Genomic DNA, 144,179 nt, shown 5'->3' with positions numbered 1-144,179 from the left:
TCTGTAAAAATCAATAAAATATATTTAAAAAAAAAATCCTGCTCTAATAAACCGTTTGGTGTATGTGAGAATTTAATTGATCCTTAATATTCTTAATTCCTGTCACACTGATTAAAAGTATAACAGCAGCCTGGCCAGTGTGACTCAGTGGTTGAGCGTTGACCCATGAATCATGAGATCACGTTTCAATTCTGAGTCAGGGCACAGGCCTGGGTTGTGAGCTAGATCCCCGTATGGGGTGTGCAGGAGGCAGCCAATCAATGATTCTCTCTCCTGTTTCTCTCTCTCTCTCCCCCTCTCCCTTCCTCTCTAAAATCAATAAAAATATATTTTTTAAAAATTATTTTTTAAAACCCAAATGTCATTTAGTAAATCCTAAGAACTCTTGTCAAAATCCTAACAAATCTTAAAATAAAAGCAGACATTAGAAGTAATCATTGAATCTAGCATGGTCACAAGATAAAAGATTAATATAAAATGCAATTATAGTTCTATTTAATAGCATGAACTTAATTGAAAATAATATGTAAATGCAATTCCCTTTAAATACCATCGAACAATATTTAGGGATAATTATAACAAAAGCAGGCAAGATCTCTGCACTGTAAAGCATTGCTGAGAGAAGATCTAAAGGAGACCTACATAATTGAGAGATATGCCATGCCCATGGATCAGAAGACCATATTGTTCAGAAGAATGGATAAGCAAATTATGTATACCCATATGATGGAAAATCGTATAAATAAATTAAATAGAATGTAGCTATACTAGTATGTAATAACATGGATGAGTCTCAAAATAATTATGAGTGAAATAAGCCAGACAAAAAAAAGATTACTTAAAATCCTAGGAAATACAAAACAATCCATCCTATCTAATGAAAGAGTCATATGCAAATTAACCATCACTCTGCTACACTCACAAGCCATGCCCACCAGCCAATCAGGAGCGAGTATGCAAATTAACCCAACTAAGATGGCTGCAGCCACTGAGCTGCAGCAAGCAGAAGGCTTGGGTTTCCCTGGCAATGGAGAAAGCCAAGCTTCCCTGCTACCCTGGCCGGCCCAGGCCTACACTCAAGGCTACAAAGTTTCAATTATAGAAGATAAATAAATCCCAACAAAAATGGCACCAGCCACGGAACTGGAGAGAGCAGGAGGCTTGATTTGCACGCAGCGATGGAGGAAGCCAAGCTTCTGCAGCCCTGGCCTGCTTTGGCCTCTGCTACAAAGTTTCAATTATAGAAGATAAATGAATCCCAACAGAAATGGCTGCCACCACGGAGGGAGCAGAAGGCTTAGCTCCACTCAAGGTTACGAAGTTTCAATTGTAGAAGATAAATATACCCCAGATACCAGGGCCTCCACTTGGGTCGCAGGGGGCCATGGCCAGCCTGCAAACCACCATAGGCCCCTCGCCCAGGCCACCCCACACCCCAAGGGAACCCCCACCCTGATCTGAGACACCCTTCAGGGCAAACCAGCTGGCCCCCACCTGTGCACCAGGCCTCTATCCTATCTAATAAAAGAGTAATATGCAAATTGACCATCACTCCAACACACAAGATGGCTGCCCCCATGTGGTCAAAGATGGCTGCCCCCATGTGGACACAACATGGCCATGACAAGATGGCCAGCAGGGGAGGGCAGTTGGGAAGGACTAGGTCTGCAAGGCAGGGCAGTTGTGGGCAATCAGACCATCAGGGGAGGGCAGTTGGGGCAATCAAGCCTGCAGGGGAGGGCAGTTAGGGGTGACCAGGCCAGCAGAGGAGGGAAGTTGGGGGCGACCAGGCCTGCAGGGAAGGGCAGTTGGGGGGGACCCAGGCCTGCAGGGGAGAGCAGTTGTGGGGACCAGGCCTACAGGGGAGGGCAGTTAGGGGCAAACAGGCTGGCAGGGGAGCAGTTAGGCATCAATCAGACTGGCAGGGGAGTGGTTAGGGGGTGATCAAGCTGGCAGGCAGAAGTCGTTAGGGGAAATCAGGAAGGCAAGCAGGCAAGCAGTTGGGAGCCAGCAGTCCTGGATTCTGAGAGGGATGTCTGACTGCCCATTTAGGCCCAATCCTACCTGGATCAGGCCTAAACGGGCAGTCGGACATCCCTTGAGGAGTCCCAGATTGGAGAGGGTGCAGGCTGGGCTGAGGGACACACACCCCCGTGCACAAATTTCATGCACCGGGCCTCTAGTCTATCTGTATGAAAGGCTAAGCAACTGTCCAATGTCCAACAGGCTGGTAGCTATGACACACACTGACCACCAGAGGGCAGACACTCAATGCAGAAGCTGCTGAGCTGTGGCGACTTGGCAGCAGCGGCTCTCGGTGATGCACCCCGGAACCAGAGAGGAGGGAGCCTGATTGGGGGTGAGGGGTGGTCACCCAAGAACTGCCCTCTCACAATCCAGGACCCCTAGGGGGATGTCAGAGAGCCAGTTTCGGCCCAATCCCCGCAGGCCAGGCAGAGGGACCCCACCTGCTGGAGGGACCCTGCTCACTCTGCAGACACCCTTCGAGCCACGGCACCACCCCAGGTGCGGCCAGCCGAGGAGGGACCCCTGGAGGTTGGCTCCAGGGCATGTCCAGCCCTTCTTGCCCAGTCCTGCCCCGTGGCCACCTTCTAGTTAATTTTCTTTCAATGTGCATGAATCCGTGCACTGGGGCACTAGTAGTAATATAAAACACATCAGAGGTTGCCTGAGGATGTGGAAAATGAGAAAGATTGAAGAGAAGAATTACATTTTCTTGATTGTATGATAGCTTCATGATTGTACATAGGTCAAACTTATCAAACTGTATATTTTTAAATGTTTTACTTATTAAACATCAAATATACCTCAATAAAACTGGCTTTTTTGTGGCGGGGGGGGGGGGGAGGGTAACATCTTAGTATGGGATTAATCTCGATAAATTTGAGAAACAGAATGAAGACTAGTGTGGCTAGAAGAGGGTGAGTGAGAGGTAACTCAAAGTCAGAGGTAGGCTGGGGCCAGACCACATGTGTCTTTATAGGCTCAGGCTAAGTATCTGAAACAACATATCTAAGTGGAGGATTATAAACAGGGCAGTAACAAGATCTCATTTATGTGAAATGCTGACTGAGCAGGGTAAAACAGCTGAGTCAACCCTCTGGTCAGGTGGCTATGTCCAGTGGTTTCATTAGTACTTACTAATCCTGAGTACAGAGGGATCCCTTGTGCCAATTTCTGTCACGAAATGGGTTCTCTGATTTCATATAGAATTGTATGAAGAACTGAGTAAATTTCTGATATATTCTATCATGAAATATGTCATACAGCAATGTTTATTGAATAACTACTATGGGACAGGTACCAAATTTCCTGATTTCTCATAAAAATAATTTTGTCAATAATATGGTCATAATATCAGACCAATGCAAATCTCCCTGGTTATATTTTAATAGACTTTGTGGGGTTTTTTAGAGAATTTTTAGGTTCACAGAAAAATTTAGCAGAAAGTACAGAGAGTACCCATCTACCTGCTACCCCCGCACACACCCTTGCTATTTCCACGTTATACAGGTGAAGTTGCTAGATTGAAAGAAATGAAAGTTTCTAGGCTTAGGTAAGGCCAAAAATGTAAAAATCTTGCCTATCAAGTCCTCACTGATATTTGTTATCTACTTTTATAAGTTTGATATTTCCCATACTAACAAGGTTAAACTTTTTACATTTTTTTAAATAAATGCTTAAATACATTGAAATTTAGATTATGAAACAGCATTTCAAATCAGTAGGAGCAATGTGGCTTATTCAACTAACTAGCCATGTGGAAAACGTATAATAAAACTAGCTTTCATTAAAATAAGTTTTAGGTGAAACAAATATCATAATATGTAAAATAAAATAATAAAACCATTATCAGTAATTATAGAAAAATTATTTCTTTGAGGGGATAAAAAGGGCTCTTAGAAGCAATATACAAACACAAATTCCAAAAAGATGAGTGAATGTGACTACATAAAAAAGGGTTTTTTCTGCACAGAAAAAATACCATACAAAGTCAAAAGACAAAATGATCAACTGGGAAAAGTATTTCAACACATACAACAATGAGCTCATTTCCTTAATATATAAAGACCTCTTACAAATCAGTTATAAAAGACCATTAAACCAATATAAAAGTCAACAAAGGACTTAGATGCAGTTTATAGAAATGAAACTCAAATAGTTTAGAACATATGAAATGTCAACCTCAGTCCTAAAGAGATGAAAAGTAAAATGTCAATGAGATAAATTTCATTTATCAGAAAGCAATTCTCAAGATATATGTCATTAAGATAGACACTTAAGTGGGGCAAAAATCAAGATGTTGAGTAATCTACATTGTAGATTGTTACCTCTACCTCTGTAAAAATAATTATGTATGTGTATAGATATATATACACATATGTATACATGCTTACGTATTTATAGAACATTCTAGAAGAACATTGTACAAGCTGGTTACAGTGGTTACTCTATGGTGGGACCCTGACTTTCCATTGCATGTTCTTTTACAATGTTTAAAATGTTAAGTGTATGTCTGCATTACCTTTTCAATAAAACATAACTACTTGATAAAATAAACTAAATTATTTTAGTCAAAAATATTTACTGAGCATCCACTTTGTGCCAATCACAATTGTGAGTGCTGGGAAGACAGTTTGGGTGACCAATGTAAATCTCTGTCCTCTAACATGCCCCTGGGGAGGAAAAACAAAAGTTTCAAATGAATTCAGTCTGCACAGTCTTGACTGCAACAACACTGTTTTCTTTGGATGTGATTTTTTAAAATATATAAGTGAATATATTTAGTTTTACAGAAAATGGTAACTACAGAAACACATTCTTTGGAACTGACACAATTGTCTTTATCATAATTTGGATGGGCCTTGTTGAGTGAGAAGAAGCAAAAAGAAGTTCGTGGTTCATGCCTCCATATGTATCTATATAACTTAAGAATATTTTTCTCCTTGCAACAAAATATAATCTCTATGCCTTCATTTTATGGTCTACTTATTGAATGATAAGCCTCTTCCTTACCACTTATTTCATTATTTTAGGATTCAAATCTAACTGATGTCCTGAAGAGTCAGGACAAAATGCAATCCTAAAGTCTTTCACTGTTATCCATATGCATATGATTTCCAGCAGCGTCCTCAGTTCTCATGTCTATTGTGGCTTTAGGACAACTATGCCAACGAAGTGTAAAATTACAGATCTTAAGACTTTGTTTCGCTTATAAAAAATACAATAGTTTGGTTAAAGGATTGGGTAAGCTAAAGAACAGTATTTCTCAAGCACGGTTGATGAACCCTAGGCTTGCTCAATGCTCTGTCAGAAAGGGGTTACTTGGTCAGTGAATTGGGAAATGCTGCTTGTTGAATTTCTCCACAGTTAAAAACTTCCCCACGTTTGGGATGAGCAATGCATGTTAGCATTGTAACATTGCAATATCACGTCACGTTAGCATGTTATTTGAGGAAGTTTGCTTAACTTTTGAAGAACTCTTTCTTTCATCCCTCTGCTGCAAATTAGCCTGTGACTTCACGTAAGACTTAGCTTCTCTTCAGCCTTAGTGTTCTCATGTCTAAAATCTAAGAGTTGAGACCAGATGACATTTTAGGGTCCCATTCTTCTTCATTGTTCTAGATTCGTGGTCACTCTTTAGAAAAATTAAGCAGTGGAAGCATTCCATGTTACTGCTTCGAAACATAGCCAAATAAATAATAATCAGCTATTACTGAAATCCAGTGTATGTTCTATGGTTAATTAATGTGACATGAAGTGCTACTCAACCTAAAACACTGACTGGTGCCTTATGAATAGGAAGAAATAATATTTTTAATTCTTTCTCAAGGCCTCTAAGCATCAGTCTCATAAGATGACACAACGAAATAATCCTAGACACCAGACTAGACAAACACACACAAATCCAAGTTGAGGTTCTAATTTTTCTGGGAAACAGGAAAAAGGTTAAAAATTACTATTTTGAGCCGAAACCGGTTTGGCTCAGCGGATAGAGCGTTGGCCTGCAGACTGAAGGGTCCCGGGTTCGATTCCGGTCAAGGGCATGTACCTAGGTTGCGGGCACATCCCCAGTGGGGGGTGTGCAGGAGGCAGCTGGTCGATGTTTCTCTCTCATAGATGTTTCTAGCTCTCTATCCCTCTCCCTTCCTCTCTGTAAAAAATCAATAAAATATATTTTTTAAAAATAATTACTATTTTGAAAATCAACTAAGAGTAATATTTTTAAGTAACTGTTCACATTAACAGCTCTGACATGACTTCCTAAATCAGGCATGCCAGGAAGAAAATAGACTAATTTCTCATGGAGCCCCTACTCATTTGACTGTCAAATATTTGTATCAGCATGTGTTAAGAAAGTAGCCAGTCTTGTGTTAAGAAAGACTAAAGGAGCAAATGACAAAAAGGAAAACTCTCCTGACATCAGGAGAAATTATAATCTGAGCTCAAATCAGGATGTCTCAGCTTTGAATCTTTGTTTTCCTCTCATTAAACTCCAGAGGACTTCCTGGCCCCATTCTGGAATTTGCGCTGTAAAAACTTCTAACAAGCTACCAGCTAACATGAAGCTTCCACATGCAAGCATACAGCTCAACATACCTCTGTCACAAGGAGCACACTCTTGGTCGCCTGGCAAGATGAAAGTGAAAAGACTACGTATGTGTGAGTTTAGAACAATTGAAATTCAATATTCCTCACCAAATTACTCCCTCCTGAGGATAATCCTCTGTGATAGAACACAGCTATACCCAATAACAACAAAGGCAAAATCCGGCTGTTGTTGTTTTAAGAATGGGATAAGAGATCCAATTCGAACCACTCCCCCAGATCAAGATGTGATAGGAAACAACCTTGCTTTTAACAGAATACCTACAGGACTTTTAAAATTATAGCCTCTGGCTCGGCCAGCGTGGCTCAATGGTTGAGTATTGACCTATGAACCAGGAGGTCACAGCTCGATCCCCAGTCAGGGCAAATGCCTGAGATGCAGGCTCAATTCCCAATGTGGGGCATGCAGAAGGCAGCCAATCAATGATTCTCTCACATCACTGATGTTTCTATCTCTTTCTCCCTCTCCCTTCCTCTCTGAAATCAATAAAAATATAAAGAATAAAATTATAGCCTCTCTTTCAACTAACACTCTGTCCAATGAAGTTTGATTGGATGCAACTTGAAAGGCAATCCGAGAATTTTCTCTTCCAGTGCCCCTCAGAAGTATGTTCAGCCATGGAACTTGGTCTTCCAAAGTTCTGATGATCTCTTGGCTTTTATCACTGTCCCTACTTTCAAGGGTCACAAAGGGCCTGGTTTAGTCCTGAAGTCTGACACCACATTTTCTATAGTCTACTAGCTACAGGTGAACCTTCATCAAGGAATCCTTTGTTTCCATATGGAAAGGATGCAGTTCCCACTAAGAAAACCCTGCTACGAATTCATCATTTCATATGTAGGCCAAATGCAATTGAAAAATCAAGGACCATGACATGTTCATGCGTCATACCCTGTGAGACACTTGACCCATTGATAACTTTTTATGAGGCAAATTCACCATCTGGGGAAAGCCCGTGAATGACAACTCTTTATCTGACAGTCTAAATGTAGTACATCAAGAAGCTAAAATTGGTCATTTGTGTGAGTGTGTGTGTTTAAAAACTTTTTGATTAAAAAAATCTTGGAAAACTTTGGGGAGATTCTCTCCTTTGGTAAATGGGACTGGAGACTCAAGCATTTTGTAGAGGTTCTGCTTGAACTTTCATGTCTTCTATGCCAATTAGGAGTGCCCTCTTGACCTGGATCTTTTTTTTTAATATATTTTATTGATTTATTACAGAGAGGAAGGGAGAGGGATAGAGAGTTAGAAACATCGATCAGCTGCCTCCTGCACACCCGCCACTGGACCCTTCATTCCGTAGGCCGACGCTCTATCCACTGAGCCAAACCGGTCAGGGCTCGACCTGGATCTTGCACAGACTTTTAAATCACTGGAGACACCACCAGGCAGAAAGTCAGTACAAATACCATCGGAGCCGAAGAGAAGTTGTCACTGAAGGAGGGAGGCTCGAGAGAGACAGTGAGACTGAGTAGGGGCTCTGTCGTAAAACAGGTGTATTATGGGGTCAGAAAAAGTCATCAGTAAAGCTCTGTGTGACCAGAAGGTCCCCCAAACGTCTTACAACATCTCAAGGCTCAGCTGATCTTGAAGAAGGCCTGATGGGGACCCTGGAGGGAACTGTGGTTAGAAAGACTTGAAGTAAATTTGATCTAATGGGAAAGCCAGCATTCGCTCCTGTCTTGTAGAAGGAAAGGCCTGTCTCTTATTCAGAGCCCCCAAAACTAGATCAGCTTCATTTCCTGGTGGTCTTCGGAATGTTACTGAAACTAAGTCATGGGTTGGAGCCTCAAACAACCCAATTCATTCAGGTTTTGTCCTCAGTCACAGACATCCCCTCAACCCCAGCATGCTGTATATGCAAAGCCTCCACAGAAGAGAGTATTAATTAGGAGAGAAGAAGGATAAAATAAAGTACATTATTACCATCTTCATACACAGAGAACATTACCTCATTATATAGAAGGACCTTTTACAGGAGAAAAGCTGAAAGAATCTTCAGAAAGATATGATGCAGGCTTTGTTGTTGGGCAGAGGGTCTAGATTAGGTACTTCTTGGATCAAAGCGATGGGATAAGTAGGCCAGATGGTTTGGGAATCCAAATTAGCTCTCTGCTGGAAAGATTTGATTGGCTAAACCATACACGGGTGCTAGTGGCTCGTGACAACTGAAAGACCTTTCCCTCCCAAGAATGTGTTTATTTTAACCTAGATTTTACAGTGGAGGGGGTCTAGCAGTCTGATAATCTAGGCAGTGAACCAAGCATTACCTCTAACAAGCTGTACACATTTGGGGAATCACAAAATCTCTTTGACCTCAAGCTCCCTATCCAGAAAGTGGCAGGGTTAGAAGCAATGGAATCTAAAGGCCCTCCTCACTAAAATGGGTTTGGTATCTGATTCTACAGAGAAAGCTCTGGCATCAGGCATCCAAGACTGGTGAGTAGGGGCCTCCCAACACCCAATTGTAAGGCTCAGACCACATGCCTGATGGGATGAACCAGGCTGGGAGACACTGAGGAGCAGGTGATTAGACTGGAATTCAAACTTTACCTAGATGATAAATCAGTAGAGACGATTTATTAATGAAGGTCGGGAACTAGAATCCTCCAAAGGGGGCAAACCTTCTGTAAGAAACAGTAAACTAGAGTCAAGCCTCCGCTCAGCCATTCACTAGTATTATGGCCTTGAACAAGCCACTTACCCATTCTGAGTTCCCTCAGTGGGTGCCTTCCTGTCTGCCCCACAGACAGCACAAAATCTTTGCATCGATATAGGAAACCATGCACCAACACCCTTGGTAGGTTGTAAAGCGGTCATAGCTCAGAGGTTCCATGTGAATAGGATTTAGAAGGAGGTCTCCTTCTCAAAAGAATGAAACAAAAACAAACAGAAAGTCTAGAGAAAGACTTTTGAGAAAACAGCCTTCTACTTGCCCATTCCTAAGAGGCAGGCACTGAAACGCTACCATGTGAAACTTCTCTATGCAGCCTGTTTGAGAAACTATCATCAGAAGCAAGGAGCCCTCGTGGGCCCTGTTTTCTGCCTTCTCTCCAAGGCTTGCCCAGGAAGTTCCAAGGATTTGTTGAGGATTCCTCACTGGCCCGGGGCCTCCCTCCATTGGCACGAGGCTCACACCCACATGGTAAGAAACAGAAGGCCGTGGAGAGTAGACAGTGGTGCTCAATGCCTGAACTCAGTCCAGGATCAAGAGAGAAATCGCTTGCTAATTTGCTCCCCACACAAAGCACACAGGAGTAAGTATTTAATGCAAAGTGGAAGTGACTATCACCTGTGTCTAGGACTCTGCTATGCCCGGAAACACCGCAACTCGAAAGCAAAGTGACTTTGGAGGGACTCACCGAGCCTTGATGCTCTGCTCACTCACCCGGCTTTGACGAAGGCCCTGGCGTCTGTCTTCTTGTGCTGGTGTCCGCGCTCAGAATAGCTGGCGTGCCCGTCAAGGCAACTGATTTGTATGCACCTGTGGAATGCTGTGAGTGTTCACAAAATAAAACTAAACGGTGCTCTAGTGCCTCGCTCAAACCTTGCTCGACCATTCCCTCTTAAGTCCCGTTGCCTACGCAAAAGCGGCTCTAGTTGGTTAATCAAGTTGAAAATCCAGGCGCAGGCCATCTCAGCAGCTGCGTTCTAGGGGGAAATCCAGCTCCAGCTGGAAAACTTGGGCTATATTTGACCAAGATTTCCAGTTCAGAGCCTTCTCTTGGAGGGAATGGCTGTAACCGAGTCTCACCAAGGAAAGGTGTTATTAATTCACATGATTACAAGGGACCTTTAAGGATGATCTTGTCTGTTCTCTCGCAATGAAATACCTGGAAAATATTTGGTATTCAATAGGCATTTGTTGAACGTTGAAATATTCAAAACTGGACATTCGTCATATGATTAACATTCACTCTCCCTCCCAGCTGAGGGCAATCCTGTGCTTGTTTTGTTAGGATGGTAAGGGAGGCAGGGATGTGTGCTCTAACAAGGAACCAGAAAATAAGGAACTTAAGCATGTTTTGCTTCAGGCTTTGAAGAGGTGGTAAAGCACAAGGTTGCTATAACGGCGCTGCACTTCAAGTGAACGCAGAAAATGTTCCTGTTGCAACCATTAATTTACTAAAGTCGAATCTTCAAACATGTTCATGAAAGTCATGACACTCCATGTGATCATCAGACCGTAAGGACTATTGCAAACCTCCCCCATCCTGCGCTGTACTCTGAGCTCTGCAAACAGAATAATCATAAACTAAAAGCCCAAAAAGTATGGTTTCCATGTTCATGGCCATTGGCTCGGTTTTTGAAAAGAATGAAAAGTTTCTTCCTTAAAATGTGACTTAGTGGAAGTGCAGTCCAATGTCTTCTGGGTGAGTCGTGACACCTTACACCAGGGGTGGGCAAACTTTTTGACTTGAGGGCCACAATGGGTTCTTAAACTGGACCGGAGGGCCAGAACAAAAGCATGGATGGAGTGTTTGTGTGAACTAATATAAATTCAAAGTAAAGGAGTGGAGGGGAGAGCAAGAGAACCGGATAGAACAGCCGGATCCGGCCCGCAGGCCGTAGTTTGCCCAAGGCTGCCTTACACCAAACTGTATTCTATAGGAGTGAACCGTGTGAAACAGAGGCTCCTGGGAACAAGTCGAGTCAGGCCCATTTCTTCCCTTCTGAGAGGTCTGCACTTTAGGCCAAAGTTCGATATCAACATGTAAACTTGCCTACAAATGGTTAAATGCTCTCTCCTCTCTGATATTCAAGAGCATTGCACAAGACTCCTAAGAAATTATTTTCTTTCATGACCGCCTGGGAAAAAAGAAATTGTACCCTGTTCAAACTTGAAAGAATCTATCTGGTCACAAATTTCTATTGTGATTTTGGAAGAGATTAAATAAAATCAATAACGAGGCTAAAGAAAATTAAAATGAAGAGCAAGAGCAAAAAGATGTTTCTAGTTTTGAGCAGAGTAAATGAATTGTCTTTGCTGCAATGATGTTCTCCTGCTAAAAAGAATGTTGTTCTGCTAGGGATAATTATGGTGATAGGAATTAGGGTAATTTAAACTCCACTAAAAGAGGGATTTAAGAGATTCTTTTGTTGCAGAGAAACCTAAGAGTGTGCTTGAAATGCTGGCTACTTATGCTGCCATTAAAATAGCTATGCAGGTACCAGGCTAACTTTATGCATCAAAGGAATCAACAATTATATAACTGAAACCACTAAAGGGACCCCAGTTTCCATTAACTGGAGAGTTTCCATTTGCTGTTTGCTTCAATTGGAGTCTTAGGTGTTACGTGTGAACCGAATGCCATCACAGTGCATCATTTTCCAATTCGGAATATTTAAACTTTTCTTTCAATATACAACTTAAGGGAGCCTATACAACCCCGCCCACAATAGACACTAATGTTCCATATCTAGCAAATGACCACATTGGTATAATAAGCTGGAATCCCTAGCTAGACTCATTCTATGAAAGGATGCCCTTTTATAGATTTCACAATAGCCTGATTTTCATTTTGTAAATGTGTTTCATTGTTTAGTGTCATTATTCATCCCCATTCTATGATGAAGTGAGTCTACTGTTGGCGGCCCAATGCCACAGGTTACAGTGAGAGCAATGAGTCATGTTGGATTTGGTCCCTAGGAGTGCTTGCCAGCAATAGAGATGAGTCTGTCACTTGCATTTTAAAATGACTTTTTTTTTGCCCCTGTGTTAGTTTCCTAGGACTGTAGTAGCAAAATACCACCGACTTGGTGTCTTAGTGGCTTAAAACCACAGAAATGTATTCTGTCACAGTTCTGGAGACTAGAGATCTGAAATCAAGGTGTTGGGGGTGGGGGGCTTCTCCCTCTGAAACCTGTGGGGGAGAATCCTCCCTTGCCTTTTCTTACGCTTCTGGTGACCATCGCCAATTCCTTGGCATTTGTTGGCCTACAGCTGCCTAACTCCAATCTCTGTCTCCATCATCATCACTTGGTGTTCTCCCAACTGTGTTTCTGCCTGCACAGGCCTGACTTCTCGCAGGGACATCAGTCATTGGATTAGAGGCCCACTCCATTGTGACCTCATCTTAACTGCATCTACAAGTACTTTGTTTTTAAACAAGGTCACATTTGGAAGTACTCGGGGTTAGGACTTCAGCATTTGGGGCGGGGGGGGAGACAAGTAAACCCACAACACCCCCTACTACTTTTAATCTAATCCTCTTCTGCCAGGAAAGCTCTTATTTGCCAATTGAGTCTCTTCCTGGAAAGAAACTGGAGTATGTGCAAAGACAGAAGGCCCCATTGGTTTGTATTGTTTTTACCTTCTTCAAAGCATTTCCACCTAATCTCAGTTGGTCCACACAACAAACCATACTGGTTAGGCATATTTAACCTCAGCTTGTAGAGATGAGAAACCTTAAGTGTGATGACGGTAAGTGCCTTGCTTGGTGACACACAGCTGTTATGTGTTCCAGACAGAGCCCTCAGGTCTGCATGCCTAGATCTGTGCTGCTCCCACGAATAACTAGAGCCTATTGTATAAAGAGCGTCATTGTGGGTCCATTGATACTATACATAGAACCTGGACATCTTCAAACTTAAGAGGGCGTTGTTATAAAAGGGCACCAGGAGGGAGCCTTGTGGTGACAGGGCTGCGACATATCTTGACTGAGCAGTGGACTCTCCAGAGACGGTTCAGAGACATGAATGCCACTGCCCCTCCCAACCCCTTTGTTCCTGCTGGTTGAGAAGCACTCACCACATTACACCACTGAGCCACCTAAGAAATTGGCCACATTGACAACCACATATGTGCAATCATGTGAGGCTACAGAAAGTTCCCTGAGAAGAAGGAAGAATTCCTTCCCACTACCTCCTCAATAAGGAAATAGAAAGGAATGTCACTTAAGATTTCCAAGCAGAAAGCGAATCTGCTCATACTCACCCTTTGTTTCCCAATCCTTGGCCTCAAATCTCTAGTTTATATAAGAAAGTCTGTTGTGTATGATGGTAACAGGCCCCAGGCTGGGAGACACACAAAGACCTAAGGTTGAATCCCATCTCTGTCTCTGCCTAGCAGGGTGGTTTCAGACAGAGTACTTGACCTCCCTTAGCTTTAGCTTCATGGAAATAACAACAGTGCTATTTCGAAGGGCTGTTTTGAGAAGTGATTGCTTTGAGAACTATTTAAGTAAAAATAAAAGTGCTGATTACAGTGCCTGGAACATAGCAAGTATTCACAGTATCACTGGTTTTTATTCAGTGCTCCACACATGAAATATTCAGAAAATGCTATGGATTATCTACTCAAAGTCTACTGTGCTGCTATTTCTACTTTAATTCATATTCCACACTGGGTTATTTGGTTTTTACCACTGGGCATAAGATTGGCTCTGTTTAATTAATTCTTTCATTTCTAATCTTAACTAATTTTCACTGAAGATCTGGTCTTTTATTATTATTACTAGAGGCCCAATGCACGAAATTCATGCAAGAATAGGCCTTCCTTCCCCCGGCTGCTGGCACTGGCTTCCCTCTGGCACCCCGGGCCCGAGCAGCCCCGGCTTCATCCAGAAGGTCGTCCAGAAGGATGTCTGGTCTAATTAGCATAATACGCTGTTATTATTATAGATGATGGTGATGATGATGATGATTATTATTATTATTCAGAAGTTTTTGAAAGAGTTCATCTACTTTAGTAATTTGGGTGAGTTTAAACTAGCTAACGTTCCACTTTTGACTACTTCTATGTTAACATCTGTGTCAGTTTAGGAGTCCTGATTTTTGCTCACATCTTTTTGCCACTTTGTCTGACAACTATCTCTCACTTGATCATATCTGAGACAAAGATAGGAGATACGTTTCAATACCTACAAACCAAAATATTTGATTTCGGTTAAGTGTCTGATAAGGGGCTCCATTATAGTGACAGGCTGCACGGTGAGGCAGTATGCCCAGAGTCCTAACAAGAATTCTTTCTCAACTCCAGAAAAATGGTTTTCTCATCTCTCCCCATCTATACCAAGATGACAAAGATAAGTCAACATGCCCTAAAGAATTAATTACTCTTATGCTGGCAAATCTAAATTTAATTTAGATCTCTTAACTATTGAATTGACTATTGAACTTGCTATAAAGTCATTCAATACAGGTTTACAGATAGTTACAAATTATCCAGAGAAAATAACCCATTTTGGTGTGATTCTAGGAACTAAATAGACAAGTCAGCCCCAGATGGGACCTTGTTTGCATCCCCTTACTTTAGAGCTGTCACATGATTTTGCACCTGTCTTACTTTCAAAGGGTATCCCCCATAAAGATTGTAACATAAGTCATAAGTGTCATCTTTTAGATTGCAATGAACCACAAACTTTAGCACTGTATAACTAAAAAGCTACATTTGTTATATTTTTGGTGGTAAATTAAAAGATGGTTAAATTTTTGTTCCTTTATTTTAATTCAACATTTTTTATATTATTAAGGTAGTCTAGATATGCTCCATTAATAAAAAATCTGGAAAAAATAGGAAAATACAAAGACCAATATAATTATCAGCTATAAACCCACTGATCATATGTTCACATTTTAACGTATTTACCTCAATCTTGCTTCTCTACAATATTTTTACATAGTTGAAAATGTGTTTCTGCTTCTTTTATTTAGCATTAATACTAATAATATTTCCATAAACATCATTTTATTGATAGTATTCCTTTATATAAATATACCACCATGGGCTTAGCTGTACTAATAACCAGGCTTATAACATTGTTTTTTTCTTGTGGTTTTTTTTTTTTAATTTATTTCTGAAAGTATTACAGATATTCCCTTTTTGTCTCTCCATTGACCCCCTAGACCCCCCCTTTTACCCCTGCCCCGGCCTTTACCACACTATTGTCTGTGTCCATGGGTTATGCATATATGCATGTAAGTTCAATTTCTTATAACATTTATTTTTAATAAATGATTCTTTTTTAAAATCATGCTCATTTCAGGAAATTTAGAAAATACCAAAAAGCACAAAGAAGACAAGATAAATTGGAGGTTAAATTTTTAAGTCTGACTGTGGTGATTTAAAAATTGAAGAAAATATATTGATAACGTTCATTTAATGAAGATCCATGAGATGGCAGGCACCATACAATCATATTTCTAATATTTCCAATCCCCACTCAACAACACAAAGAGGTCAACGTATTATAATCACCACTTTATAGGTTCAGAGGTCAGAGAACTAGTCAATGGTAAATGCAGATTTTGAATAGATGTGTATAACCCAAAGCTTGTTTACTCTTGACTATATCACACTGCCTTCCTCATCATCACCTCTACTTCACCATCACTTCTTCCACCACCATCACCATTTCTGTCATCACACTTCCAACACCACCTCCACCATTGCCTCTGCCACCATCTCCCCCACCTCCACCACCTCCACACCACCATCATCTCCACCACAACCACCTCACCACCAGCTCCATCATATCTACCTCCATTTCTATCATTACCACTTCCAACACGATCACCTCTGCCACCATCTCCACCACCTCCACCACCATCACCTTCACTATCACCTCCACCACCAGTTCCAACTCTGCACCACCACCTCCATCATCACCACTTAAACCACAACCTCCACCTCCACCTTCACCACCATATTCTCATCATCTTTTTTCATCTCTTCCCACTTTCATATTCTCCTCCTCTCCTGCTTCACTCTGACCTTCTCCAACCTGCATTTCCTTATGTTCCTAGGCCCCAGAGATGAAACAAAGGCTACCCTACCACACCCATTTCATGAACAATCCCAATCATTCATTCATTCAACAAATACCAGCTGAGAGCATACTTTGTGGCAGGCACTGTTCTGAGGGCTGAGAGTACAGCATGCCCCAACGTGCAGGATCTTTTCCAACCCCCCAAAACTTATTTTTTTAGAATTTGCTCTCACATACCACTTGCCATAGTAACCTTCTTGCAAACGGTCAGCCTGTGCCTGAGTTGCCAGCTCACACTGCCTAGCCTCCATGCTGGATGGAAAGCAGAAGTGAGCTGTTCAAGAAGGATACGCGAGTCAAAAAGAAAGTCTCAGGCAATAGTCATGAAGTAATTTCTTATCGCTCATTGCCACAGCGAGCCACCACAGGCAAGAGCTTCCTGTTTTCATACTCAGATGAGTATTTGCTTAATGCACCTTGCCTGCAATGGTTTGTACATGAACCCTCTCCAGAAAAGACACTGGTGTATAAAGGAAGAAAAAAAGGATATTCTAAAAATACATTAAAGAATGAGTATATCAACAAATGCACAAACTGAAGTCCTTTTCTTCATCACTTGCCTGATGTGAGCAGGAGGGGACCTGTGTTCTTTCTGTTTGTTTCCTATGTAAAATAAATAGGTATAGAGGAATCAGACACTCTGCATGATGGTACAATGCCTAGGACAGTATTAGGGACACACAGAAACTAATAAAATCCACTACTATCGTAAAGGATGCATGCCTTCATGGGTCATAACTCTGACTCCCACAGTTAAATTTTTGTCACATGCACACAAGCAAAATAAACAAACACTCCAGGTGCCCTGGGGAAACAAAAGCCAACATTACCTAAGTTTTATTTTCATCCAGAGATATTTGTCAAGCTTGTGACTTTTATCTAAAAGTAAAAATCCCCGCCAGCTGCCTACATACAAAGGGGGAATTCTCCCCAAAAAGGACACTTTTTCAAAGGAGGGCGGCCACAGAGTGTCACCCCAAATGAACTCCTCGGGACCCAAACAGATGCTGCATTGTTCTTTCGAAATCAAACCCAGGGTCTGCAGTCCAAGCAGCCATGGACACAACATCCTTTTAAGAAACAGAGGAAAGCGGAGTGAGCAGACAACTCTCTCCTTCAGGCCTCTCAGAGATTGGAAGCGTGCCCTTCGCCCTCGACTCCACAGCAGCAGGTTTATAAAGAGCTGCACACACATCACATCCCCAGAGTCACGTTGTAGAACTCACTGCTCTGCAGAGTGCGAGGGTTATCAACTGTCTTATCATCTTGAAATGCCAAGCAATGACTTCTCATATATCGGCCAAGAAGTGATTTTACTTACATGCAATACAAAGACAGTAAATCCCAGAGCTGGCTCTTTCTCCCTGAAGTCAGAAAACTCATAATCCTCTGAGGCAAAGGTTAGGGTTCCACTCTAAGCAGCCACACCTCTAGAGGCTCCGAGGACACAGGACTGCCATTAGAAGCAGACCAGAGAGTAAAGCTCTTTCGAAAGAAGGGGAAGTGTCATCTCCACTTCCCCAATTGTATTGTTCTTCCTTCTTATTGTTACTGAACCTGACCTTGATTCCAAGATGCAGGACGTAATCCATGCAAAGCAGGCATGTCCCATCTGTCTGACTGCCTTGGTCTCTACACACGACCCAGTGTGTGTTCATTACCAGGACACATGTATGGAGCGTTGCATGGTTTTGCTCTCCCATCTTGCAGGCAAAAGTGTTCACTCCCAGGCACGGAGGGTGAGGTCATTTGCAGAGCTGTTCTCCGTGTGTTTCATTGAAATGTCACCTTTTTATCATCAACCTCTTTTAAGCCTAGAATCTGGAAGGTGGCTGAAGCCATTTCAATAAAAAGAACAACTTTGCACCTAACGACAGACATGAGAAAGTCTCAAAACAAGCCGAGGTAGACTTTTCTCAAGAAGTCTGATAATCATTATCCCATTAGGATCAGAATTCCCAGCACTGGCTTTTTCCTCTTAATGCTCAATGAATCTGCTCTTTCCTAAGAGTGACCAGACAGAGCTTCCTTGCCTGTAGCCCCCACCAACCCCACATGGTAGAAAAGCAGATCCCTCCTTTGTAAAATGAACTCCTTGGACCAGGGCAAATGGAAGGTGTGTTTCCTGGTCTCCAACAACTGGGGGTAGAGAGAAAGGGTCCCTCTGGGTAGAGAAATAAATAGCTCAGTTGACTTTAGATCTTCCTAATTTGAAGATGTGCTAACGACAGCTGACAGAAACCAGTGGCACTTGATTGGCAGTTTAACTGGCAATAGACGTAAGGGTAGCATTTTCAAAAGCAAAGGGAAAATCCTTTGAGGCCATGTTTTGTGCCTCTGCTCTTCCAGAACTTTTTAAATTTACAGATTAAACATAGCCTACCTCCCAACATACTCCATACCTCACCATCCCCATGTCAATGACGAGTGTGCTAAAAATAAATAATGCCACTGGGGAGCAGAGAAAGAGACTACTTAACAAAGTTCCTGTTTGGTAAAAGCTTTCCTTTGGAGAATGGATAATAGTTTAAAAATGATTTCAGTCTCTGGTCCCATACTTGCTCTCATTTCCTTTAGATTCATTTCATAAGATAAGAATGAAATGAAATCTGTGGATGAGTGAAAGGGTTAAAAGAAGGTGCCAGGCGTTTTGACGAGGAATAAGATGAAAGGTCCCTCAGTGGCTTCTTGATTGGGTCAACTTCTGTCTCTGGGAAGGCCTGCCTCCTCTTGTCCCCACAGTGAGTCGTCCCAAAGTCCTAGATGGTATCAAAGGTATTCTGTGACATTGATCGCAGGGCCTTGTTTCTCATCAGGCTTTTAGATGCCATCTTCAAAGACATCCCAGAGGGCATGTAATTTACAATGATGGGGCCAGGATTGGAGCCACTTAAATTCTCCGAGCATCGAGCATCGTCACCTGATTTATAGAAGCGGAATAATCCTCAAGGTGTCTGGACTTGCAGTTCAAGATGAACTGATCACAGATACTTTTTTTTTTTTTTGCTCCCTTCCCCCCTCCCAAGACTCCATTGAAATGATAGGAAAAGTATAAAAACTATGTAAACCCACAATAACAGAAGTAAAGTTGGAAGGAGAAAATTAGAGCTCAAGAGATATCGACAGGTTTCTGGAAGATGGGTGACGGGGAGGAGTAAGAAATGAAGGACAGCAGAGAGCCACAGCATTCCGTCAGTGAGAAGGACCCTTGGTGGAGAACCTGGTCCAGCCACTTTACAGCTATTTCACCCCAAGCAACCTTATGGAGGATTCTTCTCTAAATAAATGGAAACTGTCTAGAAAGTTCCATTGGAGAGCACTGGAAAATTTGGGAGTAGAAGGAGCGGTTGAAGGTGAGGAGTCTGGAGATATTGTACTGGCAAGCAGCCGAGAGTAAGCATATCATTTCCAAGGTCAGCCAAGTAACTGACAGCACTAAACTGAAGATCCTATATAATAAAAGGCTAATATGCTAAGTGTCTGGTGCCTGGTCATCTGTTCAACCAATCAAAGCGTAATATGCTAATGATATGCTAAGGCCACTCAACCGCTTGCTATGATGTACGCTGACCACCAGGGGCAGACAGTCAACTGGTCGACCAGTCGCTATGACATGCACTGACCACCAGGGGGCAGATGCTCTGACCGGTAGGTTAGCTTGCTGCTGGGGTCCGGCTGATTTGGACTGAGTGAGACGAGCAGGACACACCCTGAAGCCCTCCTGCGGTCTCTCCCCAGCCTGGCCTGTGCCCTTTCACAACCTGGGACCCCTCAGGGGATGTCAGAGGGCTGGTTTTGGCCCAATCCCGCAGGCCAGGCTGAGGGACCCCACTGGTGCACGAATTCGTGCACTGGGACTCTAGTTTAATTATAATGGGAGGAGGATGGAGAAAAGGGAGTTCTCAGGGGAGCACAGCCTCATCTCTTATTCCTGGGGTCAATAGATAATGTCTGAAATTGACAAAGAAAGCAGAGCGTGAACATGGTGCATGGAAATGACAAGGATTCAAAACAGAAGAACTAAGTGGGAAGTTGTGAGCAGGTTGGGGTGCAGAGGGTGGCCCAGGAGAACTGCTTTCCTTTAGCTCCCCTGTCTGGATCACCCAGCCCCCAGCTGCCCATCCTTAAAGGTTTAGCCCACAAGTCACTTCCTTGGAGAAGCATTCCCCATAGCAGAGGCTAAGCTACTCCCCCCCTATGCTCACATTGTCTTCTGTACATACCTCTATACAAACATTATCAAATTCTGTTATAATTATAAGCACAGGCCTCTTGTGCCTTCTCAAGTCCCTGACCTTAGAAGGATCTCGGCTTGGTTTAAGACTCTGATATTACCTTTCTGAAATGTTTAATCTGTGGAGGAGTGCCCCATATTTGCATTTTGAACTGGGCCCTGAAACTTAGGCAGCTGCCCTGCTTGTACGTTTGGCTCCTAACTGGACTATCAGCTCTGGGAAAGCAGGGATAAGTCATTTTCTAAATTTGTACCCTGATGAACTGGTACAAGGCCCTCAGGAAATGACCCTTTGCCTAACTGATACTTACATATACTTTACTTGTGAGGGCTATAATTTTATGCTCTAAGATCCAGGAACATAATTCATCCTCCAGGATAGCTATGATTTGGGGCATACCAGAAGCCCCTCAACACCATCCATACGACATCTTTGATTCTTTCTCTGACACCTGCCATGCCACCATTACAGTTTTATTCCTATTTTTAAGGTATTTTATTGTCTTGCATTGTCATTTTTTCTAAGAGAGATAGACTTTAACTTTCACTAGTGAACCTTAGCTCAGATGAATTTGTCAGATCCCTTAAACTCAGATAGAACCAACCCTCTCAGAAGCAAGAGATTCATTTTAAGTTCATACTCTGAACATGTAACACACCACTGTGCTACGGATTTGGGACTATGTCAGCAAAACATGGATACAAATAACTCAAGTAGTTTTCTGAGCCTCAGCCAGTGCAAATCAGTGACATGAATATTTTAATGTTATACATGAAAATATATCAATACTCAAGATTTTTTCTTGAAAAATATATATTGTCTCCAACACATGGAACATTCATCATCTCTAATTTATGCCTGAAACATTTTTCACTTGGTCCACTAATCCATATAAAAACCCTACCTGGCCCTAACTGGTTTGGCTCAGTGGAGAGAGTGTCGGCCTGCGGATTGAAGAGTCCCAGGTTCGACAGGTCAAGGGCATGTACCTTGGTTGCAGGCACATCCCCAGTAGGAGGTATGCAGGAGGCAGCTGATCGATGTTTCTCTCTCATCAATGTTTCTAACTCTCTATCCCTTTCCCTTCCTCTCTGTAAAAAACCAATAAAATATATTTTTAAAAAAAACACCACCTGCTTCTCTACTATTTAGTGTATTTATGGAATGTATTTCCTGAGTGGTGATGGGCAGGACACTGTGCCAGAACCTGTGGGCTGTGTAGTTGGGATGGGAGAGAGCTCCAAGACCAAAGGGACAAGGAGAACAGGAGGCAGCACAGGGTAGATGACGTGGGACTGACGCCAAGCAGGGCTGTGAGAGGTCAGGGGTGGAAGGGAAGAAGCTGGTTGCGTCTGCTTGGACCAGCTTCACAGAGGAGACAGCATATGCTCCGGCCCTGGAAGCACACGTGAAATATTGACAGGAGAGATGAGGCAGGGGAAGACAGTCCACACCATGAGAGATGGTTCATGAGATCAGCCAGTTGGTGATCAGCTCAGGGGTTCTCCCTGAGCTCGTACCGCCCTCTAAGGGACATTTTGAAGATACTGACTCTGACTTTCTACCTCCCTATTGGACCCTTGTGATTGCATTGGGCCCACCAGAATCATCCAAAATAATCCCCCCATTTCAAAATCCTGAACTTAATCGCATCCACCAAGTCTCTCTGCCATGTAAAATAACATAGTCACATGTTTGAGGGATTAGGCCATGGACATCTTTGGGGGGCCATTACTCAGCCTACCAACAATACACTGGGGTAGACTTTCTTCTCACCTAATTATAATAGTGTGTAATACACACCTGTTTGTATATTCCATGAGTAGCTAGACCTCATCCAGAATGTGAGCTATGATATGCCCTCCACATCCTTAGTTCAGTTAAGGACACCAGCTGAGTGAGCCAAAGTAGGGGGGACATTAGATTTTCCAGAACCTTCTCTACCCTCACAGGTAAGTCACTGAATTTTATCGCTTTAACCCTGCATCGAATATTCCTCAGACCCATGGCCTTTTTACAACCCTGCCAGCTACCTCCATCTTCAGAACTCATCCTCAGCAGAGTGGCGAGACCTTTCTGACCAGTCTCCTGACCCCGGGGTGGATCTCCCGAAGCCATCCTCCGAGATTCTAAGTGACCTGCACAGGGAGCCTCTAGAGCATTTGCTGAAATATTTGTTGAAAAGAACCAATAATGATAGATATTGAATTTGGAGGAGAAAAAAATATATTTAGACAACAGATTCTAAAATCTGGGATCTGCTACCTCAGTCCTTGTTTGCCAGGCATTATGTTGATTGGATTTCACCTGCTTCCACCACATGTGTCAGTTTTATAAGAAAGCCCATCTCTCTGGTCAGTTAGTTCACATGTAATCCACACGAGTCATGTTGATATTAGGTTGCCACAATTCAGAAGGTAAATCAGGGGAGTTTGACATTGACTTCTCAGTCTGGACTAAACTGATCTCTGCCCCCAAGTGGCGAATGCTGTCATTGGAGCAGCAAGCACATGACACAGCAGCCTCTCTCTTCATTCCTTCTGTTATAGCCTCGGGTGCAGAGGGCAGGCCACAACATCGGTCTCAAACCTTCCTTGTCCCAGGCAGGAGCTAAGGTGCAGAACAGCACTTTGCAGGATTTTTAATAAAGCAGGGGGGGAAATAGTTGTGAAATTGCAATTTTTTCCCCTTCTACTTCCCATATTCAACTTTGCAAAACACAATGAGACCTTGTTTACTTGACATTAAAGGGAATATGACAACCAGGAAGGTGATTTTTCAAGGCAACTCAAGCCTGTGTCCTTAAAGATTAAAACTTATTTTTGTAATTTAACCATATATAATGGGCATGTACAGATGCAGTAGAAGTCAGAGCACAATGATGTGCATGCGTGTCTTGGTGCTGAGAGACTGGCTCATGCTGGATCCCCGTGTAAATTCACCACGTCCAGGGTCATTCTGCCCTGCTTCAGGGTTCTTTTTCCCACAGGGATGCTGACTTGTCCGAAGTAAGCCCTGGTACTACGTATATATCAGTTTTACTATTGTTTTTCTTTCCCTATACACTTATCTGACAGAGCATTCGATGTTTTGACAGAAGTTTTCCAAGTTCACAGAATGGTGACTTTTCCCACTGATTATTAAGGCCACTTGACAAAGTGCCGGCTTACATGGTCACATATATGAACAAAGAGAGGGCTGTCTACTCTATTTTCAATGGGAACATGAATTCCAGGTGTCAACGTAAGACACATCCAAACCTGCGAAGAATTTTTATAAGATTTTATTTGAGCTGAAACCGATGACAGTCGCTGGGAAGCAAGATCTCAAATGCTCCGAGACTAATCGTTGTGCAGTTGCTTTTCTGCATTTGAAATTAAAGAGGGAGTGTGAGGACCATTACATGGAGGTGGGAGAAAGCAAGGCAGGGATGGATTACAGGATAGTTAACAAGTTCATGTGCTCTGATGAGGGTGGTTACACTTAGTTCAAAGGTGTGTTCACCTAGAGCAGTGGTTCTCAACCTTTCTAATGCCGCGACCCTTTAATACTGTTCCTCATGTTGTGGTGACCCCCAACCATAAAATTATTTTCGTTGCTGCTTCATAACTGTAATTTTGCTACTGTTAATGAATCGTAATGTAAATATCTGTGTTTTCCGATGGTCTTAGGCTCTACAGCAGCGGTTCTCAACCTGTGGGTCACGACAGATATTTACATTAGAAAGGTTGAGAACCACTAACCTAGAGGCAAAGAAACAATGGAGGGCTTGCTGAAGGCAAAGATAAACCTTTTACTGAAAAGGTTAGATGCCTGGGGCGTGACTACCCACCAGGTGTGCCCAGCTAGGAATTTATGATCAGATCGTCCTGTGAGGTAGAGCCCTTTTTCATCTACACAGGGTTTTGATCGCTTTTTGCTCAAAGCCCTGGTATGTGTGCTCTTAATGAGAATTCCCAAGGTGACATCACCTCACCTCCTGCCTGCCTTCCATTACCGTGTCCCCCGAAAAGAATAAAAATGAATGGGTCTAGTCTAGTATCATCACCCTTTGGCTTGAACAGCACATACATTCACACTGTTAAATGAAGATAAATGCCTTTTTATCAGGGATCATATAAGGGAAACTTTCAGTAGCCACCCCATTGGGATTACCTGCAATTCACAGATGACTTCTGGTCCTAACTCGTTTGGCTCTGTGGATAGAGCATCGGCCCAAGGACTGTGGATAGAGCATTGGCCCAAGGACTGAAGGGTCCTGGGTTTGGTTCTGGTCAAGGGCCCTTACCTCGGTTGCAGGCTCAATCCCCGGCCCTGGTTGGGGTGCGTGGGGGAAGCAACCAATCCATGTGTCTCTCTCACATCAATGTTTCTCTCTGTCTATCCCCCTCCACTCTCTCTAAAAAAAATAAAAAGTGTTAAAAATCAATGGAAAAATATCCTCGGGTCAGGATTAACAAAAAACAAACAATTTCTAAAACTCTGGGTGTTCCCTACGGCAAGCACCTTTCCCCACAACAAGCTGACTATACTGAGGATGTAGCTGCTCTTTTCCTGCCAGCTTCCAGCCTCAGAATAAAGAATATGCAGAATGTCTTCCCTCAGTCTAGTTACATATTACATTTTGAACATGTGCCACTTCTATGCCGAATAACTAGCTACACACTCAAAAGCCTTGGTCTCTCACAGCCCAGCCTACTCGGTCACTTCCACCCCGGAATGCTTCTCCACCCCCACGATCAGATTCCTAACTCAGAGACCTGTCTATCTCTACATCCTTGGTCTCAGCCACAGGGCCTATCCCATAGCACGTGCTCAGTAGGCTCTGTTTTGAATAACTGAATAAATGAGTGAATCCTCCGTCTCACCTCCAGCAACTCCTCCACCCACTGGACCATGGACCAGACACACTCTCCTTAGCAGCTTGTACCTCTGTATCTTTGTTCTGGTCAACACTTGGTGATCTTTCAAAAGTAACTTGAAATCATTACTCTTCTTTAAAAAAAAAAAAAATCCTCTGCTGGGTCCTTAATAAAGTTTTCATTCCTCAGTTAGCTTTCTTTGTTTATCATTCCTTCATTCCACGGGGATTTATCACTCATCAAGCATGCTCTGAACAAGTTGGTGGCCCTGTTCTCAAAGACCAGCTGACAGACACCCACAGCTCATTAGGACACAATTCAGGGGGTGCGGTGACAGAGATGTGCGTGGTACATTTTGATAGCAGAGGAGTGAGGCACCTAATCCATCTTGAGAATGAAGAGAAAGAAAAGTTTTCCCTGAGAAGGCAATGGCTTGTACTGTCTCAAGGGTGAGTAAGAATCCACCCAGCAAGGAAAACAGATTGTATTATCTTATCTATTTTTCCGTTTTGCTTTAAATACAACTGCTAAAATACATGCAAACTACCTGTGAGCAATGATACCAACACAGTTGGCCCTGCAACGTAAGAACTGGAATATTGCAATATCCTTGAAGCTGCCGGGAGTTCCTGTTTGGTCCCACCTCCTCCCTTTCTCCCAAGCCTCTTCCCAAGAGGGTGTGTGTTTGCATTCGCTGAGGGTTAGGTGACTACTTAGGCCACTGTCACCTCCTCTGAGTCCTAGTGAGTGAGACTTTGTCTTTTCTGGGCAAGACTTAGCTCCACATCCCAGGGCTGATGGAAAAATTTGCCCTCAGAAACACTTTCCTTCCTTCTTTATTTTTAATCCTCACCCAAGGTATGTTTTTATTGATTTGAGAGGGAGAGGGAGAGAGAAAGAGAAACATTGACCAATTCTCCCGGATCGACCCTGCAACTAGGTATGTACCCTGACTGAGAATCAGACCCACAACGTTTGGTGTATGGGACGATGCTCCAGTGAATTGAGCCATCCAGCCAGGGGCCTGTCCATTTTTGACTCACTGATGGAAGTTCCATACATTCTAAGAAATCCAGCAATGCCTTATGAAACATCTTCGCTGTGATGAATGTGGGATCTCATTGTGGTGTAGCAGGAGGGTTCTTCATTGCACCTAGTAGTTCAAACTGCTGGGAGCAGAAGTCTGTGGTTTCCTAATTCCTGCCTCTGGTCTTGCAATAGCATCTCCCTTCCTTGCTATATTCTAAGGAAGGGTTACAACAGATCCTATTTCAAGTGCTTCTACCCATGACAGTTTCAAATAGTTGTAGTGGTTCCCTGAAATTCTGTCTTGAAGAAGATGAGACTTTTTTTCTAAACTCTTCAGGAATGCATGCTCAGTTTCTGCCATGAGAAGACATGTGATGAGTGACAGCCTACCGAGAATTTAGCCTTGACAGCCTGAGACCCAACCTCTGCATTTTTCAGGTGAATGTATATTGCCTGGTATGATCCTCTTCGAGGATTCATTGCATCTGCCTTCTGAGCCCTAGCCGCTAATAAAGTTGTAGGAATTCTAAAAACAAACGTTTTCTTTTCCTACCCCATTTCTTATCTCACCCTTTATTCATTCGCACTCTACTGTAACGCATGCGCTGCTTACAAATCAGCCTCCCCAAACTCGGGCTCCTTGAATTGCCTTGATTTCCTAAATCCTAGCAAAAATTATTTAGTAAAGAAATACTTTATTCTTTGAACTTGAGTCCCATCTCATATCCTATTCTGATCGTTCTTAATGACTAATTTTTACTCCTAGCTAATAACCATCTCTTGGTATATTAGTAGCCGTTGGGTAACAAATCCTCTAAAATTTAATAAATAAACATTTATTTCCTTACCTTGTTTCTATTAGTCAGAAATTTGGGGAGCGATCCAAGATGGCGGTGGAATAGGTGGAAGTTATACTCACCTCCTCCCAGGACCACACTGGAATTAAAACTAAAATATAGAACAATCGACCTGAATAACTACCTGAAAACTGGCTGAACAGAAGTCTTAGAACCAAGGATTTACAGAAGCAGCCACATCAAGACTGCCAGGAAGGGCAGAGACAGGAAAAGGACTGCTGGCTCCGCACCCACATGCGGCAGCTGAGAGTCTAAAGGGGTGTCTCAGCTGCAAAGGTTCCCCTTGAGTAGTGGGGGGTCTCAACCCCATGCCAGGCTCCCCAGCCCAGAGCACCAGATCAGGGAAGAGGCGCCCACATAATATCTGGTTGTGAAAATCAGCAGGGATTCTGTCCGCCTGCCCTGGAGAGACAGGAATCTGCTAGAAACCCAGGCACCATCTTAAGGGGTCAACACACAAAACCTTGTTCACAGCCACTCACCCTGGGCTTCGGTTGAGAGAGGGCAGAGCAGTCTAGAGTCCTGTGTGGAGAGACTGGGGTCGGTGACTCCGGGGAGACGACTGAAGGGACAGCCATCAGCGTTCCTGTGCTAAGTCCCTCTCCCACACCGCAGATGCCATCTTTCTTGGCTTGATCACTCTTCTCCATGTGGCATCGGCCTGGGGGAATGCAATGGCCCCACCTTCCCAACTTGCTGTCCGCCTGCCCTGCAGCGCTCAAGCCCGGAGGAGCAGTCAGCTGCCTGGGCCTGGGGTATGGAGGTATGGGCAGACTCAGGGAATGTCAGAGGCTGAGTTGTGTGGCTCTGGGGCGGAGGCCATTCCCCTCCACCCTCCCTGAGCCTGATTGGTGCCTCCACATCATGGGAGATCCGCTAGCCCCACCCTCCTGACTCCCAGCAGTTTGCAATCTCCAGGAGATCTGGGCAGAATCCAGGACAAAGTGAGTTGTGTGGTTGTATGACAGGGGCCATTTTTCACTTGCACACCAGACCAGTACAGAGTTATCCCTTTGCACGGCCAAATCTTGGTCAGTTTGGGCCTGATCCACTCTGCTGCCACCCTGCCTCCCCATGACTCCTTGGCAGCTCATCAGCCCACCACAAAGGCTGAGGGCACTCAGGGGGTGGCAGCTAGCCTTGGTGCACCCTGGGACTTTGGCTGAGTGACCTCAGGCCCAGCACTGGCACCGAGTTTAAATCTGTATCATTCTGGGAACACCACTTGCCCCTACCTGGTGACTCACTGAGAACCACCCTCTGCTCCACCCTCTTGGAAAATGTAACTTTCTGCTCTCATAATTTTATTTTTTATTTTTTTAATATATTTTATTGATTTTTTTACAGAGAGGAAGGGAGAGGGATAGAGAGTTAGAAACATCGATGAGAGAGAAACATCGATCAGCTGCCTCCTGCACACCTCCCACTGGGGATGTGCCTGCAACCAAGGTACATGCCCTTGACCGGAATCGAACCCGGGACCCTTCAGTCCGCAGGCCGACGCTCTATCCACTGAGCCAAACCGGTCAGGGCTCATAATTTTATTTTGATTAAATTAAACTGCTGTAATGGACTTGGTCCTGTATGTTGGTGGATGGCGTTAACATGGTAGTTCTCTTCAGTGTTGTGTGACTTCAAGATGGTCCTCAGTGACACTGATGTACTCCTATTTATCATACAACCGTACTTCTGGTGGCAAGGGAGGGATAGAGCAGCTAAGGGAACTCAAAAGGAGCAAAACTGTATAAAACGGCATCTTCTTTATTTTGCATACTTTCATTTCAGAACAAAATTAAAAAAAACCACAATACGTAACACATCCAAAACTATGTCAAATATGAGAAGAGAGGGCATGAGGCCGTTGTAACCTGCCTTAGGAAAAGACGGGAGAGGGGAAAAGCCACTAAACATCAGAGGAAACCAGGTGGGCTAGGGCCACGCAGGGCTGCTGGGGGAGCCATGAAGACTACACAGAGGACGCAAGGTCTGCAGGTAGAAACTCCTCGTCTACTTCTTCCACGCGAGAGGCATCCTCGTGGCCCTCACGTACTCACATACCGCCAGAGCTCTTTCCGTGCCTGAGCCGAACAGACAGCCAGCACACGGAGGCATGTGGGAGCAGATCTCAGGGTGCCTGGGGCTTTTTCTGACCTGCCCCTGGGCTCGGTGCTGGGGGAAGCCAGCCTTGGTGCAGAGCTTGGCCCTTCCCACACACTCCCAGGCCAGCAGAAGCAGCCACACACTGGGCATCACTTTGTAGCTCCAAACAGATTTCCCAGGGCTCACAAGCAGCACCTGAAATTGACCTGCACCAGAGACCCTCTGAAAAGGCCTCAGAACCAACACACCCAGTTAATACACTCACAGCATCCGGGCAGGATCCAGTCAGCATCACAAGCAGCACATCCAAAGGGAGCTCTCAGCAGGCACTAGACCAGGGGTGGGCAAACTTTTTGACTCGAGGGCCACAATGGGTTCTTAAACTGGACCGGAGGGCCGGAACAAAAGCATGGATGGAGTGTTTGTGTGAACTAATATAAATTCAAAGTAAAGGAGCGGAGGGGAGAGCAAGAGAACCCTCCGCTCTTTCGGCTCCGTGGGCCGGATAGAACAGCCAAACGGGCTGGATCCGGCCCGCAGGCCATAGTTTGCCCACAGCTGCACTAGACCCTGCTGAGGCAAATTCCACCTCATGTGCTCAGCACCTGCATAGCTGCTTGTGGTTAGGGTTGATCCTCACAGTTAACAAGCCTGAGGGTTGGCTCCATGCACTGAAGGGCCAACAGCAATCAAAACCCAATAACAATAAGAGGGCTCATAAAACTCACACAAAGGGCATTTCTTGGAGCACCCAGCTCAGGTGATCAAGGAGACTGTGCCACTGGGTCCTACAGAAAATTTACTACAAAAGGCCATCCTACTAAGATTGGGAGACATAGCAGATCTACCAACTACACAGAAACAAATACAGAGAGGCAGCCAAAATGGGGAGACAAAAAATATGCCCCAAATGAAAGAACAGAAGAAATCTCCAAAAAAAAAAAAAAAAAAAAAGAACTAAATGAAATGGAGGCAAGCAATCCGCCAGAAACAGTCTCATAGATACAGAGAATAGACTGGTGGTTGCTAGAGCAGAGAGGGTTTGGGGGACTGGGTATAAAAGATGAAGGGATTGAAAAGTACAGATTGGTCGCTACAAAATATTCATAGGGATGTAAAGTACAGAGTAGGAAATATAGTCAATAGTATTATAATAATTCTCTATGGTGCCAGTGAGGTACTGGAAGTATTGGGGGAACGCTTTGTAAAGTATATGATTATCTAACAATTATGTTTATGCCTGAAACAAATACAAAATAATATTGAAAGTAAACTGTAATTGAAAAAAAAATTTAAGAAAAAGAAAAAAAAACATTTGGAAAAACGAAGCAAGAAAAAGTAATTTACATAAAGGTGAAAGAATAGCATCTGTGGAAAAAGAGAAAATGATAGGAAAATTAAATGTGAATACATTAATTATGTAAAGAACTCAACAAATAGTGGATAAAATGATGGATATGCAAACCATGCATTATTAAATTCTTAAACTTAGAAGAAGAATACAATTCATTGAGTTCCTCCAAAATAAATAAATAAAATAAAATGGTGCCCCAGAAAAAAATGGGGGGGTGGTCTGTTGGGTGGGTCGGGGTCTTATGTCAGATGTTGGCTGGGGCTGCAGTCATTAGTAGAGGATCCACTTCCATGTTGGCTCACTCCCATGGACAGCAAGTCAATGTTGAGTGCTGCAGGAAACCTCCATGTCTTGGCACATGGACCTCTGCATGGGACTGCCTGAGTGTTCTCACACATGGCAGCTATCTTCCCCCAGATTATGTGATCCAAGAGAGACCAAGCTGGAAGCCTCGATATCTCCTATGACCTACCTCAAAAGTCACATGCTGTCATTTCCACAATATCGCTAATGGTATCACAGGCCATGTCTATTCAGTGTGGAGGAAATCACACAGGGATGAACACTTGGTGATAGAGCATTGGAGGTCTTCCTGTAGGCTGACTACTATGCCTGGTACATATTTTCCTTTGAAAGGGGTAGAAAGCCAAAGATCCCCAAAATGTGATAGTTTGTAAATTATCCCAATGTGCTGAGCAAAGAGCACATTGTAAAGAGCAAAAGTAAGCATTTTCATTTCCTGGGCAAAAGAAAATAATTTCACATTTTTGTAAGAAATCTCATGGCTTTGGGGTGTACCACTTTACATCTCTCTTGAGATTCCAAAAATGAAACTACACTTCGTGACTCAAGAGCGAGAAGCAGCAGAGTCACCAAAACAATGGGGCCGTGGCAGAAAGTTGTTACTCAGAAGTTCCTAACCATTCCTCTTGAGAGTCATTAGGGTTAGTTCTTTTCCAAAAAATAATAAGCTCCATTCAATGAAAAATTTTCTTGCCCTTCTACAGCTGACAGTAACTGTCATCATAAAACAAGGGTAGACTACATTTTTATTTTGTTTTGTTTGCTTTCTGGAATGCTTGATAGCACAGAGTGTCTGGAATTTCCTTACAATCTTCTAAGGAGGTAGAAAGCCATATGTCTAATTATAAAACAATGCTAGCCTTGTCATTGCTAGGTTAGCAAGCCAAAAATCTGGGAAAGTTCAACAAAGCAGTGGTTTAAAAATATTTATATACAGTAAAACTTTGTTTAGTTGCCAAACACCTGAAGAACGGGTGGATTTTTCCACAAGGTTCATCAAGATCACCAAGTAATATTTTCTGAGCCCTCTCCTTCTCTTGAATAATCAAATTCAAGAGACAATTATGACTGAATCTCTCACCAGACTGTGCCAGACATTTTTCTAGGCTTCTAGGAGATATCAAGAAAGCAAAGATCCAGCCCTCCAGGAGCAGGCAGATCTCTGCTCAGGGGGGAAACCTCTTAGGTCTAGTGGTGGATTTTCATGGCACCCCTTCCCCTTTATCAGTGTAACTGAAACCCACGTTCTGCTGCCTGCCACTACAAAAACCAAACTCTAGACAGATGCTGGTGAAAAGGGAAAGGGGTTTATTCAATTGCCAGTCACCTGAGGAGATGGGGGACTCTTGTGGCAAAGCCCATCTCAACATCTCAGTGCAAGCAGAAAATCTCATAAGGAGGGAGAGGCAAAGGAGAATAAAGAAATTGAGGGGAGGGGAGTTCCAGGACAGCACACTCCATTCGAATAGGACCTCCAAACTGGTCAAGTGATGGTCTGCTGTGCATTATCCTGGTCTTTGTCATCCTGGTTCTACAGTTGAAGGTCAGCAAATCTTCCAGAACTGGGATGACTGAAGGTCAGCATCTGTACCTTCTGAAGTTAGTTCCTAGGGTTCTTATACAAACATGCTGTTTATCTACAAGCTACATATTAGTCACAGTCAGCATTTACAGAAACAGTGTCAAAAGAATGGTGGGTGGGTTACAATTTTCCACTGTTACATAAACTTTTAATAAAACATAAAACTTAGTGATACAGGATTTGAACCAGGAGGCCTCTTCCTTACTCTTTCTATTCTACCTCCCCACTTTCTGGGAAAAGCACACCTTTGGAGGCAAGTACCTGGTTCTAGGAATATTTCTCTCTCCAAATCTTACATATTCAGAGTCTCATTTTGTCTAATTCTTTCCCAAATCTACTCAACATGTGTTGTGAGCCTGCTCAAGCATTACCTTCCTATTTTAGACCCTCTACCCTGTAGATGTTGCAGTTATCTCTACACTAATAAAAGAGTAAGATGCAAATTGACCATACCTCCGTGACGCCCACCAGCCAATCAGGAGTGAGTATGCAGATTAACCCAACAAAGATGGTGGGTTAATTTGCATAAGTAGGCGCCAAGTGGCCTGGGGCATTCTGCATCATCCCAGCCGCTCCAGGCCTCTGGGCAGCATGGGAAGGCGGAAAGGCGGCCCCAAGCCAGAGCAAAGGCGGTACCAGCAGCCAGGGGAAAGAAGGCCCATTCTTGCACAAATCTTCATGCATCGGGCCTCTAGTCTATAATAATAAAGGCATAGTATGCTAATTGGACCTAATGTCCTTTCAGACGACCTTCTGAAAGAAGGCGGGGCTGTGAGGGAAGCCCAGGTCCTGGGTGCCAGAGAAAAGCCAGTGCCGGCAGCCAGAGAAAGGAAGGCCCACTCTTGCATGAATTTTGTGCATCAGGCCTCTAGTATGATATAATAGCAATCAAAAGCAAATCTCCGCCCCTGGTGATTCATGCAGAAGGGGTGTATTTGTCTTGGGGACAAAAAAGGACAACCTTCCCAGGAAAGGAGAGCAGCAGTGGCAGAAGCAACAGCTTTTTCAAATGGACTCTGTGAGCTGATATACATCCTAGAGACCTTCTTCTTTCCCTGAGGAAGAAACAAGGAATCCTTCCCCATCCAAACAGAAGACTCACTGAAGTTTTCTGTCTATTCATATGCATCAACTTCCCTTCTCCTTCTCTTATTTATCCCTCAACACACTCAGAATTTTTTAAAAAGAACAAGGCACAATGCAAAAGCAGCTCCTTTTATAAAGTAGAGCACTTAGTCTATTGCATTTTGAAATAGCTAAATTTCCTAAAGACATCTTTCTTCTTTTAATTGACAGAAAACATTACATTTGTTTCAGGCATACAACATTATGATTCCACATTTGTATGAAGTGGGAAGTCATTACCACAATAAGTCTAGTTAATACCCATCACCATACATAGATACATTTTTTTTCTTGTGATGAGAACTTTTCAGATCTCCTGTCCTAGCAACTACCAAATATACCCTACAGTATTATTAACTATAGTCACCAGTTATTTATAACCGGAAGTTTGCACTTTTGACTCCTTTCACCCACTTCACCCACCCCCACTCCCACCTCTGGAGACCAGCAATCTGGTCTTGGTATCTATGAGCACCGTTGTGTGGGGTTTGTTTTGTTTTGTTTTTTTAAGATTCCATATCCTGGTGAGATCATACAGTATTCACTAAAGACATCTTTCTACGTTCTGGATTAACAATCTTAAAACCTTACATTCAAAAGCGATTTTAAATCATGTCTGGATTGCATAAATGTAAAGGTTCATACAAAAGTATTAGCCTCTGTCCCTGTTTCCTAACGAGGGGCTCACTTTCCGACAGCACCCTTCCGCCTATCAGTCCCCAGAATTAAAAATGACAGCAGTTGTCCCCGAGGGCAAAGGCAACTTTGCCTGGGCGCTCTTCACTTTTCCAATGGGACTAAGTCGTCAAAACCTAAAATTTTAAAGGAAAAAAGGAAAGTCTGAACAAACTCGCAGGGGTCCTCAAACTACGGCCCGCGGGCCACATGCGGCCCGCCGAGGACATTTATCCGGCCCGCCGGTTGCCGCTGCCTGTCCTGCTTAGCAGCCGACTCGTCCCGGGCCCGCAGTGCGCATAGGACTTTGTTCATAGTTTTTTTTTAAACTATAGTCCGGCCCTCCAACGGTCTGAGGGACAGTGACCTGGCCCCCTGTTTAAAAAGTTTGAGGACCCCTGAAATCCAGGGTGGGGCAAAAGGAGGTTTACAGTTGTGAGTGTGTGAAACAGAGTTCATTCTTGTATTATTACTTATTAATTATTGTATTATGTGCCACATGAATAACTGTAAACCTACTTTTGCCCCACCCTGTATGGCAATGATCAGAACATGGAGAGTAAGGTCCTTTATCCCCTTTGAAAAACAATGATTTAGAATGTGCTTACCATTGTAGCAATTGCTCTGTCACTGTGCCAGATGTTTTCTGTTTGTCCCTTCAGATGTGCTTGTCACTCCCCCGAAGCTCCCCACCACAACCCCTGCTTTGGGGAGTGCTCTCCATGGACACTCCATTAAGGGGCTTTCCTGCTTTTCTGGCTTCTGGCTGGGTCCTGCCAATTGTGGGGGTAGTGGCAGAAAGAGAGAAGAGTCAGGCACACATTCTCCTCTCTCTCTCTCCCTCCCTCCCTTCCTCCTCTGGGCATTGGTATGATCTTCTACCAAAGATCACAGCTCCTAGTGGGTGTCCCCACCCCTCTCCCACTACCACATCCTCCCTGGGTTACAGGAACTTCTCCGTCCACTAGTCTTCAGTCCTTCTTGCTCATCCTGCGATGCTTCTCCATCCCTTGTGGAGTCTCTGCATCTGCCGGCACTTTTGTGAATTATTCGTTCACGAGACTCTCACCTGTGATCCCTTTGGAGGATGCCATCTGCTTCCTGCAGTGACCATGACCAGCACTGTGCGTGACTGACGTTTTCAGCCGCCATATCAATGCCTCATGCATTTCACTCACTCTTTTCCAACTGAAAAGTCAACGACATAAGAAAAAGAAGGCCAACCACGTTACATAACTAAGAAAATAACATGGGCACTGCTGCAAAGAAAATGGAAGAGCCGAAACCGGTTTGGCTCAGTGGATAGAGCATCGGCCTACGGACTGAGGGGTCCCGGGTTCGATTCCGGTCAAGGGCATGTACCTTGGTTGCGGGCACATCCCCAGTGGGGGGTGTGCAGGAGGCAGCTGATCGATGTTTCTCTCTCATCGATGTTTCTAGCTCTCTATCCCGCTCCCTTCCTCTCTGTGGAATGTCAATAAAATATATTTAAAAAAAAAAAATTAAAAAAAAAAAAAAGAAAAGAAAATGGAAGAAAGGTGCTTTATTGGGAACATCATTTATTGAGGCAATAGGAAAGGAATGCACGAAAAGCAAGAATGCTTGTCAAGTCCAGGGTCCATGATAACCACAGATGGCTGTGTGTGGTAGCCATGTGAGTGAGTCACAGTGGATATAAACATGCATATGCAACGATTCTGCTTTTAACAAAACACAAGACACTGGCAAGCCTGAGGAATTAAAAACACACGTTTGCAATTACTTTATGAGGCCTGATTTGAAAAGAAGGTTTCCTAAAATCAAATGCATTGTACATTCTTTTGTTCATCTCTGAAATAATGGCTGATGAATAAATCTGGTTTGAGGAGTAATTGTTGAATTTTTACAGGAGATTTGATCCTTTCTCTCCCCCAAACGTGTTTAAATGAGCTTTTCAAAATAACCAATTGATGTCCTGGAGGTAAGGAAGAGTAAGGGGTTCTCGGAATTGAAAAGCAACTGCTATTCTCTTTGGTAGAAAAACTAACAAACTCAGGAAACCAGAATTGAATGAATCACAATTGAATTTTGATTCTTTAAGCATCAGCATCACCACCATCATCATCACCGGTCATGCTTGTCCTTCTCTTATGTTGTTGTTTGTTTGTTTGTTTTAAACATAATGAAACGAATACCTATGGACCCAGTATCCTAACCAAGAACTAGAATATTAGTGACTGGCCCATCATGAATCTCGTGCACCTCCTCTCATCTGCTCAGCATCCCCCAGATTTTTCACCCTCACCACTTGCTCTGCCTCAGCCCCACCCTACAACTGACCAAGTCACCTGGGTTACTGGTTCCCCAGTCAGGCCTGATCAGGGCCAGGGGTCCCCTCGATGGACCACCCTGCAGCCAGGCCAATCCCCTGCGCACCCAGGTTCTCACTCCCCCTGTCCTTCATGGACTCAGGTGAAAGGTCACACTATACAGCACGGGCTCTAACAACTTGAGCAGCCACCAAAGAGGGGAAGTGACACCCCATGAAAGCACGAGGACTTTAACTTCCCATGGGCACAGCAGAGATGGGCGGCCCCAGAAGATAAATTCTCTCTTCATCTATCCTCTGTACAGCTTTCCAGAGAAGGCCCCCTGAGCAGGACACAACCATCCACTGTGTCTCCTTGTGGCTCGTCTGGAAGTGGAGGCCAATAAGGCTGTGTGTCACTTTGTGTCCTGGTCTGCTCAGGCTGCCCCAACAAAGGACCACAGGCTTGGGGCTTAAACAGCAGGAATGAACATCCTCACAGTCCTGGAGACGAGAAGTCTGAGGTCAAGGTGTCGGCAGGGTTAGTTTTTTCTGAGGCTTCTCTCCTTGGCTTGGAGAGGGCCGTCTTCTCCCTGTACCATCACATATGTCCACACACATGTCTGTGTCCAAATGTCCCCTTGTAAGGATACCAGTCATACTGAACTAGGCCCATCCTGAAGACCTCATTACTTCTTTAAAGACCTCATCTCCAAATATGACCGCATGCCCAGGTAATGGGTTAGGACTTCACCATGGAATCTGAGAGGAGTGAGGGTAGGTGGGACACAGTTCATCCCATCACACTTGGTATCGCTTCACATCTTTTTTCTCTCTCCAGCCGCCCTGGGTGTTTATCTCCCAAGTTAAGCACCGATACTTTTATCCTTGACTCCAGCAAGATCGAGCTAATATGACAATCTGTTACATCCATCCATCCACCTGTAGGCCCCTTCCTTCCCGGCCTCTTGCCAATCCACCCGATGGAACCAAGATCCTGAACTTGGTGATTACCATTCTCTCTTCCTCCCATTTTTTACTTATAGGACGTGGCACTAAGATTTTCTTCAGTGTTTCCTGTTTTGGAAAGTTATAAAGAGCGTTGCACTGTAGGTTGAATTCTGGTACTTTTATCACTCAACACTATGTTAATAAAATTCAGCTCTTTGCTGTGAACAACCATAATTCATCCCTTTGCACTTGCTGCAGATTATCCCATTGTAAGAATAAACCACAATGGGCATGTTATTTTGTTGATGGACATGAGGTTGTGGTGTGCAAACGAAGGCAGATGGGCAAGCTGCACAATAGGCCACCTAGAGACCATTTGTTGGGGACACCCAGGAAAAAAGGCAGCAGAGGAAATGGAGGTCCTGGTTATCTCATCTTGGCAGTAGACAAAGGTCTACCAGAGCCCAACGTCAGACTCCAGGAGAGAGTCCCTAAGCCTTGTGGGGCTTTCACACTGCAAGATTAAGAAAGAGCCAGGCCCTCCCCTGGCATGACCAGCAGATGACCACTTTGCAGCAGAGTGACACTGGCAAGAGCAGCACGACTCGCTTCATGAGCACCCACAGTGAGGGAACGAGCAGCTCTCCCCTCCCACAGGTAGCCCCGGAAAAATAAGATCTAAGCCTTGCATTCTATCAGATTTGATTACCCTAAATAAGGGGTCATAGCCAATTTCCATGGAGCTCTGCGGGAGCCCAACTCCTTTTCTGGGATACTATCCTGTAAGGGATCAGTCCCCTCCAGTTGAGCATTTACCTCTCAAGTAGTTTTATTCTCCAGAGTACATACCCAGAAGCGAAACTGCTGGGTCCTATGATTTATGAATATTCAATGTTAATTTCACATGAGCAATGCATATGAGGTCCCACTGACCCTCCCAGCACTTCCTCCTAGTATTCTCCAGTTACTAGTACTTCATTTTTGCCAGTCAACTAAGTATGGAAGAATGTCTCCCTGTGATTCTGATTTAGATTCCCATGGTGACTAACAAGTATCTTTCCACAGGCATATGGACCATTTCATTCCCTTTGGTGAAATGCTTTTGGCTCATTTTTGTACTGATTTATTCTCTATTCTCAATCTGTAGCCTTTTTAAAATTATCTTTACAGTGTCTTTTGATGAACAGTTCTTAACTTTAATGTAGTTGAATTTGTCAATCTTTTCTTTTACAGTAGGCCCTCTTATTGTCTTGTGTGAGAAATCCTCCCCTATCCTGAAGTCATAAAAACAAATAAACTTCTAAATGAGGCATGGACCAAAGAATACATCATAATGGAAATTAAAAATTAGTTGGAATTGAAGGATAATGAAAACGCTGTATATCAAGCGTTGTGAAATACAGCAAAAATAATGTTTTAAGGGAAATTTGTAGTCTAAGTGTTAATATTAAAAAAGAAAAGTTGTATATTAATAAGCTAAGTATCCACTTAAAAAACATCCTATCTAATAAAAGAGTAATATGCAAATTGACCATCACTCCAACACACAAGATGGCTGCCCCCATGTGGACACAAGATGGCCACCACAAGATGGCCAGTAGGGGAGGGCAGTTGGGAGGGACCAGGCCTGCAAGGGAGGGCAGTTGAGGGCAATCAAGCCTGCAGGGGAGGGCAGTTAGGGGTGACCAGGCCTGCAGGAAAGGGCAGTTAGGGGTGACCAGGCCTGCAGGGGAGGGCAGTTAGGGGCAATCAGACTGGCAGGGGAGTGGTTAGGGGGTGATCAGGCTGGCAGGCAGAAGCAGTTAGGGGCAATCAGGAAGGCAGGCAGGCGAGCAGTTGAAAGCCAGCAGTCCTGGATTGTGAGAGGGATGTCCGACTGCCCGTTTAGGCCCGATCCTACCGGGATCGGGCCTAAACGGGCAGTCGGACATCCCTCAAGGGGTCCCAGATTGGAGAGGGTGCAGGCTGGGCTGAGGGACACACACCCCCATGCACGAATTTCATGCACCGGGCCTCTAATGGTAGATATAATAAAAAATATTGTGATAATTATGTATGGTGCCAGGTCAGTACCGGAATTACTGGGGGATCACTTCGTAAACCATATCAATGTCTCACCATTATGCTGTACACCAGACACTAAGATAAAATAATATTGAATGTTAACTGCATTTGAAATTTTTAAAAAGAAAACAAGCTTTTTCATTTGAAAAATACAGGCACATGGCAGAGACCCTTAGTCCCACCAACATCCCTTTCCCAACCTCACTTGCAATTAAGGTGCCATGACGGTCCTTTCCAGGCCCACTGTGTTCTGCAGTTTCACTTTTCCATGCCCCACACCCCATTCGACCAGATGGACAATGCCAGGGTAAGCCTGAAGCCCCAAGCTGGAGAAACCATACGGAAGGAGTGTCCTGAGTCCCTGGGTCACTAGCTGGAGGACAGCTGTCACAGAGCCTTGCCCAGTCAGGAACATACACACTGGACTTCGCTGCACAAGAAAAATGTAACTCTCACTGTGTTATATCACTGAGCTACGGGGGTTGTTACAGCATGAGCCTAGTATAAGTCTAAACACACACACACACACACACACACACACACACACACACACACACACACAGAGAGAGAGAATAAACCCAAATGAAAGAAAAGGAAGGAAGAAATAAAAGAGCAGAAATCAATGAAACAGAAAACAAAGAAGCAGTAAAATTCTCAACAAAGGCCAGCTGTTCCTTCCTGAACTTTAGAAAAGCCATCAGATAACTGCCCAACTCTGTTCTTCGTCTCCTTGGCAAATGTGTTCCCATCTGCCCACGCTGTTCAAAAGGAGAGCCCATTGAGAGTACGTCTGTGGAGCTGCATGGGCTGGACTCTTTGTTGTTTATCCCCCAACTGCCGGATAATTGTGCTGTATCTTCTCCTGGGGCAGGAACCAAAGGGTGGGAGAAGGACTGGCATAGAGAGCAAATCTGGGGAACCGGGGTGGCTGTGGTTTGAGCTGCATCAGGAAAAGACAACGGTAACAGAGCAGAGCAAGACGCCCAAAGTCAGAGCAAACGTGGAAAAAGGCAAGAGACACAGAAGCATCGAACAGACCGTCAAAGCACAGAGGGAAGGCCGGGGGGCAAGCGGGGGAGGTAAGGGATCAACCAAAGGACTTGTATGCATGCAAATAAGCATAACCAATGGACACAGACAGTAAGTGGGGGGGGGGGGCGGGGGGTGAGGTCCTGTGCTGAGAGGCGGGAGCGGGTTGGGAGAGGTCAAGGGGGGGAAAAGGAGACATATGTAATACTTTCAACAACCAAGAATTTAAAAAAGAAAAAGCAAAAAGGCAAGAGGAAGAAAGGCACGCAGAGCAGCAGGGGGAGCCTGGGACGGTCAGGACCAGTGCTACCCGCACGAGGAGACACGACAGCAGCAGAGTATTGTCGTATGTGCACCACGTATTCTACATTGCCGAGGGCAGGGTTCAATCCCATCTCCCATGCCGTCAGTGTAGTTCCCATTTTTAGTTAATTCTGCAAGAGTGCTTTTGATAAAAGTACCCGGATGCATTCATCAGAAAAAACAACAACAACCGTAAAGAGGTCCAGTAAGTGTCCTTATCATTAACTGCCATTTCCAAAGGAGCTTCTTTATTTAATCACCTGACATTTCTCCTTTTTACTCTCTCTTTTTCTTTGTTGAACTGCATTGTAGTCGAATGTCTCCTGCTACCTGTCATGTTTTTGGAGTGCAGGGTGTTCTCCTGCTACCTGTCATGTTTTTGGAGTGCAGGGTGCCCGGGGCAGCAATATCTCTGCTTGTGTTTATACATCAACAGAGGAGAATCCCACAGACTCAGGTGAGCAAAGGCCAACTTAGCAGTGAGCAAAGGCCAACATGCTTTTACACCGAGGCTCTCAAGTCTCTGATGGCATCGATTTGTTGTCTCAAAAACACAGCAACAATATTCCCAATGGTGTCATCACCCCCTTGGGATGAGGGTGCTTAGCACTATTTCACTATCTAGTCAACAGCCTTAGCATTTATGCACTTGGTTTTCTCAGGTACAAATGACTCTCCTTCAATCAAACATCACACAACTGGAGCGGTCCTCCATCGTGTCTAAATGGGTAGAAAGTCTTCACCCCTCTGCCCCACCGTTGCTTTTTCTATGCCTAATTGGAAACTACCTGTGTAGGTCTTAAATGAGTCCTCTGTAGACTTCTGAAAGTGCCTACATTCCCAGCAGTTACTGTAATCCGGTAACCAGAGAAGCTGTTGTTGATGGCCAAGGTTTATTCTTCCTATAAATAGGATTGAGTTCTGACACCTGGTATAATGTTTTTCTTTAGAATGAGAGCCAATGCAATGAAATTCTATATGTAGTAGTCTGGGGGGAAAAAAATTCCGTTAATATGAAGTCTTTTTTTTTTTTTCCTCTCACAGAAAGCTTTAATATTTTTTCTATTTTTTTTTCTGACTGTACAGTCATTAATTTTACCATCTAGCTACTTCAATAATATTTGCTCTACCTACCATGTGAGCTATACAGAAACGCTTTAGAAAGGCTCATAATCGAAGCTGGAGAGGCAAACATCTAACTCACAGAATGAATCCATGACATAGAAAAACAGGAGATTAATTCCGTCCAGAGGAGGGTCAAGGAGAGCCTCATGGGGATGACCTTGGGAGTCACCTAGGTCAGCTGTCACCAACCGGTGGTCCCTGAGGTCCGAAAGGTTGGCGGCCGCTGACCTAGGTGATGGGACATAGAAAGAGGAGTCCATCCTCAGGATTTAAGAATACAGAACTAAGTGCCAAGTAAGGGGTGCAAGGAAGAGCATTCGCTAAAATTACCTCGTTATGTGTCAGTTAAAACTAACACACAAACCAAATCTTGCACCCTAGCATTTGTGTTTTATATTGTCTAAAGATTATACTAGTAATTCAGTTAACATCATCGAATAGAATACACTTGAAGCATGCTTCAGCAGACTTCCTCCAATGAGGAGAAACTGAAAAGGTGGCACTTCCAAGTAAAACAGTCCTCTAAACAGATTAGATTGAATGTTCTTCCACTTAGTTAAATGCCCAAGAGCAAAAGAGGAAGCAAATCTTGAAAGGCCTTGGTTGAATTATTTTCTTCTCCAAAAATTGGATTCTATTTTTTTTTGTTTGTTTTTTTTTCTTTAAAATTCCTCATCTGTTCTGTCTATCCTTGGCATTGCCACAACCACAAATAATAGAAAATGCCAATTCAATCAGTCCACCATAATTGTCTTCTCTTTCTCCTGGAATAAAACAGACTATTTCCTAGGAAATTAACAGATGAGAACAACCACATGTGGGGGTTATCATCAGGTGTTCAGGGAAGTGAAGGTGAGACGTACAGGGAGGGAGATAATTAGTACAAAACGCAACTGGGACCCAAGACTCAGAACAGAACTGAGTTTTGTCAGAAAGAAGAAGGAAGAAAAAATGGGATCTCCTGGCATTTGTGATCAGCTGGGTTGGATTATATGGACTGCTGACTGGGTAGGCTTTTATTTTTCTGTGGCTGAATGTGCACATGTTTGTATGGTTCCACCTAACAGAGGAGGAAGACAAACACAAGAGCTCCAGCCGGGAAGGGGCTGGGAAATCCATCTTAGAAAGTGCAGCCACAGCTCCACCCTATTCCCGTGGAACAGATAAATACACCTCAACTCACGGGCAACCAGAACCCGACTCTGTTCATGAAAGTCTTTCCAGAAACAACATTCATGACTGCTGTATCTGTATTAGCTAGGCACCTGTTGGTTTGTGTGCTCACAGCATACGCCCAGTTCAGGGGTGGGCAAACTTTTTGACTCGAGGGCCACAATGGGTTCTTAAACTGGACCGGAGGGCCGGAACAAAAGCATGGATGGAGTGTTTGTGTGAACTAATATAAATTCAAAGTAAAGGAGCGGAGGGGAGAGCAAGAGAACCGGATAGAACAGCCGGATCCGGCCCGCGGGCCGTAGTTTGCCCATGGCTGGCCCAGATGGTTGAAAGTCAGGCACAACTCAATCAAACAAATGAAAGCCGAGCCTAACAACCATTTTCCAGTTCCCTTTGTCCCTCCAGAGCTTCTCTCCCTATTTCTCCCTGGACCCACCAAAGCATATGTTGGGGAGGCATCTCCAAGGACAGTCTTGCTCAGCTTCCACAAAAGCAGCACAATCCACTTGTTTTTTATTTATGTCAGAGTTCTTCTTCATGGGAACATCAAAAGAAGTACCATCCCACATGACTCCTTTTTTTCTAACCAAATGAAACAGAAGTAAGTTGTGGGTATCACTTTAAGCTGCGGATAGGAGGCGAACGTCATTTAGCAACTGAGGAGATGGGGAAAATGTTGATGTCCCTGGTTTTCCTACATCACCTTGCTGAAGAAAGTTGGGGTGATTAAAGAGAGGAAACACTAATGATCAAGCAAGCCAATGTTAAAATAATACTCTATTATTCCGAGTGTATCCAATCATAAACTTAATATGGTTTCTTGAGTTCTGACTCAGCCATAGTTTCTGAGTAACCCAGATTTGTACATAAAATCCACCCTTCCAGGCCACAGACTACATAGCAGGCTTCTGACAGCATGACAATGGCATTGTTTTGCTGGTCCGAGACAAGGGAATGAACAAATTCCCTGATGAGTGGTTCTGAATGCCGTATTCACCAGCGGTGGAGAGGCATAAACACCACATCTATAATCAGCATCTATTAAGTGCTGCGTGCTCAACTACACTACACGAAGGGCCTTACAGACATGAACTCTAATCCTATGAGTCTATGAAGTAGATGCTATTATTATCCCCATTTCATAGATAGCTGGGGAGCAGAGATAAGTAACCGGCTTCAAGTCCCAGAGCTTGTAAGTGGTAGAGTGGGACAGCTGCATTGTCAGACTTCAAAAGCTAAGCCCGCAACTGCTTCTAACTTCTCGCAGACCAATTCCAAAAATCAAAGACTTCTACGTTGGTCTTAATTCCTGAAATCCATCCACTCTTATCCTGGCATGGCCTCAGCTGTATGTATGTATGTATATGTATATATATGTGTGTGTATATTTATATATATACATATATACACAAACACACATATATATATATGAACTAGAGGCCTGATGCACAAAATTCGTGTAAGGGGCTTGACCCCTGCCGTGGCCCCCGCTGCTGCGGCTGTGTCCGGAAGGTCATCTGGTCTAATTAGCATATTACACTTTTATTATTATAGATATATATATATGAAAATAGAGCCCAACCCCCACTAAGTAAAAGGATGACTTTTTACTTCAAAGACAACATTAATTACTATTAAACTTCACTAAAGCTCTTTCATGGTTAAGATTAATCAAAATGTTCAGACCCAGATCTGTCAACATGGTGAAGGAATTTCATAAAATCCAGTCTTTGTCACCCTGAAAATACAGTTGTCATAAGTCCCTGATAATTGGTCTAGTCCAGTGGTCGGCAAACTCATGAGTCAACAGAACCAAATATCAACAGTACAACAATTGAAATTTCTTTTGAGAGCCAAATTTTTTAAACTTCTTCTAACACCACTTCTTCAAAATAGACTTGCCCAGGCTGTGGTATTTTGTGGAAGAGCCACACTCAAGGGGCCAAAGAGCCACATGTGGCTCTCGAGCCGCAGTTTGCCGACCAAGGGCTCTAGTCAGTGGAAAAAACAAAGGGAAATAATTTTCCCCTCGATGTTTTCTCTCTTTTAATCCCTGCAGAAACGTTCACTCCAGGACAGGGGAGAGAAAATGATGAGAATCTTCACATCCTGGGCTGCCGGGATCTCAGGAGGGCTGTATCCCCCCTTCTTCAAGTCCCTGTGAGGTGTACATCTTCACTGTCGCCCACAGCTTCCGTTTCACAGCGTTTCAGAGCCATCAGCAGCTCAGGAAAGGAGGGTGTGTGCAATACGTAGCTGTGAGCCCGCCTGGAACCCTGAGGCTGCAAACTGTCTTCCTTGGAGCACTGACTCGAGAGGTCGGTGCAGCCCAGAAGAGAATGAAGGATGGAAACCCACCTCTGCAGTGATGGCCTCACACATTTAACCCCTGAGGTCTGTTGCAAGTTGGCAGCGTGCATAAACAGATGAGCAGCTCAGACGATGAGCTTCTTAAACACTGCCCTGCAATTTCAGAATAGGCCTCGGGATGGTCACAGCCAGGATTCCATGTCCAATAACCCGACACCACGTGCATTTCTATGAAAGGGGGGCAGAGTAGGTGCCCCCAAGGTTCTGCAAGATGGTTTCACAGCCTCCTGGCCCAGGGACATTATTTTGATTATCGACAAAATCTTCTCTCTCCTCTTTACAAATCAGTGAGACATAGATTGCAGAAGGAGTTTTATAGTAAGAAAACATTCTCTTCTACACACACACTGTTTGGGACAGACTTCACATCCCTGGAACAAGAACTCCATGGCCCTGTGGCAAATCTGAATTTGATGTTATTTCTTTTTCCTTTACTTATGTTGAACCTCACTTTTGTCAAAACTTTGTCCAACCAGCAAACTTGCAGCAATAATTCTGACCTAGAATAAATAAAATCCCTAACACAAAACCTAGAATTTTGTAATAAGATGGATATTTTTTGAATCCCATATCCTACAGGTTATAAAATCTATTTTTAAGTCCCTTTAGGTATCACCAAACATGTGCTATGGTTCTACTAGGCTTGATTCGCCACACAGTATGGGGAGAGCCACGAGCTGTGTGACAGATGGGGCATGGTTCTGCACCGGCCCTGCGGGTGAGACCCTCACAACAAAGACCTGTCCCCCATCAGCGCAATGTTCAATTGCCCCACCACATATTGATGTGGCTGGAAACCCAGCTTGGAATGATATGAGGCTATAATCTGACTTTATCTATAAACACACAGGGAATTCTTAGCCCAGTTTTAGAATGTGTTGGATTTTTCAGGAACGTAATCAGAATGTTCTGTATGATGAGGGAAGCCTGAAGAGGAAAGAGCATGTGAGCAAGGACCAGCACCAGATTGCTTCAGAGTTCATGCCAGCTCCCTGTTTATCGGCTAGGTGCCCTCGGATAACTCCTGGCCGGTAAAAGGGGGAAGCGGGTGGCACCCACCTGAGAAAGCCGTGAGGATTCAGACCAGCCGCCAGGAAGCACTCTGTGGGTGTCCCTACTGCAGACTTCTGTTTTGTCTAGAGCTTTAGCAAGAACTGGCCACATCTTAGAAAATCGTTGCTGACATCAATCTGTTCCTGGTATTGAGCTGCCAGCACAGCAGGCCTGTACTGGTCAGCGTCTACAGACGCCACGTCCCTGGGGATTTTACATATAGACCCAAGCATGCCCCTTGTTTCATGATTTCACTGCCCCTTGTAACATAATTGCGTTGGAGCATTTACATATTAAAATGACTGTCTCATTATAAATGTTTCCTACGTTTATATTTAAGTTAGGACATTAAATGGATGTGTGTGTATAGAGGCCAGTTAAAGTGCCTGTTCATTTCATTTCAGAATATTAAATGGGGTGATGCTTTTATGGGCAAAGACAGGTCTTATCGTCTTTGGTTTTTATTTAACGATTGTGGTGATATTATAAAATATTTATTATAAGAAGAGGCATGTGTTGAATTTGGTTTGATAGTATTTTAAAATATCACTATTTTAAAGTATCATGTCAAAAAGGGTCACTCTGCATCTTCATGTTAACACCTGTCCACCATAAACGCCGTTACTATTGAGGTTAGCAGTTTCCATTCATTTCTAAGAAATTAGTATTAAACTATTGCTTATGTATCTCCACAGTAGAGGCACATACAAACTTTTTTAAAGCAGCCATCTATCTCTTAAATACAATTCAGGAGAAAACCCCAAGTGAAAATAAAAATGAATCTGCGGAGGCTGCCTGAAGGTAGAGAACCCAGAAACTTCCCTGGCCTACCCTTGGGCCTCCAGGGGACAGTCCGAAATTTAAGGTGGGCACTGCCTATAGTTCAGACTGACTGCTGCAAGTTCATTTTAGGAACAGTCAAGAGATCACAAGTGGCATTTTCTCTACAGAAAAGGAGCACATCTCCAGCAAAGACCCCCAAGCTGTTTTACTCATTACTGAGCTGAACTGCAGAGCTGAGAGTCCGCCCGGACGCCCAGGGAGCGAGCGGAAGTGTTGCCACCCCGCTTTCTGGGCACGACGCCAGCTCACACTCACAGTGAAATGGACAAGGCTTTCCCACAGCTCCCTCCTGGTCACCGGGCCCAGGAACAGACGGCCGCCCCCACGCTTGGCCCTCACAGTGTGCCGAGAAGCCGCCTGCCGGTGAATCACACCCCCAGCCTCTTCTGGCCCTGGTGTGCCAAACTCCTCCCATCCCCCAGGGAACAGGGCATTCTCTCTGCAGCTCCCTGAGGCTGGCAGGGCCACCCATTTCAATCCAATCACTCCAATAGGTGAGGGCTGTTCTTCCCTCACCCACCAAGACCATTTTAAAGGGAAGATGTTTACTAACTCCAGGGCATCTCCAAGTCACTGAGTTTTAGGAAGTTCGGCAAAATGAATTATTTAGGGATATGGTGGGGGGTGGATTTCTGACGGGGGATACCAGCTCTGCCTACAAATACCTCAGAACATTCCCCAAATGTCATGTGACTTTACACACGCTTCCTCAACAGCCCCATTTCTAAGCCAGACAATCCCAAATTCTTGGGAGAGTTCATTTTCTTTTTTAACAGGAGCATCCATGGTCGCAACAGCCACTTGTAAATCGGAAACGACCTCAAACTCACTTGTTTTGTTAGCGTTGTGTATGGCGCAAAACAGAAATACTCCAACTCCACGTGACTAAGAGTAGGAAAAATATACAACTGTATTTAAAACGCTTAAATTAACAAGATAGTACTTTTCCGTTCTAACAAAATATCATACATTCCGTTTAAACAAGAGTTAATACCCAGACACACTTTTCCAAAATACCTGATGCTACTTGAAAATTTGTGACCGTGAGACCTGCCAAGGTTTTTCTAATCGGCAAAGCGTGGCCGCCCGAAGAACGGGCCGTTCTCCTCCGAAGACAGACACTGACCAGACCGCACTGCGAGCTGACGTCTCTTCCACAAACTTCAGTCCTGCTGCTTCGTTTTCCTCGAGGATACTTTGGCTGTCAGCAAATCTTATAGCTTCTCTTCCCTCCAAGACAGGAACACGTAACGGGGACGCCGTCGGGGCCAGAAAGGGCTTTGTGCGTGGCCAGCCCGCCCTCGGTGTGCTCCTGTGTTCATCGCCCTGAACTGAGACCGTGATGAGAAGGAGATGAACCGGGTGGGACCCGGCGGCACGCACACCTCTGCTCTGCGGCAGACACTTGCGGGTCATGTGATGTCAAAGTCAAAGCCGTGACCCTACCAAAGTGTTCTCCCCACTGGCTTTCTCAGGCGAAGAAGTTGGACCACGAACCAATACATCTGTGCGACAATGGCCACCAACTGTATCCCGTCCCCCAAAACCAACAATGCCCCAGGGCCTCCCATTCGCCCCAACCCCGGCAGAGGCTGCGGGCTGGGCTGTGTAGAGTGTCTCCGTGTTCCGGCTCGAATGAGGCCAGAAAAGCCAACTCTCCCGGTCTCCTCCTCCCGCCTCCGCCAGCGGCACCGGGGCCCCTGGATCTGCTCCCACCCACTTGCTTCCACCATCCGAGAAGGGCGGCACACAAGTTTCCAAACACAAAAAACACAAAACCATTTGCAAAAGGTGTCTACATAATACTGTGCGTGAAAGTCAGAACGGTGGCCCGCTAGGAAGGAAGGCACTTGTGAGCAGGGGTGGGGGGGTCGGGGGGGCATCCCCGGGGGCCAGGCTCAGTGAGTCAACAGTTTCAGGCGCGTGAGCCAGCTGACCAGCAGGGACGGCTCCGGGGCCGAGGCCTTGGCCCCCGACGAGGCGGCTTTCTTCTTGGTCCCTTCCTCCTGGAACGGGATGGTGGCGCTGCTATGGAGATCCGCGCCCAGGTAGCACCTGCTGCCTCGGATGTAGTCTGCGCCTCGCACCAGCTGCCGCTCCGCGTGGGGCCTGGAGAACCGGTACGGGGGAGAGGCGCTTTCTTCGATGATCGGAGGGATCCGCTCGTTACTGAAATACCGGCAGAGGGCATCCTCACCTGTTGTCAGACAAAGACCGCAAGTCTATTAAAATGACCGTGCGCCGCCTAAGTGGGCCCACAGCCCGCTCAACCTTCTGAGGCCCTTGGATGGCGGGTACCACAGCCTGCCCTCCCCCAGGGATGGGCTAGGAGGCCTCGCTGACGGCCAGGCCCACCCCCTGGGGGTGTGGAAAGCAGAAATGGTCGAGGGCCATCCTAGTGTGGGCCGCTTTCCCACCTGAGAGGTGACAGGTGGGCAGAGCAGAGACAGAGAGCCCGCGTTCCGTTACCAGGGTAAGTAAGGGTTTTCATAACTTCACTTGAAACCAAGACAGAAAGCTGCCAACTCCATGCTCCTTCCCCATCGTCCTTCCACGATGCTTGCAGCACACAGCACATGCTTTTAGAACAGGGCTCCTATGCTGGAGCGCCCCTAAGGAGCATTCAGAAAGGCAGGGGTGCCTTTGGTTGTGTGGACTGAAGGGACCCCATGCTGACCTGACAGGCTCAGGGGAGGCCTGCATGGCGGTCTTGCAAACTCAGAGACCTAAAGTCACCACAAAGGATGGTCTGAAATTAAACTTTAACTAAACGCAGTTATGGTGGGTAGTTACGTCCTAGGCCAATATCTTCACTAACAAGATCAACCTTTACCTGAACTGAGCCTATCTGTCTTTTTGCATCTATAATAGCATATCCTTGAAATGTCTGGGTAACTTGTAACTTCCCTTTTTCTGGACCCCTTGGGGCACAACCTAATGTGCTGGGCGCCAGGACAGATACCACAAATTCCTTCATTATCATGTTAATTGTTCCTGCACCCACCTAAGTATAAGTCTATTATTTTACTTTTTATCCAATCCCAGAGACCCCTTCCCCTTCCTCCCCCTCTACGCCCCCGCTTTGCTTTCTGCCGCCTCTCTAGTCTATCACCAATGGATTTCATGTAACCCACCTACGTCCCTTCTTTGCTTGCAATGTATAAAAATAGAGGAAAAACCCGCCATTCTCCAATTCGTTGAGATACTGCTTCCTGGCAATTGTCGACAGTTTGGCTCAAATAAACTCACAAAAACTCTTTACAGGTTGGAATGTTTTGTTGTTTTTCTTTTACCTAAATGAAGGGCGGGCACTGTTCACCATCCATGGAGGGGTTCCAAAAAATTTTCATGCTCTGCTACTCGGGACATTTCCCAGCAAGAAAGACTGATCCCACCCTAGATGCCAGTAGACCCCCTGGGATTGGTGATGGGTGATTATGCAACTGAATAGAAACCTACAACGCAGGCCACTTTGGCATTCTTTTGACCATAAAATTCCACCTCTAAAAACATGCAAAGATCTACGTACAAGGATGCTTACTGAAGCATTATTTACGATGGGGGTGGGGAGTGAATAAAAACAGAAATAACCTAAATGTCCAACAAATACTAAATACATTAAGTGTTATAGCCATAAGATGGAATACTAATGCAGCTATTAAAAATGTTCTAGATAATATTCAGCTCACATAGTATTAGTGAACAACTCTTCCTTCCACCTTGCACGCTTTTCCGAAGTGTATAATTGTATCTATGAAAACAACTGGAAGAGACACAACACCTTCACCCTGATTGCTTCTAGGTTGGGGAAGCAGATTGCAGCTGAGTTTTACTCTCTCGCACCTTTGAGATGTTCTTCCGGTACTTGACTTGCTTTTGTCATCAAAGGGCGGAAGTTACTTTTAAAAAGTGCCCATTGTCAAAAAGCCACATAGCGCATGAGTCGCTTGATATGAAACGTCCAGAATAAGCAAATGCAGAGACAGAAAGTAGATGAGTGGTTGCCAGGGGCTGAGGGGGGAAGGAACAAGGCGTGGCTGCCCAGAGGCCTGGGGCTTCTTTTCCAGAGGATAAAGGTGCTGGGATCAGAGATGGTGACAGACACACAAGGCTAGGACTATACCAAGGAGCACTCCGATGTTCCCTGCCACAGGGGGAGCGTTGTGGTACATGTGAGTTCCATCTCAATAAAGCTGTTCTCGCCCTACCCGGTTTGGCTCAGTGGATAGAGCGTGGGCCTGCGGACTGAAGGGTCCCAGGTTCGATTCCGGTCAAGGGCATGTACCTGGGTTGCGGGCACATCCCCAGTAGGGGGCTTGCAGGAGGCAGCTGATCGATGTCTCTCTCTCATCGATGTTTCTAACTTTCTATCCCTCTCTCTTCCTCTCTGTAAAAAATCAATAAAATATATTAAAAAAATAAAATAAAATAAAAATAAATAAAAATAAAGCTGTTCTCTTTACCTTTCATTCTAACAGGATCATACAAGAAACATGGAGTGGGGACAGGGGGACAGGTAGGTTTCCACTTACCGATTTCACACTCCCCACCCTGCCTCTCACCCCATCTCTCAGGATGTGAAGGCAATAAAAGGCTAAATCTGAGCTTCAAAGGCAAGAAAGATGTTGACACTTTAAAATCTACACAAAGGACAGCCTGCCACCTGCTGACTGCTCCACAGACTTTCACTGTCAACTAGAGGTGTCCTGGACCTCACGAAAGGATTATGCCTTTGCACATTAGCATAATCCAGGGGATACGGGTACTTGGGTGATAAGCTTTACCAAGTCCCGGGGAGACGTCAGGGGGTGATTACTTTGAAAGTTGGGCTTTCAGAATGTTTTTCTCCTTCCCTTCGCCATCTAAAGCCTGTGGACCTGAACCTGCCACCTGCTTTGTTTTAGCACTGCAAAAGCGATGTTAGAATGCCCTGCCAGTGCTGATATAATCAAATATAACTGGCAAAAAATAAGAATATTTATAAACCTTTTTCTCAAGACTAGTGCAACAATCAGTAACTAATTACAGGGAGGACTAAACACAATTTATTTTCTAACTGTAAGTACTCTCTAACACAAGAAGGATTTGCGGGGAGGGGGGAAATAATCCAAAAAAAAACCAAACAGACTCCAATAATCATAGTCATAAAATTTAGGATGAGATTGCATAATGAATAATTTATTTCTACTTGTTTAGAAACCGGACCATTAATGTCTACAGCCTTTTCAAAGCGCACACTGCTAATGAGGAGATGTACAATCACTAATAGGACTGCATAATTCTGCCATTCTAGAAATACGTAGGGTCTGAGGTCTTCAGCATTCCTGATTTCATAGATAAGAAGATGGGGCTCAGAAAGGCTATTCAGGGGTCCTCAGACTTTTTAAACAGGGGCCAGTTCACTGTCCCTCAGACCGTTGGAGGGCCGGACTATAGTTTAAAAAAAAACTACGAACAAATTCCTATGCACACTGCGGGCCCGGGACAAGTCAGCTGCTAAGCAGGACAGGCAGCGGCACCTGGCGGGCCGGATACATGTCCTCGGCGGGCCGCATGTGGCCCGCGGGCCGTAGTTTGAGGACCCCTGGAAGTCCTCTATCCCGTTATCCCAGCACATTTAGGAATAGGACTGAGATCTGGGCCTGGGTCTTCTGATTCCTGATTTGATGTGATTTGCTTCAACTTACCTTTCTTCCCATGACCGCGCGGTCTGGCGAAAGGGTCCACGATCCCCATCCAGCTCCCATCCGCAGGCATGGACAAAGGCCGGGGCTTGCCTGGGGGGTGGGAGGGAGCAAGGTGACAGTGGGTGACTGGGTGGCTCAGAGAATCATCCCCTTTATTTGTAATCTAGACCGCCACCCCTGCAGGATCACACTCACGTAAGCAGAAGCAGTAACGTATTTTAAATAAGGGAAATATTTGAAAGCATCGCATTTCCGCAGCGAGCCATCGGGACAGGGGCGTGCTGAACTGGAGTCTGTGGGTGCACCGAGCAGAGCCACTCAGAAGCTAAAACCCAGGCTCTGAAGTTTAAAACTGGAACGTGATCTCACCCACCGGGCTTTGATGCCAGGCGGAGCCATGACTCAACAAGGCTGCGCTTTAGAGGAAGGAACGAAGGTCTCATACTTGGAATTTCATTGAGGTTTATGTTTTCCTCAGATTACCCTCCGGGCCTGCCGAATCCAGCCAGCGGTCCCACATAAGGACGGGGGTGGGGAGGAGGAGAGCAGCACAAAACAAACACTCAGACCCGTACCGTAGGACGGCGTTTTCTGCCTCATTTTGGTGGGCAGAATGTTGGTTTCAACCGAATACCCGGGCAGCTGATCGGAGTCGGCAATGGTGAACCTCCGTCTTCTGCTCTCCTGGTCCAAGAAGGAATTCGGGGACTCCGAGCCCTTGGGGCCAGGCGCCAGCCGGTGGCACTTGCTGAGTCCTCCGTAAAGGAAACTCCCGTTCTCGTTCCTGGAAGGCAGTGGGCAGTCAGGCCATAGCTTACAAAGCCCCTCCCCTGCAGGTGCACAAAGGAAGTGCCATCACCTTCCCCCTGGGGGAAAAGCACGGCTTTTTCGATCCCAGTTGTTTCTCAAATACATAGAGGTCCTATGAAATAAAGGCAAATACCATGATCTATGATTTAAAATAAGGGAAAATGCATGTCTTTCCTATGTGATCCAATGGCACACATGTACCTTTGAAAAGAGGGCTCTGGCTTCCGTGAACATCTGTCCTACCACTCGGTCACCTACTTAGGTGGGTGCAGGAATCTCGGGTTCAGGTGGGACCTGTGGAGCCATTTCTCTCAGGCCCAGCGGAGTGTCTTGGCCAAGATCCAGAAAAAAGACACTTGATGTGCAATGGAGCTGTTAGATTTGAAAATTATGTCAAAAACCACAAAGGGCCCTTTACAGTCCCCAATGGGGAGTGTCTATTTTCTGAACCAAGTACAGAAACTGGCAAGCGCTGGATCTTCGAATTGCAGCTCCATTCTTTCTAAATGTCAGCTTATACTAAAAGCTGAAATTAATTTTAATGGGTCCAAGTTACCAGCTGGTTACATGTTTTGCATTTAGTGAATTCCACTAGGTGACCCTTGTAAAAAGTTACGAGACAAAATACAGAATCAACTGAGTCCAAAACCGTCCGAAGATCAGTCTCGCCAGGGTGGTGTCCCCAGTGAGCCAGCTGCCCATGCGCCCCTTCCCCCATGAATCTGTCTCCTTCCACACTTTGCAACCTGGACTAGAACTTCCCCATTCACAAAGCTTCCATGATTCACCACTCCTTCTCTGTAACCATTTGCATTCTTCATGCCTCAGACAATATCCTTCATTAATGACATGTGTGTGTGTGGGGGGGGGGGGGGGCACGCATGCATATGTGCCTCACCAAGTAGATTAAAAGCCCTAGCTCCTCTACCTGCTCACTATATACATCACCCTCTGCCTTACCGCTGCCCTGGGACCCGTCACTGAGACCCAGGCAAGAACATTCAGGGTTGGGAGTTAGAGGAGCGGGGGGGGGTGTCCTTCCTACAGTTTCAACAGCACACACACTGACCATCAGTGAAACTCCTGTGTTTTGCATATGCAAAGGCAACTACCTGTTGCTTTACACACACTTAGGGTCCCATGGCCATATGACTCCAGGCTCTGACGACAAGGAAGAGTCCTATCTACCAAGCAGAAAGCCCTGATACCCTACAGTGACTGCTCTGCACGCTCTAAGACGTTCGGGGCAAACCAAGACTCAAAGAAGAGGAAAACGACAGTAATTCTTCTTCGTGCCAGGAAGAAATACAGTGGAAGCAAATAGTTCAGCTTGCAACAAAACAAACAAGTGAAAAACTCTAATATAAAGTAAAACATCCCTCTAAGTTCAACCCCAACTTTGTCTTATGAGATATTATAGCGTAATTGCCTATTTCTCAACTTATTCTTGAACAGCTGACGGAGACATTGGCAGTTCTCGGGGGGCAGGAACTACATCTGTTTTGTGCAAATGGCAGCCCAGGCCTGACACTAAGTAAATGTATCCTGGATGCATGGGCCAGGTTCTCTAGTTTTACCAACATATGCAAATGTGTAAGTTGATATAAACAAGCCTGTATTTTATACCTAAATCACCCCCTATATAATATCGAGTATGACCATCCTCATTATATAACATTTAAGATAGCCATTATAAAGCAATGACCTTTAAGAATTTATAATAGACACACACATACACACAGGTGTGTGCAAATATAGTTCATCCACACCTACATCCATATTTTTAAGTGCTATGAAGGACACACCTCTCAGCAAAATAACGCTGTGACTTTAGTTAATGTCCCAGAAATATCTATTACCTTCCTCTCCCCAGAGATGAATTTACCATGTAGTTCATGAAACTCCAGCTTCAGGGAACCCCAAACACCCTCTTCCAACATCCAGGGAGGAGCCAAAACAGTGCATTCCCAAGAACACACACTTCTGTGAGGAGCCCCTTCCCCACCAAATTGCAAAGTGACAGGGTCCCTGAAACCTGGGTCTGCCCCTACACTTCCCCCTGAAGAATCACAGCCCCCCAAGTTCTATCAAAATATAACTGACATAACATTGTATTAGTTTAAGGTGTAGAACATGATGATTTCAGGGGGGGTGGGGGGAGAGAGAGAGAGAGAGAGAGAGAGAGAAATGATCACCGCATTTGATAAGTTTAAATAACATCCTTTACCTCACATAATTACCCATGCTTTTCTTGTAATGAGAAATTTTAAGACCTACTCTCTCAGCACTTGCATATACAAGACGACATTATTGGAAATTAGTCACCATCCTGTATATTACAGCTCCAGGCCTTATTTATCTTTTTTTAAAAAGAGGATATGTATTTATGGCTTTTAGAGAAAGGGAGGGAGAAAGGGAAGGAGGGAGGAGGAGAGGGAGGGAGACAGAGAGAAACATCAATGTGAAAGAGAAACATCAATCAGTTGATTGCCTCCCATACCTGCCCTAACGAGAGATCAAACCTGCACACTAGGTATGTGCCCTTGATGGGAAACTAAACCCACCACCTTTTGGACAAGGGCTCCAACTGACTGAGCCACCCAGCCAGGGTAGGACTTATTTATCTTATAACAGGAAGTCTGCACCTGTGAACCACCTTCATCCACCCCCATCCCCACAGCCCCATCTCCTAGCCCCCACTCCTAGGGTCGCACTCTTGAGCTGCAACTTTAAGACTGAGCCCTGTCACATGGAATTCGTCAGTTTCTTCTCCTCGTGATCTTCACACCCCCTCCCCTTAGACTCTGCACGCACAGGTGGCATGCGCACCCCACGCACGGAAGGGACCTGCCTGGGAGAGTAGGGCACGGCTGGCGGCGGAGGGATGTACAGGTCCAGGATGGCCGGCTTCTCCTTCTTCAGCGAGGCGTCCATGGTGCTCTCGGGGGACTGCGACGTGGTGGGCGGTGGCGAGGTCTGAAACAGGAGCAGGTGCAAAGGGTGGAGGTTACCTCCGGGACTGCTCTTGGCGCGCGTCTCCCCTCCCCAAAGCCAGCGCCACCTTCCCCACTCCCCATCCCGGATAACTAGGCCACAAGGTCGGTGGGTGCTGACAGCTGTTGGCAACATTCAGCTTGTATTTTTCTCTGAGACCCTCACCATTAACTGCGAGTCCCGAAAGACTAGATGCTTAGTGAGCACCAAGGTCGGAAACTGGGTGCCTGGGGTAAAATCCTAGCTCTGAGCGAATAATGTAAACTCCCGTGCCTCAGTTTCCTCCTCTGAAACAGCCATACTGACAGCACCTCCTGCACAGGGAGGCAGTGAGGATTGGACGAGTGAGTGAATACAAATCGCTAACTATGTTATCATTGACTGGGAGTGTGAGCTTCAAACTTGGACAATCTGGGTGCCATCCTGTCTATGCAGGAGGGTATATTCCAGGACCCCTGGTGGATGTCTGAAACCTCGGACAGTTACTGAACCCTGTGTATACTATGCTTGTTCCTATACATGCATACCTATGAAAAGTTTAATTTATAAATTAGGCACAGTAATAGATTAATAATAATCTATATATATATAAACCTAATATGCAAAGTGTCCCCTCGGGAGTTCGACCAGGAGACCAGGAGTTCGATGGCTTGCTATGATGTGCGCTGACCACCAGGGGACTGCGCGGAATGAAGGCCCCGGCCGGCAACCAGAAGGCCCCGATCGGCCCTGATCGCTGTCCAGGCCTTAGGGACCCTACTCGTGCACGAATTTCATGCACCGGGCCTCTAGTACTGTAATAAAAGTTATGTGAATGTGGTCTTCCCTCAACCCCACCCCCGTCTCTCACAATACCTGGCAGGGGTGGGGGGCATGTCTCATCACATACTCCTGCAGGAGGGCTATGGTGCCCATATACCCACAGGCCGTTGCAGCCAGCGGGCCCAGCTGCCATGAGTCGGCTGCTAAAAGCTGTCCCCTTCTCTGGAGAATAGCCCTCGGCTGGTGGCTCCCCTCCTGAGCACAGTTACAGGAGCCTGTGGCTCTGTGGTTACACGTGTATAACAGGCCGAGGCTAGGCTGCACCTGAGACACCACCTTGCTGGCTTCCTGCTCCTTATCTGGCTGCCTTCCTCCCTCACCTGAAGCACATGTCCTCAGAAATCAGTTTCACAAGCATCTGTCACACGTTCTGCTCTAGGAAACCTTGCGTAAGACACACCCTTCCCCCATGGCATTTGTGGGTGTGCCTCAAGAATAGTGTTTGTCTCCTCTGGGACATGCCCGCCCATCTGCCAAACCCCACCTGGCATTCCAGGCTCCAAAGTGCTCCCATCTCCACGGGAAGGGTGCCTTACCCACCCGGCCCACCCCTATCTCCCCTTCTTCAGAGCCCAACTTCTGTTCTGGGTACCAAGCAGCTGGCAGTCACCCCATCATCTGCTGATGACGAAGGAAGACCTCTGAGATGTCAACTACGACTTTCTGAGAATCCCCCCCAAAATTGAAAGATGTTACACCTTGGACTGAGCAATGCACACAGAAGCATCAGGGGTGTGGCTGATATGTTCACTTATTACTTAAGGAGGGATTTCAATTCCATGCCCCTCCTTGCTCCACTCTCCACGTCCTGTTATTTAACACCCCGCCCCCCACACACACACAGGAACACAGTAAATGCTCTCCCAGTGCTCTGTGCATCACCAAGTACCCAAATGGATGGCTTGAGATTACTGCCGTTCCTTCCAGTTGAAGGTTTGCCAAAAAATCAGTTACATACAAATTGCGATCCTAATCTTAGAAAAGGGCAAAGCGTATTCAAATGCACTGCTTTTCATCCATGGTTTCGCAAACAAATGCTAAGGACTGACGTAAATAATAAAACTCACTAAAAGTCTGTTTGGTTCTTATTATCACCCAAGACTGGCAATTCTAAACAACATCTAAACCATGGATGACTGCTCGCACCCTGTGGATTATTCCCACCGTCCCTCCCACCGCCCCCCGACTCAGCCCCACGTGGTCTCTCTAAAGTTAGCCTTGAAACTGGAAACCTTATGTCAGTGTGCACTGAAAGTGAGAGAGGGACGAGAATGCACTTGGTGCAGCGACGGCAGCCCCCAGCCACAGGGGGCTCCCAAACATCTGAAATGTGGCGAGTGAGACTGAGGAACCCGACTGTTAATTGTCTCTGAATAGCCACACGTGGCGAGTGGTTACTACCCTGTTTGGTGCAAATCTAGACTGTGTATTTTCCTATAAGGCAGGGGTCCTCAAACTACGGCCCACGGGCCACATGCGGCCCACCGAGGACATGTATCCGGCCCGCCGGGTGCCACTGCCTGTCCTGCTTAGCAGCCGACTTGTCCCGGGCCCGCAGTGCGCATAGGAATTCGTTCATAGTTTTTTTTAAAAAACTATAGTCCGGCCCTCCAACGGTCTGAGAAACAGTGAACTGGCCCCGTTTAAAAAGTCTGAGGACCCCTGATAGTAGGGTTACAGGAGAATTATGCATGCTCAGACTCCTGACACCAATCTCCTCCCAATTTTCATCTTGCTTACTGGGGACAACTCAGACCCTTCACACGGTCCAGGCCCTGCCACTGGGGAAGGTTTATCCCCGCCAGCGGGGAGGGACCAGGTACCTGCACGAGAGGTGGCTTCCACCTCAGGTTTTTCAGGGGCGCGGGGGTGAAGTTGAAGGAACCCGTGGGGCGCTTCTTAAGCAGCAACACGACTCCTGTGGGATTCTCCCTCAACTTCTTCACCAGGTTTTTCAGCTGCCATCCCACCTGCAAAGAAAAGATGAAGACAGGGGACTCACTCATGAATTAGGCAAAAATAAATAAATAAATAAAATCTATGAGTATGTCTCAAGGAGAGAGACACACTGGTGAGCAAATAGATACCAATAGGCTGATACAAATAAGTTCTTCTTGGCACTACTTAAAATTATGGAATATGGGATATAAAGTGAAAATTTTAAAAATTCAAGCACAATGGCTTTGGATTTAGTTAGAAGTTCTAAAGGGGAATATTAAGTCTTAATTCACAATGAGAAACTCACCACAGTTTGCCGATTAACCTGAATGACTTCATCGCCAGCATGAATCTTCTGGGATCTGTCTGCAGGAGACTATTAGAAACAGAGAGAGAGACTCGTCTTATTTTTTAAACTTTCTATTTCTTTTTGCCTTTACTTCTTCCTCCTTCTTTCTTCTGTAGACAATGAGCAATGGAAATACAATTTTCTCAAGAAATATTACACAGTGAACGTGCGTTCCCTGCGACTACATCGCCTGCTGCACCTGGCGAACGAGTACTTGTGTTATCTTTTATCAGGGACCTGTTATAACAGACAGTCTGCCAGTTACAACAGCGGGGGTCACGTCACCTACCAGAGAGTGGGGCACACTGGCGACATGATGAGCCGACAAAAGCCAGTGGTTCATCTAAAAGACACCTTACCTTTACTCTTAGCAAAGTCAATCTTGTGAAAGCTGACCCACTGTGTAACATGTGAAGACCATCACTGTGTCATCCCACCTCCTGTTAAGTGATTGTTAAAGCTAAACCTTATTGTTACTCAACCTTGTTTTACAGGTTATCACACTGGTATTAACATGGAAAGACGGTGAAAAGAGAAAAATTTGTTAGAGACAACAAGTTCAAACTCTTTTCATTTTCAGGTTGAATTCAAAATAAACACATTTCAGGTGTCAAAACCCAACTTCCAGACTTTGTTTTGCCAAATCATACTTTATTAAAAATGTGCAAATATAGATATATTCACATGTGTGTGCATATAGATATACTGATTAATCTACTTGTAAAATATTTTGGCCACAGTATTTTTGCTCATTTAATTGAACTAGAATCGTTTATAATTAAAATATATTATATGGCCTGGCTGGTGTGACTCAGTGGTTAAGCATCAACCCATGAACCAAGAGGTCTCGGTTCGATTCCTGGTCTGGGCCGATGCCTAGGAGTGGCGGGCTTGATCCCCAGAAAGGAGCATGTCGGAGGCAAAGGAGCATGCAGGAGGCAGCTGATCAATAATTCTCTCTCATCATTAATGTCTCTACTCTTTCTCCCTCTCCCTTCCTCCCTCTCCAATCAATTTAAAATATATATATATTTTAAAAAGATATATTATATGAGCAAAAGAGAAGGAAAAGATAAGCCTTTGATTTCAAATGATAGTCAAATGTCGCCTAGGCCAGAGTATTTTATTTGGTAACTTATGTAACTGGCTGAATCTCCAACAATTGACAACTCTCCTAAAAAAAAAAAAAAAAAAAAAAAAAAAAATAGCACCTCTGAACATGGCGGGGGATGAGGGTTCTCATCTAAGCTCAAGACACACTTGCTTAATTTTCTCACTCAACTGTTGTGACAGGCTCAACAAGAAATCAGCCAAAGCAGCATGAAAAGGAGGAAACTCTCCCTTTGATTTATCTAGGTCCAGCACAAAGCACGGGTGTGCCTGCTGTTTGTAAAAAACACGTACCGTGCTGCCATAACAACCAGCAGCGCCTCACCTGAGAGACGAGCATCGGGGCGAGCAGAGAGAGTTGGCCTGACTCCAGTCTCTCTCCTGAGGCACTTAAAAATAAATGCACGTGTCACTGCTCCTTCTTGCCCTGTGTGTCAGGTGCTTAACCCACAGCGACAGACCAACTTTTCCAGTTCATCTTCCTGGGCTAGGGATGCCTTTAAGGTAAGCGTCACATTCTCAGAGATGGTCTCGAGGCCAGGGAGTCCCTGTTTACAGATGTGCAATCTTACAAAACAAGCCGATGTCCTGAACTGACTCCCCTTGCTAAGGATCTTCATGCATTCATTTCTCAAGTGACCTACCAAGTGATTAAGAGCTGTGCTTGGCAGAACACGGGTAAAGAGAGAGCCCGATACCCAAAGTCTCCCCAGGGCAACAGCCCTTGCCTCTCTTCACCAGGAAGCAGGCTACTGAAAAACGATGCTTGTTCTGGTTTGCGGCAGAAGGGTGATGACCTGAGGAAGAATGCATCCATTCTTCAGAAGCTAATCTAATGCCCACCTCATCTTGGGGGTCAGGGGGGACAGGAGTATGTCAAGACTCCTGTAAAGGTTTTGACCAACATCAAAAAAGAAGCCTGATAGAGAATCACTAGATACTGTTTAGTCTGACCTTGGAAAAATTATTGTGGCTTCTCAGATAACCTCCAAAAAAAGGACCGGAGGACTGAGATGGCCCCTGGCATTGCTTCGGCCTGGAGTCCAAGAGAGAGGGCTACGGAAACCATGGGCTTGGCAATGCAGTGGCTGATTTCTGTCCACTACCACCCACCACAGGCTTCCATGAAGACATTCTGACTCTGAAGTCATAGAGAGTTAAGTGAGAGAGCTGGAAAGCTGTCCCGTGGCTGGCATTTTCATCCAGCATGAACGGTGCAATATCCAGAGTAAGCCCATGAGCAGCGGACTCTTACCTAACCTCCCACCCTCATCTACGAGTCTTAGCAAGTGCTCAGCACATTCCAGGAACTCGGCGAATGCGGCTGAATGTCTGAAAGAATGAATGACATTCTCAAATGGATTACCAAATAGGAGAAGACAAGTGTTCATTTTTTTTTTACCTTTAACTGGATGGAAACCACCTCTCTCTCGATGACTTGGGTACCATCTCTCACTAGGATCAACTACCCTGAATCACTCACCCATTCTTAGGAGTCTGGTAGGAATTCTAGGAAATGTATCATGACATTTGACATTTCCTTTGCTTCAAAAGCAATTTATTTAGTCTCTCATTCAACTCTCATCCTTAAAACAAAAGGCAGGTGCATTTTGAAGACAAAAAAAAAAAAATCTGTGTGCCTTCTGAAAAAATATTATAGTGTGTTCTATACATATATCTAAGATTGAAATGGCTTCAAGACCAGAAAGAATTTGGAACCACACAGGTCTGGTTGTTAATTCGATCGCCAGATCGCCAGTGCAAAACTTCACCTCAAAAAACTGAAATAACATTCACCATCCTTCTAAATCCATCCAACCCTAAAACAATGCACTGAGCGGTACATGAATATATTCTTGTCATGGTGCAGCTGAAATATACAAAATGCCAATAAAGATAAGAGATGAACTGTATAATCTTGATGCATTTTTTTGCACCCTCCCCAGCCTAAAAGCAGCACTGTTATTGCCTATCAGGTGAGGTGTTATAAAAATTCTTAGTGATGCCCTGGCCAGCTAGCAGGGGTCCTCAAACTATGGCCCGTGGGCCACATGCAGCCCGCCAAGGACATTTATCCGGCCCGCCGGGTGCCGCTGCCTGTCCTGCTTAGCAGCCGACTCGTCCCGGGCCCGCAGTGCACATAGGAATTTGTTCATAGTTGTTTTTTTTTAAAACTATAGTCCGGCCCTCCAACGGTCTGAGGGACAGTGAACTGGCCCCCTGTTTAAAAAGTTTGAGGACCCCTGGGGGTGTCGTTCCAATATGCCAATGTTTCAGGTTAGATTCCTGATCAGGGCACATACAAGAGTCAACCAATGAATGTATAAATAGGTGGAATAACAAATCAATGCACCTCCCTCTCTCTCTCTCTCTCTCTCTCTCTCTCTCTCTCTCTCTCTCTCTCTCTCTCTCCTCTCTCTCTCTTTTCCCTTCCCATGTCTCTCATTCAATTTAAAAAAAAAACCTCCCAGTGGTTCTCAGTGTGTTCTCAGTGTAGCTCAACAGAGAATGCTTAAAGATACTACCATCTTCTACTTTTCCATCTGCCAGAACCACACAATTTATCTATAATTCATTGACTGCCTTAAGCAATGTCGTTTTCTTACCACAAAAATCAACTGTGTGTCACAAACTCTCATCAAAGTTCATGCCATTTTGTTATCAAAAGACCTAGCAGCTGAAGCTCAAAATTCAACACATATTTCCACCAGATTAGAAAGTCGGTACCAAACTTCTATTTTAAGAAATCATTTCCTCTTGTCTTAGTTGATTAAATGGTAGATTAATTCCACAGACATGGGCTTCCTTTACACAGATCCTGGAAGCTAGTCAAACACTCTAAGTTTCATATCAATGTCATTTAAAAGCTAGCCATATTATAGGTTGCCAAAAAAAAAAAAAAAAAAGCATTCACTTAACTCTACTTCTCACAAAATGTTTGAAGGGCTATAAAAAAATACCATTCATGTAGCAGAATTTCCAAAAGAAAGATGACAGTGTACAAAGTCTCTTGTAGTAGAAATAGCCTTGCTCTTCCTATTCAAAGGATGGGGGGGGGGGGAGGGGGTTGACCTAAATTTCATTATCAAGCCAAATATTATGAAACTAGAGGCCTGGTGCATGAAATTCAGCCTGGCCCCCACCCTCTCCAATCTGGGACCTAGAGGGATCCGGCCTAAACCGGCAGTCAGACATCCCTCTCACAATCCAGGACCACTGGCTCTTAACCGCTCAACTGCCTGCCTTCCTGATCACCCCTAACCATCTCTGCCTGCCTGCCTGATCGCCCCTAACCACCTCTTCCTGCCAGCCTGATTGCCCCTAATTGCCTCTGCCTGCCTGCCTGATCGCCCCTAACCATCTCTGCTTGCCTGCCTGATAGCCCCTAACCACCTCTGCCTGTCAGCCTGATCACCCCTAACTGCCTCTGCCTTGTCCCTGCCACCATGGCTTTGTCCGAAAGGACATCCAGTCTAATTAGCATATTACCCTTTTATTAGTATAGATACAACTCTATAAAAAGAATCTGTCATGCAAACATCCCAAAATAGTTGCTTTGATGACACATAAATTCCATTGAACCAAAAAAACACACCATCTTTTACACATATGCTTACCAATTCTGTTGAGTGGTTCTCAACAGCAAAGAGGACATTGTTTTTGTATTCATGCATGAACACTTCCAGAGTGCAAAAGGAATACTTAACACAAGGGGGTGGGGGTAAAAACTGGGCAAGGTACATGAACAAGAGCAATAAAGGGCAATTTAAATAATAAATTGACAGCAGCTGGTGATAAGCAGCGTGTACTAGCAACAGAAATAAGCAACACAGCACCCACACCCTCACTACAGATAACGAAACAGCAGGCACACATTCGAATGAAAAGCGTGGGTCTCTGTGCCTAATTGGTTTAAACATCCAATAGCTCTTACACTTAACGGATAGGCACTTACGTTCTCCGTGGTTCCAGTGATCATGTGCAGTCCATCGTAGGTCGATTTGATGTACATGCCCTAGAGTGAGTCAAAAATATATTAACATTCAGAAATACAGCCACAAGTGGGACTTGAACTTATCAAACATTAAAGGCAGTCCCTGCAGAACAATACTCATTGTTAAGCCTCCTGAAACATTGTGAAACACGACCCTGAGGGCCGTGAAGGACAGCTACGCCAACCGAAACACCCGTGAAAGCAATCAGAAGCGGCATCTCTTTGATGCGGTCGCTTGTGTCCCAGGCACCCCGAAATTTGCCATAACTCTGGGGACTTGGAAGGAATCTTCTCAGCCCCGCAGCATGAATGAGGCCTTTCAAACGAGGACTGTTCTCTCCTGACCACCTCTTTGTCCGGCGACACAATATAGTCAGTTACATTTGAGATCAGCAGTCATGGCAGGGGACTTACCCACGCCACTAACAACCCAGACCAGGATTATGAACGAAGATGGTTACTAACACTACAGAGGAAGTAAACTAGAAGCAGGTACCCTTCGATTTTAAGATACATACTCTCCTTCCTAACGGGCCTGCTAGGCACACTCAGAAATGGATTTGCCACGTCATCGAGGACACATTTCTGCAGTTTGACATGTCAGTTATAAAAATGTTCATTAAACCTTTAAAAAAACGTACTTCTATTGATTATATTGATTTCAGAGAGTAAGGGAGAGGGAGAGAGACAGAAACATCAATGATGACAGAGAATCACTGGTTGGCTGCATGCCCCCGACTGGGGATCGAGCCTGCAACCCGGGCATGTGCTCTGACCAGGAATCGAACCGTGACCTTCTGGTTCGTAGGTTGATGCTCAACCACTGAGCCACACCAGTTGGGCTCCTGAGCTTTTATAAGATGGGGAAAGAGAGCATAAAGTTGATTGGACAAAGAGTACTGGCTCACGCTGGTATCAATACCACAATAGCATAGAGCCTCCCAAGAAATAATTTTGACCCTGAACTCGCCCTACTCAGCCACCCACACCCTCTCCAATGAGAACCTTCTCAAATATGACATTCAGGGTTCTCCCCACTCCTCTCCTTCTGGTTGCTTTCATCCTCAGAGTGCGCAGCTTCTCCCCACATGGGGTACTCCTCTGCCCAGAGCACTTGCTATAACTTAACCATCTGAAATGGCAACTCTATTTCTGCCCACTCAGGCCATTTCTCTGTTTCATATACCTATAAACTCCCTCCTAAGAAGCCTTCCCTGCCCAGTCTGTTATAATCCACCACTCACTCTGAAGCCAAGCAGTCTCCGTATACATAGCTCTACTTACTGAGAATGAGGGCTTATCGGTGTTGGGTTGCCTTTTGGTTTTCTGTCTGAGACCAGAGACTGCCTTGGTATCTCCACACAGCTGCTAGGCACTCTCCCTCCTCCTCCCACTCTCCCTCCTCCACCTGCTCCTCACTTGCTCCTCCCCATTCTCCTCCTCTCGCCCTCCCCCTCCACAGCAGCTACAGTAGCCATAGCCACCAACCACGGCACCTGTATGATGTGCCCAGCATCAGGCGCTCAGCAGCCATCATCTGACTTAATGCTTTCAACAACCCTGTTATTATTATTCTCTTTTGACAGATGAGGAAACCGCCATGTAAAGAGGTCAAATCATTTGAGGGCTCATGTTAAACCCTGACTGAAAGCCTCTAAGCTCACCAATGGGCCTCACAGCTTCTTCACTTAAACTTCAGCATATTAATCGCATGGGCTGCATGCCAGGGACAGGGCAATCCAGGTGTCCAGGCGCTGAGCTAGGTAGCGAGGCATGTGCCTGTGTGTATGCTCGGGGCCTGGTGTTGTAGAGCTCAGACATGACTGGTGAAGCATTTCTGAGTGGTTTTTCTTTTAATATATTTTTATTGATTTCAGAGAGGAAGGAAGAGGTAGAGAGAGATAGAAATATCCATGATGAGAGAGAACCATGGATCAGCTGCCTCCTGCAAGTCCCCCACTGGGGATTGAGCCCACAACCCAGACATGTGCCCTTGACCGGAATTGAACCTGGGACCTTTCAGTTCACAGGCCGACGCTCTATCTACTGAGCCAAACCGGCTAGGGCTCTGAGTGTTTTTTTAAGAGTCATTCCTTCCAAGCAGCCTTCCCTCTCCTCTGTCCTAAGTGTTGACACTGGCAGAGCACATGCTGCTTTGCACCCAGAGCCCATCTTTCCTCTGTGACTGCTGTCTATGTCCTTGCATTGCTAAGTCCTAAAAATAAAGCTGTGGAGACAACTCCTTCAAGGTCTGAGTGGACAGTTTTAAACTTTATTCATTTCTATTTCATTTTTAAAATTTTACTTATTAAATTGATTGGGATGAGATTGATCCACCTGAACATGTGTGGATTTCGATGCTACAAATCTGTATATTGCACCATGTGCCCACCACCCAAAGCCAAATCTCATTTTATACTTTGAAGACACAAAACCTATTAAGCAGGTCAAGATGGCAAGTTCCTAGCGACATGATGGAAGACGGTCTAGTTCAGGGGTGGGCAAACTTTTTGACTCAAGGACCACAATGGGTTCTTAAACTGGACCGGAGGGCCGGAACAAAAGCATGGATGGAGTGTTTGTGTGAACTAATATAAATTCAAAGTAAAGGAGTGGAGGGGAGAGCAAGAGAACCAGATAGAACAGCCGGATCCGGCCCGCGGGCCGTAGTTTGCCCACGGCTGGTCTAGTTGAATTCCATTGATAGTGAAAGCAAGGGGGCATCATGGAAAGGCTTTAACCGTGACGGCGTGACTGCTGTCGGCGTGCTTACCAGGCCCTCCCCGGGTCTGATGTTCGGCAGGTGGACTTCCTCCAGGCACGCACACTGGCTCATGACGGGGTCCGTGGTGGAGCGGATTGTTTTGTCGCAGATGCCATTTAAAACCTTGACCTAGAGTTGGAGAGGCAAAGAGTCAGGAAAGGCTCAATCATTAACCAGGTTTACCTGGAGTTGAATTTTAAAGCAACGCAGCTTCACCTATAATCTTTAGCTCTGGTCGGCAATCATTTCGACAACCGCTCCGCGAACGCGTGCACTCTAACTCCGTGTTTATCACCCTGCGTGGGAATGTGCCCCGCTCAGCTCTGCCTCCAAAGGGCAGCTTTCATACTATCTCGTTTACAACCACTCCGGCACCGGCTGGCGGGAACCCCCTTTGGGTGGCTGAGAATCATCGACTCCCAGCCCTCTGTAACTTTTTAGTGATCGTTCACATTCTTTGCATTCCAAATATTGACAAGGTTCAAGTCTTTTCACCTGCACCCGTTTTATTTTCATCAGTTTTGTTTTTTAAAGCAGTTCTCGGTTTACAGAAAAACTGAACGGAAAGTGCAGAGTTCCCCCATACTTCCTTTTCCACCCAGTTTCCAGTAGCTGTATTATTCTAGTATAAATCATAACAAGATATTGCTAACATCTCGCATTAGTGTGTTACATTTGTTGCAGGTGATTAACCACTATTGAGGGATTATGATGAACTAAAGTCCATAGTTGATAGGAGTCCTCTTTTGTGCTGTACGGGTCTATGGGTTTTGACAACTGTAGAGTATCCTATACCCACCATGACAGTATCACACAGAATAGTTTCTCTGCCCAAAACATCCCGTGCTCCACCTTGTCATCTCTCTCCCCCTCCCCCGTCACGAATCCCTGATTTTTTCAGTCTCCATAGTCTTGTCATTTCCAGAATGTCAAATAGTTATAATTACACAGCATGTGGCTTCTTCCGCCTAGTAACATGCATTTAAGGTCTCTCCATCTCTCTTCGTGGTTGAGAGCCCATTTCTTTTTATTGCCGAATACTCTTCAGCAATAAATTGTCTGGATGGACCCCCGTTTGTTTATCCATTCAGCTACTGCAGGACATCTTGGTTGCTTCCAAGCTTGGGCAATTATGAACAAAGCGGCTATCACATTCTGTGCAGGTTTTTGTAGATATAAGTGTTTCATTCTTTTAGATAAATACCTAGACTTGCAACTGCTAGATCACAGGGTTAAGAGTATGTTTAATTTTGTAAGAAACTGCCAGGCTGTTTTCCAAAGCGGCTGGAGCCTTTGGCACTCCCAGCAGCAACGGGTGAGGGTTCCTGTTGCTCCACATTCTTGCCAGCATTTGGTGGTGTCGTGTTTTGAGCTTTAGTTATTCTACTCAGGGTACAGCGGTGTCTTGTTTTAAGTCACAGTTCCCTAATGTCGAATATCTCTCCCGATACTTCTTTGCCAGCCGTATATCTTTTTGATGAGGTGTCTGCTCAGATCTTTTGCCCACTTTTTAACTGCATTGTTTGTTTTCTTATTACTGAGTTTTGAGGGTTCTTTGTGTATTTTGGATCCAACTCCTATATCTGATGTATGTTTTTAAAATATTTTTTCCGGTCTGGAACTTATCTTTTCCTTCTCTTATTGCATTTCATGGAGCAGAGTCTTAAATATTAATGAGGTCTAACCTCGTCCATTTGTCTTTCACGGTTCATGCTTTTGGTGTTGTACCTTAAAGCTCATCACCAAACCTCAGGTCACCTAGAATTTCTCCTGTTCCTTTTCCAGGAGTTTTATAGTTTTGTGCTTTAAATTCAGGTCCACGATCTTTTCTGACGATGGTGATGCTCGCATTCTTTGAATGCTAAACACTGACAAGGTGGAATTCTGGAGACAATGTGAGGATCCACGGTCTCCGTGTAGAAATCACAGCGGCACATGTGGGCACTCCCCCCAATCAGATCCATCTAACCTTTCAAAATCAAACAACCAAAACAATCAGGAAATTCCAGAGGGATTTTTTTCCACGGGGGAGAATCCAACAAGTGACACTTTCTTAATTCCTCCAATTTGTTTAGCCTCCCTATTTATGGAAAATATATTTATAGCAGTTTCATTGCTAAATTCCTCAACATCAGTAGGAGCAAGGCCTTATCAAAAGAGCACAGGCTAGCTTATGTCAAAAGGAGGAAGCGATGATGAATAGTTACGAAATGCCATTAAACAGCCACAGTACATCCCCCGCATCAGAAGGCTTTTGCCAAGATTTTTTTGTTTGTTTTAATCAAAACCGTCCTCAAGTGAAATCGGCAGATCAGTTTCACCCTGATTAACAGGCTAGCCATCAATTTAAGTAAAACTGCACACTGATGAGATGTTCATGGGAAAAACCAAAAAGCAGAAGAGCGATCCCAATATATCCAAGTTCAGCACAGGAATTTGCACAGTAGTTGGTCTTGTTGTTAAGTAACTTTTATTCTTCCCTTTCCATCTACGTGAATAGACCCATACCCGAGAGCCAATGTTTCAAAGTATATCCTGAAAGTAACGGACCACAATGCATTGGCTTTAATTCCTGTAATTCTCACCGTTTTGGGAAAGAGAATTTTGCAGTAACTCGGAGAACGTATACTTACTACGGATAGAACTTTATCCTCCATTTCTGCTACGAGACAATCCTAAGGAAGGGAAGAAGAAAAACGAAAACTAAATTACAAGAACTAAATTTTTCTAAAACTGTTGGCTTAAGCTATCTAGATGTTTCTTGGAGCCCAGATGGTCCCCGACATGTCCCCCACCCTGCAGCCTGAGCAGTCCCGGATGGACAGGAGGATGGATGGAGGAAAGACCTGGATGGAGAGGGTAAAGGGGGAATGGAGTGGCCATTCGACTTCTCCTAAGGCTCTGCTCAATCCTGACCCAGAGGCCTTATCAACCCAGGAACTCACCTGACTGATGAATTAACCCAAAAACCTACAAAAATCACTGGGCTGAGATCCGCCTGCTGTCCAGACCAGGCGGAGCGTAAGCCAGAAGTCAAGGTCCACGAAACCTGACGAAGGCTCCCAAATGTGACCCCGGGGCTCAGCTAGCACAGGACCAACAAGCCAGGCATCCTTAGCTCTGGGCCTGCCTATAAGAATAGCTTTCACATAAGGGCTCAGCCACCAAAGTTTATTTTAAGCGCCACTGAGATTACATCAGATAGTTCTGTCCTTAACCGAGGCGAAGGGTTCAACAAAACATTCATTTAACCCAGTGCCAAAAATGTGGTCTTGAGGTATGCTATTAATGACGTTCAATAAAGGGCTGGAACGCCAAGCATTATTTACTCAGCTTAAGAACAAAAGACCTGGAAGCTGCATGAACCGGGTTAGCTGATTATAGGCACCGCCATTGTCCTGTCCAGAAGCAGCCAAAGCGAAACGCTCTCCGCTTCTACAACCTGCGGCAGCCCCGGGCTCCAGGCTGGGAGGCCACGTGCATGCAGAAGAGAAGGGAGACCAGCACCTTCCTTCCGTGTTTTCAGCACCGCTAAGTGTAATCCCAGGCTGGGACATTCTAGGGCAAATGCTAGCTGTCTTAGGTACGTGGAGGATATTAATCACCTCTGCTGGGACTGTCAGCTTCCCTTCAATCACAGCGTCATTTTAGGTCACGCGGGAGTGGGGATGGAAAGAGCTACCAGTGTCTGCCCTGGGTGATTTTATCATCAGGTTTTCTGTGTCCTCTTAAAGTTTTCCACCAATTTCTCTCCCTGGTACAAATGTGAGAAATGATCAGAGGAAAGAGCAGCCGAGTGAGAAAAGGGGGGTAAAAAGCAAAGGAGAAATGTATTTCTACACTGTGCGTCTAATAGGCATTCTAACCACGGGAACGGCCTTTGTAAAACATGGGTAATTAGAGCTCGAAACTGCGCTTTTCTGCCTCCAATTTGCGCGTGGCCCGAAACTAGCAACTACCACGACGGCCCATCCCCCCCCGCACCCCCCCCCCCCCCACGCACACCATCTGAAGGACAGATCATCAACGGAATGTCAGCTCTAGGGAAACAGAACCCTGTGTGCTCCCAGGACAGAAACGGGACTAGTCATTGGTATTGATGAGCTTTCAGTACAAATCCCAAAATGGTATGAGCACGTCATCACTGTGAGATCATCACCCGCAGGCAGGCAGGGAGCACCTCTCCACGCACCGGCGCCCAAGAGGCAAGGTGGATGTGTGACCTCACGGTTCCTCGTTACTTGATCCTCTGACGGATCCGAGAAGCCACCAAGAACATGGCTTTCTCACTGGGGTGACAGGGCCATGGGGCGAGAGGAACGGCTGGAGTCGGCGTGAGAAAGGGCTCACGCTTCACGGCCTTGCACGTGGGTCCCCACACCCATTCCTCCTGGGGGAAGCAGCTGCGGGCTGACAGCCTGCCGTTTGGCACGACGGCCGTGGAGTGGAAAAAGGGAGTCCTGGAACCGAGCCCCCTCCTCGGGAGCCAGACAATGGGCTGAGCTCCGTCACATCGCTCGGTCACCTGGCCCAGCGGACTCGGGCCAGCTGCCTGGCAGAGACCCAGCCTGGGCAGCCACCAGGGGCCCCTCCCTCCCCACCCTTCCTTATTCTGCCTTCTTACTACCTGAGGAGCCCGCGAGTCTGTCTCCCCTCGCCTGCCTCTGTTTCTTTCTCTGCAAGTCAGGGGTGGTAAAATCGGCCACAGAGAACCGTTGAGAAGTATAGCATGTGCCACGCATGCTGTACACAACCGACTCACAACCAGGACGCAATAATGGCCTCCTGGCTTTCTCCTTGTCTGTCTTCAGGCTAGCCTTGTTTCCACTCAGTTTTCGTGGGCCTTCCATTTCTCCTTGCTTTCCACACTGGAATTCAGCACCTGCCACTGTCCTCCCGGCTCTCGCCATTGTGATTCCAGTGTCCGCGTCATCACAGCTGTGGGAGGATAGATGGAGGCTTCTCTCCACTTCTCTCCCTGCTAAGGTAAACGCCGTTTTTCTCCCAAACCCGCCACTGTGCTTCTATAGTCCTTGGTGTAGAGTTTTTTGGATGCATGTATATATTCCAAATACATATACACATACATTTAAAAATATTTTGGTCCCTATTTAGCTTCCTATTACTTTATTTTTTTCTCAACAATACCGTGTAGAAATCTCATCAAATCACCTGGTAAGGTAAATATTGGCATTTCCATTTTACAGATGAGAAAATTGAGGCTCATCCATTTTCAGTGACTTGCCTGAGGTCCCAGGGCTAATGAAGGGGAGAGGCAGGGTTTGAACCTATCTTTCCCTGAAGCATATGCTCAATAAACACCCAAGAGAAAATAAAACAAACAAACAAAAAAATGAACCACAAACAAACAAAAAATACCTCTTGTATCCTTTAAATTTGGGTTAAATTTCTCCGAAAAGAAAATTCTCATCAGCTTATTTAAACATCAGCTTATCTCATTCATTTAAACATACATTTAAAAACCATGATGTCATGAGACCCCCAAAAAGCCAGGTGAACGTGAGGAGGAGACTCGGTGGGTGTCCTTCTCTGGAGGTAACTGGACCCAGACCTCAACCTTCCAGAGGGAGATCTTCTTATCGTCATTCATAACAATCACCTCTATGGCTCTAAGGAAAACACATCGCCCTGAGACGATGCAGTAAGCCCATTCGGTCCAGGCAAGCACTGTCACACTGGCTGGATTTCCCAAATGTCCTCTTCGCCACAAGGGTTATTCTAGCCCAGCCGTGGGCAAACTACGGCCCGCGGGCTGGATCCGGCTGTTCTATCCGGTTCTCTTGGTCTCCCCTCCACTCCTTTACTTTGAATTTATATTAGTTCACACAAACACTCCATCCATGCTTTTGTTCCGGCCCTCCGGTCCAGTTTAAGAACCCATTGTGGCCCTCGAGTCAAAAAGTTTGCCCACCCCTGCGAGTCTAGCCACATGCCTAAAACAGGATTCCACTCTACTACTTCCTGCACCTTCCCTCCTTAGAACTCCTCTAACTTCATCTAACTTAATATATATATATACTAGAGGCCCAGTGCACGAAATTCGTGCATGGGTAGGGTCCCTAGCAGCTGCCAGCTGCCGGCCGGAGCCTCACTTCGCACCCACCTTGGCCTGGCGCCGCCTGCTCACCTGCTCACCATCTCACTGTGGTCCCGCTCTCATCAGGGCCCATCGGGGGCCGGCAGCGCCTCCACTGCCGCCCCCTGCCAGCACCGCATTGCCGATGCCTGCCATGTTCCACGCTGCCCTCTAGTGGTCAGTGCACGTCTAACTCCCGGTTGGTCGAACTCCCGCCCGTGGGGACAATTTGCATATTAGCCTTTTATTATATAGGATTTTTGTTTATTTATCTTTTCCTTTTCTTTTTCCCCCCAAAGACTGTAAGTTCCATAGAGTCAGGGACTTTTTTTTTTATCTGTTTATTCATTGATATCCCTCCTGCCTGGAAGAGTGGCAGGCACATAGTAAGTGTTCAATAAATATTTATGGAAGGAACAGTCCAAATGCCTACAAAGCCAACACCAACCTGCTTAGGCAAAGCAGACTCATCTTCTGAAAACAAATGCCACCTCAGCCTTCAACTTCATCACTTTCTCCTCCTCTCCCTACCCTACAGCAAGGGCAGCCTGAATCAGTCAACAGCCTAGGACCCTTTAAATAAAACACAAAGGCACCTGTGAACCCTGAGAAAGAAGATACCTACTAAAAAGGGCTCCTGGTGGCTAACTGGGCTCAAATTAAAGAAAAACAAAGCAAAAAAAAACAGAACCTACCAGCCATTTCTACACAGGGGTCTCTCACACAAACGGCACTTCAGGGAGAAGCCTGCACTGCCTGCCTGCACCGTGTTCATGCCATCTGAGCCAGCCCTTATAAGGAGTTCCCAGAATCCTATTTCAACCAATAGGACTGAGGCTTTCCCCATCCAATCGGAGCTGCACAGCTCTGACCAACCAGAGCAGCTTTACTCTGACCAATCAGGATAGTGCAAACTGATCAAACTGACAATATGGAGTCCTCATTTGCATGAAGACAGACCAATCAGAGACCAGGGGCAGGGACTTCTGTCTATATAAGCCAGTTCCTCTCTGGCTCAGGAGAGTGGACTTTCCTTTCCACCAAAGACTGAACACTGTTTCCCTGGCTGAGCGGAAACACCAAAGATGTCTCGATGGACAGGAGGGGAGCAGGCCAGCGGGGAGCAGGCCAGAGCAGACTGCACAGAATGCAGCAGATTGGCAGGACACAGAGCTGTCTAGCCAGAGAGGACCCTGGCCCCAGGGCTGCCTCACAGCCCTGCTGCATTAGTATTGACCTGTTTTACACTAAATACTTTTCCTTCTTCACCACACCCCAAATTGGGGATTCCTATTGGCACCAACAACCATCATTTGTCACACTCGTGAGCAAAATGTTCCCATTTGCTAATTACAATGTTTAACTTTGACTCTTACACGGTCATTTTTAGACGGTCATTTTAATTGATCACAAGTAAATTCCTTTAAAAAATCAAAATAGGAGGCAGAATATAGGGGGGAGAGGGAAGCAGAAAAGAAAAAGCTGAAGGTGTCAGAGAAATAAACGTCTCCCACCACGAATGCCAGGACTGGGTGACTAATGCACCACGAGTGGTATCAGACTGGTTTTGTCAAGATTACTTTACACATCCTAAAACAGAGCAGAAACTCAGAGCCACTTCTGCGGTTCTGAGCTCCTTTCTAAGAACATGGCCTCGACAGCAAGTGATGAAGTCACATATGCCTCAAGTTCAATGGCTGCCCAGGACTGGACCTCAAACAGCTGCCCCGTGCCAAGCCGGACTTCACTCTCCATGTTCTAGAAACAAAAAGGAAGCCCCCGGCCCTTCAGAACTGCACCTGTCACACGGCACAGGTGGCACAGAGGAAAGGGCATTCTTTACTTTTTGCCAAATCAGCGGTGGGAACTAATGTGGAATCAGAATTTTAAAAACAAATGAAACGTGAAAAAAGAACAACCTCTTCCTTACATTTTATAGCCCCAATTCCATTCAAAAATATTTTATGGTGTCTGCTAGGTGCCAGGGAATAGGACAAGAAGTGACCTTATGCCCTGACCAGTTTGGCTCAGTGGAAAGAGCGCTGGCCTGCAGACTGAAGGGTCCCAGGTTCAATTCCGGTCAAGGGCATGTACCTTGGTTGCGGGCACTTCCCCAGTAGTGAGTGTGCAGGAGGCAGGTGATCGATGTTTCTCTCTCATCGATGTTTCTAACTCTCTATCCCTCTCCCTTCCTCTCTGTAAAAAGTCAATAAAATATATTTAAACAACAACAACAACAACAAAAAGTGACCTTACGAGCTGATGGTCTAATGAGAATTTTTTTAAAGTTCGGGTCACAGAAACTAGTTAAGTTACAGATTGATACAAATCCTCCTGGCCCTAGGCCTGGCCAATGAGTTGTGAGTGAAATGGACACGTGTCATTTCCCAATCAGAACATTCGTCAGGGTACAATCCTCCAAGGTCCATTGTTTCTCTGCCCGGGGACAAGGAACAAGAGATGCTGGTTATGCTGCCAGCCTATGTCCTCAAGTGAAGAGCATTGAGAGCAACTCCCCAAACTGACCCATCTGGATCCAGATCATCAAGAAATACACGCTGAGGTTGGGGATTCTTTGTTACTGCATCATAACCTAGCTCATCCATCCTGACTGGTAAACCCAACCACCAGAGGTCAAAACGAAAAAAAGACTCAGAACGAAGATTATAGGGAAATTTAGTTACTCCAGAATTTCTATTTGAAAAAAAAAATTAAGTGCTCAGACATTTTAGAGAAAGTACAGGGCCATTCGCTCAACTATTTTGAAATAAGAGAAGGTAATCTTTGAGGTAAAGGCCGCTGGTTTAGTGACATTTTCAGAAACCATCTACTCAATGCCTCTAATTGAAAGGCTTTCATCTCTCCCCAATTCTAATGGGGGAAACAGGGAGAGAGAGAAAGCATGATGCTTCACACCTGCACGTAACCCTCTGAAGAAGAGGAAGAAGGGAAAGGGGAGGAAGAACTGGTTAGGAGGCCACAGCGATGCACTGACCTTCTGGACTGTGGTGGTCAGGTCCAAGCACAGCTGAATGATTTTGTTCTTCGTGACTGAGAAGTCAGTGATCCCGGTAAATGGGGCCCTAGAAAGCAAAAAAATATTCTCTTTTAAAAGGTGGGGGGTGGGGGTGGGGGTGGGGACCCCACTGGGATCCCGCACTCTGCCGACAAGCAGAGCTCCTCAACAAGCAAGCTTAAATTATGTGTTATGTAACCATTCCTCTCAAGGAACACACAATCAGGTATCTGAATAGGAAACAGAATACTAGACAAAAAAAATAATAATAATAATACATTTAAAATGAGCCAAGAGAATGAATGTCCCTTCAGAAGTCAACTAACAGCCTTCACATGACCGAATAATCGTTAATGTTTAACGTCAGTAAAACACAACGTTAGCAGTTTCGCTCTTCTCCAGGCTGAGGTTAATTGTCCCTGCCAGTCACTTTCCAGTAACTTCCAAAGGGGACCTGGAGACCTCCCAGTGACCCAGCACGCCTGCAGAGGCCCCGTGGCAGGCCAAGGGAGGGGACGATGTCCCAAGACGAAGCACAGGCCTCTGTCCCCTCGGGCCCTCCTCTCACAGGACCGTCAAGCAACCGGCAACTCACCGGTCCAGCCAGGACAACAAGGCCTTGGCCGCGCCTATGAGCTCCACCACGGAAGTCAGGAACTCGTTGGGGGGCTTGTGGGACGTGTGTCCGTCATAAGCGGGACTTTTCCGCCGGCTGCTTATGTAATTCTGTAAGTTGTGGGAGGACGCTCGCAATTTCAGAACCAAGTTCTTCATATTGTCCGTTTCAAGGCCGTAATTCTGTGGGAAATAAAACCAAACAGGTTAAGGCAAAACAATTAACAATGTCATCATAGCGCAAAGGCACGCTGAGTAACCCGAATCACTCCTACCATGGCCGCAAAGCCCTCTATCATTTACCCACAGTGCTGATCTCACCCACAATGGCCACCCTGTCCCTCCCACAGCCTACTCTTGCCTCGGGGACTTGGTTCTTGCTAGCTCCTCTTTCAAAATGCTCTTTGGACAAATCTTGACAGGGCCAGGCCCCTCTCACTGACATCAAATTAGCCCCAACGCCCCTGCTCTTCTTTGAGGCTCCCAGGACTATCTACAGCAGTTCTCAACCTGGGTCCTACTGACATTGGAAGTCCGATGACTCTTTGGGTTGTGGGAGGAGGATTATGTCCATGGCAGGACGTTTAGCTGTCCTATCCTCACTAGATAGCAGTAGCCCCCCCGCTCCCCAGTTGTGACAACCAAAAATGTCTGCAGACATTACCAAACACCCATCAGGTCACTCCCTAGCGCCTCACCTATCACCTCTCTGAACCATCTGATTTGCTGCCGCCATCCTCACGGGATGCAGGGTCAGTGAGGGCAGGGCCGTGTGCGCAGCTCAACACTGAATCTTCAGCCCAGCAGACAATAAAGCAGGGCCTGAGTGGATGCATCTCCATCAGAGAGGACTCTCCCAGAAGCAGAGCAGCACTAACTGAATGCCAATTCACCCGAAATGCAATTTCCGTCTCGGGAGCTTCTAAGCCTCTGTTCTTTCTGAACGGTGCCCCACTTACTTGGGTGCTTTTAAAAAAAATCAATTTCATATGACAATATTGCCTAGACTCCCTGGCTGATAAAGAACAAATTCCAGGAAACACCACATCAATCTGAGACGACTCTGGCAGGAGGTGGGAGAGGAGTTTCTGGATGATCATCTGTTTAATCATTTTAACAAAAAGTGAAGACCTTTCTGGGGTACATAACACTGTGTCAACAGCAGCCCAAGGCAAGAACGTGGTATTGTTTAACCATTGGGACTAATACCATGGCCAACAGGACTGAACTTCCTCTGTGCCAGGAACTGGGCTAAGCGCTGGATAAGAATAATCTCAGGTAAACAGCCTGTGCCAGTGGAAATGATGTTTTCTCTGGGGGACAAAGGCATTAAATAAGTTCTGCAGTTACACAGCTAACCAGTGGTAGGGGTGGGGTTCGAACCCGCGCAATCCGCACCGAGGGCACGAGCATCTGGTTGCAGTGCTGTATGCCCCCCTTCCACACTCCTGCCCAGGAAGACCAAAGTGATCACACCGAAAACTGGACAAGAAAAATAGGACAGTGGCCAGTGATCCTAGATCCAGCTCTAACCAACCAGCTGGTTACTCCCCAGTTCTCTCCTGACCTGCCCCCCCCCCCCCCGCCTCTACTGTGTTAGAAGCTTCCTTTAGCCAGCCAGGCCTCAGCCTTCTGAGAGACTAGCAGGCCCTCTCTGGATCTGAGCAATGCTTTTGTCCCCTGACCCAGACTGTCCCTTAGCCTCTCCTCTCTCACAGCCCCAATCTCTACCACCCCAGGAGAGCCATGTCTTAAGATCACAATAAACAAAGCATAACATACCCAGGAGCTCTTTTTTTTTTTCTTCAGGATGAACAATGGTAACCACAATAACAGCAAGGCTGTACCTTAATGAAAACTTTAACTAGCTTTTATTTGATGTTTCATACGTTGCTTCCTAGTCCAGTGGTCGGCAAACTCATGAGTCAACAGAGCCAAATATCAATAGTACGATTGAAATGTCTTTTGAGAGCCAAATTTTTTAAACTTAAACTTCTTCTAACGCCACTTCTTCAAAATAGACTTGCCCAGGCCGTGGTATTTTGTGGAAGAGCCACACTCAAGGGGCCAAAGAGCTGCATGTGGCTCGCGAACCGCGGTTTGCCGACCACTGTCCTAGTCGAATAAAACGTATTTTTTTTAATTTAGATAGAAATCTTGAAAAAGAGTTAAGTACCAATGCAAAGAAAAAAACTCCCAGATCCATAAACTAAAAACCCTTTTTGCAAACCTTAAAAATACACTGTAGATGTCATAATAAAAAGGAGTGCTCTGCATTAACAGTAATGTTCTACCTGAACCTTCCATTCATTCATTTCCCCTCACTGTCCTTTTCTAGAGACTCACATATGACATTGTCCTTGAACAGAGAAGACAGAAATGAAAGGATGGACTTGCATCATGGCTTTTCAATTCAGAGAATCAGACTCACCAGCAAATGGATAAAGGGCCACATGACACAGCGTGTCCTAGGACTGGTGACGATCACTGAAGGGAACTGTCCCTCATTCAGTCAATTACTCAGCCTGCCAACTGACAGCAAGCGTTCTGAACTAAAAGCAGGAAAGCCCGCTTTCTGAATGCCAACATCACCATCAATGCCTGGGACCTTTCACTACTACACACCACAGTTACTTCTTGAACTCTCAGGGGGTTAATTGCATGTGAGTGTTGCAAGAAGCTTTAAACCTCCATCTCCTACAAACCTACCACATTTGATATTAAAATAACGGCTTCTTATTAACTGGTTCTTTTCATTTCCACTCAATTTGCTGGTTCTTTTTGTTTTCCCCCCAAAACAAGCCATGAGACTGGAAGGATGAATCGATGGAGCTATCATAAAAAATAATTTTTAGAAGAAGGGAGGGAGGAGGGGCTAAGTAAGGCAGGGAAATTCCTTCCCCTACCGCCCTATTGCAGGATAACAAGAAAACAAACTGATGGTATCAGCTCCACAGAACTTCTGCTGTAGAAGCATGACCAGGAAAGGAGTATTGACTTAAGTGCCCCACAATGAAAGACAGAAAAGGAACCATTTCTCAGAACAGATTTGATTAATTTCCCTAAAACCTGTCTCCTTCAGAAATTGCTGGAAGATAAGGTATCAAGAAAATATAAACTAGGCAGGAAAGGAAATGAGCCTCCGAAAGTCTACACACGTACTAAAAACTCTCCACAGAGATGTCACTTCACCCGAAGTTAGCCTTCGGGGCCATTTCCTGGTCTGGCAGAGACACAGGAGACAGGAGAAAACAAAACGGACAGATGCTCACTCTTCTGGTGCCTTAAATGGTACACATTCCAGGGAAGGAAAATATTTTTTTTAATATATTTTTTTATTGATTTTAGAGAGGAAGGGAGAGGGAGAAAGAGATAGAAACATCAATGATGAGAGAGAATCATTGATCGGCTGCCTCCTGCACGGCCCCTTCTGTGGATCGAGCCCGCAACCCAGGCATGTGCCCTTGACCGGAATCAACCGAGGACCCTTCAGTCCGCAGGCCAATGCTCTATCCACTGAGCCAAACTGGCTAGGGCAGGAAGGGAGATGTTAACACAACTTCTACCTTCTTTGCCCATTCCCACTTGTTCTGTCCATAATCTAACATTCTTGATTAAGGAGTGTCAGAGACATCCAATCAAAACCATCTTATTGAGTTGCGTTGATTAAATTACAACCTAAGAAATATACTTTATGTTTTCCTGAAGGCATTGAATAAGCTCATAAGACAGATCAAGTTAAAACCACCTGCCAGCAAAGATTACTCCTCCTGCATGATTTCTCCCCAGAGAAAAGGGTACTGTTTTTTAACGATTGGGGTCAATGATGACCAGTGAATAATCTTAAGGGTACAGAGAGCGCAGACACACCCTGGGCAGGCAGATGCATTACAGCTGTTTCATTTAATCACACATGTAGGTGGCATCACTTAACACATGCACTAATTCCAACTTTGTCCACTTTCTCAGCCTACATCAACCTCAAAAAAATACACCTGTCCCTGCCTTGGTCTTCAGGTAACTAGGGTCTGGATGATTTGGAAAGAAAATGGGGTACAATTGCACGTCATTAACTCTCCATCACACCCTCCAGACCAACGCTATTCCATAGAACTATCTCCAACAACGAAAATGTCCTCTATCTGCCCTGTCCAAACATGGCAGCCGGTGGCCACAGGAGCTACTGAGCACTTGTCGTGTAGCTAGTGCGACTGAGGAAATGCATTTCATCTCATTTCAGTTGAGAGTCACGTGGCGAACAGCTACCCTACTGGAAAGAGCAGCCTGTCCCCGCTGCCCTCTGCCCTGGGCTCAGACTCTAAGTTCAACCCTGGGAAGTGGCCCTGATTCTGTCTCATAATCCAAGTCTCTCCCCTAAGTCCCTCCAGCCCGCCAAGGTCAACGCTCACCAAGGCGGTTTCTCTCCTCACTCTCTCCCCAGGACCAGCTATTTGTGGGCCATCTGTTCACTGGTTTTGGAATCATAACCAGTAGCTGTTCCCTATTCTAGGTTCCTATCCATTCTATATGCCCTTTTCTTTCCAAAACTTCCTAATGGCTTTGTTTTTTCCCCCCACCCCTCCCCCTTTCCTTACTCTAATTCTATTCATTTCCTGTCCATCATAACATCAACATCCGCCAAACTACGTTTACATAAAAACCCCTTTTATGACACCAGGGCCAAGTGTAAGTACACATGAACTAACTGCCTAGGGGAAGAATTCTTCAAGGCAAAAAATGATCATCAATTTATAGATGGTATAAATGGATTAAGGGTGTACATGGATTCATGGTGTAAATGGATTAAATAGACAGCATAATGAATATATTCACTGCCATAAGAATATTTTAAAAGGAGATGATCTCAAGAAGAAATGATATTTTAGTCAAACTCTCTAAAACCCTCCCCAGCCCAGAAATGACACATCCGTGCGAGGCCTCCCTGAGCCTCCGTCAGACGCATCCTCGGGCGCCCGGCACACCAAGCTTGTCCAGAAGGAGTCTGAGGTCAGAACTTTGTCTACAGAGGAAATGAGAAGGAAATTGTAGGAGATAAAACACAGCTTTAGGTTCTGGCCTGTGGCCAGCTTTGTTCCTTCCAGTCTAATGGCTGAAGGGGTAGGGGACGCGGAAACGCAGAGAGAGGCAGCTGTTTTTTTTATTATCGCCCTCACTGAGCACAACGTGCCTCCGTCCCCGTCCTCCTTCCCTTGCAGAGTCCAAGGTGGTTTCCCCGGCCCGCGGGCCCCACCACAGAGCAGAGAGAGATGGTTCAAAAGAGCAGAGCCCGGCTGACGTGGCTCAGGGGTTGAGTGTCGACCTGCAAACCGAGAGGTCGCGGTTCAATTCCCCATCAGGGCACATGCCTGGGTTGTGGGCTCCATCCCCACTGTGGGGTGTGCAGGAGGCAGCTGATTAATGATCCTTTCTCATCATTGATGTTTCTGTCTCTCTCTCCCTCTCCCTTCCTCTCTGAAATAAAAAAATAAAAATAAAATGAAAAAAAAAAAAAGAGCAGAGAAGGCTGAACAGCACTGTTCCCGGAAAGCATCATCAAAGTGAACGCCAACATGTTTCACTGTATTATGAAAAAACGCAGTTTTAGGACCTTAGACATCTTCTGGGCAGTGCAAAAACTAGTCCACGCTAGTCCACGGCCCATCCAGGGGGACGGGACCGCACAGACAGGGAAAGCAGACACCCCCGTTTCCCTGGAGACCCCAGAGTGAAGGGCGAGTAGTAGCAGGGCCAGGATCAGAGGGCAGGGAGCCCGCCTCCCAGGCCAGCCCTCACCCGCTTGGCCACGGCGTCTCCCTCACAGCGGCTCATTTATCAAATAATTTCCCCGTTACTTCTCTAAACAAGAGCAGCGCATCTCCGAACAGGAGACGAGGCTCTGTCCATTTTAAGCAAAAGAAGACGCACAATGCCGCGCGTGTTATATAATCAACGGAGCGCAGGCCCGCGCTGGCCACGGCCCGGGCAGCACATTCTTTCCCGCCGTCCTCGGTGATGTCATTGTATCTTCCCCTGGCTCGGCTTCCGAGCATCGCTCCCCCAGCCTGCATGCGGCCCCATCTGTGCAAACCCTGCATCCTTACGCGGCACCAGGACAGACAGACCTGGATCCCAGCCCGTGGCAGCCAGTCTACACGCCTAACGCCCTTGCAGGTGTTCGCAGCCCACACCACCGAGCCACCACCCCCCACCCCCCCAGCCACAGGTGTGATGCAAGAGTCAGAACCTGGCAGGACGGAACTCAGTCACGGTCAAGCCAAAGCCCAGCCATCGGGGAGATGGAACTAAATCCACGTTCTTCCCACTTAGCTGCCATTTCATAGGTTGATTATTTCACCCACAGGCATCAGCTACTTAAATATCACAAACGCCTGTGCAGAATAAAAATGCTTTCTAGGGCAGTGGTCGGCAAACTGCGGCTCTGTTGACTATTGAGTTTGCCGACCACTGTTCTAGGGGAACAAAAACAGACATGGAAATCAGAAGCCCTTTGTCATTGCAATTTAGTAGACATTTTCTTTTAGGACCATCTCTATCTTTTTATTCTTTATAAAAGATTTAAAAATGAAACTAAAGGAGTTTTTTGGTAATAGGCACACTTTTCCTATAAAGGGCAAGATAGTATTTCAGGCTTTGGGGGACCCATGGTCCCTGTTACAAATATTCAACTCTGCCCTTGTGACATAAAAGCAGGCACATACGATGCTTAAATGAACGGGCATGGCTGTGTCCCAATAAAACTTTATTTACAAAAATAGACATGGACCAGATTTAACTTGCAGGCCCCAATTTTCCAACTCTTAATCTGGAAAATGATTTTTTTTCTTCCAGCTCACGTCAATGAATCATTAAGAAGATAATGGCCCAACCGGTGTGGTTCAGTGGTTGAGCTTCGACCTATGAACCAGGAAGTCACAGTTCCATTCCCTGTCAGGGCACATGCCTGGGTTGCGGGCTCAATCCTCAATAGAGGATGTGCAGAAGGCAGCCGATCAATGATTCTCTCTCATCATTGATGTTTCTATCTCCCTCTCCCTTCCTCTCTGAAATCAATAAAAAAACATATATATTTTTAAAGATGATGATAAGCTCAATGGCAAACAATGGAGATTTAAGAGAACCAAGTTCTATAGAACATCACCCAGGTACAGATCACGTTTTCCTGAACTAACCAGTGCACAGAGAAGGTCGACCGCCTCCAACACCAGCTCCTGGTGTCCAATTCGAGTGACACCCAGCTCCTCGAGATCCTGATGGGCGATCCGCAGCAGCTGCTCGCCGTTGATCTTCTCTCGCTCAAACTTGTGGACGTACTGCTGCAGGCAGTCATCTAAGCCTACCGGGAAAGCAAAGGAGGTCATCAGTGTCCTGTGTGCCTTTTCTCCAAGAAGTCACCCATTACGCTCCACTCTTCGACTGTCTATATAACATGTATGCCACCTGAGGGACACCTTTCAAGTGTGGCCTCATCTTCTCATCTCCGACAGATTTTAAAGGTGCAGCTTCAAGGTTCCAAAGGGATCCAGTTAGTTCTATGACAGTTACCTTCCCATTCCCTTTCAACTAAAAGAACAAACACTCACCCCCTGAGGACTTGCAGTGCCAGTTATCTGTACTAGACACATGTGCGACTGTTCGCTAAGCAACTCTTCCTTGGGGACTCCATCCCTCTCCCAGCCCATGTGATCCCAGTGGGCCTGCCAATCAAGATGCTTTGCCACAGTATTTCATCTACCAGCCAGTATTAGGTTCTGGGATGACCATATGACTCAAGAGGAACCAATTAAAATCTTCCTTGATATTTGATATATCCGACGATAGAGGCTCTTTCTTCCTTTCCAAATGGAAGCCATAAGGACACAACCTTGGGGATACTGGCAGTCATTTTCTAGAAATAAATCCATGAGAGAGAGAGAGAGAGATACATGCCTGTACCTTGCAACTGAAAAACTTCTGATGAATCCAGAACCCAGCAGTGGTACCAAAGAAAGGCAATGGTAAATGGGTTAGCTTAGGGGAATTTTCCAGGCTAAATACTACTGCCAACAGGGTTGCATTCTAATGTTCTTATATAATGATTAAAATAGGTAAGCCAAATAGAACTTGGGAATCTTTATTCCTGGACAGAAAACTCTCTGCTCAACTTGTGTTAATGGTTTTGCTGAAATAAAAATTTACCAGAATTGGCTGAACTATTGCAGCCTAATAACAAAAGCCATCTAGTGTCTTAAACAACTAGATTGCTATAAACTCAATCCCAACACAAAGGAAAAAAAACTCAATTTAACTAGAACAATGAATGTGAAAGGCATGCTGCTGTCCCCTCCCTGCCACACACACACATACACACACACACAGGCACGCACACACGCTCTGCTATGTGGGTCCTCTCTGCACAAGAAAGGTAGACAAAAGTCTAGCACTTACTTCGGGCAATAGTAAAGTTTGTGGGTCTTTTCTTTTCTTTATTGATAAAGGTATTACATATGTGTCCTTATCGCCCCACTGTCCCCCCACCACCCCCTACACTCATGCCCTCACCCCCCTGTTGTCTCTGTCCAAAGTTTGTGGGTCTTAAAATCTAATGTGCTAGGCTAAACCGACATCTCTGCCCCACAAACTTTCCCCAGTTGCCTCCGGATAAGACAGAGGAAGAGGAACAATTTCCTGATAACCATTTGGGGCTATTAAATATAGAAAGAAGAGGTAAGAAACAATGAATTTTATGGTAACCAGATGAGTTGTCATTCCTCCCTGAAATGACATCTGTCTAGCAGAAGGGCTCCATCACACAGCAAGCGAGGTTGGGGACATTGATATAAACTTTGCTCCACTGGGACCGCCTGTGGTCCATGACATGTGAGTGGAGCAGGTTGTGGAGGCCACGCAAGTCAGCAGGCATTTATGACGATGCTCCACCTGGGCCGCAGGGACTGGGTCTCAGCACCTGGGGCCACCCAGGGCGTGGGCAGAGGGGCAGCATCCATCAGCAGCAGGCAGCTGTGACAATGACCGAGGGGCAAGGAGAGCCTCCTGAGAACTCTATGTCCACCACACACAGATGGCTAAAGTAGGGCTCGTGGACACGGTATAACCTAAACCACAGTCACAGAGCTTACAAGACGCCAAGAGAAGGATTTTTATAGCAGAGTTTTCTTCAGCTTCATGCAAAAGAGACTGAATTCAAATCAAGGTCTATTTGACAAAAGCTCCGCTCTTTTGCATTCTACCAGCAAACACGGGGTTATAAAAACTCGTCTCCTACAATCTTCCTAAATAAGCAGTAAGAATCATGGCATTTTAGACATACTTAGAAGGTACTTCAGATCTCAATGAGTCTAAAAAGTTGAGAAAGTATGAACCAAAGACTAATTCTTTTGAATTTTACCCTAAATCACTTACTAGTAGCCAGTTCTAAGCCAGATCATGACCAATATCCCACACTCCTCTCCGTCTGGATGTTCTCTTCCCTTGCCTATTGTGATGGCTGAATTGTGCCTCCCCAATATTCTGATGCTGAAGTCCTAACCCCCAGTAGCTCAGAACATGACTATTTGGAGGTAGCATCTTTAGAGAGGAAATTACGTTAAAAAGAAGTCGTATAGATGGACCCGAATCCAGTATGACTGGCATTCTTATAAAAAGAGGAGACACACAGAGTGAAGACCATGTGAGGACACAGGGAGAAGACGGCCGTCTGCAAGCCAAGGAGAGAGGCCTCAGAAGAAACCATCCCTGCTGACTCCTTGATCTCTGACTTCCGGCCTCCAGAACAGCAAGAAAATAAATTTCTACTGTGTCACCCACCCAGTCTGTGGGGCTTTGTTATGGCAGCCCTAGCAAGCCAACATAAACCCAGTAACATTTTAATTCATATTCACCCACACGTGACCAACTCTTCCCTAAAGGAAATAAACAAGGTCCAATGACCAACTGAATTGCAACTTGTGTTCGCTGTGCCAAACAGTTTCCATGTGCAGAATAAATTAGCCCATTATAATTAAAGTGAAGAAACTATGTACAATGGGAGCTCATTAAACTTCATCCCTGAATAATAAGAAGTAGAAATAAAGATAAGGCCAGATTTCTCTTTCCACTCCCTGTGAAAAGTTTCACTGAAGAAGCAGCATTTCAGACGTAGCTTTAGAGCATGAAGGAAATAGTTTAGACACAGAAAAGAGGTTGAGATGGGAGATGGGATGAGGATTCCAAATAGGACGAAGGGTGCAAAGGATCAGAGATTGAGAACCGATAGATACAGAACATTTCCCCAAAAGGGGGCCGAGGGTTCTGAGGGACTATAAATGATCTCTCCTCAACTAATCAAACCCTCTCCGACGTGTAGGAGAATTACCAAGCAGAAACAACCTATTGCTTCCCACCCAAAAACAGAATCCAGGGTGAGCTAAGACTTTCCCCTCAAGGGACACATATATGAATACACTAGCTACTAAGAGTATTGCCCCGGTTTCATCATTCCAATATGTTATGGCCTATTGTTCGGTTATCCTATTGTTTAAAATACAATTAAACATTTATAAATAGCTGAATCAAACTATTATGCAGTCCCACAAAGAAGGGAAACTAAACCCCCAATTTCAAGTAAACTGGGTTTAGCATCTGCAATAAACCCTACACTCTTACCTACTGGCCTATTTGCCAGTTCTTCTGCTTTTTGTAAAGGGGACTTACAGAAAGTCTAGCAGGGCTGGGAGAAACACATGATTAAGTAAAAGAAAATTAAACACATTCCATTGACACAAATTAAGTTAAGCAGATAATTCCATGTGAAAAGAATCATGACGTAGAGGCTCCCTCAGAACGGGAGCCAGGGTGAGAGGGCCCAGACTCCCTCCACGGCCACTAAGCCTGCCTGCAAACAAACCTACCCTTCCAAAGAAGGCCCAAATGCAGAAAGGAAAACAATGCTTTATGATTATGAAAGACACTGTCTTATGATTTCTATCAGAAAATGGCAGGGTGGCAGCGAAGAGCCTGATCTCCAACCTCAGTCCCGCTTCTTGCTAACGGGATTCCTGGGGCAAGTCCTTGCACAGAGAGGGGAGGTGACTTGCCCAGGGCCACACAGGACCAGGGCTCACACCCACGGGGACTGTCACCAGGGTCTCTGCTCTTCACCTCCAGATACTGCCTGAACATCCTCCAATGCAGGATGTTCACAGATGTCCCCTTAACCGACCCAAGGAAAGCAGAGTTTTATGTAACAGGAAATTGCACAGGTCATTAAGCTGACTTAGTTTACTGCCCACGATGGCCCTCGGAGATTTTAATGGCCATGTAAACACCGCTGGGTCAAATGAGAAAATTAAGAAACTGGAGACACTGGCTCCTACCTGGGGAGCATGTTATCAACAAACAGTCTGCAGGATTTGGTGTGCCATGCTCCTTAGTCACTCTAAAACGCAGGGGGGACTGATGGACTCTACTTCCCCCCCCCCCCCACAAGAAATCTGGATGGAATTCTTTTGTAGCCTCTTCACTTTTGAATGTGGCCCTAGAAGCCGGTCCTTTAGGCCAGAGGTGACCAGACAGGGTAGTGATATACCAATAAAATTGGCAGCCTTTAAAGGATTAAATATCTGTGGAATTCACAAGCCTCTCCACCTATATTTCCCAAAGTTATTTTCCAAAAGCCTGAATTTAGAAAAAGGCATGTTTTCTGTATGCCATTAGCATCCCAGAAAAAGACAAAGGCAGAGAGAAGCAATACCATGAACAAGAGAGAGAAGTCGCTGTCAGTGCAGGTGCACACCTACCTGTATATCCCGAGGCTACAGAAAAAGAAAAAACAAACCCTGTCTGTGATTTGCTCCCAAAGTAGAGAGCAGTCCACTCACTCGGCTCATGTACCGACTTGCATCCTACCACAAACAAAGACGAACGCGGCACCTGCCCCACAGGCGCACGCTCCAGCAAGGATGCTGCAACACTAGGAAATCCAGGAGACTGGACGGTCCACTCTGCCACAGCCTGGGACTCTGGCTTTGCCCTAAGACAGTGAACTGAGAACTCCCTGAAAGAAAACTTGTGTGGGGAAGGGACAACGATGAATGGAGAAAGATGTATTATTAAGCTATTCTCCACCACTGTTTTCGTTGTTTCTTTTTACAGAGGGTTAGAAAGCCTGGGAGTGCTGCTCCATGAAAAAGAGTTAACCAAAGAGAGAACGGGGTGGGAATGCAGCCAGCAGGTACAGGACAGCAAGGAGGGAGGAGAAGCTTTGGAGAGTAAATGCAGATTAGATGGCTCCTCTGCTTCCGCTGAGAGCCCAAAGGGAATTGACCATCATTACCAAGACTGGTCCGTAAGTGAAACAACAGGCACTGAAAGCTTTTCCATGGAGCGTCCTACTCCACCCTCACCAACCACCACCACCACCCAAAACGCAAGGATATTTCACTCAAAACACCTCCATCCTGCCCTGACCGGTTTGGCTCAGTGGATAGAGCGTCGGCCTGCGGACGGAAGGGCCCCGGGTTCAATTCCGGTCAAGGGCATGTACCTTGGTTGCAGGCACATTCCCAGTAGGGAGTGTGCAGGAGGCAGCTGATTGATGTTTCTCTCTCATGGATGTTTCTAACTCTCTATCCCTCTCCCTTCCTCTCTGTAAAAATCAATAAAATATGTATTTAAAAAAAAACAAAAACAAAAACAAAAACACCTCCATCCTTTCAATTCCCTGTTTCTTGTTTTGGAGAGGCATAGCAACATCAACGAAACAAAAGCTTTCTGCTTGGGAGATCTAAAAAAAATGAGATTTTTCCCCAGAACAAAGGTTTATTTCCATCTGAGTCAGCTTCAATATATATATATATTTAGCATCAGCGAGACACTACTCTACAGCACTTGTGGGAGGAGGGGGGCTTATGAACTTTTTCGGGGATTCCCATGAAAAGTATGGTCAGTAGGTGGTCCTGATGCGGGCCCACTGATAGAATGACATTCTCTTCTCATGAGCTTCAAAACATCCCCCTTCAGTCATCCAAGCAAAAACCACGGCTCATATTCCTAAGAGGGAATTTTGCATGTGATAGAACATCACACATCTGGGATGATATTTTTCTATTAAAAAGTAAGTATTTAATTTGAAATTTATTTTTATAATATATTATTTATTTATAGTATATATACATTCTGCCAAAAAGTAGAAAATGACATGTGCATACAGAAGACTAGAAAATGGTTAAAATTCAAGTCTCAAAATTTGATTAAGAAACACAGGAAATGCTGAGGATATGCACTATACTAAATGTTCATCTCTCTAGAAAAGCCAGATCTCTGCCTGGCTGACTTTCTTAGGTACTTATTGTCTCAACTGAAATATCACCTCTCAGAGAAACGCTCCCTGGCCATTCAATCTAAAAAAAGTCCATCTATGTGCCAACTGATGATTGTTGTCACGAACTCAACGCTAACAGAAATCCCCAGTTTGGGTGTGGTGAAGAAGGAAACTATTCAGGACAAACAGCTCAGTAGTGATACAGCATGTCTATGAGAACAGCACAGCTATGGAACAGCTCAATAGTATTACAGCTCAATTGTCAAACAGCATGGCTGTGGGACAGCAAAGGTAGGAGGTGGCTCTCAGACAAGGCCCCAGCTCTGCAAGAAGTCCTCCATGTTTCAGCTGCAACTGGGGAAATGCAGTCTTCAGTCTTCAGTGGAAAGTGCACACACACACACACACACACACACACACACACACACACACATTTCCGCTCCTGGTCCCTGATTGGCCCGTTTTCTTGCAGATGTGGATTCCAAATCCTCACAATTTGATTAGTCAGTCCCAAAAGCCATGTCCTGATTGGTTTGAATGGAGCCACTCTGATTGGTTGTAAAGATGCTAATGGGAATATAGCCGCACAGCTCTGATTGGACAGGGAAAGTCTCAGTCCTATTGGTTGAAATACAATTCCAGAAACTCCTTCATAAGCAAGGACTGGCTCAGCCAGCAGGGACACAGTGCTGGCAGGCACTTTAGTGCAGGCTGCTCTGTGAAATGCAGCTTGAGAGGCCCATTTTAAAACAGCTGGTAGGCTCTGTTCTTACATTTGAGCCCAGTCAGCCACGAGGAACCTTTCTTGGTAGGTATCTTCTTTCTCATATGTATCAAAATCACTTCTATCATATCAACTTTTTATTTTCTTCTTAAAACATCACTACCTGAAATTACCATGCTTATGAGGCTAATGGTCTTCTATTTGTCTCCTCCCTCTAAACTGCACTTAAGTGAGTGTCTTTGCCTACATATCTCCAGCTCCGTGAACAGACTCTTACTCATAATAGACACTCAGAAAGTAATTGTTGAATTAATGAAGAAGGAATGGATCCACACACTCCAAAACAACCAGAAAATACAGTGGACATGGTGTCAGACAACTTGACTTAAAACCCAGCTTGATTTCTTCCTGTGTGTCTAGGACAGCTCCTTACATTGACACCTCACTTTCCTTAGCTTCAAACTAAGATAATATGAAGTATTGTGCTTAAGAGTGCTTTGCAACTTATGAAGTACTCTAATATAGTTATTAAAGACATCTTGAATCAATATATTTATAAGTGGCATCAAGGAAAGGGTGAATTCGAATACAAATAAGTGAGTTAATCTGGCAAGAGTAAACATTCTCATCTTCCACCCCATTTTGCAACTATGACCTTGGCCAGTTACCGCTCAAGTGTGCAACAATTTCTTTATAAATTATAGTAGAAAGTATATTGTAAAGACCCAGGTTCAAGTTCCTACTCTACCATTCAACTTCTTTAAGTATTGACCTCCTCTTTTATATATGAATAATCCACGTATCTTAGAGGACTACTGTGAAGATAAAAACAGAATGTTATGCTTTGCACAGCAGGGTAGGACCCACCCATGTCAGTCTATGTTAGAATTCTGGCTCTAAGGCCACATGGGCCCCATTGGATAATGCAATGGCAGGAGTCCCATCCCACTGGCAATGGTGACAACATAACAGCTTCTATGACCAGTCATACATTTTTATGCTACCTGATTTTTATATTAATACATAATTCACATACCATAAAATTCACCCCTTTAAAGTATACAATTCCGGGATTTTTCATATATTCAGAGAGTTGTGTGACCACTAGCTAATTGGAGACTATTTCCATCATCCCAAAAAGAAACCCATACCCATTAGCAGACACTCTCCATTCCCTCTTCCACCCAAGCTCTGTAATCACTAACCTTCCTTCTATCTCAATGGGTTTGCCTATAATGGACATTTTGTATGGAGCCCTCAGGTCTGGCTTATTTCACTTAGCACAATCTCTTCAGTTTATCCATATTTTAGCATGTTCAATATACTTCATTCCTTTTTATGGCTGTCCCATTGTACGGCTATACCATAATGTTTAATCCATTCATCAGCTGATAGACACTTAGGTTGTTTCTACTTTTGGTTATTATAAATAATGATGCTATAAGCATTCATGTACAGATTTTTATGTGAACATTATGTTTTCAATTCTCTCAAGTATATACCTACCTAGAAGTAGAATAACTGAGTCATATGGAAACTCTATGTTTAACTTTTTGAGGAATTGCCAAACTATATCCCAAAGGGACTGCACCATTTTTCATTCCTACTAGCAATTTATGAGGGTTTCAATTTCTTCATATCTTCACCAACACTTATTATTATCCATCTTTTTTATTAGAGCCATACTAGTGGGTATGAAGTAATATTTTATGGTGTCATCAGATTTTAACATCCAAATTTAAAATAAGCCCTTAGAAATAGAAACCAAATGCCAGAGAGCAGGGCGAAAATCCAGATTACACCAAGGCAGTATTCCCAATCTTCAGTCATTCAAGAACCAACTTTCTGATTTTGCCAAATTTCAGTGTCATTTCTACTTTTATGTATTTAGGTTTTTTTAAATGTTTTTATTGATTTTTTAGAGAGAGGGGGGAAGGAAGAAGGATAGAGAGAGAGAAACATCGATGAGAGAGGAACATCATCAATATGCTGCCTCTTGCATGGCCCCTACTGGGAATCAAGCACACAACCCAGGCATGTGCCCTAACCAGGAATCGAACCAGCGACCTCTTGGTTCCTGGGTCGATGCTCAACCGCTGAGCCATACTGGCTGGGCTATGTACTTAATTTTTTAAAAAATTGATTTAAACATCATTTTAGTCTTTAAATCACTGTTATAAATTGGCATCACTTGCGATAAATAGAAAGTACCACAAACATAAATACGATTAAGAAAAAATAATTAGCTGGATATAATTGTCTCCCAGGTCCTGCTTCTTCGTGTTAAAAGGGAAATTGCAAGTGACAGGTGTTGAAGAAATGCTAGTTACAGTCTTCCTTTGACCTAGTCAGACAATCTAAAATCATCTCTAGGACTATCACAGGCTCCTCAACTTGGAAGATGGCTGTAACATTTCAGGAAATACCTTTCGTGCAAAAGAAAATCAAAAAATGAGTTCCATGGTGATAGTTATACTGGGGGGTTTGAAAGAACAATGCCCCATACAACTGTCATATTTGGGTAGCCTGTTACACTTGGCTGAGGGGTGTCCCTTCTTTGTGTTCAAATTTCCAATAAGTCTGACCATGCTCTCGCTGCAAGCACCTGGCTCTTCAAGTTTCAACAAAAACAACTTTCAGAGCAAATATACATAATACAGATTAAAATAACGAGCACCTGCCATTGGGTAGGCAAGCCCAGACAACGCGACCTACAATGCGACAAAGTGGGCTTTTGACTGACAGCACTGGCCCCGAGTGTAATAAAAACACAATGCCTGATTGTGATCAAATTCTTTCAGCCACCCTCACCCAGCCTGACACACACACACAAGTTAGATAAAAAAACATTCAGGGACAGCATAATTGGGCACCTCCAGATTTGAAGACTAATTATCATCTGTCATCATCCAAGCTTAATAAAATACTAAATAGCATCATGCATTAAAGAAAAAGAGTTGAGTATAACATTTAAAGATATTCCACTGACTCCTTGGTTGGACACTCCTACTGAGCCCTCAGCTCAAACATCCCTTCCAATGGGAATACCTCCCTGGCTCTCAACATGAAATCTCGCTTATTATGAATCATGACACCTTTGCTTTCTCTTCATAGCACATCTCACTTTATAAATTAATGAGAGGCCCGATGCACGAAATTTGTGCAAAGGGATCAGCCCTCGCAGTCAAGGTGGCTTGCCTTGGCCCTCGCAGCCCCAGCTTCGTCTGGAAGGTTGCCTGGAAGGTCGTTCGGCTGCCCAGTCTAATTAGCATATTATGCTTTTATTATTATAGATATTTGCATGGCTGGTGTCTGTCTCCCCAACATTGACAAGCTCCATGGAAACCAGAACCAGGTTGGTTTTGTCTATCATCATACCCTCAATATCTAGGACCGTTCTTGGCAGAGTAGCTACTCAAGAATTATTTGTTGAATGAATGAATTCAAAGGATGTCAAAGTTGTTATTCATTGTAAGGATTGGCCATGTTTAGAATGACCACTGAGAGTACATTTCAAAAAGGCCAAAGGGCACAGGGCAGGAGCTCTTCAACTTCATGAGCTTCCTGCTGACGGACCACAGTCCAGTCCCTCCCATGCCACAGAAGCCCCCCTTTCTTCCATGTAATTTCCAAACAACTGAGTTAGATTCTTGAGTCTATTGCTGAGTTGTTATGAAGTTTCTGCTGGTCAGTGGAGAAGGAGTTGGTGACAAGGGAAGGGAAAAAGGCAAGAAAATGAAAGTTTGTTGAGTGCTTAGAGTCAGTCACATATTCCTTATTTAATCCACAAAAACCCTTGTTATCACCATGATCCAACTTAGATTTGTAAAATTTAGTGACTGGCTCAAAGTCACACAACTAATACGTGGTCAAACAGGAACAAGTATCCAGTTCTTTGTAAGTTGAAGAAGTTACACAAGTGACATAGAGAACATACGAGTTGGAATAGGCCTAAAAGAACAGACAAAAGTTAGCTGAAAGTGGGAGGGAAGGGCATTATAATACAACTACTTGTAGAAGCTAATGCTTATTGACCATTTCCCATGTGCTAGAAACAGAATCAAAGCATCTGACACACTTCATATAAACTCTATGAGGCAGGCATCCCTATATCCCCATTTTATAGTGGCTTAAGAAACACAGCCTGGCAAAGGTCACTTCACTGGTACATGTCTGAGATCTGAACCCCAAACTGTATGAGGTTGTAGGAGAGCACTTGCCCCGCCTCCATCTCTCACCATGATGCTGGGAGAGAGCAGCGTGAACTAGGTCTCAGAGGAGAAAGGAGGAAATTATGCAGTGCGTGCATTTAGTAAGTGCCTATTGTATATCAAGAAGATGCATGAAGTGTGGTGAGCAGAGGTGAATGACTTAGCCCCTGCTGTCTAGGAGTCTATATGGGTGAAAGAGAAGGAAGACAGAGCAGGTCTTAAGAATGTAGGGTCTGGAGCCAGGTCACCTGCATTCAAACACTGACTAGTTATTCAACCTTGGACAATCACTTAATCCCCCCGTGACTTGGTTTCCTCCACTACGAAATGGCAAGGATAATAGTACCAGATGGGGCTGTTATAAAGAAAACTGGGTTAACATAAATAAAAGCCTTAACGCATACCTGGCACACAAAAAGCACACGTAAGTATTACCCATTATCATATGCAGAACTAATGAAAAACAAGGTTAGATGGGACAGGAGTGGCCAAATCAAAGGACTATGGAAGGCAAGGGGATTGCAGTAGTATCTGAAAATGTGCTAGATGGACAGAGGCTGGGTAAAGTCAGAGACTCCCTCAGACAAGCCGCTGAGCAATCCGTTGAGAAGTGATGGGAGCCCAGTGCACATGGGAATGAGGACATCACAAGAGAAAAACGGACAGGATCAGATGACAGACTAGAGATGTCATACAAAAGGCAAAAAGTAATCAAAGATGAACCCAAGAGTTTGAACTAGGTTAACTGTAAGAATTCAAACTCTACCCAGACTGAACATGGCAACATAAAAGGGTGAACAGATCTGAAAAGGGAGAGAAGTGTAGGAAGAAGATGAGGTAACGCATTTCCTCCTGCACCTGCTGAGCTGATTGTGAGTCAGTAAGTGGGCACAGCCTGTGGGCACCAAGAGGCTCCAGACAGGAGCCCTGAGTAAGGGCTGGTCCAAGAAAATTATACCATTTACTGAGAGCATAGTCTAGGTATCTATAGTACATGGTCAAATGCAAGTCTCATTTACCTTTCTAAAGCGTCAACAAGATCAGTCCGATTATCTCCCTGCCTTTTATGAGGGAGTGGATGTTAGAGGGACTCGGAAAAATTGCTGAAGATGACACCCCTAGAAAGTGGTAGAACTGGTCTTGAGCTCCAAGTTCATCCAACCCCAGAACCCATTGTCTTCCCACCCGGAGGCTCAGAGAGAGAAGCCAGGAGAATGAACAAGCTCTCTTGAGAACAGAACAAATCAGAGTTGCAACACACATCTGGCCCTTTTCCACCTCCCCAGCCTGGGCATTATGCTTCTCTTGGCCAGCCCTCCCTCGCTTTCTGTAACACAGCAATTGTACTCATTAGTCAAGATCCAACACTAATCCTCCCCACTCCATGAACCGCCCCCTCCCCACATGGAAGTGGCTCACCTCCCATAGGTGCTGCTGTCCACCCCACCCACCTGGCATGTACAGACAATCTTGAATTCAGGTACGCTAACCTGGACACCACCTGCAACACCTCTGACAAACAGGGCTGATCCCACTGCTGTACTTCCCCTGGGGCCTCTTCCCATCAGCGCTGAGTTATCTTGGAAGCTGTCTCCTCCGTTCAAGGTCAACCTTTAACTCATTCTCTTCCATTACTTCCTCTTTCAAACTAGAATTTGAATCTCTAGGAAGAAGTCATTTCCCCACATTGCTCACAATGCCTTACACATAGTAGATGCCCGATAAATTATCATTGTTATTGAAGATGATAAAAAACAAACCTTTAGTATAGTAACAGCTCCAGCCACCTCAGCTCACACACCTTGGAAACCAATGGTAAGCCAAGAGCCCTCTAGACAACAGGGTAAGAGGCCTGGGGATTTATTTTTCACTCTGCACATCCAGCAGCATGGCCAATAGAAATAACAGTATGATTTTGTTCAGATATGGATGATTTAATGTTAGGAAGAATTGAAAAATAGGAGTCCTTTGTTCTTTGACATGTTAAGCCTAGATGATAAGTACATTCACAGGACTCACCCAGGACTTCTCACACAGGGCCTCACCCAAAGCCTATTTAATCCCGTTTTAGAAAGCAAGTAAGTTATTCTGTTTTCCAGGCTTCAAAGAGACAAGTTGAGTCCATTCAAGAAAGGCACACACGGTGTGCTGGTAGGAGCCATCTGCTACCTAAAAACCGGGGGCAGCTGAAAAGATGACATTCCAGAGTCGCTCACCAAGACAGTCACAAGCGTCACCACATTATTCTTGCCGTAAACAAACGCTTCAGTAATTACGCAGAATTCATGGAATGCTGAATGCACTCTGTTTCTGAACACAAGAAAGTAAATCATTTGTTTTAGAAAGATTTCTAGCCAAAAGGAGTGGGAAATAAAAAAATATCCAGGTCTTAAAGTGATAACGTTCAGTTAGTTATCAGGAAAATTTATGCATGTGGAACTCCTCCAAGCCCAGGCTGGTACATCATATCAGTTATCTCTGAAAATTTGCAGAATGTTCACTTTCTTATCTTTTCTCATTTTGCAGACAACCTGACTGCAAGACACAAATAGGTATGAGATCGGCTATCATAAAGTCTATTAAAACCTATTTTTACAGAAGGAACTCATTTTGTATCAACATATTCAATGCATTTCAAAGGGAGATCATTAAATTGAGATCAAATCTTTCTATCATTGAATTATCAATAAATGAAAAAAAATGACCACAATCCTGTGCCACTTCACAGGAATATATTTCAAGAAATTCATCATGAGGCAATGTATTCTTGTGTGAAAAGTCACTGAGTGCCTTCACACAAACCTAGATCATACAGCCTCTACACACGTAGGCTGAATGGGACAGCACATCACTGTAGAAAACAACATGAGACGGAATCAAGCACAAGAGAACATGCTTCTTCCAAGAGACACAGTAAACATGAGCTCTATGAGGTTGCTACTGGTATAACACTTTTACAGAAAACTTTTTTTATATATAAGTATAAAGAGTACACTCCAAAATAATGATGAAACACACAGTATAATAAATACATAAACCTGTAGCATAGTCATTTATTACCATTATCAAGTGTTACATTCTGTGAATAGTTGTCTGTGCTATGCTGCCAGTTAGCAGCTACAGGTCTGTTTACAGCAGCATCACCACAAACACCTGAGGAATGCGTTGCACTAGAACACTACAGTGGCAATCCAGCCGTGGGCAAACGACGGCCCGCGGGCCGGATCTGGCTGTTCTATCCGGTTCTCTTGCTCTCCCCTCCGCTCCTTTACTTTGAATTTATATTAATTCACACAAACACTCCATCCATGCTTTTGTTCCGGCCCTCCGGTCCAGTTGAAGAACCCATTGTGGCCCTCGAGTCAAAAAGTTTGCCCACCCCTGCACTAGACTATAGGAATTTTTCAGCTCCATTATAATCTTGGGGGACCGCCATAGTATATGTGGCCTGTTGTTGACCAAAACATCGTCATACCGCACGCGACTATGGAACATGATGACATCATGACCTCTGTTGGAATCCTTGGGCAGCTACTGGCTTTGCAGAATAGGAAAAACAATTCTCAGAACTTCTCCACAATTTTGAGTAGAGTTTTAAAAACATCTCCAGTAGCCAAAACCGGTTTGGCTCAGTGGATAGAGCGTCGGCTTGCAGACTCAAGGGTCCCAGGTTCGATTCCGGTCAAGGGCATGTACCTTGGTTGCGGGCACATCCCCAGTAGGGGGCGTGCAAGAGGCAGCTGATCGATGGTTCTCTCTCATCAATGTTTCTAACTCTCTATCCCTCCTCTCCCTTCCGCTCTGTAAAAAATCAATAAAATATATTTAAAAAACAAAACAAAACAAAAAAAAAACATCTCCAGTAAAATGAGATTGATACCAGCTATTGATAATGAACCAGGTGGGCAAAGCTGGGGCCCCTCCAAGGTGGCCCGGGGACCAGGACCCCTGACATGCTTCCTCCCCTGACCCTCCATGTGCAAGGAGCTCCCTCCCGAAACACTTGGCACCGGCTTCACGTGTCATTCATTCTACTCTTCCTGACACCCAAATATGCTCACGCGACCCATTTATTCCCTCTAATGCCTCCCCAACATTCAGAGGACGAAGTCCAACACTCAGCGGCTGGCACTTGGAGGCACTGAATACTGTTCAGACCAGAAGGAAGTCCGTGCTCTTGTGGGAAGGAAGCCAGTGCTCCCAGTGACTGGACCCAGGCAGCAAACATGCTAACCCTACCCTATAACAGGTCAGGGCTCAGTGCTAGGAAGAAGGGGAAAGCAGGGAAAGGAGTGGATCAAGTATCACCTTATCAGAGAAGGGCCTCGCCAGTGAGCGGGGCCAAGTCCTAAAGGCGCTAGCTACAGCCATGGGCAAACTACGGCCCGCGGGCCGGATCCGGCCCGTTCGGCTGTTCTATCCGGCCCGCGGAGCCGAAAGAGCGGAGGGTTCTCTTGCTCTCCCCTCCGCTCCTTTACTTTGAATTTATATTAGTTCACACAAACACTCCATCCATGCTTTTGTTCCGGCCCTCCGGTCCAGTTTAAGAACCCATTGTGGCCCTCGAGTCAAAAAGTTTGCCCACCCCTGCCTAGCATGACCATATGACATGCAAAGGCCTCCCAGGGTTGGCCTGAGGCTCCTGGCCGAGTCCCACACCCATCTTTCTCCCTCTTGCACCCTACAGCTGCAGCCTCTCCGAGTTAGGGTTCTTTCTGCTAACACACCTTGCCGCTTCCCACTTTCATGCCTCTGCAGGCCTCCCACACTCCTATCTGATCTGGCAGAGGCCTCGCGATCCTTCAAGATTCACCTGCAGCTTCTCCTCCGTGAGGAGGCCTCCTCTGGGCCCCGGGCACACCACCTCCACCCAGCGGGGCTCACCACCCCCTCTCTGCCCGCTGGCCCGGGTATTCTGATTCATGTCTCTGGCTCCTTAGTAAACCGGAGCTCCTTCAAGGCCCCTCCACACAGCTACACCTTGAGGGACTGGAGAAAAAATGATGAAAATGCATGTCCTCTTTTAGGGATCTCTGAGATCTGCCCATGAAGGAAGCATAAACCCATAGATGCCCTTGTATTTGAACTCTTTGCAAAACTGACTTCTGTTGTTGTTTTTCTTTCCCTGCAAGCTGCATGTCTTCAAAGTTTTTTTGCGTTTCTTCCCCTAGAAAATGGTCTTGACACCTGGCCGTGCGTCACGGCACAGGAAGCAGCTATAACTCCGCAGTTGGGAAAACATTATGCTGTGGAGGAAGAAACCCTATCTGCCAAGGCACCACAAGGGTTGCTCAACATATAACGAGAACGTCGGGCTGGACCCAACGCCAGCGCCGTATAGTCTCTTTTACGGCCTGGGATCGTTTTCACAAAACGTTCTTTTTCGGGAGGATAAATGGTTTCAGCGGGGAGGATCACACACTCTTGTTTGGCTTTTCTTTTTCTACAGCTGAACTCTGGACCTTGAAAACTCAGCCTATACCTTCCCCAACCTCATGGGACCCAAGCGGAAGAGCAGGTGAAGAGAAGAAAAATAATGTTTTAAGCCGAGACTAGGACACAAGACATATGCAGGGTAAGAAATCCTTCCTCCGGTGCCCATTCCTCTACCAGGGTGTGCGTTTCCGTCTTGTTTTCAACGTTGGGCAACTCCAAGTTTTAGAAGGGAGGGCCTCCCGGCCAGGGTAAGGATGCTGGAGTCACAGTCAGGTTTTAGCTGCGGGGATGTCAGCGAGGGCTCAGGAGGACCAGCCTGGGCCACGCCGCCCGCTGTCCCCTCCTCCAGCCCTGAAACGGAGGACCCCTTAAAAATAACAAAGGCGAACTTCAGCGGCTCCATCCCAACTCCAGCACAAAGGGAAGAGGAGGAGGGGGAAATCGTTTCCATATTTCACATAAACACACATCTGACTGCAGCCGCGAGGAATGCATGAGTCAAACCAGGGCTGACAATGATTACCGCACAGATCGAGCCCCTGAGAAAAATCCAGGCGAGAATATGCACCGTGGAACTCAGAGATGGACGCCCGGCATTTGCAGATTTCAAAATGGCATTTTTTAAAAGAACGTGTCCTTCCCCGTGGGAGTCTACATTTTTTGTTTCAAGAGGAAGCACCTGGAGGAGACTTGCAAGTGTCAAACGTGGGCCAAAGTAATTTGAGACTTTGGACTTGTAACTTACTGTAACTGTTTAGTGCAGCCGTGGGCAAACTACAGCCCGCGGGCCGGATCCGGCTGTTGTATCCGGTTCTCTTGCTCTCCCCTCCGCTCCTTTACTTTGAATTTATATTAGTTCACACGAACACTCCATCCATGCTTTTGTTCTGGCCCTCTGGTCCAGTTTAAGAACCCATTGTGGCCCTCAAGTCAAAAAGTTTGCCCACCCCTGGGACTCTAGTGCCTGTGCCACCCCCCGCCCCCAGCTCTGGTTTCATGCAGGGCAGTGATCAGGGCAGGGGGGTATGGGGGCAACTACATCACTGGACGGCTGCAACTCCAGGAGGGAAATTTTTGGAGAAGGAAACTTTCTCTTTGTTGACTGTCAGCCTCAGGAAGTTACCCCTGGTGAACAATGTTGAGCACCAAGCACCGGAACGTCTGGGGCTAGGGCCATCTCATCTCATGACAGAGGAATTCAAAAGGAAAGAGAGAAAGAAATCACAAGTACGTTTCCTGGGCCTTTCTGTATTCTGTACCACGAGCTGGGCACTCACTCCCAGTGTCTCAATCATCCTCACAATCACCAGAGGACGTCTTAGTAGCCCCATTTTGCAGATGGTGGCTCTGAACGGCTGTGTTCAAGGTCACGGCACCAGTAAGCACAGGGGTGAGGCTTTTCTGCCCCAGCTGGCTCTGCCTTCCCTCCACTACAGGTGACGCTCCCGTCCTGGAGTGTGACTTCCCCAGGAAAGTCAAGCCTCTAACTGTGTGTGTGTGTGTTGGGGGAGGGGGGGGGCGGTTCCCCAAGAGCAGGATGGAGATGGGAAACAGCTGTCTCCTCGATTTGTTCTCTGTATGATCAGATTGACCGGTGCTTCATAAATGAACAGATGCAGATGTAAACCCATGTTCACCATTGAGTGGGCATGTCCCTGTCATCCACTGCCGAAGAGGTGGCACTGCTGAACTGTAAATAGCAATTTCACATCCCACAGAAGATACACCATGTTCTTAATTTCTTTATGTCCCACAAAGCCCCGTTTCCTTGAAAGCCGGGTTACAGCGATGAACTGAGTATGTGCCATCATGTCTAGAAAGTATGATTTCTTCAGAAGGCCGTGACAGAGGCCCACATCCTCACGAAATTTGAAGGTCCTTCTAGTGCTTATTGGTTAAGAGTTAGTTCCAACATGAGACCTAAGTAACTGACCATGAACATACACCTGCCCTCTGGAATGTCCCTCTTGAAGGCAGCAGCTGGAAAGCCTATATCATAAAAGGCTAATATGCAAATAGACAGAATGATGGGACAACCGGAACAACCGAACAACCAGTCTCTATGAGGTGTGCTGACCACCAGGCAGTGTGTGCAGAGCATGGCAGGCATCGGCCGCGGCAGGATGGTGGAACAGGTGGGCAGGGGCACCAGACCAAGGCGGGGCACTGGTCGCGGTCATCAGGGCAAGCCTCTGGTGGTTACTGAAAATTATTTGCTCCCGTGTGCCACGGTCCTGCCCAGCGCTTGCACCTGCCGCCAGCGCTGGCCCCACTTGCACGCACCCGCAGCCAGCCGGGAGCCACCACTCACACCCACTGCTGGTCCCCGGTGCCAGTTCCAATCACTTGACGCCAGAAGCGTGTGCGAGCAGTGGCTGCTGGCCCTGATCGCACCTGCTGACGGCGCTGGCCCCACTCACACCTGCTGCTGGTGCAGGCCCCAATTGCTCTGCGCCTTCAGCGGGTGCGAGCAGGGCAGCGGCAGGAGAGAGGCTGCCAGCAGATAGGGGATCGGGGCTGCAGCAGGAGGGGCCAAGACCCGCCCCTGTACCTACCGCAGCCTGGTGGCCCACAGTTCCTTTCAAGGTGCACGAATTCACTGTGCACTGGGCCCTTAGTTGAAATATAAGAAACGTGTTGCCTTCAAGAATGGAGATTAGGAAAACCAGCCCATATTGCCATGTGTCCTTCATGATTACATCATTTTTAAGCTTTTATAATTGTATGCATGCCTGCGTTTTTTTAATATATTTTTATTGACCAGAGAGGAAGGGATATTGATTTCAGAGAGAGAGAGAAACATCAACGATGAGGAAGAATCATTGATCGGCTTCCTCCTGCACGCCCCACCCGGGATCGAGCCTGCAACCCGGGCATGTGCCCTGACCAGGAATCAAACTGTGACCTCCTGGTTCAGAGGTCGACGCTCAACCACAGAGCCATCCTGTGCTATTTTTAAAGGTGAATTGAAGACCAGGCTCTGATGGCTTTGAGAGCACTGCAGAAAAAGAATGGCGGCAGGTGGCTGGCAAATTGTCAAGCGTGAAGGCGCCTGCCCCCTTTGTCTAAACAACAAGCACTGAGGTCAGGATGACAGCATTCCAGCAGCGACCGCTGCTCCTGGGACAATGGCTATTGCCCTTCGGGGAGCCGCCCCCAATGCCCATGGGCTATGGGGGTCCGGCAAACTCAAATGTACAAGGCAATTTTACCAAGTTGTCCTCAAATACTTCCCATGGTGTCAGCAGCCATAGATATCATCAAAGGACAGACCTGACCCATTTCCTCTTCCAAAGGGTTTCCCTTATCAATTCTGGGTCCCACTTCCCAACATAAAAATTCCTTTGGGTCAAAAATTGATCTCTTAGGCTTTGCAAAATTACGAAGCAAGCTTTGGAGAAAGATACAAGTCCCACATTCTCCCTATGTCGCAGTCAGAGTTCTCACGATTGTCTATGGGGCCACCTCTCACTTTGATATGATCCTGGCATAAGAAAAGGCTAAATATTTGTCGAAGCAGAACTGAGTAATAAACTCTCCGAGCAAGAGATCAGTCCTCTCTCGTCAGGCTGACCCGAGATGTTCTGCCAGGTGCCCGCCAGCCTGCCATAAAGCAGCCCCCGTCTGCACTCAGCACCAATGTGGACGGGCCGGGACCCGTTCCTGTTCTTAGGGGTGCTTGGATTCATCCAACCACTCCTAAATTACTGATAAAGTTAATTAAGTTGGAATGTCTAAAAATCACTTCTAAAATGTTCAAGGTTTAACTAAATGGAGTGAGGTGGAAAGATCTTTAAGATGGCATTAAATGTAAAAAAAAAGAACTATGGATCAGGTTCAAACTATGCCTGAGTCCATTTATATAAATGGAAATAATTAAATATGAATGTGAATAAACATTTATGCAAATGCCTAGCAAGGGTTCTGTTAGGTGCTCACACCCAACTCTGAAAGATGAGGAGGGTTTACCAGGGAGGGGAAAATTAGATTTTTTTTAATTATTTAGAGTTATAATGGTTCAATACTTTTAAAAATAAATTCTGTATTACTGAACAAATAAAAGTAAAACCAGCAGGCAACAGAAAGACAATGGAGAAAGGGGTAAATATATGAAAACAAATCACATCCCAGGGCCCCACAGGTTTAATCAGCGAGGACTTTCCATTAATATTCCTGAGATGAGCAAGCGGCTCCATGAGGCTGCATTTCCGCCGGCCACGTGAGAGGCAGCTGCTTCCTATCATTCCTTATCTGTTTCCTCCAAGGCCGAGAACACTGAACGGAAGTTCTGTCTGGTTCCGGAAGCCAAACCTGCAAACCTGCATCCACACCTTCGCCCCACCAGCCTCCTGAGAGGGCAGGAAGGCTCCAGACAGAACCTCTGCCTCTAGATGGCTGAGCTCCAGGCAAAGCATGATTCCTGAACCTCCTTCTCCGATCCCATCTCAGCCACGGAGCCTCCGGGCACCTGCCACACACACTCATCATGACACCAGCCCTCACAGTCAAAGACTTTTCACAGTAGCCCAGCAAGAAAGGAGAGGATTGCGGGTGAACTTTCGGAGCCTCTTCCGATCCGAGGAAGGCTGGGAGGGTGGACAATGTGAATACGACCTAGTGATGTCTGCCACTAGCCGTGATCCCATTACCAGCTTCCCCTCCAGCCCTGCCAGTGGACTGTTGGGTTTCCTAAATCTCTTCACCTAGAAGGCCCCACCCTCAACCCCGTTCTTTATCCTTTAAAACCATCCTCACACAACTGACCCTAAGCTAAGCTACACGCCACACACACACACACACACACACACACACACACACACACACACACACAGCATTCCCTGCTCCTCTGAACACCTCCTGGACCTGCAGACATGTCCATTATGGAACGTGCCATACCCCATTGTGTAATAATTCATGTTGGCACCTCCCTGCTAGACTGAGAGCTCCTGATCACCAGACCGCAAAAGCTGACACTGCATCTAGTGTATCGATAGTTAACAGAATTATGGATCTGGGCGCCCATGCTACTGCTGGTGGGTGGGACCTACAAGGCCATAAATTATATAGGATTTGGGGGTGGGGGCCATTAGGGTAAGGTTGGGAAAATAGGGTGATCAGAATCATTTGGAACTGGGAATCCGGCGAATTCAGTTCCAATCTAGCTCCTGCCACTACATCTCAGCCATGAGAATCTCTGGGCCAGTTTCTTTATAAAATGGAACAATTTATTCATACAAAGTGTACATACTGGGACTTTATGATCTAGGGCAGTGGTTGGCAAACTCATTAGTCAACAGAGCCAAATATCAACAGTACAACGATTGAAATTTCTTTTGAGAGCCAAATTTCTTAAACTTAAACTTCTTCTAACGCCACTTCTTCAAAATAGACTCGCCCAGGCCGTGGTATTTTGTGGAAGAGCCACACTCAAGGGGCCAAAGAGCCGCATGTGGCTCGCGAGCCGCAGTTTGCCGACCACTGATCTAGGGTTATCACCAACCCTCAAAGTTCTACTTAGTGAGGAAAAAATCATGGAACTCACAGTGCTGGAACCACAGTCCCAGGAGGGGACAAGAAATATCCCCATTTTCCTCATACACAGGCCATCTTCCGTTCACAAACCTATCCAGGATTAGCACCTTGGCACCGCCGAAGACCTCATAGTTCTGCACTATAAGGATCCTCCTGGTCTCCCTGACCTCAAACCTAACATGATTTCCCCCCTTTTACCTTCCCCCAAATAAAATGAGAAAAAATATGAAAATGAAAATAAACTGCTGTTATCTTAATGGAGGCAAAGGCCTCTGTGCAAATTTAAGCCGCCAAGGACATGGAGAGCAAACCCAGGGTCTCCCAGGCTTGCAAACAGAGCGTGAATCAGCCACCCAGGCCAAGGCTGGCGGCTGTTCCTGGCCTGGCTGTTCCAGGCTGTGCAGGGGGGTCAGCTTGACTCATCAGCCCCACTTTCTTAGAAAGCTCAATGGCCAGTTCCCCGGAAGACAGAACTGCCAGTGAGCTTGGATATTAACTCTCTCCTATGGAAATGTCCATGGATTTTTGCAGCTTTTAAATTCCGTGCACAAGTTTGGAAATAAATAGCATCTAAAATTACTGTGCATTAAACCATTCATTACGGATCTACACAGAGTTCTAAAGCTACAATATTGTTGAGGGGAAGGTGTAGATATCTGACAAATATATATATTTTTAAGGTAAGACATAAACATAAAACAATTAGGCAAATGCATTAAGTTGGAAGTTGATCTAGAACAGCGATTTTCAACCTGAGTGTCATAACACACGGCTGTGCCACAGGAATTTTTAAAACATGCAATGTACCCTGGCCGGGTGGCGAGTTAGTTGGCGCATCGTCCTGTACACCAAAAGGTTGCCAGTTCAATTCCTGGTTGGGGCATATACCTAAGTTTTGGGTTACATCCCTGGTCAGGGCACAAACCAGAGGCAAATGGTCAATGTTTCTCTCTCTCTCTCTCTTTCCCTTCCTCTCTCTCTAAAATCAATAAACATATCCTTGGGTGAAGATAAAATAAAGCACTACCTGACTATTTAGTCAGGGGCACTGACCTCTTCCCTCTTAGGCTGTCAAATAAAAAAATGACAACAGCCAACACAACAATAACCATCCAGTGTGAATGAACCAAAATTAGACCTTTTCGTTTATCAAATCTACAAAAACTCCATTTTCTGGTGTCCTGTAGAATTTTAGAAATGAGTTTACGTGCGCCAAGAGATGAGAAAGGTTGAAAATCACTGATCTAGAAGCAAGTTTCTCAAGGGGGAAATGGTGTTCTTCGGCTAATACAGATTTATCCAGTTTGAAGGCAACTTCTCTATACCAGTCATTGCTGCAATCCCTGTTCAGGAAGCAGGCACACACGGACTAAGGTACACAAACGCCCCCCAAACCTCGGTCAGCGGTGCCAAGGTGCCTCATAGTCTATTCCATCTATAGAAAAGCAAATCAGGTAAATCCTTAAGCTTTTTCTTTAACTCCCTACTCCTCCCAAAGCAAACAGCAGGTGTGAGTCTTGCTCATAACCCAGGTCCACGGCGAGCACTGACAGCAGGTTTCACATCACTCCAGGTGCCCGCCTGCACAGGTGCCCGCCTGCACGGGTGCCTCTTCAAGACGTGTGGGGATCATTCTTTCTCCCCTCTGCACCTGTCACCTAAAAGTCCTTTGAGAAGTTTGCGACATTCTGAGATTTTGAAACTGAGGGAAGCCACTCTGGTAAGCGAAGCACAGAAATAATCCCCGTTCTGAGAGCTATTCCCACAGTCCGCACAGAAGCAGATCTTACGAAAGAACTTTTGGCTCCAAGAAGAAACCGGGCGGGTTTCCTTAATTGGGCTTGGCGAGAAGGAGCGCCTTCCGTGTGGGGCCACGGGCCAGATGATGACAGAGGACTCTTAGTCAGTGGAATATGTACTACACCGTGGACACACCCAAGGACGACGGCCACACTCACTAGTTATCAACGGCCCCAGTAAGGCAGGAAATGTAGCAAGTCGTGAAACACTAATCGTGATAAAGCAAGAAATGTGAACGTCAAGAGCCTGAGTTGGTGACAACCTTCCTCTTGACTTTACAGATCACTACTGGCATCTGTCAGGAATCCGAACACTACCTTAGGGGCAGAACCAGGAGAGAGGTTTAAGAAATCATCCGCATCTTGAAGCTTAAGGGATGGAACTGGCATCTCTTTTCAAAGTCACTTGTTATCAGCATACTCCCCGAAGGGGATGTGACCCAGTCTTCTCTTGACCATGCTTCTCACCAACTTGTAATTTACCAATTGGAAAGGGCAGGGCATCTTTGTTTAATTTGAAATGATGCTGTTGGAAATGTGAATTTTCTCACCCATGATATCCCCATAGTCTATGCAACAAAACAGTAGCTAGAGTTTTATTAAGCACTGACATGTATTGTGGTAAATATTTCACCAGTATTCTCTCACTTCATCCTCAACATAAACCCTGAAGGTTTAGAACTAGTATGGCCCCAAATTTGAAAATAAGCTAGTTGGCTAAACAATGCACACATATTGGCCAACATCACACATCTATAAAGATGACAAAGAATCCAAACTTAGGCAACCAACCCTTGTCTTAACCACCGTGTATACTATAGTGGCCACAAATGTTTAAATATATTTTTTATTGATTTTTTACAGAGAGGAAGGGAGGGGGGATAGAGAGTTAGAAACAACGATGAGAGCACAAATGTTTAGAATGAGGAATGGGCCGGCCGGCATGGCTCAGTGGTTGAGCGTCGACCTATGAACCAGGAGGTCACCAGTTTGATTCCTGGTCAGGGCACATGCCCAGGTTGTGGGCTTGATCCCCAGTGTGGGGCGGGCAGAAGACACCCAATCAATGATTCCCTCTCATCATTGATGTTTCTGTCTCTCTCTTCCTCTTCCTTCCTCTCTGAAATCAATAAAGATATATTGAAAAATAAATAGAATGAGGAATGGCCCACACACACAGAGTATATGAGAGGGAGGGGGGGAGAGGGGGAAAGAGAGAGAGAGGTTATGAATGCAAAATCCTTAAGAGTAAAACAGTTATCCTCCACCCAGGCAATTAACTACAAGCATATACTCCTCCCTTCATCAGAGCAGACACATTCCCCTGAGAGCCCCATTTCACCTTCCTGCCCATCAAGTGTTACTTTATTGCACAGCCCAAACCTAATTTGAGTAGTTACACAGACACCATCCCCGACCATCACAAATGCAAATGTTCATCCTATCATTTGGCTATGGGATGAAGATGCTGTTTTTAAAAAGAAATGAAAAGTTTACATGGAACAACAACAAAAAAAGAGCTCTGGCCCTGGCCAGTTTGGCTCAGTGGACAGAGCATCGGCCTGCGGACTGAAGGGTCTGGGTTCGATTCTGGTCAAGGGCATATGCCCAGGTTGTGGGCTTGATCCCAAGTAGGGGGTGTGCAGGAGGCAGCCGATCGGTGATTCTCTCTCATCATTGATGTTTCACTCTCTCCCTTTCTCTTCCTTTCTGAAATCAATAAAAATATACATATTTTTTTAAAAAAGCCCTGTTCCTTACATCTCATTGCAATATGTCACTTTCATTATAACTTTGGACTTGTAAAAAGCAAGTAAAACCAACAATTACAGCCATAAGATCTACCATATGCAGTCTGCTTTTATAAGAAAAAATAGTTTTATGGTTTTTTTATAACATTACAGTTACATGGTTATCTCCAGAGATGATAATTACCTACCTTAACCCACAAGATTGTTTTCAGATCTTCTCGTGACATTTAAAGTCATTGTAAACGATTGGGTTCCCTGCTCTTATCACTTCCAGGAAGTCTCCCCCACTTGCATTTAATACGACAGATTTTTCTTAGATCCTTAGATTTCTCCCTGAATTCCTAAGATGGCTTATAGGCATTTAGGCTTCTTTTTCCCTGTGTACTAGTCTTAGACGATGATCTGTTGCTGTTTGGTTCATTAGAACACGATTTTAGGGGATGGAATCTCTACAGCAGAACTGGGACCATGACATTTGATCTCAAGTTAAAGCAAATTTTAAAGTCAGAAAATAGTAAAATATAAAAATAAAAAGATACCAATGTACATGCTATTTTAATACAATATGTTTGCCGTATCCCTTCTGGTGCTTTTTAAGAAAAGATGAAAGTAAATAAAAGCACCCTCGGGGTGTGAAACAAGCCCACTAGTGCAAACAGAAATTATAAAACAGAATTGCTACAATATACAGAGAAGGATGTTCAATTGATTAAAGTAATCGCTATAAATGTCCCCCAAGGGATCACATACTCCCAAACCATTGTGGGGGGCGGGGGGAGGAGGCATGAGGAAAGAAAAACTGGCCGTTTTTTAAATGGTAACTATTAAAAACTAAAATTCTACCTTGTTCCATTATTTTAGATGCCACATTCCAGGGAGCTGTAACGTGGACTGCTGGAGACAGAAGCTTTCCCAGCGCGTGCGCGTGTGCGTGCGTGCGTGCGTGCGTGCGTGCGTGTGTGTGTGTGTGTGTGTGTGTTTAAGCCGGGAATGATGTGGCAACGTCCACCACCCACAAAGGGCTGGGAAACAATGCCAGTGAGGGAGAGGGCAGCCACGCCCTGCAGAGGGGGTGCGCATTTCGCTGGTTTCCATCCGACCATAATCAAGCCCATTAGTTTTAAGTATAATCTGTGTGTTCTCTCAGAGTTCAGGACCTCAGAAATGAATGCCCACGTGGCTGCTTCCGGAGCTGGTAGAGCAAGTAGGATTCATCTGGGCCTGGGTCAAAAATGCCCATGTGTTTTCAGGAATTGCGTATGAACTGCACCAAGCTAAAAGCACAAACGCCGGAGGGGGAGGGGGCAATATGTCTTACAAGCTTGGACATGCATGTGAAGTTGGGGCTGGGAAAGCCTTCCTAACCCTGGCATGGTAATTCTGCCCACTTCTAACCAATACATTTCTACACATGCGATGCTCCACTCTGGCTCACCCCACTGAGTGAAGGCTCTCAGCACAGGAAGACAACATTCCAGCTGAGCTAGAAACAGTGATTAATCATTAATCAGCCACCGGCTGCAGATTACAGGTGATAACACACAGAACACCCACAGCTCAAGGTGTGACCTCCAGGCACACCCCGCGACACTCCCTTCCTCTGTCCCGGCTGTTCCGCTCCATCCCTCACTGCCCACTCCCTCCCCCACTGCCAGGCAGCCTGACTCCCATCTCCTTTTTGATTCAAGTCCCTGTTTCAGTAGTTCCTTCTTTTTCTAATGAAGTTTTTATGTTTCCTGATGCGGGAAGTCCAATCAGTGTCACGTTTCACAGATCAAAGGAAACAAATTCTCAGGAAGTCAGGTTAACTTTTGCACAGAGTCTTCCACTGACACGTCTCCTTGAGATTCAGAGGTGCCCCTGCCTACGAGTGACTAGTTCACTCGGGGTCTAAGACCCAGGGCAATGCAATGTTCCATAAAGAGAGGCACTCTGGCCTCCGCCCCCCTCCCCACTCCTCCAGCCTCCTCTCTGTCCACTTCACCTCACGGCAGATTTAGCACCATCAGGTTTGTTCGGTTGCTCCTAAATGCCATGCTCTCCCTTGCCTGCCAGTTTTCTGACAACTATTTTATTTCCCCCGCTCTACACCTGACTAGCTCCTGCTCGTCCTACAGGTCTCAGTTTGGATGGCACTTCCTTCAAGAAGCCCTCCATGCCACGCTCGTTCAAATCTGAGTTAAATACTCCTCCTCTGCACTCCCAGGATGCCCTGTAGCTTAAATGACTGTGGCCTTGTCGGTGCACTCCCCTCGACAGAAGGCACAGGGACCCTTCCGTGCACTGCACCTGGAAGAGACATGACAAGTGACAGGTGCTCAACAAACACTTTTTGATGACTTATAGTTAGAGTTGATCGGTTTCTCTCTATGTGCACCAATTTTCCTGCTAACAACTGGCTTCCACCTCTGGGCTACCGCAGACATTATTTATATGTGATTTCACGGCGCTCTAAATACTTCAGATACATCTTAACAAATAAAGTAAATCAACAGCATCCAGGAATTCTTCCAAGGTTTTGGACCCAGGCAGAACAAATCTTTTTCACCTAAATGGCTCAAGTATGGAATGTCCTGTCAGGCCCTTAAAGAGCCCTACACATCCTTAAAGAGCCCTACACAGCGCTATTCTGGTCAGGCCTTCTACTTGCTTTGGAACCCAAAGGAGGCACTAATCTCAGGGACCGGTTCCCCCACCCACACAGCAACTGCAGCCGGACTGCTTATCCCGCTAAGACTTGGGCGATGACTCCAAGATGCAGTTTGCATTTACAACACTGATCTTCGGTCCCCGTGAAAGGCTGGCCTAATCCTCTCTCGTTTGCTTTGTGTTCCGTGGCTTAGAAAGCGCTGTACAAAAAAAGTGTCTGGGTGTCATATTCTTGTATATTGCATCATTTCACACTCACGTGTGAGGACCTGAATGTCAGCTAACACTATCCTATTTTAACACGTTTCATGTGCGAAACTGCATGATATTTACACTTCATTAACATGAGACTATTCCAGTGCTGCAATGAGCGAGGGCACTCTCTAAAAAGGCTGTTTTTTTAAAAAAATATATTTTATTGATATTTTTACAGAGAGAGGAAGGGAGAGAGGGATAGAGAGCTAGAAACATTGATCGGCTGCCTCCTGCACACCCCCCACTGGGGATGTGCCCGCAACCAAGGTACATGCCCTTAACCGGAATCGAACCTGGGACCCTTCAGTCCGCAGGTCGACGGTCTATCCACTGAGCCAAACCGGTTTTGGCTAAAAAGGCTGTTTTTTTAAGGTGTTTAAACCAGGCAAGATGTTGGGACCATGCAGGATGTACCATCTCCCAACTAGAATGGCTTCTGAGGTTGGTATCGTGTGCCCACTCTTGAGCCCACAAAGCAGCTCCTCTCAGAAGTCAACACGTTTTTAATGCTACTGCCGTGCTAAGGCCCCGAGGCACAAAACCTGGACATCAGGCCCTTCTCACCGCTCCCGCATTCAGACCTGCGCGGGCTTCCGGTCTGCTCCTGGCCTTGCCTCTCTCAGCACTTCCTCCCTCCGCTCTTTCTCAAGGCCTCTGCGGTAGCTCGGGCCTCTTTAACTCCCACCGAGAGTCCACCTCAAATGCCTCCTAGAGCTGGTCTTTCAGCCTCTACTCACCCCTCCCCACTCCCCACAGTGGCTCTCAAATTGTGGTTCCCGGACCACCTGAACATTCCTGTTTTTACACTGAAGAGTAACCTGCAATGGTCTGCTGGGTTCATCAATGGAGATGTGTATTTCTGGCTCAACAATACCTACATGGAGTTACATATTGCAATTTTAGAAATAACAGAATTAGTTAAGCAGCAAAATGAAATTATTGTAATAAACAGATTTACTAAATAGTTGATGAATGACTATATAATTCATTGTATTCACATCTTATAGGTATGTTTCTCACTTGGACAATTAACATCTGATCACAGCTGTCCACAGAGAGAACTGGCCAACAGATAATTTTTGTTTTTCCTATACAAAACAAACAAAAAAAAACAACAACTATGGACAGTTTTCTAAAAACTGGAAAGTGTTACATAAAAATCCAGATTTCCAGCTTTATTCGAAAACATAAATCAGAAGAGCTAGATACCGGGAAAGATTTTAGGTGCATAGTCAGCAGAAAATGAGCAATAAATGTGTTTTTGTATTTGCCACAGTCTCCACCACTCCTTATTGCCTCACATACCCCACAGTTCGATTTCTGACATTGCCTGCCTGGCCCCTGTAGGCATCTGAGTTTGCAGCTCTTATTGCAAGTCTCAGTGCCATTCCTGGTCTTCAGCCTTTACTCCTGTAAGTATTTCTATTTATTTTAGACTGACTCCCTTCGCCTTTGTCAACTGCAGAGAGCTCCCAAACTCCATCTGCCCTGATCCCTGGTCCATGTCCTAAGACAAGAGAGCTTTTCACTTGGAGCTGTAACCTATTGGCCACTCGGAGTATTTCCCTTTTCTGCTTTTTCTTTCCCGCACTTCTCTTTGGATCTGCTTGCGTTGTTCAAAGCCAAACCTGAGTGCTAAGGGACAGAGAATTATCCACGCTCTCCAAGCGGAATGGGGAAGAGGGGTTTACACTCCGCTCCTCTGTTAGGTCTGGAAATTCCACACAAAACCTAAACAGCCCTGAAACACTCCTCTCTCCTGTGGTTCCCTGGGGCTGAGCCCTCACAGAGCAACAAGGATCCCAGGGCCTGGGGTGGAGCCCCTGAGGATAACAGCTTTAACTCTTCCCTGCCCACTCTAGGGAAGGGCACTTACAGACCTAGGTGCACTAACTCACCCACTGAAACAAACAACAACCATTCCTCCAGAAAACTTCTTCCTGACCCGTCCTTATATATTAGCTGAAAACCAACTGTAGACGGGAATTGGGGGGCGGGGCAGTCTAACCCACACCATTTGTTTTTGTACACTTCACATGCGTGGTATAGACCAGTGGCTCTACTTTTTTCCCTGGCCAGTGTGGCTCAGTGGTTCGGCATTGACCTATGAGCCAGGAGGTCACAGTTCGATGCCCAGTCAGGGCACATGCCGGAGTTGTGGCTCCATCCCCAGTTGGAGGCAGCCAATCAATGGATTCTCTCTCATCATTGATGTTTCTCCCTTTCTCTCCCTTCCTCTCTGAAAGCAACAGAGATAATATTTTTTAAATAAATGAGTAAATACGTTTTGCCCAGCACCAGAATTGCCTGGTGGTCCATGAGGTCCGAAAGGTTGGCGACCGCTGTAAAACACAGCATCCTGGGTTTGGGAGACAGCAGAGTTTCTGATTCTGTGGGTCTGGGGTGGGGCCCGGGAATTGACATGCCTAAGGTCCCCAGTAATGCTGATGCTAAAAAGGTAAGTTCAAGCACAACAATGACAAGATGTTGGGCGGCACCACATGTATGTACTGTATGTGGCTGGAAGAGGGTCTTGTGAGAATCTCAGCTGACAAATACCAGGAGGCAGGTACAACAGTCGTATGTACACTTATAGGTGCTCACTCAGTGTCCCGATTAGACAGTGCCAAAAAAGAATGAAGAATTTCTCCACCTCCAAAAGGGGTCTTTCTTTATGAATCAGCTTTTTAGAGGATTCTCCAACGTGGCCTAGGGCTGCTTGTAACCAAACCCCTTCATACCATATGTCTCTAGACGTCTCACTCGCAAGGAATATGTATGTTTTTTCAACCACTTATTACAAACCATTTAAGGCTTTGGTGTAGTCAGTCACTTTCACCAACGCTGCTCACTGGCGTGTCATCTGCTCTTGGTTAGTTTCAGACTCCAGTTGGAATCCATTTCAGACGGTGCTGACAACTCCAACAGGTGTTACATCCCTGGAAGTCTGGCCCACCCTCCACATTCAACCAGTTTTCCTCTATTGCAACGATCATACTCCAGGCAGTCCTTAAGACGTAATATAAAATGACTCTGAGAACATGAAAGACTGTTCCGTGAACACAAGTTAAAGTTGGAAACACGGAGAGACAGGCGCACGCGCACGCAGGCACGGACACATCCACGCCTAAACCCAAAAGCACTGAATTTCCCCTCCGCGGCAAATCTCTGAAAATAGGAAATAGAATGTTTCCTTTTGACTGAAAAGGTTTCTCTCAGGAAAGCATGACTCAGATGATGACAATCAGGGCCTTTGCTGATAGAGGACTCATGGGGGTTTTCCTCTGGGACACATTACCCATAAGGTGGGGGCGGGAACGGGTTTGCAGGGTGAAAGCTTCCAGGTTTACCCAAGCCTGCCTACCTTCAATCCCTGCCCCCTCCTCCTCCCTTACTGCGAAGTGATGCATTGTTTAAAAATGTGTTCAACTCTTACCTGTTGAAAATTTCTCAAAATACCATCTATTCAACCGAAAGTATGGTGGCTCTATTTTCTAAAGCAAAATTATGACAGTCTGCCCAGCCGGCATGGCTCAGTGGTTGAGTGTTGACCTATGAACAAGGGGGTCATGGTTCGATTCCCGGTCAGGGCACATGCCTGGGTTGTGGGCTCAATCCCCAGTAGGAGGTGTACAGGAGGCGGCCAATCAATGATTTTCTCTCATCATTGATGTTTCTATCTCTGTCTCTCCCTCTCTTTTCCACTGTGAAATCGATATATATATTTAAATGAAGACAGTCTGTCAGTGGAGCCAAATATTTAAAATCAGATCTCTCTACCACTTCCTTTGATTCCAACATTTTTTACGTGTTCATATAGAAAAAGCTCTCTTATTTTTCCAAATGACTGATCTGCATTCTAAGGAACTGTTTTGCTCTAATAAACACAACTGCATTTGCCCTTGTGATCCCCAGGTTAAAAAAACTGTTCAATCAGCCATTTGATGTCAAAGAAAACAAACTAGGCTAAGTCCACTTTCACAAAAACCCCATTCATAGATGAATAAACAGCTTCGGAAACTGTAGCTCCCGGCAAAATGTGCCAGCAAAGAACAAGGACGTGAACAAAGCATGTGAATGCGAAAAGACAGATTTGCTGCTCTCTATTTCCAGTGCCCAGAGAGGCATCAGGATGCGGGGAGCGCAGAGAGCTCTCCTAACACTGGCAGGGGAAGAAAATATTTATATAGCGATCGATCACTCCCAATTTCAAATATAATTTTAAAATTGCTGGGATGAGAAACTATCGATGAACCAACTGTACCTAAACCTTGGATTCTCAAATGCTGGAGCCACCAGGATACCACCATCTCCAGAATCCCACAATGCCTTCCACATGGGCTCCTGGATCCCTTTCTGCCCCCAAGTGCAACTCAGATCAAGTCACGCCCCTGCTTTCCAAAACAACTAGAGAAAATTGCGAAGGCCTGACCCACATAAGACCCCACATCAGCCGTGGGCAAACTACGGCCCGCTGGCCGGATCCAGCTGTTCTATCCGGTTCTCTTGCTCTCCCCTCCACTCCTTTACTTTGAATTTATATTAGTTCACACAAACACTCCATCCATGCTTTTGTTCCGGCCCTCCGGTCCAGTTTAAGAACCCATTGTGGCCCTCGAGTCAAAAAGTTTGCCCACCCCTGCCCTACATGATAAGGCCCTGACCCAGATAAGACTCTACATGACCCTCTGTGTGTGTCTCCAACCCCACCACCACCCCCCCACCCACCATCCTCACTCTCCATGACTCCCCCACTTCCTTTCCTCCAACACTCCACGCTCCTTCACACCTCAGGGCCTTGGCACTCCCCGCTTTTCTGCCTACAGTGCTTTCCCCCCTGATTTTCCCACGGCCGCTTCCTTCTTGTCATCATGCCTCCATGTCACCTTCTCAGAGGGGCATGCCCGAGGACACCATCCAAAAAAGTCTCCCTCGTCCCAGTCACTCGCCTTCACGTCTCTGCTCTCCTTTGAGTTTGTCAACAGCTGGTATATTTTCTTGCTCATTTGCTTTGTTGTGTTGTTGTTGTTGTTGTTGTTTCCCAGCTACCACGTAACAGCAGGGACCAGCTGGACCCCTGCACGTGGAACAGTACCTGGGCTCAGTAGGACCTCAGGGATTGAGTGAACGATACCCTTGGTTCACTACAGGGGGGAAGCTGTCATCAACGTAAGCGTTCCTCTCAAGCCTTTTCCCAGGGAGCTAGCACTAAACCTTCCTGTGGCCCCACCTTCCTAAGACATACAAGGTCCTCAAGCAAAGTAGCAAACAACAAGAAGACAGAAGATGGGAGTTGATTTAACTTACCGCCCATACACCAACAGAAGGGAGGATGGAACTGTCATACATTTTTAGGAAGCCTGTGAAAGGTGACACTCAGATGCTGCTGCTGCGTTATGCAAAGTGCTGTCCCCATATTACCTCTCTTCTATATATATATATATATATATATATATATATATATATATATATATTTTATTGATTTTTTACAGAGAGGAAAGGAGAGGGATAGTGAGCTAGAAACATCGATGAGAGAGAAACATCGATCAGCTGCCTCCTGCACACCTCCCACTGGGGATGTGCCCGCAACCAAGGTACATGCCCTTGACCGGAATCGAACCCGGGGCCCCTTGAGTCCGCAGGCCGATGCTCTATCCACTGAGCCAAACCGGTTTCGGCCCCATATTACCTCTCTTAAGTCTAACTAAAGCCCTGTGGGCTGGTTATTATCAGGCCAGTTTTCCAGAGGAGGAGCCCTAGGAAGGCTTGGAGGAGATAATTTACTTGCCTAAGCTTCCGAACCAGCTAATGCCAGATAGAGCATTTGAATCCAGTTCCACTGTATTTCAGAGCCTACGTTTTGTTCACTATTAGTGCCTGACAGTCTCTCCGAAGGCAGCTAAAGTGAAGAAGCTGTGAGAATCAAAGGCAAGGGGGAAATGGGGCCATAAAAGTTGCAGATGTGGCTCAAGAAAGTTAAATGTATTATGTGAGTGCGTGCGTGCGTGTGCGTGTGTGTGTGTGTGTGTGTGTGTGTGTGTGTGTGTATGGTTCCACCAACCAGAAATGTTCATTGTAACAGACAAAAAATTTGTAATAAAACACTCTCAATAACAATGATCCATTTCATTACTGAGCTGCATTCTATAACAATATAACACAACCAACTCCCACAAAAACAAGTTAACTGGCAGGATCGCAAATGCAAAATGGTCAGATCCCAAATATGTAGAGAATTTTTTTAAAAAAATCCCTGCCTAAGCTGTGGAATTTTAAAAGAAGAAATTAAAAAGAAAACTTAAGAAAAAGTATGCGTCCCAGGAGTGTAAATCCTAAGGGGTCACCAGGAAACACAAAAGTCAGGAGATCTTTGAAGCCGCCCCTTCCCCACCCTTGGTGCCTGGAGGAGAACTGAGGGCAGCCACCTCGGCCAGAGGAAGCAGGCCGGACGGACAACAGGACAGCAGCCTCGTCTGGCCCAGCTCCTGGCTTAACATCCGAAAGCCTTCGTTTCCTCGCCTGCAGTGGCGATGTGCCTTCGCTGTGCACCCCTTGGGCTTGGGAGAAGCTGAATGGGAACAAATACGGGAAAACTCGGCAAGGGTCATGAAAGCCACACTAGCTCTCTTCATCAAAGCCTAGAGCAGGGGTGGGCAAACTTTTTGACTCGAGGACCACCATGGGTTCTTAAACTGGACTGGAGGGCCGGAACAAAAGCATGGATGGAGTGTGTGTGTGAACTAATATAAATTCAAAGTAAAGGAGCAGAGGGGAGAGCAAGAGAACCCTCCGCTCTTTCGGCTCCGCGGGCCGGATAGAACAGCCGAACGGGCCGGATCCGGCCCGCGGGCCGTAGTTTGCCCACGGCTGGACTAGAGCATGGCTACCCCATGATGAAAACTCCAGAAACAGAGGAGAGCCGGAAAGCAAGCTGAGAGAGAACATGAACATCCCGGAGCTAGAAGGGTCACACATGGAGGCAGTGACACGGAAGAGGTGAGCGGGAAAGAGAGGCCCCCACGGCTCTACGCGATGATGTGAACCCGGAGAGAGGCGTGGGGGGAGCCCGGGCACAGAGGGGTCACCTCCCCATCTCCAAGGACACAGAACTGAGACACCGGCTCGGTACAACCCAGACTTTCCTGGTTGTTTATTCCCCAAAGGACATTCAGTGTCATTTTCCATCAACAACGACATCGCCCCCCAGAATCAGCTAAGTGTGGTGTACACCACGCAGCGACAGATGACCAGAGAGTGTGACTGGCCAACAGAGGATCCTGAGAACAAATTTCAACCACCGTGTCCACCGGCCACTCCGCAACGCCCTTCTTACTACTTGTCTTAAAAAAAAAAAAAAAAGCAATGAGGAGAACTCTTCAAATCCCAAGAAACAGGCAAGAAGGCTCAGAGGAACTATCTCACCGAGTCGCTGAGAATATCCTGAGGCTGTTGCAAGGCGGTGCTTATAAATGTGCGTGTGCGTGCGTGTATGCGTGTGTGTGTGCGTGTGCGTGTGTGTGTGTGGTTCCCTGGTGATCCCTCTCGAACCCGAAGACCATCTTTTGCTTTCATTAGTGGCCACGTCAAGCATCGCTGGAGAACTTAAATAAGGGAGGTTGAGCCCATGTCAGATGGGGCAGAGGACCCGCCAGTGAAGTGTGAGACGTGTTCGGCCGCGTGCTGAAGCGGTGTGTCTCGAACTGCAACGAGCACACGGATCGCCGGGATCTGGTGAGCATGCAGGCTCGGATGCACTGGCCTGCGATTCTGCGTCTCCAGCAATCCTCCAGGGGACGCAGGTGCCCAGCCATGGACCAGGTGCCCAATGGGTTGCTGTCAACAGAGAGAGTCAGTCCTAAGGCTACGCTCACTGGAAGTCCAGTGACTATAAGAAAAAAAAGTTGAGTGCTGGCCCGTGTGGCTCAGTGGAATGAGCATCGTCCCATTCACCAAGAGGTCGCTGGTTCAATTCCTGGTGAGGGCACATGCCCGGGTTGCAGGCTCCACCCTCAGGAGGGGGCATGCAGGAAGCAGTCAATCCATGTTTCGCTCTCATCGATGTTTCTCTCTCTCCCTTTCCCTTCCTCTCTCTCTCTAAAAAAATCAGCCTGGCCAGCGTGGCTCAGTGGCTGAGTGTTGACCTATGAACTAGGAGGTCACAGTTCAATTCCAGGTCAGGGCACATGCCCAGGTTGCAGGCTCGATCCCCAGTAGGGGGTGTGCAGAAGGCAGCCCATCAATGATTCTCTCTCATCATTGATGTTTCTCTCTCCCCCCCCCACTTCCTCTCTGAAATCAATAAAAATATATTTAAAAATAAATAAACATAAAAAAAAACAATAAAAACGTATTTTTAAAAAAGAATAAAGTTGAGAAAGTATGCTTTGCGAGTTCATGAGATTGGCGAAAGGCATCTATCACATAGCTAACCAAGACCCTTCCTGACCAGCGCAAGTCCTGGCCTGGGTCCTCTGAGGGACACGTGGCAGGGAAATCTCCTCGGCATTGACTGGTGCCCCTGATGGCAGGACTCAACCTTATGACAGACCTGGCTAAAGGGCAAAAGAGGAGAGGAAGCAATAAGAACAAGGAGTGGTGGTGTATTGAGAGCTCAGTCAGGAGTGGAACTGGGCTATGAACCAGAGTCTCATTCCAGAGCCCACACTCTCACCACTAAACTACAGGCCATGCGATGAAGTGACAAGGGGGGAGGGTATTTAAGAGCAATGGCACTTATAAATATGGGGCCCTGATCAAATTCTCTCTCTCCATCTCTCTCTCTCTCCATCTCTCTCTCTCTCTCTCTCTCTCTCTCTCTAATATGGGCACATAACAGTTCGTGCCCCTCACTGGGTTTTCTGAGGATTAAACCAAGTCTAAATAAAGCACTTCACCCAGTGTCTGACACATAATAAATGCTTCAGGGAATGTTTTCCAATTATTACGATGAAGAGAACTTTACTGAATTATTGGAAAGGCAAGGTGCCATGAACTATGAATTAATTTGATTTACAACTAGCTTTCCTGACATATACAACATATGTGGAAAAGACACACACACACACACACCGGACAACTCTCCTCCTAACACATGTATCAGTACCTCACCTCGTGGGAACCCTGAAGGTCTAGTCATCAGGAGGTGAAGATCCAGAGTCCCCTGGCCAGACCTCCCGAGAAGATGGCACAAAGCCAAACCGCCTGGGCTCAAACTCTGCTCTGTCACTTCCCAGCTACGTGACATCGGCCCAGGTACTTAACCTTTCTGTGCCTCAGCCTGCTCAACTGCAAAATGGAAATCACAGTTCCTGGCTCGAGTGGTTTTGCACATGAGATGAGTGCTCAGCCGAAACCGGTTTGGCTCAGTGGTTAGAGTGTCAGCCTGCGGACTGAAGGGTCCCAGGTTCGATTCTGGTCAAGGGCATGTACCTTGGTTGCAGGCACATCCCCAGTGGGAGGTGTGCAGGAGACAGCTGATCGATGTTTCTCTCTCATCGATGTTTCTAGCTCTCTATCCCTCTCCCTTCCTCTCTGTAAGAAATCAATAAAATATATTTAAAAAAAGATGAGTGCTCAGACCTGTGCCTGACACATTCTAATATTTAGTGAGGATATACTGTGATGATACACTGGTGGCAGTATGGCTAAGATTACTACAAGTAATAACAATCATAAAAAGCAGACGACTTAATTCATTCTGTAGACATCAACCTTCTTCCTAATGCACAGATGACTTAATTCATTCTGTAGACATCAACCTTCTTCCTAATGCACGTACCTGCCTAACGACCTCAATAGGAGCACAGGCCGCAGGCTGCAGTGGGGTTTAGATAGTTCTGAATCCAAAGCCTTCTCGGGCTCAGAACTGCCTCAGCCATGGGATCATGCGATACCAGGAGTGGCAAAGTCTACAGGAGGAGCTGCTTATCAGTAGCATGTATTTATAAAATGGGGGTTGAGTAGAGGTTGGCAAAGACAGCTAAAAATAGTCCTATACGCAAACGCATTTACATACATCAATAGTCCACTAAAAAGCCAATGCTGTCACGTCACTACCAGGAGAAACATCCAAGACACGTGCCGCGCAAGTTGGGAGCCCGTGGCCTCTTGTCATCTAAGCGTTAGCCACATACTTGCTCCTTTTACCTTCCCTAGATTCTGTCCCAGAGAGTCTGGAGGTCATTCTATAAGGTTGGACTGAAGGGTCCAAAAGGGCACAACTGTATAAAGCTGCCACGTGCTAACCACAGGTATGTAACCTAATCAGTCTCCAGTGCGCCAGGCACCCACAATCGCTCTCAGGTCAGCGGGAAACTTTCCCCGGATGAAAGCAATAGTCACCGAGTCCTAACGTCAAGGCAGCTGGACTCCAAAATCACTTTAACATGCTCTTCCTTTCAGATGCTAAACAAACACAACAGGATGTGAGTTTACACTTCTCTCCCAATCCCAAGAGGAACCAAAAAAAAAAAAAAAAGACAAATCTTGAGGGTGTGAAGATCTGACTCCATCATCTTCCTGGTTGCCTGCTAGCATTTTTCTGGCTGTCCATTATCAAGGAGGCTGGCGGCAGCTCCGGGAAGCCAGCGTGGTCAGCTGTAACCCTTCCTCTCCTGGGGAGCAGTGCTGTGCAGCAGAATGGAAGCCACAAATGGGAGCCACCTGGGTAACTGGTTAGGCGCCCCATTGAAGAAGGTAAAAATGAACAGGTGAAGTTCGTTTCAGTAATGCATTGTATTTAAGCCAATGTTTCGAAAATACTATGCCTTCAACATGTAGTAACTGTTCAGAACTGCCAACGGGATAGTCTACATGCCCATGCCATGTGCTCTTGATGATTACAGAATGTCACAACTGGGACCAGCCACATGTCAAGGGCTCAACAGCCACGTGTGGCTACCGGCTACCATATTGGATAGAACAGCTCTCAGATCCAAAGACTGCCAAAATCATCAGTTCCCTAGGCTGCCTCTAGGGCAGACTTTACAGGTAAAAGAGATGGGCCAGCTCAGTCTGGGCAGGTGGCTGGATGGGGAACAAACCCCGATTCAAAACACGCTCCGGGTATTTTAGGTTAATGGTTGGTACCCAGCACCGACAACTGCTCTTTACTTATACCCAATGGACAAGTATTTGCTGTTTTCGTCTTTGTTTTTCAGTAAGAGCCCAGGTGTTTTGGGCCGCTGGACAAAACTCTTCTCAGGGGAGAGTGTATCCCTCCCCTTTCCCACAGGAGCGGTAACGGGCAGACACCCCCACGGACGCCTCCCATACATCCCCCCCCCCCCACGTGGTCTCCATCCACCATCCACCATCCACGCTGGGCAGGAGAAATGGGATGAGGCCAAGCTGTGTCCACGACGCCCCACCTCGGTGAAGCGGCTTGGAAAGATGACCTCATCTTACCAGGTTACCACCTCACAGGCTTACTGACATGGCCAAGGGCAATAGCAGAGAGACGAGGGCTCTTAGCGAACGGCAAAGCGCTACACACTTGTAGTTATTCGTATTGAGAAAGGACATCATTCCTCGCCTGGAAGAGCAGATAGAAGAAAAAAAGCAGTGGCTTGAAGCAGAGATGCTGAGCTGGGGTGGGGGGTGGGGAGAGGAGGTAACGGGGACGGAGGAGAGCCGTAAGGGACCCATGAAAACACTGGTTGAACTTGGTTCTCTTGGAAGAGTACGGAGGCCTGAGACACCTCTATCCCCTTTTCCTCGAAATCTTGGGAAAGTCAAAAGTACGCGCAACAGCTCAGAGTGCAAGCTTCTACCCCTGTTCCATCCCCCTCACCTCCCCATCCCACCTCTGCCCCTCATCCCCAACACAGCGTAACTCGGGTGCTGGCTCCCACACATTTCTTCTTCCCAGGGTCTCACTGTGGCCTGAACGCGCAGCGCCACCGGGGTCCCGGCGCCTGCCCGCCCGGGGCAAAAGTTACCGAGTGCCGGGCAGTCTGGCTCCAGGTTTCTCGCCGGCGCGGAAGCCTCGGTGTTGGCTCCTGCGCCGCCCTCTCTCCTCCAACAAAAACAGAGGCTGCGAGCGGCGGAGCCTCCCGCCGCCTGTCCCGCCGGCCGCCAGGCCTGCGGCCGCCCGGCAGCGGCGTGGACGAGGTCCGGAGGGAGTCACCCACACAAAGGCGCCTTGTGCCTCGCGCTCCAGGACGGGCAGCGGGGACGCGGGGCACCGCACCCAGGCAGGGCGGCGAGGGCGCCCCCACGCTCACCCTCAGCGGAAGGGCCATCCCTACTCCCTGGTTTAAAGAGAGGGCTCCCCTTGGCTTGCCACGACCGTAACCCCCACGCAAGAGCTAGGGGCGCACAGGCCCCTCCGAAGAAAGAAGTTCGCATTGTCACCGCGCGGCGCTCTCCACGCATCTCGCTTGCAAGAAGGGCTGCGCACCCCCTACGCCAGCTCCCCACCCCCTACGCCAGCTCCCCGCCCGTCCTGTCCCCGTGGCTGGAGACCCCGGCCCCCCCACCCCCCACCCCGCCCGCTCACCTCTCGTCCAGTCCACCACTTGTTTGGGGCTCCACTTGGTCACGGGTTCCATGGTCAGATTCTCGCTCCCAGCGGGGCTGGAGTCGGCGGTAAAGTCCTGCTGCCCGCGTCCGCTGTCCCACTGTCCTACCAGGAGGGCGCGCCCCGCGGTGTCCCCGCGCCCCGTCAAGGCTGCATGGCCGCGGTCAGCGGGTCATCCCAGCGCGGCTCAGCCGGGCGGCGCGGCCCTCTCCCGGCCACGGGACAGACCGCGGCTGCCGCTCAAGCTGCCACCGTCCAGCCGCTCCTCCTCCTCCTCCCGCCGCGGCCCGAGCCAGACAGCCGCTGCTCCGGGCAATCGCCGCTGCGGGGACGCGGGACGGCCACCCCAGGCCGGCTGTCCTCTCCTCGGCGTGGGACCCTCCCCGGCCGGCTGCCCCCCGCCGATCCTCTGCGCCCACGGCCGGGGTTCCTTCCCGCGGTTCCCGGGCCGCGCGCTCGGCTCGGCTCCCGCTCCAGCTCCTCCTCCGCGCGGCGTGCTCTCCGGTCCCGCTCCGCGTGCGCCGCGGCCGCGAGCTTCCCGCCGCAGGTCCCACCTCCCGCGCCTCCCTCCTGGCCGCCCCGGGGCTGGGAGGCGAGCGGAGCCAGCGCTCGGGTTACAAAGTTGCAGCTCCGGTCGCAGCTCCAGGAATAAAAGAGGAGGCGGGGCCCAGCCCAGCGAAACTCGGGGGCGGGGGTGGGTCCGCCCGAAACGGGCGACTCGGGTTACTTTCCCTCTCTGAGCCCTGCGCGCACACCCCGGGCGTCCGGGGCGAACTTTCCTTTTCAGGGGGCGGATGGTAGACGTGCGTGCACCCCAAAGAGCCCGCTGGCTCGAGTGAGGCGCTGTGCTATTGGCAGCAGCACAGTCTGCCTCGGTGTAAGCAACAACACACTCAAAACAAACAAACCGAAGGAGGACTGCACGTCCCGTTCATTTTAAATGCTTTGTATCGCTATTGCTCTGCAGTGAGGCCTTCCTTGTTTTAAATGTCTTATGGTAAAATTATTTTACTTTATATTTTGAATAACATAGTGGCCATTTCAACTCACTCCTCTTTGAATGCTACTGGTTATATATTGCCGTATGATAATATTCATATTTGCAAAGTGAGCTAATGCACTTTGGATTAGTCATCCATGATGAAGGGAAGTTGTCAGCCAATCTCCCCCCACCCCCCGCAAAAAAAAGTAGCATGTGCACAATTTCAGCGACTGACATGAGGAGGGGCCTTTCACATTCATGAGTCTCAATCTGGGGCCAGAGCTACCCCTGATCGGAGGGAAAATCCAAAAGTGTAATGTTTACCTTTCCTCCTTCAAACGCCCCAACCCCCATATCTCCTCTACAGCCCCAGTGAGTTCTACCTCCTGCTCACAGAGATTCTTTGGCACTTAATGATTCTAACATTCAACTGTGGCTAATATATTTACATCCTGCGCTTGGCCACTGTTAACCCTTTGAGGGCAGACCTACCTGATACAGAGCTTTCTCTCCTTCCCCACTTCCTACCACCTAGCTGGTAGCACCTAGTACAAACCGAAAGGTGTGGCTGGTTCTTATTCATTCAATAAATACCTGTGAATGCCTCCTATGTGCCAACCACTGCTCTGGTTAAATATGTGTTGAATTAGTGTGATATGCATTGTTTACACAGGTCTGTTTGGATGCACATGCTGAAAAGATGGCCAGCAGCAAGCAGGCCTAGCAGCCGCTGTATGGTGTGGTGAGATACAATAAACAGGAAGAAGAAACATTTTTAAAAGTGAAACAGTATCAGACCCACCTTCCATGAAACTTAGCTATAGGACTGAGAAAGCACAACAACACAGGTATGCAGCTATTGAATACAATGATTTTTATTTTTTTCACCAGTTATTGGCAGACCAGGAAACTTGGCAAAGGCAATGATGAAATTCCCGGTAGAGTAGTTGTCCTTTAAAAAAAGGTGTGTTGTTTTTTTTAACTTAATAGCATCAATTGTTAGGTATCTTTATGGCAATAAGTAGGGAGAAGGATCTTGACATTTGTCATTGGATCCTGGGGGAAAAAAATAACGTTTTTAGTTACAGCAATCACTATATGTTGTGTCTTTTGATGATGATGATTAAAGTGACCACATAATTTATCTCCAAATCAAGATATTACTGAATATGAAAGAGGAATCTAGCAATACTTACTTTGGAAAAACACGAATACATTGGGCCATATGGTCCCTGTAATTATGAAGAGAGGTCAAGTGTTAATGACTTTGCCATAGAATTTTATTGGATGTCTTCACAATGTTTTCAAGTGCACTTGCATTCGTCATTACTGGAGAGTTTACAGCTAAAACTCTGATCGTCGAGCAAACGTTTGCTAAATTTCATCCCATTGGGTCAATACACTGTCTGCACTCGGGACAGAAACACGCCATAGCTCAAGAGGAAGGCCATGCTAAGATCTCTAATAGGAACACCAATTAACCACCTAAATGAATTAACGTTCTGTTTACACTTCCAGTCCTGAAGGCTAATGACTATTTAAATAAGGCCTTCTACCTTAATTACAGCCGTGAGCCTGTGAAAGTTTTCGGGAGGCCTGCCTTCCTGGCTGAGACGTCCCAAGTTACTGCTGGCGTAAAGGCAGAATCTTAGGACATTCAAGTGGATACAAAACGATCATTTATAGCTTTGCTGAGTCTTCTTCTCTGCTAGCTGTCCTCCGTGGCCAGGGTGTTATATTGTGCCCGGGTGCACATTCCCAAACCCCAGCTCTGCCATCTTCTTCAGGAGCAGACCTCCTCCGTGGCACCGTGATGTTTACCACAGTTCCTGGCACTTAACCAGGAGCGGGACAAATCCTCCTGTAAATCAGGTTGGCCTTGTGGAAGAACTGACCCCAGAGCCCAGGTCTCCCGGATTTCTCTTGCCAACTTCCTGCTTTCTCCTGACTTTGGGTCTCCTTCTGTGTTTAGGTCGTTTATTCAATCCATGAACGATTGACTTGTTAGACACTGAACTGGGCACAAGGAGGATTCTGAACACACACAAGTAGCCCTTGGGAATCAAAGGCATCCTGTGATTTTGTAGGGGCGATGGGGTGTTCTCTTCTGCAGTCTTCAGTGAGAGGAATAGCCTGCCCTGGGAGACCCAGACGAGGGAATTTTATTCTTGTCCGGAGCCGGTTCATATGTTATTATTTGTTTTATTTGAGAACTAAGGATGGAGCATGTTTTTATTAGTGTGATGATGAATTTATTTGAAAAATATGGAAGCAAACTTTTAAACAAATTATTAATCTGTAAAGACCCAGTCCCCTTCCCCAGCCCAAAACAATGGTTTCCAAAATGAAAGGAAAAAAATGAGTAAGTAAAGCAAGGTGCTCCAAATATTAATCTTCATCTCACAATCTAAGATTATCATTTTCTTCCCATCACATTGCTTTTTTACTGTTTTCAGAACATTCAAAATTATGTGATATTTTCCTCACATATAATTGCCTCATGCATGTCTCTTGTGTTACCTTTTATCTGGAGAAATACTCATTCTTTTCTATGACAGCACCTCACTGCAAAGGCATTGGCTAACTAAGTTATCCAGGCGGCTGATGATCCTGTCTTCCATTTAACTCCAGTTGGTCTGAATTCTTCACACCGTGGTAATGTAATTTTCTTCCTAGATGTGCCAGGCTTCCCAGCAGATAATTCAGGTAGTAAGTCCTCATTTTTGTTTGTCTGTTTGTTTCCTGAAGTCTCACCAGGGTTGCCCTACTTATTCGAAGTCTTTTGATCATTCAGTCACTTTAATGAAGTCATTTTACAGTTGGAAAGCTGATATTTGGCTTTTTTTTTTTTTTCTGAGCCCTATCAGTAACTCAAGAGTTCAATGTCAAGTGGGTAGTATACATTGAAAAACCTCACCTATTTTAAATCAGACTCAGAGACGTTGATTAAACTTTTCTCACACGGTAGAGCAACACTGACACGGGTAAGTCCCATTTCCCAGGATTTATAGCTGGTTTTTGAGAGTCGTCCTCGGAGGCAATTACAAACAAGTTGAGCTCCCTTTTCCTGCAAGTGCTCAACCCCCCAGCGAAGCTGCGTGTTACAGACGAAGAAGGAACAATGAAGCCTGCGTTTCCCCCCACGGATTTAGGGGACGTTTCGTTCCAGCTATCGAGTTGCAGAGCGTCCAAGAAGAAGAGCGGGCCAGCCCGCCAGTTGTTCTGGCAGCCTCCACTGAACTTGGGACTCAGCCTCCCAACAAGGACACGGAATGCCAAGAGGTTCGGACTCAACGATTTTTGTTTCAGACCTGAGTTGCATGCTGATAATAACAGACAGAAAACAAAACACAAAAGGGGGATTGGTGAAGGTCATTCTAACTCTCAAAATAAAACCATCATTTCATTAGCAAAGTAAACTTGTAGCAGGAGAAATAAAAGGCAGATCATGAACACACCAAGCTCAAATTTTGCAAAATCCTCTAAAGTGTTAACACGAAGAGCATCAAGATCATTGTTTATTTACTATTTTGTGGTTTTCGAATTTGAGTTTGGCACAACAGGAATATTTTATAATGCCACTTTAAATCAAATAAAATAAATACATACAAAGGCGCCCAACTATAATTCAGTACCATTAATGAACTTCGGGTTCCATCTAAAAGATGTTTGCTCTTTGTTATTGAGCTACAATTGCACGCAGAGAAGGAAAATTCTTCTAGTTTTATTCTATCGAGGGTATTTTAATTATCCAGCCCCTGCTAATCAGCACGTCCAGATTTTCCACTAAAAGCACATTTATGCCTCCCATTTGGGATCCTTGGACATTTGAGCCTGTAACGGGACCCTATTCCTTCATTTTCCACAACTAGACCCTTGTATTTGGAAATACTATAATCATTTGGCGTGGGAGGGAAAGGTGGTAAGAAAACGAACTTATGAGAAAAGCAGGAAGTGTTTCAGTCCACGTCAACATCAAAGGGAAAGGACGAAAATTAATACCAATCAGGCTTTTCCTGTAGGGAGTCAGATGATTCCATAGGATTTTAAGAGCACTCCCAGAGGCCTAATTGAACAGGAAAACTCACACTTGTTGCCAAAAAGTCAGCCAAATGGTTGTTGAAACCCACAACCAGCTCACCAATGATAGCAGCAGTAATTGTTTCACAGAGTTCATTCCACTCTGGAAAAAACTCCCAGATCGAATCTCTTGTTTCCATTTAGTTCCATATAAGTTTTGTTTTTAGTTACAGAGAAAGGGGGGCTATACCCATGCCTTTGGCACTTTTTTCTCCTTCTCCTGAGCGTAGTCCCCGAGGAGCCGTTGTGGGATGTGGTGGGGGCGGTTCCAGAAGCTGAGGAACCTCCATTTGGAGGCCTCCATGCCGAGCTTAAGCTGTGATCCCCGAGTCCCATGAAATCCCTGCTGCTGGGTGTAGGAAGCCAAGGGGGTACCCGCGTACAACACCGGGGAGGTGAGCCAGCAGGCCTCAGGCCTGTCCTGCTCCACGTGACACCTCCTGTGGGTGCCACACAGGGACGCCCAGTGGAGCAGGAAACAAGGAGAAACAGACACGGTGCTGGCCTCGCCTGGGAGGCCCCAGCCTACAGCATGGAGGCGGCCAGGTATCATCTTGGGTATCGCCTCCTCCCCACGTGTGCCAATGTCGGTGGCTCAATAACTGCATCTTCACTAACGTGCTGCCTGAAGATGGTCCTTTGCTCAGAGAATTCACGTTTTCAAGGGGAACTCTTGGAGCCCAACGAACGGTATTATCTCAATCTCTTAGCCAGCCATGTAACCTTGACCAAGTCAGCCTCTGTGGGACTATGTACGTAAAAATCAGGTTCACGGGAACTTTAATCATCCTTCTAGCTTCAAAATTCCCCTTTCTGGTCATGAGACATGGGTTGTGGAGTGCAGAAGAGGGAGAAGGCAGTTTTGCTCGAGGGACTTGAGGGAGTCCTCTCTGTCTGCTCTTAAGCCCATGGGGCTCGCCATGGTTGTATAGCCTCACTTGCTGAGATTGCCTTTGAAAACAGGACATGGAACAGTAATTGGGGAAGAAAAAGGAGAAGAGCCCTAGCCGGTTTGGCTCAGTGGATAGAGCATCGGCCTGCTAACTGAAAGGACCCAGGTTCGATTCCGGTCAAGGGCACATGCCCAGGTTGTGGGCTTGATTCCCCAGTGGGGGACTTGCAGGAGGCAGCCCATCCATGATTCTCTCTCATCATCGGTCTTTCTGTCTCTCTCTCCCTCTTCCTTCCTCTCTGAAATCAATAAAAATATATTTTTTTTAAAAAAAAAAAAGAAAAGAAAAAAGGAGAAGATTCAAGGCTATGCATTGTTTATAGATTTTAATATAAAATGATGTTATTCCACTCGTCAGAGGCTATCACCAATGTAATGATCAGAAATCAGACTTTGGTTGTCAATCTGAGGGTTTCAGCTAGGGCAGTGTTAACGTAAAATAAATAAAACTATCACATTACTATTACCAGCCATCAGAAGCCAGCTCTGGCTCCTCCTTGAGGGCGTGGCTCCCCAGGAAAGAAATGTCACCTGGAGGAAGTAAAGGTCCCTATGTTCATTTAGGACCCAAGCTGCTAGCTCCCTTCCAGCAACCTGCACCTTGCCTTTCCCCACCCCGAGAAGGTCTCAGGGGCAACCATTGTTTGAAAGTTAATTTCACTGGATTGTTTTTACAACGTATATTCTATTTAGTTCTGTGGCTCTTGTTTCTCCTCCCCACCCCTCACCACCACCAGATGAAAACATATCCACAAAATGACCTATAATTAAATGACTATTTTACAAAGAGTAAAAATCCAAAATTTGTGGGCTTGTTTTTCCAGAAAGTTCTAGTCCTAGCTGTGCCCACATCCCTTCACTAAGCAGTGATTCACGGAGTCATTCCATGTCTCTGGGGTCGAAAACAAACCATCTGTAAAGTTTCTCCCAGCTCTATGTCATCAGCAATTTAACTGTTGCAACACTGCTTACCATTGTTTAAAAATCAGCATAGCCCTAGCTGGCTTGGCTCAGTGGATAGAGCGTCAGCCTGCGGACTGAAGGGTCCCAGGTTGATTCCAGCCAAAAGCACATGCCTGGGTTGCAGGCTTGATCCCCAGTAGGGGGCATGCAGGAGGCAGCCGATCAATGATTCTCTCTCATCATTAATGTTTCTATCTCTCTCTCCTTCTCCCTTCCTCTCTGAAATCAACAAAGAAATGTACTTAGCCCTAACCGGTTTGGCTCAGTGGATAGAGGGTCGACCTGTGGACTGAAGGGTCCCAGGTTCGATTCTGGTCAAGGGCATGTACCTTGGTTGTGGGCACATCCCCACTAGGGGGTGTGCAGGAGGCAGCTCATCGATGTTTCTCTCTCATTGATGTTTCTAACTCTCTATCCCTCTCCCTTCCTCTCTGTAAAAAAAAATCAATAATTTTTTTTTTTTAAAAAAAAGAAAGAAATGTACTTAAAAAAAAATCAGCATAAATACATCCGAGGTCTGTCTCCTCAGTCCCAAAATAATTTTCAGATACAAACCGGCTCTAATTGGCACTAGTTGTTTTGTTTTCATTTTGTACCCATTGTATAAAATCTGATGTCTTTCTGAAACAATGAGCTTCCACCCCCTCCAGTCCATCTCTCCGTACAAGTAGAAACGTCTCAGGTATTCAAGGCACTGAACTTCCCAGCAATGCAATGGGAGAAAAAGCACCTCTCCTACACCCCTTTTCCCTTTAACAGCTGGCTCCACCAACAGCTTTTTTGTAGGGCAGGAGCCAGGAGTAGAAATGAAATCTCCACATGACTGACAAGGCCTGAAATTTAAGTGATTATCTTATATACACTGAGTGGCCAGATTATTATTATCTCTGAATGCATAATAATCTGGCCACTGAGTGTATATCCTATATAATAAAAGGCTAATATGCAAATTGTCCCCTCAACTCAGAGTTCGACCAGCAGGCAGGCCGGCCAACCGCCCATGTCCCCTCCCCCTGGCCAGGCTGGCCGGACCCCAGCCATGCACGAATTCATGCACTGGGCCTCATACACACACACACACACACACACACACACACACACACACACACTGAGTGGCCAGATTATTATGCATTCAGAAATCATAATAATCTGGCCACTCAGTGTATATACTTTTTTCTGATTTCTTCGTCTGCTGGCACTTTATTTGCTCTAAAGTGGGAACAGTTCAAAGAATGGTGCCATCTCCAGTTACTAATTAATTTACTAAGAAACTTAAAAGCACTCCCTTCTGGGAAAAGGGGGCCTTTAGAGTTGACAAGAGCCATTTATCATCAAGGGTCCAGCGGCTAACTCACTGTCATCTCCAGTCCAGCTGCCATACCTTGAAAGCTCCCTAAAGGTTTCACATGGAAGACTGCCCAGAGGGGAAGTCCAGTCATGGAGAAAAGCTGAACCTGATGAATTCCAAATTTACCATTTTGGTCATTAAGAGGTAGGCCCTGGAACTGTCATCACACACGGGCCCCAAAGGGGGAACTTCTCACGTGTTCCAGTCCAATACACAAATATGATAGCCACAGAGCCAAAGCATTACTCCTTCACTCACATGTCTCTATATGTTATGGAAGTCCTCTGAGTAGCCATGTGCGATTTCTCACCAGGTTTCCCGGCTGACATGTAGCTGACCACGATGTTAACTTTTCATTCCATCATACAGCATTTGCGTACAGAAGCCTGACCTCCACAGGAACTATATTCCTGCAGACTATAGGTGCCCCACCAAAAGGGACTTATCTGAGAGCCGGGGGGATTTTCTTATACTTCTGAGCCATGTAATTTGAGTCTCCCTGTCATTAGACAAATCATGTTCATTGCCAAAGTAAGGCAATAATAAGTGATCTGAAATTCATCAGCTAATACCAAAAAAATGTTTTTAAATATCAAACATTTTCACGAATGGAACCCTAAACCGTGTTGACAGCATAGTAGCAAAGAAACCAGAGCAGTAAGAAAAGACTCAAGCTCGAGAAACCTAATATTCAATGATTCTTTGTTCAAAAGCAATGCTGATAAACAGTAAGAAAACAGCAGCTATAAAATGAGGCATTATATACTAACAAACCTATACATAAACATGGCATAGCTGATTCTGAAATATCTCTGAAATGCACCCTTTTATTTGTTCAATATGTTTTTAAATGTATGAGAGTAATTAGGGTGGTTTTTAGAAACATCTGCAAATTCTTTGATATCTCCCCTTCAAGAGTAGAGCTTGGGGGAAGAGATTAATCAAAGAATTTATATGCAAATATGCATAACCTTTGGACACAGACAATAGACAGGGGGAGGAATGGGGTGGGGTGGGAGCCGGATGGAGGGAGGGCAAAGGGCGGGAAATGAGGGATATCTGTAATACTCTCAACAATAATATACATTTTTTTAAAATAAGAGTAGAGCTTCATTTCCCTCCCCTTGAGTGAGTTGCTTCTATCAGAACATGGCAGAGGTGGGGATGTGTGACTTTGAGACAATGTTTTAAAGGACATGCAGCTTCTGCCTGTTTCTCTTGGATCACTTCTTGTGGAGGAGACCAGCTGCCATGTTGTGAGAACACTCAAGCAGCCCGGCGGAGTCGTCCACGTTCTGAGGAATTGAGGCCCCTACCAAAGACCAGCGCCAACCTGCCAGCCATGGAAGTCAGCCACCTAGGAAGCAATGCTTCAGTCCCAGGCAGCCTTCAGATAACTGCAGCCTTGGCCAGCATCTTGAGTACGATCTCATGAGAGACCCTGAGCCGAACCGTTGGCTAAACTGATCCTGGATCCTGACTCATGGGAAGTGGGTGAGATAATAGACAGTTATTGTTTTTAGCTACTAAATTGGGTGGGGGGACAAGGGGGAAGTTCTACAGCAATAGATAACTATTATAGGAATTTGAACCATTTCTACATTAAGATTTCTGGGGGGGGGGGTGGGAGGGACATATATAATACTTTCAACAATAAAGATTTTTTAAAATAAATAAATAAAAAGGCTTCTATAAGATAAATGTATATGTCACTATTCAAATGTTATTAATTTATCCATTTAGAATGTGTGGACTGCAAGAAAAAATGTCTGAGTTTTTGTTAAGTGTTTTGCACTTACCGTGAAAAACGATGCGTGGCACAGAGTAGGTGCTCAAATAAACATCTCTTGAATGTGCAAATCATTCTGTGAACTTGTCATAATCTCTATCAGATAAAGAGTGGAGGATAGCCCTAGCCAGGTTAGCTCAGTGGATAGAGTGTCAGCCTGTGGACCAAAAGGTCCCAGGTTCCATTCCGGTCAAGGGCACATACCTTGGTTGCAGGCTCCTCCCTGGCCCAGGTCCTGGTCAGGGCTTGTGCAGGAGTCAACCAATCATTGTGTTTCTCTCACATCGATGTTTCTCTCTGTCTTTCCCTCTCTCTTCCACTTTCCCTAAAAATCAATGGGAAAATATCCCTGGCATAGATTAACAAACAAAAGAGTGGAGGATAAAAAACTTTTTCAACTATTGTTTCATCAGTACTAAATCAAATAAACGTCATCAAAGGGGCTAAATGTTAATCCTGTTTACAGTAATGTTAAGATAATTTTGCCATATAGATACAGTAGCTGTGAAATCTATTTGTTGACAAAAGGAAAAGACTCCACTGAAGATAAAATTCTATAATTTCCACATTGTGTTAACCAATAAACAAGTGAGAAGAGAGAATTCTACAGAAAGTTAAACAAAATTCAAAATAATAACCAAACAACACACACACACACACACACACACACACCCCTCAGAATCTGGTGTGGGAGAGTGGACTAAGAGTTCCCACAAGCATGTGATTAACTCGATTGATAACTTGAAAATGTTGAGAGGCTGTAACCTGAGTACAATGTGGTAAGTCTTCTGAGAGCCAAAATCAATAGTCCAGTGTTCACTTTCAACACCGCAAGCTGGGCTGTCCTCCGTATAATACAGAGAGATAGATCAGTCAGCTGGTCTTCTTTGTTCTGGCAGTTCTCTTATTTGCATCTAAAGATCCATAGAATCAATCTAATTATTTTCCACCCATGTCCAACTACATCCTTCTCTACTAAATTGACTCTTTGTCCAAGTGATACAATTCCTCTGTGCTCTGCCACGGCAGTCATTGTGTCCTTGTACTTTCTTTGCACTCCCTGGACATTAAAGAAATGCTTCGTAAATGACTAGGCTGTGTTTTACCCTTCAGGTCCAAGACAGCTTTAAAAAGTCTGTGATTATCCATTCGACGAGGAGTTGCGTATCCACCACAAGCTCCTATTGTCTTAGGTGAGGTGAATGAAGTACTGTATTTAAAAATTAGATATTTTCTCACAGAAAATACAACCCACCCCATAAAATGTTACTGTAGCAGAAAAGATCATCACACTCACCCTTCGTTAGGGGGTTGGGGGAATTGTATATTAATTCAGCTTTCTGGCTGAATCGGGTAGAGATGGGAACTATGGAAGTTCAGTGAAATTGACAGTAGATAAACACTTCAGAAGGAGAAAAGTTTAATGCCAAGTCTTGTATCATGTGTTTGAGCTAAAACCAGATTGGCTTACATGTCCTGAAGGAAATAATCCTGGAAAATGAAAAGAGAAAAAGGGAATGAACAGAGAAAAATGATAGCACACAAATAAGTCAGTTACATAAAAAAAGACTTCAAGAAGGGGATTCCACCTTTAATAGAAAAGTGATGATGGATTCTTTATGAATTATTGGTGCCTGGGGAAAGAATGAGAGTTCTTGGATGTGCTTATGTTTGAAAGAGAAGACAGCAGAGAGGAGGTTAAGGTGCGTGTATGTGGCCAAGTGGTAACTATGACGGACCCAGTCAGGCAACAACCACATTTCTCCCTTGGAAATTGAAAATACCAATAAACATCACGAGCCAGGTACAAACCGTTCTCAAGTAATCATAATACTGGGGGGAAGGAAAGTTATGGTGAAGCAAAACAAGATGCTGAAATGCAGCATCATAGGGAATTAGAACTTCGCTTCCTAATACCAATGGGAAGTCATGACAATAATAATACAAATGTAAAGGGATGGTGATGGTGATGGTGATGGTGATGGTGATGGTGATGGTGATGGTGATGATGGTGATGGTGATAGTGAAGATGGTGATGGTGATGGTGATAGTGATGGTGATGATGGTGATGGTGATGGTGATGATGGTGGTGGTGATGGTGATGGTGATGGTGATGATGGTGGTGGTGATGGTGATGGTGGTGGTGGTGATGGTGATGGTGATGGTGATGGTGATGATGGTGGTGGTGATGGTGATGGTGGTGGTGGTGATGGTGATGGTGATGGTGATGGCGATGGTGATGGTGATGGTGATGGTGATGATGGTGATGGTGATGGTGATTATGGTGGTGGTGGTGGTGATGGTGATGGTGATGGTGATGGTGATGATGGTGGTGGTGATGGTGATGGTGGTGGTGGTGATGGTGATGGTGATGGTGATGGTGATGGTGATGATGGTGGTGGTGATGATGATGATGATGATGGTGATGGTGATGATGATGGTGATGATGATGATAAGCATACCCCATGAGCGCTGCCATTTTCTCCTCTCTCATACTCCACATCCCCACAGCACTGCTCACATGTGCACATCCGGCCCTGTGTTGACTTGGGCATACAGCAGTCAACCAAAGAGACACAAAGTCTGTCTTTTTTGGAGCTTGCTTTTTAAGGTGAAGGAGACAGATCATTCATAAAATATATAATGAAAAAAAATACATGTGACAATTTAGTGCTAATTTTTTCACATTAAACAAATATCTCTTAAATGAGATTTTAACATGGGGGGAAAGTCTTTGATGTTGACAAACACGTTTACCCTTCCTTCAGGATTATTTCTCACAAGGAGAGAGGGAGCTGAGCTATTTATGTCCCGACAGTCCTCAGTCCTGTGCTGAGAGCTGCTTCCAGGGGCGTGTGAATTCCCTGGCACAGGACGGGCTCCTTGGACCAAAGAAAGCCTATGGGCAGATGGCTGTAGATGCTGGCAGTATGTCATAGCCCAGCTTGCTCTGAAGGGGGAAAGGGCGGGGCAGAGCTTGCTGCAGTTTATAATTATATGTGCTGCATTATAGAGTACCATACTACCAGACCAGGCCCCTGTGGCCCTCCCCTGGGTCTGGCCCTCCCTACGAGAGGAAGGCATTTATGGAGCCAGGAGGACACAACCATCTGTAAGCCATGCAACGCCTTGTAGACCATACTCTAAGTAGCCAGGATCCCAGAAGTCCTGCCTGGGAAGGGGAGAATTGTGACCCACAACTAAAACCATGCTGGAGTTCTAACCCCCAGTACCTCAGAATGTAACTTATTTGGATGTTGGATCTTTACATAATCAAGTTTAAATGATGTCATTAGAGTAGGCATTACTCCAATATGGCTGGTGTCCTTAGAAAAAGGGGACATTTGGACACTGAGGCAGACACACAGGTAGAGGGAAGATGATGTGAAAAGACCCAAGTAGAAGAAGGACACCCTTTAAGAATGGTGTCTCAACCAGACCCGTCTTTGCTAGAGGACACTGTGTTTCTCACATGGACCAGAGAGTGATATTTCTATGTTGTCCACTACTCACCAAGCCAAGTGATTTGCTTCTTGTATAAACCCATACATTATTGAGGTAGGAGTCTTCAGATTTCTTAGGTACCAAGAAGTAGCAGCTGAAGCTCAGACACTTGTGAAGTGGCCATCAAGGACCAAACCCAAATGACGGGATGGAAAGCCCGCAGGAAATAATCATATACACATTAGGTTAAGCAGGAAGTGAGTCATGCATTTGGGACTGGAACATACACAGAATCAAAACCAGAGGAGTCGGAACTTACAAATCCATCCTAGCTGAGCTCAATAATCGACAAACAAGAGGTTTACTAAAAATAGATGATTCCAAATCCAATATAAGAATGACAGGGCCTAATGAAGCCCATTCAAGCATAAAAGGGCAAAAGGGCAATTCAGACCAGCTGGCCTCAAGCTGGGGATTCTGCCGTAGGCTGCAGGAACAATGGACCTATGAGCTGGGTGCAGTGTAGAGCGACCGAGGACAGGTGTGTGGTACAGAAGTGTGATTATGGAAGTCTAGCACGATGTTGGGCAAAAAGATAAGAAGATGCACTCAAAAGCTGACAGAACAATCTAAACTTTTAAATGGCCCCTCAATGAGCAGATCACTGTTGTAATTGCATTACTATATTCATCTAATGAAACTTTAGAATCACCCAATGAAAGAAAAATTAAAGAATGATTATTGACTTTCAAAGTAATCCTTTGATTTAAAAAGTGATAATTATTATAAAAATAAAAATAAGTAAAACATATGTTTCTATGGGCCATAAACAAGATATTTTATTTTTGCATTTAATAATCTTATGAGGTAGGTATTATCAATAACTTCAATTTACACATAGGAAAAAATGAGTTTTAAACAGATCAAGTAATTGGGCCAAGGTCATGTAGGTAATAAATGGCTATGTTTCTAAGCTAAATCTTGATTCTAAATGTTTTGTTGTTTTTCTTTTCGTTTTGTTATTCACTACATATTTTAATTGAGAAACTAATACATACACCTTGTTAAAAAACCAATCATGAACTATAAATGGGTGATAGCCCCTAATCGCCCCTAACTGCCCTCCCCTGCAGGCCTGATCGCCTCCTACTACCTTCCCCTGCTGGCCTGGTCATCCCTAACTTCCCTCCCTTGCCAGCCAGGTTCCCCCTAACTGCCCTCCCCTGCTGGCCTGGTCACCCCCAACTGCCCTCCCCTGCTGGCCCGGTCACCCCCAACTGTCCTCCCCTGCAGGTCTGGTCGCCCCCAACTGCCCTCCCCTGCTGACCTGGTCACCCATAACTGTCCTCCCCTGCAGGCCTGGTCGCCCCCAACTGCCCTCCCCTGCTGGCCTGATCACCCCTAACTGCCCTCCCTTGCCAGCCTAGTAACCCCTAACTGCCCTCCCCTGCCGACCTGGTTGCCCCCAACTGCCCTCCCCTGCAGGCCTGGTCACTCCTAACTGCCCTCCATTGCTGGCCTAATCGCCCCTAACTGCCCTCCCCTGCAGGCCTGGTTGCCCCCAACTGCCCTCCCCTGCAGGCCTGGTTCCCCCCAATTGCCCTCCCCTGCAGGCCTGGTCCCCCCCCCAACTACTCTCCCCTACAGGCCTGGTCCCTCCCAATTGCCCTCCCCTGCTGGCCTGGTCCCTCCCAACTGCCCTCCCCTGCCGGCCATCTTGTGGCGGCCATCTTGTGTCCACATGGGGGTGGCCTTCTTGACCACATGGGGGCGGCCATCTTGTGTGTTGGAGTGATGGTCAATTTGCATATTACCTCTTTATTATATAGGAATATTGATTTCAGAGAGGGAGGGAGAGAATGATACAAACATCAATGATGAGAGAGAATCATTGATTGACTTCCTCCAGCACACCCCCCACTGGGGATCAAACCCGCAACCCAGGCATGTGCCCTCGACCGAAATCAGCACAGGACCTTTTAGTTCGCAGGCTGATGCTCTATCCACTGAGCCAAACCAGCTAGGGTTAAAGCATCTCTTACTCTTTGTTTTTTTTTTAACACAAATAGTAGCATACAATATTCTCTATAAAAATAATTTGTCAAGTTATTTTTCTTAACCACTACACCATATTGTTTATTTCCAAATGTTAAGCTCTTCTGATGATATGTAAATGATGGAATTTACAAAAAAAAGAGAAGAAAAAAATCACATGTAAATGCTCAGTAGCATAGTCATAAAAGGACAATCTACAAGTACACCTGTAGATAACCAACATTTTGGGGTGGTTTCAGTGTACTCATGACTATTAGCAATGACCTCTCAGGTTCCTTTAAGCCTTATGATGAAGATTTCGTGTAGTGATTCCCAAAATGTGCTTTGGGAACAGGTCACGGTCCTTAACCACCTCTCAGGTGCTCTACAACATCAAAATTATTTTCAGGATAAAACAAAGATGATATTTGTCTTTTTCACAGTGGTGTTTTCCAGAGGCTGCATGTGTGTGATGTAGCAACAGATTGAATGCAGACACAGATAAGGAGCCAGCTGTCTTCGGTTAAGCCAGGCATTGAGACATCTGCAAAAATATAAAACAATGCCATTCTTCTCATAAAGTCTTTTTGTTTGGTATGGTTATTTTTTTTATTTAAAAAATATGTTGTTTCAGTTAACACTGTTATTACTATTTTAAATGAATTCATAAAGAAATATTTCACAATTTTCTTAGTTTTAGTTTCTAGTATGGGTAAACAATGGTAGATACACCTCACACAAACCCGTGCGAGAGCCTTCTGGGGTTTTTGATAATTTTTAAGAGTGTAAAGAGATCCTAAGACTAAAAAGTTTGAGAACCACTGAGTCATTTAGAAACGTGCTTATTGCATTACTAGATGCCCGGTGCATGAATTCGTGCACGGGTGGGGTCCCTTGACCTGGCTGGTGATTGGGGCCCATCCGGGCCAGCTGGCCAGGGGGAGGAACACTGGGAGGTTGGCTAGCTGCAGAGGTTGGCGGTGGAAGCGCACTGACCACAGGGGGCAGCGTTGAGGATTTGCCCCATGGTGGTCAGTGCACATCATAGCGACCGGTCAACTGGTTGACTGGTCGTTCGGTCACTTAGGCTTTTATATATATATAGATAAATAACATGAACCTGGTTCCGCTTGTAGAAAAATGATCTGAACATGGAAGGTCACATGGCGAGAGAGTAAGAAGCAATGAGCAAGAAAAGTTCATGAGAAGAACAACTATCCTCTGACTGCTAACAGTGGGCCAAGAATATTGTGTCACCTACAAACAACAGGCTTTCTATCCCATTTGAAAACAGAATGAACCTTTTTTTCTTGTTTTAAACTTAGACAAGACCAGGATGAGCAGGGAAGCAGTTAGCGATTTAATCATCTCTGGTGGAATACTTCACAGGTGACCCTGAGATAAAACAACAGAACTCACCCACTCCAGGAGAAAGCAAGCCCCCTGAGCTTTCCCATAGATGCAACATTTGATGCCAGATGTCAGCATAGGTGAAGGGTTTTACAGTCTCTTCAAATTCATTCGATTGGGTAATATGACTAACATATCATATATCTAATCACCACGATGAATACTTTAAATATCTAACAATTTTATATGTCAATTATACCTCAGGAAAGCTAAAACTTTTTAAATTATTTTTTTAATGTAGATACTAATAATGTCTACCACACAGGGTTATTAGCGTTAAAGGAGAACACTTGATCTCTAAACAAACCTGGCTTATTATTGTTATTAACCGCCTACAAGTCACATCAATGTAGAATATCCCTACCAGGCATGCCCATACTAGGTGGGGGTGTCCAGGGTACCCCTGGTCTCCTGTGTGTCGGGTTAGAAGTCCATGGTTTCACATGGCTGGGTGGAAATGCTGGCCGAGGGTCAGCATGGCACTTAAGATGGACCCTCTCATTTCGTCCTCACGCCTCTCTTTCAACACACATGATCAATACGCAAGCATTCCGGGAGCCATCCCTTAATCTCAATGGGTGCTTTTATTCCTATATGACTGTCCCTGAGCTTTGGCCTCCCTTTCCCTTCAAATTGTTATCTCCTTACCCGTCCACCATTGGGACCCACAGCCCCCCCCCCCCCCCCCGACTTCCTGCTCACTGTGTCGGACCTGGTGACTAGGAGCATGGTGAGAGGAATTGAGACAGGGTATGGGTTGAAGGACATAGGGAGGACTTTGGTGTGGAGATATAGGAGGAATGCCATAGAAGGCAAAAAAAATCCCAAGTACTAATACTACATGCAGCTAGATTTGGTGCTGATGATGTCAGAAAGGAATGGTATGAGTTCCAGGGAACATTCTGGACTGAGTACAAATAAGCCAAAGCAAGAAATCAAGAAGCTGTGTTTTCTTTTTGGTAAAAATATTGTCACAATTATAGCAATTTGTGTAAAATTGTAAACATTTGTGCTTAATTACCATGCATCTCTGTGGTGATTGTGTTCATGACTAGGTTTGCG

General features: G+C 45.7%; 1 protein-coding gene across 2 annotated transcripts; it reads right to left on the bottom strand.

Annotated features, from left to right (window-relative positions):
• Positions 1 to 48,610: 48,610 nt before the first annotated feature.
• CNKSR3 (CNKSR family member 3) lies at positions 48,611 to 126,624 on the bottom strand. Of its 2 annotated transcripts, none has more exons than XM_080666986.1 (13): positions 126,095 to 126,624; positions 85,111 to 85,274; positions 77,901 to 78,103; positions 77,285 to 77,372; positions 70,826 to 70,867; positions 68,202 to 68,321; positions 65,390 to 65,449; positions 60,283 to 60,351; positions 59,861 to 60,007; positions 57,073 to 57,197; positions 53,987 to 54,195; positions 53,412 to 53,501; positions 48,611 to 49,921 (listed from the first exon to the last, which is right to left on the bottom strand). In XM_080666986.1, the coding sequence occupies exons 1-13, from the start codon at positions 126,144 to 126,146 to the stop codon at positions 49,623 to 49,625; spliced, it is 1,668 nt and encodes a 555-aa protein (XP_080523112.1). In that variant the 5' UTR covers positions 126,147 to 126,624; the 3' UTR covers positions 48,611 to 49,622. The 2 variants fall into 2 exon arrangements, with proteins under 2 accessions (XP_080523112.1, XP_080523113.1); XM_080666987.1 differs by lacking the exon at positions 126,095 to 126,624 and adding an exon at positions 125,535 to 125,599.
• Between the last annotated feature and the right edge of the window lie 17,555 nt (positions 126,625 to 144,179).

Source organism: Plecotus auritus (genome assembly GCF_963455305.1).
Source record: "Plecotus auritus genome assembly, chromosome: 4".
Classification (NCBI taxonomy): domain Eukaryota; kingdom Metazoa; phylum Chordata; class Mammalia; order Chiroptera; family Vespertilionidae; genus Plecotus; species Plecotus auritus.
Note: the sequence above shows the minus strand (reverse complement) of the source record. Positions and strands in the feature narration are given on the sequence as shown.

Coding starts and splice junctions, on each gene's coding strand:
- CNKSR3 (XM_080666986.1), bottom strand. CDS start 126,146: ATGGAACCCGTGACCAAGTGGAGCCCCAAACAAGTGGTGGACTGGACG. Junction 53,502..53,986: donor GCAGAAAACGCCGTCCTACG/GTACGGGTCTGA, acceptor CCCACCCCCCAG/GCAAGCCCCGGCCTTTGTCC. Junction 49,922..53,411: donor GCGCGGTCATGGGAAGAAAG/GTAAGTTGAAGC, acceptor GTCTGACAACAG/GTGAGGATGCCCTCTGCCGG.